At 42.4% G+C, this 144179-nt stretch overlaps 2 protein-coding genes across 2 annotated transcripts in view; both read right to left on the bottom strand.

Moving 5' to 3' along the window:
- Positions 1-134, bottom strand: part of LOC311150789 (uncharacterized protein) — a 504-nt gene extending 370 nt beyond the window's left edge. Inside the window, exon 1 of the mRNA XM_084188318.1 lies at positions 1-134. This exon is cut by the window's left edge and continues 370 nt beyond it. Within this exon, the coding sequence (XP_084044444.1) occupies positions 1-45 (45 nt within the window). The 5' untranslated portion in view covers positions 46-134.
- Positions 135-25234: 25100 nt separating this feature from the next.
- LOC311099199 (tenascin-R-like) lies at positions 25235-85646 on the bottom strand (the record flags this gene model as incomplete). Its single annotated transcript, XM_084139879.1, has 21 exons — positions 25235-25357; positions 27649-27812; positions 28360-28521; positions 31109-31205; positions 31361-31512; positions 31824-31956; positions 34372-34502; positions 37556-37699; positions 44014-44133; positions 47568-47711; positions 48375-48494; positions 54570-54836; positions 56350-56613; positions 56973-57062; positions 58380-58583; positions 59025-59294; positions 62415-62565; positions 64946-65061; positions 66278-66541; positions 79045-79521; positions 85097-85646. The coding sequence occupies 21 exons, from the start codon at positions 85644-85646 to the stop codon at positions 25235-25237; spliced, it is 4143 nt and encodes a 1380-aa protein (XP_083996005.1).
- Positions 85647-144179: the final 58533 nt, after the last annotated feature.

Below are 144179 nucleotides of genomic sequence, written 5' to 3' on the forward strand. Positions count from 1 at the left end.
CACCTTCCATAAGTCACTGAAAAAATCTAAGATGTCTTCCTTCATGGTTCACTGACAGTGTCTTAGCAACTCCTTTTGAGGGTAATCTATTGAAGAAGCGAACCAAAATAGCGAACAAGGATAGATGACTGAACTAGTCAGCCAAGGGTGTTGCTGTTACCAGGAGGGGATTGTTCCTATGTTTATTTGACCCTGATCTAGTGCTGGGGAACTCTTGATGGTGAAGATGTTGCTGATATAGAAGCATATGCCAAGGCAAGGGAGGATAGAAAGAGACTAGAAAAATCATTGACACGGGGAGAATCTCTTTATCCTCACCTCCTTCCTTAAGTGCCTTGTTTGGGGGTTTAAAGACCAAAGCATTGTTTATGAAAGTTTGAAGACCAAAGATAAATTGTTTTCCTTTGAAATCCTTTAGTTGCTGTAATGATTCCGACCTTTCCTTGCCGCGATGGGAAGGTCTATGGAGTCTGTCTCTCAGAGTAGTGTGTTTGTGTCCCTCTTTTGGGATTTTGGGATTCCACCTCAGGTCCTCTGGAGTCTCCTGTCTATTTTAACTCCTCTGGCTCTGAGAGAAGTGATGGAATGAGGAGATTTTCTGCGGAGAGAAATAGAGAGAAGAAGGTGAGCAGAATGAACTCCAGTCCCCCTGGTGCCTCTTCGCTCTCTCCCCCCTCTTCCCTCTTCTGCTCAAGTATCTTATTCAGCTTTACTCTCATTAAAGTTGGAGGAGAAAGTAATGGCTCTGGCTGCCTGATTGCACCATAGAGGGAAATTCACTCGGTACGGACTCATTTAAATGTACCGGGCTAATGGAGCTCTGAGGGGATTGGCAATGATGGACAGAACCTAACTTTGATGGTTTGACTTTAACATTAACTTATTGTAGCCTTCCACTGCACCTTGGATGAATGGTAACCTTTATGGCTAGCCAGAAGGTCAAAGGGAAGCTGTCTCTAGTTTATAGGTTTATGGTGACTGGGATTATGGAAATTCAAATAAAAGATGTTGGCCAGGTTTTTTCTCTGTCCTCTATTGCCTGCTCCACATTCTAAGCCAAATGTATCTGACTGCAACTGAACTGCAAATAGGATGTGCATTATGTTTTTGTCTCACAGCCCATGTGTGAAATTGGTTTACCCATAGTCGGCTTCACTTCCTTCCTGGCATAACTCAACAGGAAACTGCTGCTGCTGCTACTTTGTAGCATTGAAGTAAGAAGGCTGTACCTACTTGCAGTTTGTCAACATTAAGGTCCCATTTCAAATAAACTAATTTGTTCACCAAATCCATTAAATGTAAGCCTTTTATGTATGAAGGCCTATGCATTTCGTTTATGATGAAGTTGAGCCTGACGTTGAGACAACATACAGCACACTAAATGATCACACATAGGAAGATGTGATGACTGGAAGAAATGAGTAACAATATGACTCATTAGCATTGCCTAGCAAGGTGTGAGAATCGTTTTCCTCGCCAAAGTTAAAAACGGTCACAGCTCTTTTGTAGTGCACTCCACATGAAGTTACAGAGGCTGTGAAGACCTTGGAGAGTAGTTTTCAAACAGATATTGACAATTAAATATCAACATCTTATTCTTTACCACAACATCCCCATTTCATTGAGCATGACATCAGACAATCTACATTGTACTCTGGCCAGGCTGTAAAATTAATGTAAAATAACAATAATGTTACATAATTACATAACATTGTCTTGGCCTAGTATCAGCGGTTAACAGCAAGACACTTTCAGTGGCAACACATAGCCTGAATGACAGAAGGCAATACAAGGCAACACAGGAATCTTTAATGAATGGTCCAGGACAATCATTTGTTGCAAAACCCTTCTGACTTGTCAATACAAACTTAGAAGAAATGTCTGATTGGAAATGTTTATCCTCTTATTAATGTGACACAATCAACATTATTTTGCAGGGATAGTCAATACTTTAGAGACAGCGAAAGTCATGCATTAAAGTGTATCCAATTCACATCTTTACTCAAAATCGAATTGCCATTGTAAGAAACACAAGATTGCATATTACTGATGGGAACAGTTGGAACTGTGAAAAGACACAAACATAGGCACAGACACATGCATACAAACACACGATAACATACGCGCTCTACAGACACGTACACATGGATTTTGTGTTGTAGATTTGTGGTAGTAGAGTAGTGGCCTGAGGGCACACACTTACAGTGGCTTGCGAAAGTATTCACCCCCCTTGGCATTTTTCCTATTTTGCCTTACAACCTGGAATTAAAATTGATTTTTTTGGGGTTTGTATGATTTGTTTTACATAACATGCCTACCACTTTGAAGATGCAAAATATTTTTTCTTGTGAAACAAACAAGAAATAAGACAAAAAAACAGAAAACTTGAGCGTGCATAACTATTCACCGCCCCCAAAGTCAATACTTTGTAGAGCCACCTTTTTCAGCAATTACAGCTGCAAGTCTCTTGGGGTATGTCTCTATAAGCTTGGCACATCTAGCCACTGGGATCTTTGCCCATTCCTGAAGGCAAAACTACTCCAGCTCCTTCAAGTTGGATGGGTTCCGCTGGTGTACAGCAATCTTTAAGTCATACCACAGATTCTCAATTGGATTGAGGTCTGGGCTTTGACTAGGCCATTCCAAGACATTTAAACGTTTCCCCTTAAACCAATCAAGTGTTGCTTTAGCAGTATTCTTAGGGTCATTGTCCTGCTGGAAGGTGAACCTCCGTCTCAGTCTCAAATCTCTGGAAAACTGAAACAGGTGTCACGATCGTCTACCAATGAGGAGGACCAAGGCGCAGCGTTGAATGCGAACATTTTATTTTATCAAGATGATCACACGATCAAAACAACAAAAACGAAACGTGACGTCCCTGGTTACATAAACCAACAAACACGGAACAAGAAACCACAAACACAAAGTGAAAAGACAGACAGTTAAATATGGCTCCCAATCAGAGACAACCAGCTGACACTCGTTGCCTCTGATTGGGAGTCACTCAGGCCAACATAGATATACAAACATAGACTTACACACCCTGGCTCAACATAACATAGTCCCCAGAGCCAGGGCGTGACAGTACCCCCCCCAAAGGCGCGGACTCCGACCGCGCCAAACAACCACAACAGGGGAGGGACCGGGTGGGCACTCCGCCTCGGCGGCGGATCCGGCTCCGGACATGACCCAGGCACGGGTTGTGCTGGACTGACGACGCGCTCCCCGGCCTGGTGCGTGGAGGAGGAACGGGCCTTACCAGGCTGACGACGCACACCGTAGGCTTGGTGCGTGGAGAAGGGACAGGCCGGACTGGGCTGACGAAGCACACCACTGACTTGGTGCGGGGAGCAGGAACGGGCCGGACCGGGCTGACGAAGCGCACCACTGACTTGGTGCGGGGAGCTTGGATGGGCCGGACTGGGCTGGCGACGCGCACCACCGACTTGGTGCGGAGAGCAGGAACGGGCCGGACAGGGCTGACGAAACGCACCACAGACTTGGTGCGGGGAGCAGGAATGGGCCGGACTGGGCTGGCGACGCGCACCACAGACTTGGTGCGGAGAGCAGGAACGGGCCGGACAGGGCTGGTGATCCGCACCACAGACTTGGTGCGGGGAGCAGGAATGAGCCGGACCGGGCTGACGACGCGCACCACTGACTTGGTGCGGGGAGCTTGGATGGGCCGGACTGGGCTGGCGACGCGCACCACAGACTTGGTGGGAGTGGCAGGAACAGGCCGGCCCGTACTGGGAACACACACCACTGGCCCTACGTGGGGATCAGGAACAGGCCGGACCGGACTGGCAACACACGCCAGTACCTCTCGCCGTGCCTCTACAACCTCCTTCCCCCTGGTGACCAGTGACTCCCGTAACCTGGCGGCCTCCTCTGCCAACCCGCTGGACCGCTCTATCGCGGCCTCCTGCTGCCCCGACGTCGTGAGCCCCCCCCAAAAAAATTTCTGGGGGTCTCTCCTCCCCGTGGGCCAGGCCTCCATCATTCTCGCCAGACTTTTACCCAACTGCTCCAAAGTCCAACCTCTCTCCTCTTCTCTTGGCTTGGCCCAGTCGAGACTCCTACTCCACTGCTCCCAAGTCCATCCTCTCTCTTCTTCACGCTGCTTGGTCCTGTTATGGTGGTTTCTTCTGTCACGATCGTCTACCAATGAGGAGGACCAAGGCGCAGCGTTGAATGCGAACATTTTATTTTATCAAGATGATCACACGATCAAAACAACAAAAACGAAACGTGACGTCCCTGGTTACATAAACCAACAAACACGGAACAAGAAACCACAAACACAAAGTGAAAAGACAGACAGTTAAATATGGCTCCCAATCAGAGACAACCAGCTGACACTCGTTGCCTCTGATTGGGAGTCACTCAGGCCAACATAGATATACAAACATAGACTTACACACCCTGGCTCAACATAACATAGTCCCCAGAGCCAGGGCGTGACAACAGGTTTCCCTCAAGAAATTCCCTGTATTTTGCATCATCCATCTTTCCTTCAATTCTGACGAGTTTCCCAGTCCCTGCCGATGAAAAACATTGGATGGTATTCTCGGGGTGATGAGAGGTGTTGGGTTTGCGCCAGACATAGCATTATCCTTAATGGCCAAAAAGCTCAATTTTAGTCTCATCTGACCAGAGTACCTTCTTCCATATGTTTGGGGTGTCTCCCACAAGCCTTTTGGCGAACACCAAACGTGTTTGCTTATTTATTTCTTTAAACAATGGCTTTTTCTGGCCACTCTACCTTAAAGCCCAGCTCTGTGGAGTGTACGGCTTAAAGTGGTCCTATGGATAGATTCTCCAATCTCCGCTGTGGTGCTTTGCAGCTCCTTCAGGGTTATCTTTGGGTTCTTTGTTGCCTCTCTTATTAATTCCCTCCTTGCCTGGTCCGTGAGTTTTGGTGGGCGGCCCTCTCTTGGCAGGTTTGTTTTACGTGCCATATTCTTTCAAAATTTTGCTCCGTGGGATGTTCAAAGTTTCTGATATTTTTTTATAAACCAACCCTGATCTGTACTTCTTCACAACTTTGTCCCTGACCTGTTTGGAGAGCTCCTTGGTCTTCATGGTGCCGCTTGCTTGGTGGTGCCCCTTGCTTAGTGGTATTGCAGACTCTGAGGCCTTTCAGAACAGGTGTAAACAGTTGAAGTCAGAAGTTTATATAAACTTAGGTTAGAGTCATTAAAACTTGTTTTTCAACCACTCCACAAATTTCTTGTTAACAAACTATAGTTTTGGCAAGTCGGTTAGGACATCTATTTTGTGCATGACACAAGTAATTTTTCCAACAATTGTTTACAGACAGATTATTTCACATATAATTCACTGTATCACAATTCCAGTTGGTCAGAAGTTTACATACACTAAGTTGACTGCGCCTTTAAACAGCTTGGAAAATTCCAGAAAATGATGTCATGGCTTTAGAAGCTTTTGATAGGCTAATTGACATCATTTGAGTCAATTGGAGGTGTACCTGTGGATGTATTGAAAAGGCTTTTGCTTGATCATGGGAAAATCAAAAGAAATCAGCCAAGATTGTAGACATCCACAAGTCTGGTTCATCCTAACACATGAAGGTACAACATTCATCTGTACAAACAATAGTATGCAAGTATAAACACCATGGGACCATGCAGCCGTCATACCGCTCAGGAAGGAGACGCGTTCTGTCTCCTAGAGATGAACGTACTTTGGTGCGAAAAGTGCAAATCAATTCCAGAGCAACAGCAAAGGACCTTGTGAAGATGCTGGAGGAAACAGGTACAAAAGTATCTACATCCACAGTGAAATTAGTCCTATATCGACATAACCTGAAAGGCCGCTCAGCAAGGAAGAAGCCACTGCTCCAAAACCGCCATAAAAAAGCCAGACTACGGTTTGCAACTGCACATGGGGACAAATATCTTACTTTTTGGAGATATGTCCTCTGGTCTGATGAAACAAAAATACAACTGTTTGGCCATAATGACCATCGTTATGTTTGGAGGAAAAAGGGGGACAAGCCGAAGAACACCATCCCAACCGTGAAGCATGGGGGTGGCAACATCATGCTGTGGGGGTGCTTTGCTGCAGGAGGGACTGGTGCACTTCACAAAATAGATGGCATCATGAGGAAGGAAAATTATGTGGATATATTGAAGCAACATCTCAAGACATCAGTCAGGAAGTTAAAGCTTGGTCGCAAATGGGTCTTCCAAATGGACAATGACCCCAAGCATACTTCCAATGTTGTGGCAAAATGGCTTAAGGACAACAAAGTCAAGGTATTGGAGTGGCCATTACAAAGCCCTGACCTCAATCCTATAGAAAATGTGTGGACAGAACTGAAAAAGCGTGTGCGAGCAAGGAGGTCTACAAACCTGACTCAGTTACACCAGCTCTGTCAGGAGAAATTGGCCAAAATTCACCCAACTTATTGTGAGAAGCTTGTGGAAGGCTAACCGAAATGTTTGTCCCAAGTTAAACAATTTAAAGGCAATGCTACAAAATTCTAATTGAGTGTATGTAAACTTCTGACCCACTGGGAATGTGATGAAATAAATAAAAGCAAAATGAATCATTCTCTCTACTATTATTCTGACATAACAATAATAAGCCATTTAGCAGACGCTTTTATCCAAAGCGACTTACAGTCATGCGTGCATACATTTTTGTGTATGGGTGGTCCCGGGGTTCGAACCCACTACCTTGGCGTTACAAGCGCCGTGCTCTACCAGCTGAGCTACAGAGGACCTTTCAAATTTTTAAAATAAAGTGGTGATCCTAACTGACCTAAGACAGGGAATTTTTACTAGGATTAAATGTTAGGAGTTTAAATGTATTTGGCTAAGTTGTATGTAAACTTCCCACTTCAACTGTATATACTTAGATCATGTGACAGATCATGTGACACTTAGATTGCACACAGGTGGACTTTATTTAATTAATTATGTGACTTCTGAAGGTAGTTGTTTGCACCAGATCTCATTTAGGGGCTTCATAGCAAAGGGGGTGAATACATATGCACGCACCACTTTTCCGTTATTAATTTTTTAGAATTTTTTGAAACAAGTTATTTTTTTCATTTCACTTCACCAATTTTGACTATTTTGTGTCTGTCCATTACATGAAATCCAAATAAAAATCCATTTAAATGACAGGTTGTAATGCAACAAAATAGGAAAAACGCCAAGGGGATGAATACTTTTGCAAGGCACTGTATTGTGTTGTGAAATCTGTTGTGAATGTATTGTAATATTTTTTAAATTGTATAACTGCCTTAATTTTGCTGGACCCCAGGAAGAGTAGCTGGTGCCTTGGCAGCAGCTAATGGGGATCCATAATAAATACAAAATACAAATACGAACATGATCATATCGCCTCACAGTATAAGACAGAACATTGTCTTAATGCATTACAACTTATGCTGAAAGGTAACCTTTGAGTCAGGGCGAGTGAAATAGTCTAAGCAGTTGAGGAGGGACAGAGCACGACAAGATCTTATGGTGAACCTTAGGTTTGAACCATCACCAAAATGGCACAAGTCATAGACACATTGTGCAAAGGCTCAACGCCCAAGGCTATATTTAAGATTAGGTTTACATTACCTAAAAGAGTCATGCTGTAGAATGGCACTGAGTAGTGACTGAACAGCAACGTATCATCCAGTACATCACAGTACTTGTTGAACTGATCAAATGTAATCAAATTTGATTGTCAGTGTAGACTAACAGTGAAATGCTTACTTATGGGCCCTTCCCAACAATGCAGAGAGAAAATGAATAACACATAATAATAAACAGGTACTTAACCAAATAAGATCAAGAGCTTTCAAGATCTTTTGAAATGTAAACCTCACCGGCAAACATTTTAGAGGTCCAGGCCAGTAAAGCTCCTCTTCCTCCTCTCCTCTTCCTTGTATATCCTCTTCAATATCTGCTGCTGCTTTTTGTTGATATACTTTAAGCTCTCAATTTTGTCCCACACTTGGTCTGTATTGAATTGCGCTCTTTCTGTCTCTCTCTCTCTCTCTCTCTCTCTCTCTCTCTCTCTCTCTCTCTCTCTCTCTCTCTCTCTCTCTCTCTCTCTCTCTCTCTCTCTCTCTCTCTCTCTCTCTTCCTCTCTCTCCCTGTGTGTGTCACTCTCTCAGGGCAGCGTCTCTTCTCCCTGCCCTGCCCACCCTGTGTAAGAAAGGGCTGTCTGTGCTCACACTCCCTTGCCTGACGCGCAGCATTCGTGTGTTTACTTTATACACCCACGTTCCCAGTGATGTCAGAGAGAGAGAGAGAGAGGGGAGAGAGACAGAAAGAGAGAGAGAGAGCCCCTCTGAGAGTCCCGCTGCTCATAATTCATTTGATTTGTCCACAGTTTTTCAACAGTTTTTCAAAAGAGCTGCTGACTTTAGAGTGTTTGAACACTGTATCAGAACATAATTATGAAAGGTTGTCTAAAAATAACCAAAACACTTCACCCTTTTCAGCCCCACCTCGCTGACTTTAATTGGAAAGAGGAAATGAAAGTGTGTGTGTGCGTGCGTGCGTGCTTGTGTGTGTGTCCTGTATGCTCAGAGTGTGGACAGAGCAGGGAATCAGATGAAGCAGAAAGAGAGATGCACTGATGTGTGGCTGCTCTGTAGAAAGCTGTGAGAGGTCATGTGACCCTAGTTGTGAGGTGAATGGACCTCATCCATGCCTATAGCAAACAGCAGGCACTTACTGGTAAGAGACTGTCATATCCCAGAACATACACACTTTGACTCTGTCTCCTGTACTGTAATTCACAGAGAGAGATGAGGAACAGGAGCCAAATAGGTGCTCTGACTGACACCAACAAGGGTCTGTTATTGGGAAAATGTATTATTTTTTCAACCTCGTACTGATCCTTGAATATGCTGGCTGACTTGCCTAGTTAAATAAAGGTTAAATAAAAGTAAGAAATTACAAAAATACAAGTATCTGTGTTTCATGACCGTAGTTATCCAACTGTTCTATAAGAAGGAGAGCTTTATTCTGTTTAATCCAGGCCATGATTTTAAGTGGAGTTTAATGTGATAAGCTATGCCCAGTTCCATGTCTGTTGGCTATACTGTCATACATCACATTGAGGGGTTTTGACTGAATCATAGGGTGTGGAGAGTAAAGAGGTAAAATAACTGTAAGCAGGCTAGACATCAGGATTTAGAGATAGTTGGATAGCACCACCACATCCAATGCTTAAAACTACGATCCCCTATATCTGCTAGTAAATGAACCTAGTATGTCTCCTAATCTTATTGGATATTTAGGGATAGGCTAGATATTGCACTACATAGCGGCATTAGGGGGCCTTAGAAACGTTACGCCGCACAGTTTATAAGCTTGTGTGCTAATGAAAAGTAAACCAGGAGGACGGCTGTATTGGAATCTGACAGGATGCCAAAAATAGGCCAGGCCGTTCCGTTGCTAACCAGTCCAAAAAGCAAAGCAGGCCATGAGTCACTCCTGTAAAATGTTTCGGCCCAGTGCTATGAAAACAGGAGGAGGGATCTGAGGAGCACACAAAGTGGAGTTGATGGGGATTATTCTATATATGGAAGCACCTCTCCCACCTTTTCAGTAATGGCATTGTAAAAAATTAGTTTTTGGCTCTGATGTAAACAAAGGCCTTGTTTAGGTACTTTCCAATCCACTTTCTGACTGACTGGTCCAATATACAGCTTGTGTTAATGCCACTGGACGAAATGTATTTGACTATGTCTATGATATCAGATTTATGTTGAAGAGATTATTGATTTTGAAAGTACATCAATAAGTAGCCAATCAATTCCAGGCCAATGGTCGAGGTACATTTGACCACATGATATACTGGACACACTGTATTAACCGGTTGGTTATTCCCAAATGACTCATGTCTTCCATTCCCTTATTCAAGTATTATAAAAGGCAGAATTACGAAGGCACCTCGTGAACCTGTCCAGACATGGATTAAGAGTTCCTACCAATTTTTGGGAATTATTATTCCCATTAGTTCACTACTAGGGTATACTGCCTGGTACATACAGTGCAGTAAATCAGACAACATCTACAGTATAAATAGAAGTGTTTGATTGGCAGTTTCAGGAGGAAAGCAGCAAGACGGATTCATTAACTTCTGTAGTCATGAGATTACTTAGAACACTGTGAACAGACTTCCTGTTTGTCTGTCTGTTGCATTACTCAATAAGTTACCGTGTCACTATGTGGTCTGTACACAGAGAGGAAGAAATGCCACAGAAACTGATAAAGAAGTGCATAAAATTGTTATTTTTCAATTAATAGCTAGCTACATTATTGTATTCACAATGACCTGCAAGTTCACTGAAAAAAAAATATAAATGCAACATGCAACAATTTCAAAGATTTTGATGAGTTACAGTTCATATAAGGAAATCAGTCAATTGAAATAAATTCATTAAGCCCTAATTTATGGATTTAACATGACTGGGCAGGGGTGCAGCCATGGGTGGGCCTGAGAGGGCATAGGCCCACCCACTTGGCAGCCAGACCCAGCCAATCAGAATTAGTTTTTCCCCACAAAAGGGCTTTATTACAGACAGAAATACTCATCAGCACATTTTAAAGTGGCCTTTTACTGTCCCCAGCACAAGGTGCACCTGTGTAATGATCATGCTGTTTAATTAGCTTCTTGATATGCCACACCTGTCAGGTGGATGGATTATCTTGGCAAAGGAGAAATGTTCACTAACAGGAATATAAACACATTTGTGCACAACATTTGAAAGAAATAAGCTTTTTGTGCGTATGGAAAATGTCTGGGATTTTTTATTTCATCTCATGAAACATGGGCCCAACACTTTCATGAAGGAGAAAGCACCTTTTGTGTTAATTTTCTGTCCAATAAACACAATCCAGTCTCAATTTATATAATTATGGTCATATATCAAACAAAAGTGAGATATGATACATTTTATTTATTCTTCATTTGAGAAGCTTGGTTAATCTCGTATCTCTTTTGTATTATGAATGCCACTGACATCCATTTTTCAGGTAACTGTCATTAATCAATGTCTTACATTAAAGTAGGTACTTAACCATCATTATATGCAACTCAAATAAGCAATAATGTAATTGCTAGTAATACTCTATACAGTTCCCATAAGGAAACCTGCCACAACATCTCTAACAATATGTTTTCTAAATGTGTAATTCAGGCAGCTGTGGGATCTTATGATTACAAGCACATTTTCCCCCTTGTCTAAAAGAACAGACACATTGTAGAGAGTGTCACGCCCTGACTCAGGGGACGTTTATTTGTTGAGTCAGGGTGTGTATATTCCGTGTTATGTTGTGTTTTTTCTATGTTTAGTTCTAGATCGTTTAGATCTATGTTGGCCAGGGTGGTTCCCAATCAGAGGCAGCTGTAGCTCGTTGTCTCTGATTGGGGACCATACTTAGGCAGCTTGTTGGCACCTGTTAGTTGTGGGATCTTGTTCCGTATAGGTTTGTTGTGTTAACCTTAAGACTTCACGTATCGTTTGTTTGTTGTTTTGTCGTGTGTTCAGTACTTTAATAAACATGTACGCTTATCACGCTGCGCCTTGGTTCGACAAGTCTTCAAACGATCGTGACAGAGTTTCCCACCAGGCAGTGGGTTGACCTCAGAGCATATGAGCGGAGTGGAGCGGTGAGAATCTCAGCTCCTCGCTCACGGAGCTGTTCACCCCTCCGCTCCCCCCGCTCAAAGCCACATCAGGCCAGTCTGCTCATTATCGTTCAGCGCTCAACGCAGTTTGCATCGCGCTCCACTCAAATCGCCCCCCGCTCACTCCAAAAAAGGAACAAAATCTGCATGTATTTCACTTTTAGCTTAAACCACAGCCTTACTTTATCTCCCCGAATTTGTTGCATACAGACTCATCTCGGATTATCCATTCTGTCTTGAAACGGGGATCTAACACTGACGCTAAAATGAGATGTTAATCAGTATAGTATATTCCATAGCGAATTGACACGTTGTTTGCCAATGTTTCTGCAAAAGCAGCGATGCCCATTGGAAGTGCAGCGTGAGTGTAATCGGTGAGCAGGGATTTGATTTATGTGACAGCAGGGAGGATCATCCCCAGGTTCCCCAGCTCCTTCTGCATTTTGTCTGTGAGGTCTGCTAGTGGTGTCAGCACACTGACAAGGTGCGTCAGCTGCCGTACTTGATTCAGGGTGATGTTAGCAACATTAGACTTGAGTTTGTTTTACCATAACGGGTCTTTTTGGAACAACCGGATGAACGACTGAATCATCCGCAGCTGGCTGCTCCATCGAATGGCGCAGGCATTTGTGGGGCGGACACCTAATTGGTCGGTTTCCTCTGTGCTCTTGCGTACACTTTTCACCAGGTGCCCGACTTTCACTAACAGCCTATTAATGTTGTCGTGCTTGTTAACGGCGTTTTTGATCGCCAGCTGAAGCTTGTGAATGGGGCATCTCAGATGTAAATTTGACAAAGTAAAGTACTGATTTATCATAGTTTCTTGGGGGAGTGTAGCCCGGTTGAGCTGCGCTAGCGAAGTGTTGCATCCCTTCGCGTTCTCCTTTACTCAGCGGTTCATAGTCCATGAAAATCATTTTAAAAAATGCTACATCCAGCTCTCTTTTTCTCTCCCTTGTTATGGTTGGGCCTTTGTGTGCAGTGAATAAACTTTTGAATTCCTCAACCCTTTTCTCTTGTTGCTGCTGCTGCTCCTCTCGCTCTATAAAATACAAATTCATGGACGACACAAATTAAATTAAACAGATGGATTCTGGGTCAGGCTTGAGCATGCTTCAGACTCGTGGTGTGAGCGAGCGAAATTGGAGCGGGACATAGGGCGACGCTCCGTCCTTTTAAAAATGCCGCTCTGCGCTCTGTTCAAAATCCGTCTGCTCACGCTCCACGCTCGCTCCCGTTCCACTCCGCTCATATGCTCTGGTTGACCTCATGTTCTTTCAGGGCCTAAAATACTTAATGAGCAATGAGCTCACTCAAAATAAGACAAACATAACAAATATGAGCCATAGCTCTGAGCTAGTCTAGAGTCTAGAGTCACATGGTACACAGCATGATTTAGATTATGATTCAATCATCAGTGTAAACATGAATTAAAGGAGGAACATTAATAGAGGTCAAACATAGTGCTTTCCATCATCAGTGCTTGACTTGGGATGGAAGAAGTGTAGGAGCTGACTTTTTCCAAGTCGGTCCATTAGACTATGTACACCGAAATTCACAAATTACATTATGCTATAGAGACCTCTGATTATTCACTGTTAACGGTTTAAACACATTTTCCATGACTTCTCCATGACTTTTAACAACATTTCCATGACTATTATTATTATGGCCTACATGAAAAAGTAAGCATTGTTGACACTGGAAAGCTCCTGTGTCTGATCCCATATAGACCTACATCCTCCTGCCATTGTGCCCTTGATCAAGGCACTTAGTCCCCAACATAAAACTGCACTGTTAGTCACATGTTGTTAACATGTGGTCAACCCCTCCATCTGGAGAGCTCCAAGGTGTGCTGGCTTGGCTTTTTTAACATTACAACCAAATACTTTTGTCTTTTATAAAATGATTCCCTTGTTCAATAAATCAGGGATGTTGGGCGATTAGGCCTGGCTCGCAGTCGACGTTCCAATTCATACCAAAGGTGTTCAATGGGGTTGAGGTCAGGGCTCTGTGCAGGCCAGTCAAGATCTTCCACACCAATCTCAACAAACCATTTCTGTATGGACCTCGCTTTGTGCACAGGGGCATTGTCATGCTGAAACAGGAAAGAGCCTTCCCCAAACTGTTGTCACAAAGTTGGAAGTACAGAATCATTTAGAATGTCATTGTATGTTGTAGCGTTAAGATTTCCCTTCACTGGAACTAAGGGGCCTAGCCCGAACCATGAAAAACAGCCCCAGACCATTATTCCTCCTCCACCAAACTTTACAGTTGGCACTATGCATTGGAGAATGTAGCGTTCTCCTGGCATCCGCCAAACCCATATTCGTCCATCGGACTGCCAGATGGTGAAGCATGATTAATCACTTCAGAGAACGCGTTTCCACTGCTCTAGAGTCCATTGGCGATGAGCTTTACACCACTCCAGCCGATGCTTGGCATTGCGCATGATGATCTTAGGCTTGTGTGCAGCTGCTCGGCCATGGAAACCCATTTCATGAAGCTCCAGAGGAACAGTTCTTGTGCTGACGTTGTTTCCAGAGGCAGATTGGAACTAGGTAGTGAGTGTTGCAACCGAGGACAGACAATGTTAACGCGTTACGCACTTAAGCACCCGTTCTGTGAGCTTGAGTGGCCTACCACTTCGTGGCTGAGCCATTGTTGTTCTTAGACATTTCCACTTCACAATAACAGCACTTACAGTTGAACGGGTAGCTCTAGCAGGGCAGAAATGTGATGAACTGACTTGTTGGAAAGGTGGCATCCCATAACGGTGCCACGTTGAAAGTCATTGAGCTCTTAAGTATGGCTATTCTACTGCCAATGTTTTTCTATGCAGATTGCATGACTGTGTGCTCGATTTTATACACGTGTCAGCAACGTGTGTGGCTGAAATAGCCGAATCCACTAATTTGAAGGGGTTTCCTCATACTTTTGTACAGTGGGGGAAAAAAGTATTTAGTCAGCCACCAATTGTGCAAGTTCTCCCACTTAAAAAAATGAGAGAGGCCTGTAATTTTCATTATAGGTACACGTCAACTATGACAGACAAATTGAGAAAAAAATTCCAGAAAATCACATTGTAGGATTTTTTATGAATTTATTTGCAAATTATGGTGGAAAATAAGTATTTGGTTGATAACAAAAGTTTCTCAATACTTTGTTATATACCCTTTGTTGGCAATGACACAGGTCAAACGTTTTCTGTAAGTCTTCACAAGGTTTTCACACACTGTTGCTGGTATTTTGGCCCATTCCTCCATGCAGATCTCCTCTAGAGCAGTGATGTTTTAGGGCTGTCGCTGGGCAACACGGACTTTCAACTCCCTCCAAAGATTTTCTATGGGGTTGAGATCTGGAGACTGGCTAGGCCACTCCAGGACCTTGAAATGCTTCTTACGAAGCCACTCCTTCATTGCCCGGGCGGTGTGTTTGGGATCATTGTCATGATGAAAGACCCAGCCACGTTTCATCTTCAATGCCCTTGCGGATGGAAGGAGGTTTTCACTCAAAATCTCACGATACATGGCCCCATTCATTCTTTCCTTTACACTGATCAGTCGTCCTGGTCCCTTTGCAGAAAAACAGCCCCAAAGCATGATGTTTCCACCCCCATGCTTCACAGTAGGTATGGTGTTCTTTGGATGCAACTCAGCATTCTTTGTCCTCCAAACACGACGAGTTGAGTTTTTACCAAAAAGTTCTATTTTGGTTTCATCTGACCATATGACATTCTCCCAATCCTCTTCTGGATCATCCAAATGCACTCTAGCAAACTTCAGACGGGCCTGGACATGTACTGGCTTAAGCAGGGGGACACGTCTGGCACTGCAGGATTTGAGTCCCTGGCGGCATAGTGTGTTACTGATGGTAGGCTTTGTTACTTTGGTCCCAGCTCTCTGCAGGTCATTCACTAGGTCACCCCGTGTGGTTCTGGGATTTTTGCTCACCGTTCTTGTGATCATTTTGACCCCACGGGGTGAGATCTTGCGTGGAGCCCCAGATCGAGGGAGATTATCAGTGGTCTTGTATGTCTTCCATTTCCTAATAATTGCTCCCACAGTTGATTTCTTCAAACCAAGCTGCTTACCTAATGCAGATTCAGCGTTCCCAGCCTGGTGCAGGTCTACAATTTTGTTTCTGGTGTCCTTTGACAGCTCTTTGGTCTTGGCCATAGTGGAGTTTGGAGTGTGACTGTTTGAGGTTGTGGACAGGTGTCTTTTATACTGATAACAAGTTCAAACAGGTGCCATTAATACAGGTAACGATTGGAGGACAGAGGAGCCTCTTAAAGAAGAAGTTACAGGTCTGTGAGAGCCAGAAATCTTGCTTGTTTGTAGGTGACCAAATACTTATTTTCCACCATAATTTGCAAATAAATTCATTAAAAATCCTACAATGTGATTTTCTGGAGAAAAAAATTCTCAATTTGTCTGTCATAGTTGACGTGTACCTATGATGAAAATTACAGGCCTCTCTCATCTTTTGAAGTGGGAGAACTTGCACAATTGGTGGCTGACTAAATACTTTTTCCCCCACTGTATAAATAGTGTATAAGGCTAAAATATTCATGTTTCAGGGGAGATCTATGCACAGCAAGTTATTTGTCAATTAGGCTATTCTTAGAATATTTTTACATGGCTACTGTTTAAAAGAGGGGAATCCCAGCTTTCCAACGGTGTAGATTTATTTAGGCTCTACAGTGCTGGTGGAAAGGCAACAACAAAATGAATGCTTAGTTAATTATAGTTAACTAGCAAGATAACTGCTACAAGTCATGTTTTGAATTGGTGATCTAGTTAGTCTGTCATTATTTTGTACCTGCTGCTGAAATGTCATGCTCTCTCTCCTCAGGCCACTCGCACTGGCACACACACAGCACCTCAGACATGCACTGAAGGGTCATTCCGATAATGGCTGATATGTTGGTTTTTAATTGAGTGATCATATTTTTAGGGAAATTTTTAGGGAAATGTCCCCCTTAAATTAAGTGAAAAAGTTACGGGTGCCCATGAGGTCCCTTAACTGCTTCATTCAGAATGGATATCAATATAAACAGCATTTGTGGAGATTAATGTTGCTTTCCTCTGCCCTGGTTGCAAAAGGAAAACATCAACATTTACAATTACTATGTTACGTCTAGTCTATGAGACCAGGTTGATCAACCAGCTAGCTAGGTGTATACCTAGCCAGCTACATAGCTAAACATTGGAAGGTGCACAATCCATGGCCACAAAGCTAGCTGGCTAGCTAACTACTCTGTAAATTACCTTGACCTGCTAGAAAGTAATAGAAACAAGTTGAGAAAAAAGTAACTAAAAGAAACATGTTTCATTATCTTCTGAATCAATTTGCTTCTCCTGTCTTGAATGTAGAAATTCTATTTTTACGATCTCCCAAAATAAATGCAATCTTAGTCAGTAAATCAGGTCATCTCCATAGTAACCAGAGATTATTTCTGCTGTACATGCCTTCAAACTACCGTAAAATCAAAATAAATAAATGTGCATTCTTCACATGCTTCATAAACAACAGGTGTAGACTAACAGTGAAACAATTACTTACGGAGCCTTAAGTATTCCCTTACCTAATGTTTGAGGGTCTCTAACGCGCTTAAACAATTCCCTTAGGTAAGGGGAAATTATTCCTTAAGGTAAATCCTTAAGGGAAACACTTAAGATGTTTTATGCAACCTGGCCCAGAGCCCTGAGGCAGAACGATGACGTGGGCTGGAGACTTCACATTCACATGGACCAGGAAGTGCTTGCTTGGACTCCCTTCAGAGGAGCAGAGAGAGATCATCCAATCATAAATCAGAATTAAGGTCTCCAGGACAAAACATGACTTACTCTGGAGCTGAAGAAGCAAAGCATTAACAATGCTCGCCCAGTCCACAGCCTTAAGAGGCACTCTGGTGATTGTGTACAGTGTATGCTTTGACATGTTATTAAATGGGACAAAAGGGAAGGGTTCCAATAGACCCATGGATGGAAGGAGGAAGGGATTTCTACACAGATGATGCATGTGAACATCAATTCCGACATGGCTGGGAAGTTCACAAAAGATTGTACTTTGCAGAGTAGTTATTTACCTTCTGGCCATGTTGTCTTATACACAGATGCTCTCTGTCCTGTGTTATTTCTTCACTCAGCATGTGATGGGACTCAACTCTGACAAGAAAATGTACAATACAGAAATGTTGCTTTGTAAGCATGTCGCCACATGCAAGTATTGTAAGTCTTTCATAGTCCTCTTTATGGACTGTTTATCTACATATGAAGACCACATGAAGACCGATATCTTATAATTAAATGCTGACAAAGTTTACCTTTGTAATCATGGATATTCGCTATTGATGTGTCTTCAGTCATTTGCTGGTAGAGTTGCAAAATTCTGGTAACTTTGGCAAAAATCCTCCAACTGAAATTTCTAGACAATCTGGGAATTTTCAGAAACTTGACGGAATTTTTGCAACCCGTGGTCAAAACACCTGTTCAGTTCATGACCAACTAGTCTACATTTTCACGGTCAGGTCACACTCTTCGCTGATTACAGCTTCTCCTTAAGAGGGAAATAGAGAAAACAATGTGGTCTCACTGTGGTTGCTGACCTAAGCTGACACACTGTATCAAGTATGTTGGTCAGCAGCCCTGACATGTACTGCCTGTATTAAACCACAGTTATAGGCCTAGTTCTTTCTTTTAGACTTGGGTCTTTCCTCTCCTCTCTCCACTGTGCAGACAGCGTGCAACATCCAAAAAGCACAGCTGTCAGAGCAGATGATCATCGGGACTGAGCCTTATTGGGTGAGCAACGACACCGTCTCAAATCAAGTACTACAGTACTTTGGAATACAGAAAAGAAAAGCTATAGACTCTGACTTACATTAACTAATACTAGATATAGTTCCCTTTTTAATGCAAACCCATACATATTGGCTAAGTGCAATACAGTATGTCCCCACATCACAAGATGTTTCTTACTACATACCGTCCAATCAAAGGTTTATGACTACAACTCCATGTGATCAGTTCAATTAATGACATCATCACCTTGCATATAAACTTAATAAATCACTGAGTAAATCATGCCCTACAAGAAGTGAAAAAGCAAGAGCGAGACAGCACACCATGCAGCCAAATATTCTTACCTCTTATTTGCCTGCCTCCAACGGAGTTGTCACTAGTCTTCTTCATGCCCTGCAAACATTCATGTTGAGTAGCCCCACTGGCTTACTAAATGTTAGCTAAGTCAGAAGTATCAATACTGTGCATCAATCCATTTCCGTCCCTCAATTCTCAATTAAGCCAACGTGTTTACGGCACTATTACCCAGTCCAACGGGGAGCAGCACCACCTCCTATTCACTTGTCAGACCAAATTTGCTTCCAGGGCTCAGTGAGTTGTGAAGCCAATGCAAGCCGCTCAGCCAGGCTTGGGGCTGGTTTTACAGTGCCGCCTTTCATCACATTCAACCCAGTGATCTGTGAAATGACTGGAGGGCTGGAAGAGGGGTGAAGGGACCTCAGGACCCATTCATGGTTGGCATCTTTATACAGTATGTGTGAGACAATTGAGCAATTGAGCAGGAGTATGCATGTGTTATTAACAGCACATAAGAATACCTATTCTGGTGTTACGCTCAAGCTCGCAGACAGACAGCAGACATCCAGGCGTTAATGAAGTTTACACAATGTTACTGTTTGTTATAGGGCAAAAGTTCATGTTCATTATTTTTTACCACAGTATATTGCAATATCTTGTGACAATCTGGTTGTCATATGGCAGTCAGTGACATGTTTTGATTAAGGCAGAAATAATTATGTTTTTCAAAAGCAGCGCTATCCATGTTAAATTTGGATAAGGACAGAATATAGATAGCCATGGCTTGGGCCTAATATTTTATCATTCCCACAGTATTATGCTGTCCTGTTTAAATCATAACTACTTCATGTAGTAATTGTGTTGTTCATTATTTGGTGGACCATTTCTGCTTGCTAGACATTTTTGTTTAATTAATGACTAATTAGGACATGCCATTATTATATGCCTACAAAGTATTTATCTGTAAGTGTTGTTGCCTGCATTTATGAATATCAGCATGCTCTCAAATACAGTACTGTATAGTGTTCAACATTATACAATTCTGCAGTGGATACTGTTTTGTGTGTTTAAGCATGATCCTATGCAAATTGTGTGGCCTTGACCTGGTCATGATGCAATCCTCTGTATACAGTATGCTGTAGCAGGATGTACTGTAGTAGACAACTGTGCTATTGTGTATGCTAAAGCATGATATCCTGGTTGTGTGTGTCTTTGTCAGGCTCCGAGGCTGTGTCCCAAATGGCACCTTATTCACTATGTAATGCTCTGCTTTTGATCAGAGCTCTATTGGCCCTGGTCAAAAGTAGTGCACTATATGGAGAATAGGGTGCCATTTTTGGACACTGCCTCGGAGCCTGACAAAGACACACACAACCTGGATATCATGCTTTAGCATACACAATAGCTCCCGACTCTGTGGGTCAGTTAGCGTCAAGTTTGATGGCAGCCCCTTTGCTGCAGTCATCACAGAGAACCCCATCACCATCACAACAAACTATACGTGTGAGTTACTGAGAAGACATTCCTTGTAAAAATAGGCCAAGAGATTAGAAGAGTATTGAATCAAATTCCAGATTAAAAAAACTATTGGTGTGAGTGAAATGATTGTTAGATTGTTGTGTTTATTTATAAAGCATGTGAAATGAAGTTGAGACAAAAAGGACATCTGAAACAAGAACTGCACTTGTAAACAGCAAAATGGACCATTGGAATATTTTATTAATGTGTAGAAAATGTATTAAAAAAGGAACTATACAGTACATGTTTAAAGTTAAACTAGAACTAATCTCACCGGTAGTACCCAGGATTATCCAACACAATCCAGATACTTATCAAATGAGCTTTTCCACGGTCCCAACCTTCCTTCACATTCTTCATGGCAAATAATATAGATAGCATAGAACTGGGATCTTAATCCAACAGGCAAAGTACACATTTCAACAATCCTTGTGGCTATTTCTCAGCTAAATAGTAATGTTGCATCAACTGATAAATGTATTACGTAGCTGTGTCTAGTGGTCATAAATACAATTAAATAAAAAAACAACAGGAAATCATTCCACACATTAACTATGCCTGATTAAATCACACAACAGAGGAACAGATTGTGGGTTTGAGTTGTGATCCAGTGTGAGTTGTTTCTCCAGTGCATTGTGAAGCTGTGATTGGTAAAGTAATGGGGGAAGATGGACAATTCTGAAGCACTAGATGAGCTTTTACCATCTGCTATGCAAATCAATAATAGAGTGAAGTCTGCCCTCAACGTTGTTGCATAAAATGCAGTCTTTTGATTACACTCCCCTCCTCACACAGAACATTTTTGAAACCTTCTCTCAGATGTAAATACAAAGATCTGCATGCTGTGCACCAGATAAAACAGAGAGACACTTTACAGTTTCTCATCTGTTCAAATAGAAGAGCAGACCACATGTTAACTTGGCCTCTGGCTATGGCGTTCGAAAACAGGGGTATGTCCCAAATGGCACCCTATTTTCTATTTAGTGCACTACTTTTGACCAGGGCCATAGGGCTCTGGCCAACTGAACTACTCTTGACCAGGGCAATAGGTCTCCGGACAAAAGTAGTGCACTAAATAGGGAATAGGGTGCCATTTGGGATGCAGCCCCAAATTCGACTATTGATCTGATCCTCCTACATCAGCTCCTGGGTAGAGCAACAGCAACAACATTCACTTGGAATGCATACTAAGAGAGTAACAGCAATGTTAGTCCTACAGCATATCAATAGGTTAAATGTATAATTCTGATAAGAAAATGTATGTAGGCTATTTCTTGTTTGATCATTTACTTATCTAATATGAGTGGCATGCGACATATCCAAGCACTTATTATTCTAGGACAATGTAATCATTTTAAAGTACATTTACATTTTTACATTTTAGTCATTTAGCAGACGCTCTTATCCAGAGCGACTTACATATATATATATATATATTTTTTTATACTGGCCCCCTGTGGGAATCGAACCCACAACCCTGGCGTTGCAAACACCATGCTCTATCAACTGAGCTACATCCCTGCCGGCCATTCCCTCCCCTACCCTGGACGACGCTGGGCCAATTGTGCGCCGCCCATGAGTCTCCCGGTCGCGGCCGGCTGCGACAGAGCCTGGATTCGAACCAGGATCTCTAGTGACACAGTTAGCACTGCGATGCAGTGCCTTAGACCACTGCGCCACTCAGGAGAAGTGATAGGATAATTCACCCATAATCTGCATGATTTTTGTACAGCCATGCAATTGTCCCTTAGTTGATTTACATATGGACTGTGATGAACTGTGATTAGAGCGTTAGAGTATTTTCTGTGAGGTTGATTATGTGGTGAACTGCAGACCTATTATGTCAAAATCTGTTTCTACTCATGGCTGTATGAGGCATCAGAACCATAGAAATAGAATCACAGTGGTCTGTGTTATTCCCATTCTAGTTATTCCATTCTATAATCAGAACTATACATTCACCCTCCTTCAAGTGATGGCATGGGAGCAATAGTAGGAACAATAGTGGTGGCTATAAGGGGCCCTACTGTTTCCCCCCAAATGTAAGTATTCTGCTTCAGCAATGTCTGGTGGAGGTCTGACGATGCCTGGGAGAGGTATACTTGATCTACATGACTCGGCATTCACAGTTTATGGAGTTAGTAACAGCATTGCATATACTCCTGTCACATATGTGCAACGTGTTGTCTACAGTAGTCCTGAAGTGGAAAGGCATGAAAAACAACTTTATATTCAGCATATTGAGATTCTATTATATTTCTTACTAACAATACATTTATTTCCCTCCTCAGTATTCCTCGATTTGTTTATATTCTTTTAGTACTCAGCATTTTCGCAGCCATCATTGATTACATGCATTTGTATTTGAGGTTCCCTCAAAAGTTAGATGTGCTATTACATCACAAGTGTCTTAACGCTCTAATACCTTTAATTCCAAATTCAAGTAGAATTTTGTAGATATTCTCTCTTTTGCTCCCCTGAAACAACATCAAAACAGGTAAGATGATTTAATCAGTCCAATTGAAATATAACTTTACCAGCTCAGACTTCAACTTCAATTCTTGGCAGAGATTCTGGGGGTTGAAATACTGACAAGCTTAACTTTTGTGCACGTTGAAAAAGGCTATGACTTACAGAAAGGAATCATAACATAAATAAGAACTACAGTATACATATGCTAAAGCTTGGAATAGGCCTTCTGGATAATCTTGTCAGAACACCTCACCTAACCAAACGTGTTTGTGGACAATAACGCTGTATAATTCTGATTGATTGACAATTATAAATTCTGAAAGACAGTGGTGACATTTTTTGGGAGGAGTCAATAAGCATTCGGGTTAGAATTTGGGCACACCAGCATCTGCCAAAAGAGACACCTCTTTTGTTACATACAGTACATTCCATCTGTTATCTACAGAGCTTCATCACTCTCATTCCTTGCACAAAATGCACTGAGACATAGTTAGTCTATGTAGTTAATAAACAAGTGCACACCCTATTCTAGTAAAAACTAAACAATGTCTTGCTCAGGGAGTTCGGATGCATTGCATTAACAGCTCTGGAACAGTCACTGGACAAGTGGAATTCTGAGGAGAAATTCAACACTTAAATACAATAATATTCTCATGACACATTTGTTATTACCATGGAGGTGTTGCTCATACTGTTAGCATGCAGTAGGCTCATCCTTTTTCAAAACAAGTCTGTCTTAACAACTATGATTAGAACAATAGGGGAAGTAGTATAAGAGTTTCATAATGCTCCTGATTCCTATACCGATATATACCATAGTACCAGCAGTCTATAGGATGGTCAATCACCATTGTTTTAAGTCATCAAGTCTAAAGGACAGTGAATAACAAAAAATAAACACAGTTATTATGTTACAAACACACTGTGTGTTGGTAGAGTTTGTAGAGATTGGGTGAGTGAAAAATAAAGTTAATTGGTCAATATAAACCACAGAAAACGGAGAACAACAGTAAATTAAATGGTTTGATGTAAATGATTGGATAAGTAGAAATACAGTGTATCCATCCATCAAATGTACATTGAGGACATGAGGGGTTCGCTACAGCAGGCCAAATGTTACTTGCACTGGTGGCGTAACACAGTTAGACATTAAATACGGGTGAGACAGGAAGAATGTACTGTATTTAGGACGACTATTAAACACCAACATACAGTAATTGAGCTTATCAGTTTCAAATAATACTGACAAAGAACAAGTGCTCAGAAAGTAACCATGACAATTGTTTCTGAGATTACAACCAATTATCCCCCCAAAAATCTGCTGAAGTGATGATGAGGTTACAAAGAAAGGGAGCTCTGTCGACAGTTTCTCTTCAGCAAATCTTTGGTTTCATGTCAGAACTAATATTAGCACCCTCACTGCAAGTAACATAATGGGGAAACATTTGAGAGTGCTAATTCATATACAGTATCCATATACCGCTTTACATTTGTTTGTGGAGTTGGAATTTACTCAAGGAGAATACCGTATGTGAATATTGGTCAGTGTTATATATTTCAGTTATGCAGGGCAGTATCAAGACAATAATTGAATGACAGTGGTCATACTATGTAACTTGCTCACTGTTCTTTTCTTACTAAATGGGCACTGGAGCTAGGCATGTACATTTCAAGTTGAGCACAATCATTGTTTGGTGCTCTACGTTTCTTCCATTCCAACCAGAGTATGGATTTGGGATTTTATTTTATATTCAAAAGTAAATCGGACACATGGACATAAATAAATAAATAACTGATGTTGAATCCACTATTACAGGCTGGTATGTCGCTTGGTAATGGCTAATGCTGATTAGCTCATTATGAGTGCCAATGTTTTGTCTATGTCCAATGAATTGCTCCATGCAGGCATTTGTCTATAAAACTCATGGAGGGTTGCTATTTCAATCAAAATCTCAGTAACAAGGCATCAAATCATATCATGTAATAAATTGACTTTTACCATATCAGTTATAAAAATAGAGATATCTTACATGTTTATGGGCATATAGAATTTTGTTAAAATTACTATTTTAAATGGGATAAATAATCCTAGCTCTCATGTACTCATATTTTATAGACAGAGAGAAGTTCATGAACTCTACTCTGAGCTCACCCCTTTAATTTCCAGGACAGGGCACCTGACTAAACACACAAACCTAATGGTTTACCTCTCTTCCTACTTTAGCAAATAGATAGCCTCAAAATCCAGATTGACTCACACTATGTTTCACTCGTTTCACTAGTGGAGTGAAACAAATGTGAAACAGAGCTGAATTCAGTCTGGTTTTCCGGGCTAGCAAACAGAACCATTGTCATTCAATTGTTTTAATAAATTACATAGCTCGTCCTATTGTCTTTCAGCCTTATGTAGAAGTGGGAACAGCTAGCTGGATTGGGGGTAAAAGTGTACAGGGATAAAGGGTTTATTCTGGAGGAGTGGACCTCCTTCGCTTGCCACTGATGCTGCGGTAGTTAAATGGCCTCATCTTCATCTCCACGAAGGGGATAGAGAACTCATGACCCTTCCAGTAATGCCAGTTGATACCCTGTAAGATCAAGAGAAGACATTGGTTAGAAACTTATGCTGAGTTATGTAACTTCCGATTACATATTGCTCATATGCCAAGTGAGATAGGTTTAGGTATTGTTCTCAATGGACAGTTCACTTCTAATTTGAATGTAACATCCTCAGCTGTCTCCTTATTCTCAGACCAACCTTTTTCCTTTTTCCTTACAATGGTATTTCCTATAGCCTGTTACAGGATGGGGTCGCAGTTCCGGAGCGACCCACTAGGTGTCATCCTCCGACACCTCTCCGGAATGTCCCCTCATTCTCGGGCACCCCTGGCTGGTCGCTCACAACCCCCGGATTGACTGGTCCATGGGGCGGCTCATCCTGGAGGGAGGCTCCGCCCCCGTCCTGTTCGGTTCCCCACTGACCACTCATCAGCCCAAACCACCATCCCAGACCACCTACCAGTCCTCACCTCTTCCCCAGGAGTATTGGGATCTGGGGGAGGGCTTTAGTAAGAGGCGTGCCAAGGGCCTACCTCCTCACAGGCCTTATGACTGAGCTATCGATCTCCTGCCGGGCGTATGCCCACACGAGGGCGATGGCTTTCCTTGTCCCGGCCTGGAGACGCTGGCCATGAGGGACGACCCCATTGTCCCCAACGCCCTGATTGCTGCCCCAGTTTCGTGGGGAATTGATAGGCTGGTCAGAGCAGCGCTACGGCGGGAGCCCGATCCGGGCGGAGGTCCATCGGGGAGGATGTACATACCCAAGTCTGCGCACTCGCGACTGCTTCAGTGGGCGCACGCGTCCGACCTCACCAGCCATCCGGGGGGCGCCAGGACGTTGGAGTTCCTGCATAGGAGGTTCTGGTGGACATCTGCTGAGAAAGATACGCTTGCCCGGTGTGCGCACGCACGAAGAGCTTACGTCAGCCCGCGGCAGGGCTGCTCCGACCCCTGCCTATCCCCAAGCGCCCCTATTCCCTGATCAAGAGAAGGAGGCGGCGGTCCCGTGGAGCAATTCAGAGTGGTCCAGCGAGTCAACCCAGTGACCTACCGCCTGCAACTTACCCCCACATGCGGGTGCATCCCACATTCCATATGTCCCTCCTCTAGCCCGTCGCTACCTGTCCCCTGGCTCCCCCTCCTCGTCCTGTTCCCCCTCTGCGCCTCGTCGGAGGGCAGCCGGCTTTTACGGTGGACCAGATCCTGGACTGCCAGTGGGTGGGGAGGGGTCTCCTATTTCTGGTGGACTGGGAGGGTTATGGGCCAGTGGAGCGGTCCGGGGTGCCCAGGATGGACATTCTGGACCCAGGGCTGATACAGCATTCCGTTGCCTCCACCCGGAGGCTCCGAGGTGAACGGCTGGGGGTGCACTGTTACAGGAGTGGGTCACAGTTCCGGAGCGACCCACTAGGTGTCATCCTCCGACAACCATAGGCATCTCCTCACTCACAGTCGGGACTAATTATCTGTCTATTGGTGTCACCTGTGGCTATCTGATTCACCTGTGCATTTATGCCCTCACTTCCCTGTGTTCCCTTGCTCAGTTGTCTCTGCTAGTTCCTTAATGTCAAGCAGTACGTATCAGTGTCAGATCACGAGACGGAGTTACAGGTACTCGAGAAGTGTTCTCCCTGTATCATTGTGTTTTTCCAGTCAGAGTTAGTATTTCGTATTGTTTGCTGTCAGCCAGTTTTTTGGAGACCTATGTGCTCCTCATTTGTTTTCGTGTATAGTCCGTTGTTTTGTATCCTGGCTTTTGGACCACCAGTAAAGATCCTTGTTTCACCATCCTTGCCTACTGTCTACCTGCACCGCACCTGGGTCACACCTCACACCAACCCTTACAATAGCCATTTAAATGTTCAGCAACATTTTGGACATTAAAGCAAATTTTCATTCTGCTGAATTTGTGTGATGTTTTAAGCCTTTTGTAGTAGCCTCACCAAAAGCTCTTTACAAGATTTGTACTTTTAACAAAATCGCACTTTTGGAAAAGCGGCAGGAGCTGGCCTTACTGTATAATACAAAGGAGCTGGCCTTACTGTATAATACAAAGGAGCTGGCCTTACTGTATAATACAAAGGAGCTGGCCTTACTGTATAATCCAAAGGAGCTGGCCTTACTGTATAATACAAAGGAGCTGGCCTTACTGTATAATACGAAGGAGCTGGCCTAACTGTATAATACAAAAGGAGCTGGCCTAACTGCCTTCATTTTCTTTATGTTTTTAATTGAAATGAAAGGGAATCTCACAGACTGTGGTCTTTAATGTCAGTCGTCACAGCTCAGTCACAGTATGGAGAACAGGGACACTCACCTGACTGTGTCTCGACTCGCCATATTTTCCATTCAGGTTGGCCCGATGGCAGTTTTTGTACCACCAGGCTCCTTTGTAGGACAGAGCACAGTTGGTCACAGCGATGTCATTGTCTCTGTCTTTGGTGGAGAAGGGACGGCCTTGGTGATAGCTCAGTGAGTCCCCTGTGACAGGGATTGGAAATCAATTACGAATAGAAAGAACCAGCACAAGACATGGGCACACTGGCAGTCTGATCTGAATAATACTGCAGGGCTGGAGCCAAGTGGTGGGTGGATGGGATTAAATAAATGATCTTCTTTCAAGACACCATAACAGAGATGGAAGAGAATGGCTTTTATGGTTTTCTAAATAAATGTATTTTGATCGGCAAGTGCACACAAGGTCCAACCGATACTTGACTTCCTCTTTTAACCCAACCCCTCTAAATTGGATAGGTGGGCGTCCAGGGAGCTGTTGTTGTGGGGTGGGGGGGGGGGGGGGGCTGTTAACTGCCTTGCTCAAGAGCAGAATGACAGATTCTTCACCTTATCGGCTTGGGGTTTTGAACGAACAACCCTTTGGTTACTGGCCCAACGCTCTAACTGCTGGGCTATCGGTTCAGTATTATGCATCTCTTTGCTGTTAAAAGTAATATACTGTACGTTTAATAGCTTAGTTGCTTAATCTTAAATCAGTGCCACATAGAGTAGAGTGTACATAAATGCTCACCAGCTGTGCCATTATACTCTCCTATCCTGAGTTTGTATAAATTCCTGGCGTCTCCGATGGCGAACTTGTCATAGTTGGCATAAACAGACTCCTGGCCATCCTTCATGTCGATCCGGAGCTCGTAGCGACCTTGAGCTGCAAGCTTCTGTATGTTGTCCAAACCTGAAGAAGAATAAAGATAACCATTGGCCGTTTCAAATTAACTCACTCACTCAAGTCTGACATTAACTTGTACCTGCACCTTTACATGGCAAGAACCGATGCACACAGGAAACGACATAGAGACAAGAGGAAGCTGACAGTGAAGTGAAATCTGTCCATATCTTCCAGTCAACAGCCTTTGGTCCATTTGGCCTTGCTTCTGCAGCTACTGCCAGCCCAGAGCCCAGCCAGGCTGTGATGATAAGGACCAGGGAGATTAGACCTTGCTTTCCCAAGATAACAAACTTCCCCACTTGGCAGGGATGTTTCAAGTTTAACCTCAAGCAAGAAATCATATGATGTTGTAGATGCCTCATAATAGCAGATAGCAGTTTTATTTATACCCTACAAAAAACTTCAAGCCTCTGACGATAAGCATTGGACTGAACGAGGGAGAAACTGGGCTCGGGCTCCGATATGTCAGCAAAAGATACAATCGGCATTACAAAGCAAAGAAAGCCCTGGTGACAGGGGAAAAGCAATTGGTGTAATAAGATTTGTTAAACATTGAGTGAAGTCCAATTTGCCAGTGCCATGCAGGATCATCTGCTATTTATTGATAGCAAAGCTTTTGCGTCGACTTGATTAGAAATAGCCAGCAGGATAAAAAATGCATTTGGAGGCTGTATTCTGTTCTCATTATATCTCCTAAGTTAACATCTCTTATCATTTTATTACCCAGCTTACTCCTACACTTCCACAGAAATTAAGGGGCAAATTAAAAAGAGCGATAATGATCGCATATTGCACAACTGCGTCAATTTCTTTATATTACGTCCTCAAATTGACAATATATTTGGCCAGGGTCGGGTCAGTGAGTCAGATTAATGGATAGCACCGCAGCTGAAATAAAAATGTGCTGTTTTCAAACGGCTACTAATAAAAGCATCCATTAATTCCTGTTTCTTTTGTGTGAAGCAAACTTAATGTGAAGTGTTTCCCCGCAGAAAGAGCTATTCTGTCCATATCAGGGTAGTTAAACCAAATTTTATTTTGTCTCCCAGGTCTAACACATAGTCTCTGTGGTACGATGTCGAATAAAAAAGGTCAGGTGCGGTATGCTTACATAATCTGAAGCCCACCATGCTGTCATGTCTATACCATATCAGTGTCAGTCACAGGAATGGTACAGTACATGGCTACAGTGCTCCCTGTCATGGCAGGAGGTGTTTTTGCAGTGTGGACAGCCAGGTCTCTATTAGTATGAGACTGGGCAAGGAGGAGCACTGGGTGTGCTTGCCAGAGCCAGAGGTGACCTCCTACTGTGTATTTAATGACAGACAGGGGATATGTGATGGGCCTGGCAGTGTAGACCGGGGTTGCATCCCAAATGGCACCCTATTTCCTATACTGTATAGTGCAATACTCAAAAGTAGTGCACTATATAGGGAATAGGGAGTCATTTGGGATGCAGACACCTACCGTCCCCAGCAGGAGTGAGCACAGCACTGAGTCAGCAGAAATGAAACAGGTCATAAGGAATATCTACTGGATGAGAAGTGCTTTTAGCTTTTACCAATCAGGAATGAGTCAGGATTCACACTGGTTTCCCAGCGCATTGGATTTGTGTGTCATTAGTAGATGATATACTGAGGTACAGCTTGGGTAGGAACGTAGTGGCAATTGGTGATATAGAAAGAGGCATGACAAAGACTGGGGATGAATGTTCTGCAGGGTCATCAATATTCTGCAATGTTCTAAAGCAGGGGTGTCAAACTCATTCCATGGAGGGCCTAGTGTTTGCAGGTTTTTTTCCCTTTCAATTAAGACCTAGACAACCAGGTGAGGGGAGTTCTTTACTAATTAGTGATCTTAATGAATCAATCAAGTACAAGGGAGGAGTGAAAACCTGCAGACACTCGGCCCTCCGTGAAATGAGCTTGACACGTGTTCTAAAGGTTAAATTAATTTACAATCCTTTTTTTGGTTATGAAAGTGTACTGTACTGTAATTCTATTTTTCTAATTAAAAGTACAAAAACTAGTTCTCAAGGTTGGGCTCTCTGCTATGAAATATTCATGTTGACCTCATCTTTTATCTATTTGCAAAAACAATAACATGAAAACAGGCCCATGAAGAAACATTGTTCATTTCTAGCTTTTGTAATGAATATAATTATGGATTTTATAATGAGTTCATCAAAGGAGAGAGCGCTTTTGTTTTGTATCAAAATCAGAGAATTTATGAAAAACAATTACCATGTAATCTCAGTGAGAAATGAGAGCTGAATACATCCATTAATAAATCGCAGAGCTAGTGTTTGTGAAGTGAAGTAATGAAAGAAAGACAGGAGAGAGAGAGAGACTAGAAACAACAGACTAGAAACAAATGTGTAAATTAAGTCAACTGTTAATTCTGCTGTGGGAGAGATAAGCAGAAGCAGAGACTGCAACACAAACACAAGGGCCTCCTATTCCTATTTTAAGTAGTGTACAAAACTACACACTCTACCCCAAGAGCGGGGGTATCTCTCTACAGAGCTAAGTAGCCCCGAGAGATACCTCCTAAAAAGTGTTATGGGGTTGAAATGAGCTGTTGAGGACCTTACCGAGCCAGAATTCATCCTCTAGGTTCCCAAAGCCGACCCTGTAGTCACTCCACTTCCTGGAGAAGTCGGTAAGGCCATTCTGACGACGTTGGAACACCTGGAACACAGACCAGATACAGATGCAGAGTGGAGATCAGGTGACAACACTTTAATTACACAAAGTATATGTCCCAAATAGCACCCTATGCACTATAATGTTGGGTGTTGTTGGGGTTTTTCTGCAAGGTATATCTCCTGCTGTGAGACACTTACGATCCAGCCTCCTTCGTCTGTGGTCATATCACAGTAGACCTGCACTCCCTGATTGGCATCTCTGTTGATGTAGATTGTGTAGACGCCGCTCAGGGACTCCCCATTCAGCAGATGCTGGGCACAGTTCTGAGGGGTGGCAAACAGACGGTTTCCTGGAGCGGAGAAGAACAGAGCACATGACATCAGCTCAACACAATGGAGAATGATGAGGACTGGGCCCATATTCATAAAGCATGTCATAGTAGGACTGCTGATATAGGGTTAGTTTTGATTTTAGATCATAATTAATATGATTATATGGACAGAGGGGATCTGATCCTAGATCACCTATCATAGTCTGTGATGCTTATTGAATATGGGCCTGGAATCTGGATAGAGAGTGGAGTGGGGATAAATGGTACGTGTGTGTATGTGTGTGTGTGAGTATCTGTGTGTGTGTTAGTGTGCGTGCATATGTGTTTACCTGTTGTGAAGGCCGTAGAGACGATATCGCTGGTCTCTAATCCCCTGGCAGCCTGCAACCTCACAGTGTATTCTGTGGTCTCTGCCAGGCCCTCCAGACGGATCCACGTGTCTTCTGCATCCAGGATCAGCTCCTGTAGCACCACACACACACACCACAGAGGGGAGAACACACAGATAAGGGAACGGTAACTGATCCTAGATCAGCACTCCTATTCTAAGGCGCTTTGTGAATGCAGACCCTGATCTGATAATTCCTGTTGTTATGAATAGGAGTGTAAGCACAGCATAGACCTAGGGCTTTTAACATCATTTATGGGCCTGTGAGTGGATACGGTACAGCAAACAGCTAGATCCAATCCAAACAAGTGTATAGCAGACAGTAACCCATAGCGGTGATACTATCTGACTCCTACCAACAAACAACAAAAGCACCCAGGCACATTTACAGAAATAAAACATTGTCAGGCCCATTTAAATGCTGAATTCATTATCTAGTGTATTTGGCCCTTGTACAACTCTTCCTTGTGTTTTTCTAAATGATCAGAAGGAGAACTAAAACCGCAGCTAAAGGGGAGGGAAATGACCTTATCAGACACTGGTGCTATAAGGAGCTGCCAGGAAGAGGAAGAATGGCTATTTCGGTCTAAAACTCAAGACGGCTCAATTCCCTTTAATTGTTTTTGACAAATCCACTTTTATCAAGCGTATCTTCTGTCGCAGAGTGGATGGCATCCCATTTTTCTCAGAGATCTCTTTTTCTGGCAGATTAAATAAAAAATAGATTTCGATGATGAGCTCTCTAGGAGCTGGCTGTGACAGCAGCGTGAACTGCTGAATCTGATGAGGTTTGAGCCACATTAAATATCTATGAAGAACTGGATGAAATGTTCAGCCATTTTGGAAAAAGTCACACATTTTAAGACAACATGTTGTGTGAATTATGCAGTTAAAGCAACTTTTTAAATAATGTTTCTCTCACAATGGACCTGGTACTGTTTCGCTGTAGTTTCTTTGTCAAGAGTATTATTTTATTGTTACAACAACAGTTACCGATATAAAATATTTGCATGTATGGTATTGTTGATCATGTACAAAACATAATTTACAATAGATTGCAGGTTGCCTAATTTACAAAATATAATTGTATTGCTCTAATCTAGAAGGTCAACATATTCAAACTAACACAGATTACTGTGGTGAATATGAACATTATATTAGCAGAGAGAAAAGGTTGGGAAGAATTTATGGGGACTGAAATGAACCTAAGCAGAGTAAAACAACATATCCTGTGACTAAAACCAAATAATCTGTGCATGACTGACACCCACTGGACAAACACAAGCACCAAAAACACACAAGGTTAATATAGTAAAACACATGCATGTGTGTTGACTGTGACTGTGTGTGTGTGAGTGTGTGTGTGTGTGTGTATGATGTGTTCGTGCATGTGTATGCATGTGTGTTGAAAGATATATATAAAAAAAGATTTAAAGCTAGATAAGATAAAGACAGTGAGGACAGTACAGTCTTGGGCTCTGTCTGTGACTTTGTCCCAAATGGCACCCTATTCCCTTTATAGTGCACTATTTGACCAGGGCACATAGGACTCTGGTCATATGTAGTGCACTATATAGGGAATAGGGTGCAATTTGGGATGCATTCTTGGGCTCTGCCTGTATGATGTAATTAGTTGAGAGAGATATCTGCTGTAGAATATCAGGGGAAATTGTTCCTGGTGAGTCATTAATAGGCATATTGTATCGGAATAACCTTGCTAATCTACTTTATTAATATTACTCAGCTACATCAAAGAATGTAATTAAAATGAAAAATGTTCCAGGAGGCAAATTAAAATATCTAAATGGCTCTATTGCCTGGGAATTCACTGTGGAGTAGAGCTGTGCAATGTGTCTGTATTAAACGGTCATTTGTCTGGGAGATATGTACACTGTTTTGGTAACTTCAAAACACTACCGGTAATTCTCATATTATGGCTCATATGTTACGAATCATATTTCCTGTGAGGACCTTTGGCTTAATGATACAGCATAGAGGCCTACAGTGTGTGAGCTTGATTGGAAACTCATAGACAAAGATAACCCTTACAAAAAAAGATTGCAGTTTTCAAACTGCAGTAAAAGTGCAGTAACTGCAGTTGACTGTGGTATTTTGGACGCAGTAATAATAACTGCAGCGTACTGCAGTTGAACTACAGTTATACTGCACTCTGACTGCAATCTTTTTTCGTAAGGAAAGGCAGCGTTTTGGTAGCCTGAGTGCCAGTCTGTTTGTGATATGATTCCAATTCCTTGTCACTCATTCTCATGCCAATGTTTGGCTTGACAATGACAGCAATGGAGAAGACAAGAGCACAGACAGCTCTGGGACCAGGCTAGTATTTTGGCAGCTTGAAAACACTACACATAACACTTGTGGCTCATATACATTTCCCATTTGAACCTCTTTGGCATGTACAGTTCAGTATGTGTCTGTGAATGGGAACTCTTGTTGATAAAGTTAGATAAGCCCTACTGTATTCTGCCTACCTTTCTGCTGCCATCGGCTGATTTGTATGTGAGCATGTAGTTGTCGATGTCCGCGATGGGTGGCTGCCAGGAGATGAGGGCGCTGCGGTGGTTCACCTCGCTGGCCGTCAGGTTCAGAGGAGCGTCCATGGCTACAGGGGAGCAATCAGATAGCAGATAACTACATCACTGTGAGTCAAACCATTAGAGGCTACTGTATGTCTGGAGGTCAATTTCTAGTATCCAAATACTGTACTTAAATAGGGAAAGTTGCCCAATTATGATCTATCTCCTAATTTGATGAACCCCCCTCTAGCGGACCTTAGTTAGAATCACCCTTCTGCACATGCATTCTAATGTCCTTTACCCAGCATCCTTTACTGCAATATTTTTTTATCTGCCAATGATTCATGCTAAAAATAAATCTGCCTACTCAGACAAACGTTTTTGCCAAAGCATCTACCCTCCTCGCACATCTAGATACGTATCTGATAGACTAATTTATGTCATTTATCAGACGCTCTTATCCAGAGCGACTTACAGGAGCAATTAAGGTGAAGTGCTCAAGGGCACATTGACAGATATTTCACCTAGTCGGCTCGAGATTCAAACCAGCAACCTTTCGGTTACTGGACAAACGCTCTTAACCAATAGGCTACCTGCCACCCACTCTGTTCCCTACCTCACTCCTTTTCCTATCTCGCTCTCCTTCTGTTGTCCTCAGGTGTTTTCAGGGGAGCTCTATGACAGTTCAGTAATTAACAGTGTGTTTCACCACTGATAGCCTCAGGCCTGAAGGATTTTCTACATGAGATGCAATGACATCTCCACACGGCAGTAGTGCCCACTAGAGAAAATTACAATGTTGGTGTCCACACTGACCTATCTGCCTCTTCCAGGTCTTATCTGACAGACTGCCATTCTCCTCCTCTCTCCTCAACATGACTGCTACGCCTGAGAGGGCGTTAATCCTTTCATTTTCCTTTCATCCCCTTTAATTGTGATTGAATCTTTTCAAGTCATCACAATGCCTACACTTCTCTCTGGTTTCCTCTCTCTCACTCTCTCTCTCTCTCTCTCTCTCTCTCTCTCTCTCTCTCTCTCTCTCTCTCTCTCTCTCTCTCTCTCTCTCTCTCTCTCTCTCTCTCTCTCTCTCTCTCTCTCTCTCTCTCTCTCTCTCTCTCTCTCTCTCTCTCTCTCTCTCTCTCTCTCTCTCTCTCATTCTCTTTAATTATACCCTGTGTCAGCACTATTCTGAAAGATGGAGTTTTTCGACATCTAATATAGAGGTGTCTCAATAGGCAAACAGATGGCAAATGCAGTAATGCATTATTACTATATGATAAGAAGATCAGTAAATCTCCCTCCTGTATGCATTGTACTGAGATATACAATACATGTATTTCAATCAACAAACAATTAATAATTGAATCCCCATGCACTGGTTCAGGTGGATACTAAACCAAAGTACTTATTTTGAAGAAACATTATCATTTCTAAAACTTCCCTAAATAACATCTCTCTTACTGGTCAAGTCTTTTAGAAAGTGAGTCAGCAAATAACTTTATGCTCATAAGAGGCCATCAACACTGTCACATTTTTATCAGAGCATAACAACCAGCGAAAACAAAGCGTAAGCAGAGCATAACCACATTGAAAATTAAATAAGACCCAAATTAAGAACAGAAAAAACCCTCTGAAGCATGGTGAACTTCGCTACCCCATCCAGTGATTACGTGTCAACATTAGAGAACAAGGCTGGCCCTGGAGTAGCAAAGCTGATGGCCTGTGACACTTTTAGACAAAATAATTTGGTGAAAAACAGTGTCTATAAATTAAGTTTTGCAAAGGGAACTGGTTGATTAAATAAATATAGGGGAATTGCCCCTCCCTATAGGGAGACTTTTACCGCAAGACAAAAAAGCCACAAAAAAGTACTGGTTGTTATTTTATTCTGGACGTTAGTTTGTGTACAGTACAGAGGCAGAGCAGCAGCCCACTTGTTGTGAAAATGTTAATATGGTTCCACTGTAGTGCCGCCTGGGCCACTCTGCTCCCTGGGGGATATTAATGCACTGCTGCTGACAGAGATTTTTTTTGTTAATGAAACACTGAAAATAGAGTTCAGGGCCCGGTTGCACAAAACATCTTAAGTACATTTTCCCCTTATCTTTTTTAGTCAGTTGTACAAAACATTTTAAGGCGAATTTCCCCCTTAAATTAAGTGAAAAAGTTAAGGGTGCCCATGAGGTCCCTTAAGTGCTTCATTGAGTATGTATATCAATGTAAAAAGCATTTGTGGAGTTGAATGTTGCTTTCCTCTACCCTGGTTTCAAAAAGAAAACATCCATCAGCAAGCTAGGTAGCTAAACAATGAAAGGTACATAATCCATGGCTACATAGCTAGCTGTCTAGCTAGCTACCTACTCTGCTAGCTTGACGTGCTAGAAAGTAATAGAAACAAGTTGAGAAAAAAGTAACAAAAAAACGTGTTATATTATGTTCTGAATCAATTTGTTTCTCCTGTCTTGAGTGTAGAAGTTCTATTTTGCGATCACGAAATTAATGTGATCTCTTTGATGAGACATTCATTCAGTGAATCAGGTCTTCTCCGGGGTAACCAGAGACTCTTTCTGCCATACATGCCTTCAAACTACAGTAAAACGCCTAAATGATGCCTTTACGTAAGGAAATGTTTGAGGGGCTCTATGCAACAATTCCCTTAGGTAATGTGAAATTATTCCTTAAGGTAAACCCTTAAGGGAAAAACTTAAGGTATTTTATGCAACCGGGCCCAGAGCCCCAACTCTGGCTAAACTACACCATCTTCCTCCCCTCCTCTTCTCCCTTCCCTGCCGTAGAGTAGGTATGATCTCATTGGCTTGTGAAGGTGTCCATATTAGGACAGCCTCAGTCTTGGCAACTCTTGCGGAGATATATTCTTTTTTTATGAGACTGAGGCTGTCCTAATGTACCAGCATTAGAGATATTGTCAGTCAGTGATCACACTGCAAGTGCCTCAATGAGATGGGCAATGATTCCTGTTTCTAATTAGACAAACTTTAACTAAGAGGTGTGAGAGGGCACCCGTTAATTGAATAGTAGTAATGAGTTTTAAGTAGCTTGTTTGCTCTTAGTAGTCTTTGTGGGCTGGTTCTGAATGGGTAGGTGGTACGTAGCTAAACAAGTAAAGTACGTTACATACGTGTTGCAAAGTTGGCGATGACCGTTCCACTGGTCAGGGGTCCCTTGGTGGCGTAGAGGGCTACAGAGTAGGTGGTGCTAGGCAAGAGCTTAGTGAGCTGGTGCTCCTGTTTCACACCCTCCACCAGGAAGGTATCAGCTGTCACTAAAAGAGAAGGAGGAACAGAAAGACTTACATTACAATAGGAGAATACATGAGATTGTAAACAAACCTGACTTTTATGATTACATTAAACAGTTTGAATGTATAGCAGTTGCCTAATATATGCACAATTGGGTTGGTAGATTGGGGTTCCTATGGCTGTTATATTGGTCAGGTTTAATTGCATGTTGCATCTTCAGGATCAGACCGTTTTTTTTTCAATTTTCGCCTAAAATTACATATCCTAATCTAACTGCCTGTAGCTCAGGACCTGAAGCAAGGATATGCATATTCTTGATACCATTTGAAAGGGAACACTGTAAAGTTTGTGGAAATGTGAAGTTAATGTAGGCGAATATAACACATTAGATCTGGTAAAAGATAATACAAACAAAAAAACATGCATTTTCTACTTTTTCTTGTTCCATCATCTTTGAAATGCAAGAGAAAGGTCACAATACAGTGAGGGAAAAAAGTATTTGATCCCCTGCTGATTTTGTACGTTTGCCCACTGACAAAGACATGATCAGTCTATAATTTTAATGGTAGGTTTATTTGAACAGTGAGAGACAGAATAACAACAAAAAAATCCAGAAAAACACATGTCAAAAATGTTATAAATTGATTTGCATTTAAATGAGGAAAATAAGTATTTGACCCCTCTGCAAAACATGACTTAGTACTTGGTGGCAAAACCCTTGTTGGCAATCACAGAGGTCAGACGTTTCATGTAGTTGGCCACCAGGTTTGCACACATCTCAGGAGGGATTTTGTCCCACTCCTCTTTGCAGATCTTCTCCATGTCATTAAGGTTTCGAGCCTGACGTTTGGCAACTCGAACCTTCAGCTCCCTCCACAGATTTTCTATGGGATTAAGGTCTGGAGACTGGCTAGGCCACTCTAGGACCTTAATGTGCTTCTTCTTGAGCCACTCCTTTGTTGCCTTGGCCGTGTGTTTTGGGTCATTGTCATGCTGGAATACCCATCCACGACCCATTTTCAAGGAGGTTCTCACCCAAGATTTGACGGTACATGGCCCCGTCCATCGTCCCTTTGATGCGGTGAAGTTGTCCTGTCCCCTTAGCAGAAACACACCCCCAAAGCATAATGTTTCCACCTCCATGTTTGACGGTGGGGATGGTGTTCTTGGGGTCATAGGTAGCATTCCTCCTCCTCCAAACACGGTGAGTTGATGCCAAAGAGCTCCATTTTGGTCTCATCTGACCACAACACTTTCACTCAGTTCTCCTCTGAATCATTCAGATGTTCATCGGCAAACTTCAGACGGGCTTGTATATGTGCTTTCTTGAGCAGGGCGCTACAGGATTTCAGTCCTTCACGGCGTAGTGTGTTACCAATTGTTTTCTTGGTGACTATGGTCCCAGCTGCCTTGAGATCATTGACAAGATCCTCCCGTGTAGTTCTGGGCTGATTCCTCACCGTTCTCATGATCATTGCAACTCCACGAGGTGAGATCATGGAGCCCCAGGCCGAGGGAGATTGACAGTTATTTTGTGTTTCTTCCATTTGCGAATAATCGCACCAACTGTTGTCACCTTCTCACCAAGCTGCTTGGCGATGGTCTTGTAGCCCATTCCAGCCTTGTGCAGGTCTACAATCTTGTCACTGACATCCTTGGAGAACTCTTTGGTTTTGGCCATGGTGGAGAGTTTGGAATCTGATTGATTGATTGCTTCTGTGGACAGGTGTCTTTTATACAGGTAACAAGCTGAGATTATGAGCACTCCCTTTAAGAGTGTGCTCCTAATCTCAGCTCGTTACCTGTATAACAGACACCTGGGAGCCAGAAATCTTTCTGATTGAGAGGGCGTCAAATTCTTATTTCCCTCATTAAAATGCAAATCAATTGATAACATTTTTGACATGCGTTTTTCTGGATTTTTTTGTTGTTATTCTGTCTCTCACTGTTCAAATAAACCTACCATTAAAATTATAGACTGATCATTTCTTTGTCAGTGGGCAAACGTACAAAATCAGCAGGGTATCAAATACTTTTTTCCCTCACTGTATAATATTGCAGTTTAGGCGCAATATACATGTGTGAAAAGTATCAGATTGATCCAGTGAAGCATTGCAATACTGTGCCTAATTGGTCAATTGATACATTTTCAAGTACATAACTATAGAGAACATACAAAAATGATATGGCAATACAAAATGTAAGTTTACACACTCCCAGGAATGTCATACATGATGGATCATTAGCTTATACACTAACTTTCACACATATAGATGGCCGGGCAGGGTGGGTATGGAGCCAGAGACAGCAGGGGTTCAAACTTTAGAAACCAGTTCCTACAATAAAAATTGATTTTATCAAACAAAACAATGCTACATTTTGTCTCTGGGACCCTTAGGATGACACATCAGAGCAGTGTCTGAATCCTGGCTCAGGAAGGCCACCAAAAATTCTGAAATTTCCATCCCCAACTATAACATTTTCCGTCTAGATAGAACTGCCAAAGGGGGTGGAGTTGCAATCTACTGTAGAGATAGCCTGCAGAGCTCCATCATACTATCCAGGTCTGTGCCCAAACAGTTTGAGCTTCTACTTCTAAAAATCCACCTTTCCAGAAATAAGTCTCTCACTGTTGCCGCTTGCTACAGACCCCCCTCAGCCCCCAGCTGTGCCCTGGACACCATATGTGAATTGATTGCCCCCCATTTATCCTCAGAGTTTGTACTGCTTGGTGACCTAAATTGGGATATGCTTAATACCCCAGCCATCCTACAATCCAAGCTAGATGCCCTCAACCTCACGCAAATTATCAACGAACCTACCAGGTACAACCCTAAATCCGTAAACATGGGTACCCTCATAGATATCATCCTGACTAACATACCCTCTAAATACACCTCAGCTGTCTTCAACCAGGATCTCAGCGATCACTGCCTTATTGCCTGCGTCCGTAACGGGTCCGCGGTCAAACGACCACCCCTCATCACTGTCAAACGCTCCCTAAAACACTTTAGCGAGGAGGCCTTCCTAATTGACCTGGCCCAGGTATCCTGGATGGATATAGATCTCATTCCGTCAGTAGAGGATGCCTGGTTGTTCCTTAAAAGTAATTTCCTCTCAATCTTAAATAAACATGCCCCATTCAAAAAATACAGAACTAAGAACCGATATAGCCCCTGGTTCTCCTCAGACTTGACTGCCCTTGACCAGCACAAAAACATCCTGTGGCGTACAGCATTAGCATCAAATAGCCCCCGCGATATGCAACTTTTCAGGGAAGTTAGGAACCAATATACACAAGCAGTCAGGAAAGCAAAGGCTAACTTTTTCAAACAGAAATTTGCATCCTGTAGCACTAACTCCAAAATGTTTTGGGACACTGTAAAGTCCATGGATAATAAGAGCACTTCCTCCCAGCTGCCCACTGCACTGAGGCTAGGAAACACTATCACCACCGATAAATCTACAATAATCGAGAATTTCAACAAGCATTTTGCTACAGCTGGCCATGCTTTCCATCTGGCTACCACTAACCCGGCCACCAACTCTGCACCCTCTGCTGCAACTTGCCCATGCCCCCCCCCCGCTTCTCCTTCACACAAATTCAGACAGCTGATGTTTTGAAAGCGCTGCAAAATCTGGACCCCTACAAATCAGCTGGGCTAGACAATCTGGACCCTTTCTTTCTAAAACTAGCCGCCGAAATTGTCGCAACCCCTATTACTAGTCTGTTCAACCTCTCTTTCATAACGTCTGAGATCCCCAGAGATTGGAAAGCTGCCGCGGTCATCCCCCTCTTCAAAGGGGGTGACACTCTAGATCCAAACTGCTACAGACCTATATCCATCCTGCCCTGCCTTTCGAAAGTATTCGAAAGCCAAGTTAACAAACAGATCATCGACCATTTCGAATACCACCGTACCTTCTCCGCTATGCAATCCGGTTTCCGAGCTGGTCACGGGTGCACTTCAGCCACGCTCAAGGTCCTAAACGATATTATAACCGCGATTGATAATAGACAGTACTGTGCAGCCGTCTTCATCGACCTGGCCAAGGCTTTCGACTCTGTCAACCACCGCATTCTTATTGGCAGACTAAATAGCCTTGGTTTCTCAAATGACTGCCTCGCCTGGTTCACCAACTACTTCTCAGATAGAGTTCAGTGTGTCAAATCGGAGGGCCTGTTGTCTGGACCTATGGCAGTCTCTATGGGGGTGCCACAGGGTTCAATTCTTGGGCCGACACTTTTCTCCGTGTATATCAATGATGTCGCTCTTGCTGCTGGTGACTCTCAGATCCACCTCTACGCAGACGACACCATTTTGTATACATCTGGCCCTTCATTGGACACTGTGTTAACAAACCTCCAAACGAGCTTCAATGCCATACAACAATCCTTCAGTAGCCTTCAACTGCTCTTAAACACTAGTAAAACTAAATGCATGCTTTTCAATCGAACGCTGCTAGCACCCGCCCAGAATCACTAGAATCACCACTCTCGACGGGTCTGACCTAGAGTATGTGGACAACTACAAATATCTAGGTGTCTGGTTAGACTGTAAACTCAACTTCCAGACTCACATAAAGAATCTCCAATCCAAAGTTAAATCTAGAATCGGCTTCCTATTTCGCAACAAAGCCTCCTTCACTCATGCTGCCAAACATGCCCTCGTAAAACTGACTATCCTACCGATCCTTGACTTCGGCGATGTCATTTACAAAATAGCCTCCAACACTCTACTCAGCAAATTGGATGTAGTCTATCACAGTGCCATCCGTTTTGTCTCCAAAGCCCCATACACTACCCACCACTGTGACCTGTACGCTCTTGTTGGCTGGTCCTCACTACATGTTCGTCGTCAAACCCACTGGCTCCAGGCCATCTATAAATCACTGCTAGGCAAATCCCCGCCTTATCTTAGCTCATTGGTCACCATAGCAGCACCCACCCGTAGTCTGCGCTCCAGCAGGTATATCTCACTGGTCATTCCCAAAGCCAACACCTCCTTTGGCCGCCATTCCTTCCAGTTCTCTGCTGCCAATGACTGGAACGAATTGCAAAAATCTCTGAAGCTGGAGACTCTTATCTCCCTCAATAACTTTAAGCATCAGTTGTCAGAGCACCTTACCGATCACTGCACCTGTACACAGCCCATCTGAAATTAGCCCACCCAACTACCTCATCCCTATATTGTTATTTATTTTGCTATTTTGCACCCCAGTATCTCTATTTGCACATAATCTCTTGCACATCTAGCATTCCAGTGTTAATACTATTGTAATTATTCTGCACTATAGCCTATTTATTGCCTTACCTCCATAACTTGCTACATTTGCACACACTGTATATATATTTTCTGTTGTATTTCTGACTTTATGTTTTTTTTTACCCCATATGTAACTCTGTGTTGTTTTTATTGCACTACTTTGCTTTATCTTGGCCAGGTCGCAGTTGTAAATGAGAACCTGTTCTCAACTGGCTTACCTGGTTAAATAAAGGTGAAATAAAATAAAAAAAGAGCAAGATTACTGAATGTAAGTACATGATTTACCTTCAGAGGTGAATGTGCACTCTCCTCAAACAATAGCATGATATTTTTTTCACTGTAATAGCTACTGTAAATTGGACAGTGCAGTTAGATTAACAAGAATTTAAGCTTTCTGCCCATATAAGACATGTCTATGTCCTGGAAAGTTTGCTGTTACTTACAACAGTCATGCTAATCACATTAGCGCACATTAGCTCAACCGTCCCGTATACGGGACATCCGATCCCGTAGAGGTTAAATCAATTTAGCTTAAATTCACAATTTCTTATTTATTTGCACGACTAAACTTTGTTTAACCAATCTAGATACATTGGCTGTTTAATGATTGGCTTACTACATCCTTAGAAATAGGTTCTATGTTGATGATGAAAAATAACAGGTTAACAAACCATTTCTGCCATGATTTTATTGCCTAGATGAGTTTGGATTAGTAAATGAGAAAGGGCACACCAAAGAGTCAATAGAGCACATTGGCAAGAGGTTGCTGAAGAACCAACATTTGTGGCCATATTGATGAAAGCGGCATCGAATAGCAGGTTGATATCTGAGCTTATTTCCAAGTAGCTGTCCTAGGTTGTGCGTCCCAAATGGCAGCCTATTCCCAATATAGTGCATTACTTTTGACCAGAGTCCGATGGGGAATAGGGTGCCATTTGGGACACAGCGCTAGACTTTCTATCAGAGTCGACCTGGCAGGGGTCCAGTCCACCTACAGACTCAGGGTGGTCCACACGCTCCACCCCTGTGGCGGAGATACAGAGTTTGTGAGAGAGAATAAGTCCACCTACCCTGGTTGCAGGTGAGGGTGACAACGTAGCTGTCAACGCTGGACAGAGGAGGGTTCCACTGCAATAAAGCTCCTTGTGGGGTAATGTTGAGGGCTGTCAGTTCCATTGGCATGTCCATTGCTGTATCAAAGTGAGAAAGAGAGAGAGATAAAGGGAGAGATTAATACAATAAAGTGGGTCAGAGTGGTTCACAGATCCCACCCCATCACTTTACTAAATTCCATCTGCTGTATGTTCCAATTACAGACCCCCATGTGGACAATACTGTATACTTCTGCAGAGAAGTATATAGTCCACATGGTACTGCAAGAACCGAGAGAAAGTAGGAATTGAAATACACCTTTAACTTTTTTTCATATGGATTTTTGGCTTAATACAATTTTTCTTGAGAATACAGAAGAAAATAGCTTGCATCCAAACGTCTGAAAGCAACCGTTAATAGTCCTAGACCATACCCTCATGGAAATGGCTAAGATCATATCTAGGAATTATAATCACACTGCCTCACATCTCACACTGTGGATAGAATGGGTTTAATTACACTCATTACTTTAATCACAAAATATTTAATTGAATCCAATGAAAGCTGCCAATTTGAAATAAAATAAAATGTAATTAGATTAGATTGAATAAGCCGAAACGACTTAATCAATCAAAGTGTGTAATAATGTAATCATCAATCTCTGTCTAGTTATGATATGGCTGACTATGTGCCCCAACCAGACCACCTAACAATGTTTAAAAAAAACGTTACTTGAAGGGTATCCAAGGACTTCAGCACACATTCAATACAGTTGACACCTGTCCAGTGAATCGTGGACACTCATTACCTTTGGAATTGCAGCTAGCGCCTCAGTGCCTGACAACGGTCACTACCTGGCTGGCCGGACTCTCCAGTGACCGCACGCAAACGTTCCCTTAGTGCCAAGGATCTTAACAAGTTGCCTGTGTTCGTGTTTCTGGCCTGCAAGTGGGGCGCCAGCCCAGTTCGGGGTAGAGCTTCTCATCTGACAATCGGGATTTCGAGGCACTTTTATCAAATTCTCATCTCTCTCTCATATAGAAGATGAGAACCCTCTGCGCCCCATTTGGCAGAGTGAGCTCCTCTCTCCATAATATGTTTTATCTCGCTCTTGCTGAATCACACCACAGTTGAATTATATTTTTTGGGCTATGACCCTGTTTTAATGAGCCCTGCCATTTGTCCTAAAGTGCTCCTTCACACCACTTTGTGAAACATGGCCTGAGGTTCATCATAGCTGCTGCGTTAGCAGAATTATAGTGTTCCTCTGTTCCTCTGACAATAAGTTATAAGCAAAGTAAACCCTGTAACTACGAAACAGTATTGTGTGCTTTTTTCTAGTTTTTATTTACACTGTGATACTATACACTCATAGAATTCTTTTCCCTAAAGGGTTCTGCGGCTGTCCCCATAGGATAACCCTTTTTGGTTCCAGGTAGAACTCTTTTTGGTTCCAGTTAGAACTCTTTTGGATTCCATGTAGAACACTCTATGGAAAGGGTTCTACATGGAACCCAAAAGGGTTCTACCTGGAACCCGAAGGGGTTCTTCAAAGGGTTCTCGTATAGGGACAGTCGAAGAACCCTTTTGGTTCCATATAGCACCTTTTTTTCTAAGAGTGTAGTGAAAACTGAGATAGTTTTCCTTTTATTGTTTATTTGGGGCATTATGTAGCAGCAAATGTGTACTTACTAGGCATTTATATTGTATTCAAGTGTAAAAATACATTAAATCTGCAATATGTCACTTTTTGGGTGACCCGACCAAATTCACATAGAAATGTGAGTATTAGATCTGTCATTCTCATTGAAAACAATTCTAAGAAGTGGTATATCTGTTCTATGTGCACTATTTCTATGCTTTCCATTCTTACATTTCGTTTTTGCTGCTTTTATCTTTGGTTTTATACACCCGTTCAAACAGCTGAAAATACAATATTTCTGGTTATTGAAAATATATTTCACGGCGGTTTAGATGATACAATGTTTCTCTACCCTATACATTGCTTGTTTTGTCAAATAAACTAAAATTAGGCAAACTATTAGAATTTTAGCAACCAGGAAATGGCGGAGCGATTTCTGCATATTGCACCTTTAACTGAATTTAATGATGCCACTCTGGCATTTTATTTCTCCAGGGTATCCTCCGGAGCTATTACAGTAACAGCACCTCGGGCCCTGCTTCATTATAAGAAGAGTTGGCATGTCAAATCCAGAGTGCTTTTTTCCGCTTTAAAGGGGGAGAGCAGAACAAGCAGAGACACTTGAATTGTGCTCTTTCTACCTCTCACTCTATCCATCTCTCTCTCTGTCTCTCTCTCTTTCTTTCTCTCTCTATCCATCTTTCTCTTTCTCTTTCTCTCTCTCTCTCTCTCTTTCTCTCTCTATCCATCTGTCTCTCTCTCTCTCTCTCTCTCTCTCTCTCTCTCTCTCTCTCTCTCTCTCTCTCTCTCTCTCTCTCTCTCTCTCTCTCTCTCTCTCTCTCTCTCTCTCTCTCTCTCTGTCTGTCTGTCTCTCTTCTCTCTAGTTATGAGCCTACTAGTTTTGGAGCAGAAATCTCTAACTGGCTCATCAGTATGCTGTGGTAAACTTCAGGATCAGCTTGAGGATTATGCATGCAGTTGCGAGCTGGTTAAGCCCAGGTTAGTGGAGTTCACTTCACACACAGAGGAGCTGCTGCAGCCTACACACCTCTCTCTGGTGGTTCACTAACAGTGAAATATATCTCACATCTCACACAGATCAATGCTGAGAGGTCTGTCAATCTGACTGACTGACTGATTGATATACTGACAGAGGAAATGCAGAGACAGATAGGGGAGGCTACCAATTATAAGGTCAAGGGGGTAACAGTAGCTACATCCACTGCAGCAGCAATGAGAGGCAGGTAGCCAGACGTTATTCTACTGTCTGTATGTCTGTGTTGGAACACCATTTCTCAGTTTGCAGCTGGCGATGTGAGCGCTCCACAGGGTTGATACTAGGAATAAAATTCACTGAAAAGACAGAACATTCCATTTATCTTTGAAATAGGCAATGTCTGACTCCAGAACATTTTGTCCCCCCATCTCAGACCCCTAGGCGCAGACATATAATAACAACTCTAGCTATCATTTTGGTACACAAGCTAAATTAACGAACAAAACAGAATTGTGTTGGTTGTTCTTTAGAATTGTGCAGGATGTGGAGACAAAGATTCTGTAAATACAATGTGTACACAATGTGTGCATTTACCTTTGGAGCTAAAACATTTACGAATTGTGAAGTCCCTTTATATAGTCACTTTCTATAGTTGCATTGTGGCTGAGATAGTAAGGGGTGAGGGGTACCAAAACACTTACATTTTACATTTTGGTGTAGGATATGGAGTAGAATGTGGAGACAAAAATTATATAGTACAATGTACATTAGGACCAGTAAAAATGGACAGTGGCATAGTGGCATTGTGGCATTGTGGCTGAGATAGTAAGGGGTCAGAGGTCAGACATATGGGGATTACTTTGAAGTTTGCCCCTTATGGCGATCATACTGACCTGTGAAGACACTGGTTGTGATGAACTTGCTTTCCTGGCTTTCCCGCACGGCGTTCAGGTTGATCTCATACTCCGTTGCCGGGTGGAGGTTGGACAGGGTATAGTTGGTCACGTCATTGTCAATCACTACGCTGTCCACTCGCCCTGAGGAAAATGAAATAAAAAGATACTGTATCAAATATTTGTGTCTCATTTCATGCTGTTACTGCCGTCATACTATCTTTCCTGTAGGAGACTATGAGTCTCCTTCAATGCCAAACATTGGAATAACAGTTTTGGTCCAGTGCAGTCAAAATGCACATTTTCGACTGATGAAACTAACACTGTAAAGGTGTGGAAATAGTTATCAGTTTTATTTCCCAATAGTTGCTGGTTGAAAATACAATATACCGAGGACCTTCTAATCAGCAGGTTTTGCATGGATGGAGTTTTGGCTTGCCTGGTGGGCGATAGACCAATAACAAAGCAAGTTCCAAACCATTCTGCCAATAACAGCTAGTATTCAGGTTACATATACCTCCCATTAAGACCCTCCGCTCTGGTGGATTGATCCACACTGTGGTTAACGCACCTCTTTGACGCCCTTCCCTTACCCCATTCAGACCACTCCCAGACTGTCTTGACAAAATTATTGCTTGAGAAAAGTTTTTTTGCTAAAAAAGCTGTCTTTGTTTCTTTTTTGACCATTGAATAGAAAACTATTCCAGTAAGTTATTTAATTGTTACCCAGAAATGATTTGATATTAACATTAAAATGGCTCACTGGGCCTTTAAGTAACTTTTCAATGAAAACATGTCTTAGCCTACCTCTTGCGGATTGGTAGGACATCTTGTAATAGTCAAAGGGGGCAAAAGGTCTCAACCATGATATGATGACAGAGTCTTCAGTGACATATGACACAGTCATCTCTTTAGGTGGGTCCATTCCTACAACAAAAAATAATAGTACATGTTAACCCCTTACACTTGTGTAAATTGGCCTATATGGATAGGGCCAAATTGAATAACAAAAAAAAACATATGCGTGACCATGGTAACGATTGAAAGAGAACACTTTGGAGATTATGGGGAAATTATCAGACCAAAGGTGAAGACACAAAAGTTCACCTGACACAAGACTGAATCCAAACATTACACTGTTGATTTTACTGTATGGGCATTTTACATTTACTGTACTTTTCACAGCATTTGTTAATAACAAAATCTGAAAATACCCTGGATACATTCAGTAACATAATAAGAATATTAATTTACATTTTGGAGAAGGTGCAAGATATGAAAAAACGATTACAAGGGTTTGAGTGAGAGGTCTAACTGGTGCCTCCAAGTGGCCACACACCTCTCCAAGCTGTGCATGGTTCCTAAGTCATTTCAATACACTTTTATGACTCAAGTACTCTCCTAGCTTTGCCATTGAGGAACTGAAGTGAGCACACTTGTATTTTTTTTGTTTGGAACACAGCCCTGCATCCCCACCATCACAATTACTGTTGTTGTTTACACAATCCAAAAAAAATCCATTATAAATCGCAATCTGGGTCAGGTGGACATCATTTGAAAGCTTATTCTACTGGCAACATGGCTGGCTAAATTATAAAATACAATCGTACAGTGTTAGGCTTTCAAAAGGCACTTCAAACAAACAAATTGTAATTTCGGTGTGCATAGAATGGAGTCATGACTCCATTCAAGTGCGTTTTCTGCGGCAATTTTTCTTCACATTATGACAAACATAGGCTCATTCTGTTAAGGACAACACAGGGTATAACGCATGTCATCCTTGTAACTGTGGATCAAACATAGTTTTCGAATATGGAAATGTAAAGTGCACATTTGGAGTCATGTGTGTGAATTGCTTGTATGACATCAAAGCGGTAATTATTATAATCCTCAACATCTTATCTTTCAGAACACATCGACTCCTCTCGATTTACAGCATTTCCCTCACTCTGACAACAACAAATGTGCAAAAGTAGCTGGGAGGGATGGGGGCATCTACCTGTCGCACGCTGGGCTCAAGTTTACAAGGCTGTCAGTCAAAACCGATACAGCGATGTGAAGCGGAGAACCTGAGCTCTGACATCATGTATAGCATATTACTGTAAAGCCACTGCATTCCAATTTAGGTGCTTATCAATGACAAAATCAGTAATTTTCAACCTGTATACGGGAAGACGGGCTGTGACTGGAAAGGCCTACGAATGAACACGAGATGTCCTTGCTATTAAGAAACACACTATACATTCATACAAGACGCTCTTGACATTTAACTTAACCTTCTTACGAAAGCTGCTAGCTCCATGAGTTCAATATATTTCAGCACTTTGTAGCCTGTGCTTTCCGTATATGAAAGGAAAGGGTTTCAAGGGAACACTGCCGCTACCTCGCTTTCCAACTAAGGTGGTTGAACTGAGGAGAAAACTGAGGTGAAGAGGAAATTCAGCAACTTTTGGAGGGCAGTGGAAGTTAAATGAAGCGTATATAAAGACGCTTCCTCATTGATAAAACCAGCGCGTTTCTGGACATGAACACATTTTCCTCTCATAGTGTAAGAGGCACTGTGTTTATCCTGCACATCAGGTACATGATCAAATATGTAGGTAAATAACATGCTGTGCTGGCCAGAGCCAGGAGAACAGAGATGGATATTTGCATTGTGTTCGAGTGTTGTTGCCCATAAGGGTTTGTGTGCCCAGAGCTCTTACTGCTGCGACAGCAAAGGTTACCAGAGACAATGTGAGCAAACAGTAAACCTCTAAAACTCTAAGCCATTGTGGAGGGGGGGGGGGGGGGGGGGCTACTAACCTGTCAAATGTAACTAAATGTAATTGAAAATGTAATCTACAGTGCATTCGGAAAGTATTCAGACCCCTTGACTTTTTCCATATTTTGTTACATTACAGCCTTATTCTAAAATTGATTAAATATTTATTTTTTCTCATCAATCTACACACAATACCCCATAATGGCAAAGCAAAGACAGGTTTTATAAATGTTTGCAAATGTATTTAAAATAAACGGATATATCACATTTACATAAGAATTCAGACCCTTTACTCAGTATTTTGTTGAAGCACCTTTGGCAGGGAATACAGCCTTGAGTCTTCTTGGATATGACGCTACAAGCTTGGCACACCAGTATTTGGGGAGTTTCTCTCATTCTTCTCTGCAGATCCTCTCAAGCTCTGTCAGGATGGATGGGGAGCGTCACTGCACTGCTATTTTCAGGTCTCTCCAGATATGTTCGATCGAGTTCAAGTCCGGGCTCTGGCTGGGCCACTCAAGGACATTCAGAGACCTGTGCCGAAGCCACTCCTGCGTTGTCTTGGCTGTGTGCTTAGGGTCATTGACCTGTTGGAAGGTGAACCTTCGTCCCAGTCTGAGGTCCTGAGAGCTCTGGAGCAGGTTTTCATCAAGGATCTCTCTGTACTTTGCCCCTTTCATCTTTGCCTCATCCCGACTAGTCTCCCAGTCCCTGCCGCTGAAAAACATCCCCACAGCAAGATCCTGCCACCACCATGCTTCACGGTAGGGATGGTGCCAGGTTTCCTCCAGACGTGACGTTTGGCATTCAGGCCAAAGACTTCAATCTTGGTTTCATCAGACCAGAGAACTTGTTTCTCATGGTCTGAGAGTCTGTAGGTGCCTTTTGGCAAACTCCAAACGGGCTGTCATGTGCCTTTTACTGAGGAGTGGCTTCCGTCTGGCCACTTTACCATAAAGGCCTGATTGCTGGAGTGCTGCAGAGATGGTTGTCCTTCTGGAAGGTTCTCCCATCTCCACAGAGGAACTCTAGAGCTCTGTCAGAGTGACCATCGGATTCTTGGTCACCTCCCTGACCAAGGCCCTTCTTCCCCGATTGCTCAGTTTGACCGGGAGGCCAGCACTAGGAAGAGTCTTGGTGGTTCCAAACTTCTTCCATTTAAGAATGATGGAGGCCACTGGGTTTATGGGGACATTCAATGCTGCAGAAATGTTTTGGTACCCTTCCCCAGATCTGTGCCTCGAAACAATCCTGTCTTGGAGCTCTATGGACAATCCCTTCGACCTCATGGCTTGGTTTTTGCTCTGACATGCACTGTCAACTGTGGGACCTTATATAGACAGGTGTGTGCCTTTCCAAATCATGTCCAATCAATTGAATGTACCACAGGTGGACTCCAATCAAGTTGTAGAAACATCTCAAGGATGATCAATGGAAACAGGATGCACCTGAGCTCAATTTCAAGTCTCATAGTAAAGAGTCTGAATACTTATGTAAATAAGGTATTTCTGTTTTTAATTTTAATACATTTGCAAACATTTCTAAAAACCTGTTTTCGCTTTGTCTTTATGGGTTATTATGTGTAGATTGCTGAGAAAAATAAAAAAATAAAAATCCATTTTAGAATAAGACTGTAACGTAACAAAATGTGGAAAAAGTCGAGGGGTTTAAATACTTTCCGAAGGCACTTTACGTATTGAGAGGGCCACAAACAATAACTAGTCATGCTGCACACTCAAAGAAAGGTTAAAATCACACCTTTCTGGTAAAAATAGTTTTATATTGCTGAGATGTAGTCACCTTTGCAGACACAAGCTCAAGTAAACTGTACAATAATGATAAAACTATGAAAACTATGAAATATTTTATATGATGTATTTCCTATTCAACGAAACTGTATGAATAAGGCTTGAAATGACCTTTATGCTTTCTAAATATAGCATAATCAAATTATAAACTACTATAAGATTTCACCTTCATTATAACTGTAAAATTCATAGTTGAATGTTTAGTGAGAGACAATTTGCATATTTTCTAAAGATCTCTCTTGATCAAAACATCTGCCCTCTTCTCTGTGAACGTCTCACAGAGCTATAGGTTGGCTTCCCGAACTCGTTAGGACCTCGCCTTTCATCTCATATTAATCTCCTCCATCTACGACAAACAAAATCTATTAATTATTTTTTGGATTAATGGCTATAAATCGATCTCTGAATGTGCTACCATGAATTTATTTGATAAAATATTGAATTTGTCCTTTACTACTATAGCCCATAGAAATGCATTGAATAACACATTTATAAATGGCAAAAAATACATCGTAAGGAATAAGGTTTTGAAGTGTCTGTCCTATATCTAGGAGATATAAGAAAGCTCAGGAAATATTTTGTTTTTTTTGTTCACATATTTAACCCCTTATTTTTGTTGGCACAAAACTACCTCCATACTTTCATTTGTTTGTATGGGTTACTTTCAGATGAGTCCCGTGACACCTGTGGGGGTCGTAGAGCAAAACAGAGAACACCATCATGTTCGTGAGAGTCTCCCCCTTCCGTTTGGACGCTACAGACGTTTTAGTGAGAAGACCGATATTCGGGATGTCTCATGGTCTGACAAACACTGCTGTAGCTCCGCTGACATATGCAGATTTGGTGGATTGAGACGCAGCCCATGCAAAAACCTGATATCTCTAGCTTAAACTGACGGATTTTGATGGGGATTTTTTTACTATGTTACTTAGATTGATGCACGGGTGTGATCGGGTGCATCGATAGACTCTTAATTAAAGCGACTTATAAGGTTGGCATCCATTATGGAGGGGATGGATAGAGGTATTGGTTCTCTCTATTGTTGTGGACTGAAGCCATAATTTTTTTTGTAAAACCAACCCATTGCCATTACAATAACAAATATTATTCACCAACATTGAGGACAATTCATAAGTTAGGCTTCAGCTTCATTAAAATTCTGCTAGTATGAAACAGCGGCGTAAATAAGTTGTGATTATTCATGTATGCCTATTTTTTATTATTTCCCATTCAGCAATGGAGGCTGCTGTAATAGCTCTGAATTTAGACTCAATATTTATATGACATAATGTGGGCAAACTGAAGACAGAATGCAGCAATGTGATTTGCTTCTATAGTACAAGTCTAACCTACATTCACCTAATAATGTGTCCCAAATTGCACCCTATCCCCTATATAGTGTACTACTTTTGAACAGAGTTCTATGGGCCTTGGTCAAAAGTAGTGCACTCAATAGGGAATAGGGTACCATTTTGGATGCACCCTATGTGTTGAACTACAACATATGGTACAGTAAACATGTTGTCATCACTTGATTCAGACTTACCATAAGAAGTGCCACATGAAAACATAAAGAAATACTTTCAACCTTCAAAGACAGTCAGGCACCACAGCATGCCCACCAACCCTGTGGTTAATTTGCATATAATAACGTGGCTTGATAACAACAAGCTAAAAATAGCAACGCAATAACAAGAGCAGTAATCAGACGGCAGTATGCAGGTGGCTCCATAGTGTTTAGAGAGTTGTCCTGTCCTCCTCAGACAATACATCTTTCCTTGGACTTGGCAGCTGTGACTGTGAGTAACAGCCTGCTGATGCGACAGGTGAATATTCCCGACACCTCCATGTTCAAGCAGGGGTAATTAAGATAGGATTACACACAGAAGCATTAATAAAGAAATGAAAGGTGGTTCAGCAGTAGTGCAGCTGTGAGTGTAAGAATCTTAATGAGTAAGAGACATGCTATAAAAGTGTCTGGATGGTGTTCTCTTCGGGAGCTAGATTACTTGCTGACAAACAGAACGAACCACAACAAACTCCAAGCACGTACTGCATGTACAATGTGATGTGTATCCTAAGTACGGGAAGTTTGTACAGGAAAGTCTACGTATGGAAAATTTGTCTTTCGTTAGCAACTGTCTTGTGTCAGCAAACCGTCAGCCAAATTCAGACATCAATGCAACCTGTGGTGAGTGTGGTCAATCAATGTACACGACGTTGCAGCAGTTTTGCATTAGTCAGTAGTTGTTTAGCCTTGTTGTTGTCCCTGAATGACCCATATTGAACCATGGGTACCTTCAGCGTAGTTCTGGGTTGTATGCAATAGGGCACAGGTAGTCTCCCTGTTTCAGTCTGTTTTCAGTCTGTTTTCTTCCATTTGGTGACTAATGAATACGACCCTTTCCCTTGCAGAGATAAATAGCCTACCTGTGGTGAGCGTGACTGTGACAGCCTCAGACGTCACCTCTCCCTGTATGGTGATAAGGCTGACTGTGTACTGTGTGGAGGGCAGGAGACCCTCCACAGAGGACCGGGTCTTGGATCCGTCCAGGGTGACTTTGGAGGTGTCCGTGCCGTCCTCAGAGCTGTAGCTGAGGATGTAGAGGTCTGCGGGTGGAGCCGGGGCGCTCCATGCCACCGTCACCGAGTCCCACGTGACGTCAGACAAGTAGAGCGCAATGACGGGGCGGAAGCCTGAAAGTCAAAGGTCAAAGACACCAGCTGCATGGTCATAAAGGGCTGATTTTGATTTGATTTGATTTAAGGGACATCTGCTGTCAATATGGCTGGTGGTGCTGGGGTTCTGAGGCAGGCAGGCAGGCAAAAGACAGTCAGTCAGTCAATGGACGGCTGATTCAGAGTCAGGCATGGCAGGGGAGAGTTAGTCAGTCAGCGGATGGCTGGTTCAGAAGCAGGTATGGCAGGGGAGAGTCAGTCAGTAAGTGGATGGCTGGTTCAGAGGCAGGCATGGCAGGGGAGAGTTAGTCTGTCAGCAGATGGCTGGTTCAGAGGCAGGCATGGCAGGGGAGAGTCAGTCAGTCAGTGGATGGCTGGTTCAGAGGCAGGCATGGCAGGGGAGAGTCAGTCAGTCAGTTGATGGCTGGTTCAGAGGCAGGCATGGCAGTGGAGAGTTAGTCAATAAGTGGATGGCTGTTTCAGAGGCAGGCATGGCAGGGGAGAGTCGGTCAGTCAGTGGATAGCATGTCTGGTTAATAATGGACACGTCTCTCTGGAGTCTCTCTCCCTCTCAGTGAGACTGGCAGTAAAGTAATGAGCGGGATGTGGATGTGAAGAGCTGAAGATGACAAAAACACACAGAGAAGGAGACCAGTGACAATGTAATGATGATGAACACAAAGGGAAAGAAGGATGTCAATGTTTACACCAGAGATGGGATGAAAACACGTCCGTCAACGAGCCTTGGCTGTTTTAGAAAAATTCACCAATAAAAGACGCTGAAAGACGTGTGTTGTCAAAACAACAAGCAGTGGAAAGATGAAGACTACCAAGACAGCTTGCTGTCTGATGTAGACATGTACATGAGTGTGAAAGAAAGAGGGACAGGAAAGATAAATGGAGTGGGGGAAAGAAAGCTGTAGATAATATTTTTTCTCCGTTGGATGGATTAATGGATAAAGGACAGTGTTGTGCTAAGCAAGCACATGTAATGAGCATGTTAGCTTACTGTGAAGGATTTACATTAATTGTTGCATCAAAGATTGACACTACCTAATAGCTTGATCTGTATTCATCTTCCTAACAGTAGTTCCACATTGCATGCAAGGAAAGCCTATTCTCTAGTACAGCAATAATTTATACTTTTCAGCTCATAATTGCCTGTTCGGGTATAGTGATGTGGGAGCTTCACTGAATAAGCTGACCTTTAACCAGTGTATTTGAAAAGAAAGAGTTATTAATAGACTACATATTTTATTAATCTAATAGTACAATATATTGTCAGGTTCCTGGAACTGGTACATGTGCAGTTACAGTACAGGCTGCGTCCTATATGGCATAGTGCACTACTTTTGACCAGAGCCCAATAGAATCCCTAGAAGGGGGAAAATAACCTCTGACCATGGCAGTTTGACCTGTTAACTCATGGGGTAAACGCTGTTTATATGGTTAGACTACTTCTACCTCTGCTATTCATAATAGTACAGTGTGATGTCAGTTACTTGGCCCTGGTACAATACCGTTACAGTACCTGTGAAGGCGTCGATGGTGGCTGCAGTACTCTGCTGCCTGCCTCTCTGGGCAGCTACAGTGATGGTGTATTCTGTGCCTGGCTCCAGGTCATTGAGAGTGGTGGTGGTCACATCCTTGGGGACAGTCACCTCCATGGTCAGCCCAGATGAGGAGGTGTAGGTGACCATGTAGTGGTCGATAGGCCCCTGGACCAGCCCCCACAGCAGGGTGATGGTGCTGTCTGTGGACGCTGTCACAGTCAGGTCCATGGGAACATCCAGACCTGAAACACACAGTAAAGAGTAGTTCAAGTATAATCAACATACAGTGAACATACCAACAAACCTATTTTTATTTAAATACTTTACTGCCATACCAACCGAAGTTGTTAGGAATTTGATTTAGTGCAGCTAATAAAAAAAGGAGACAAAAATACACATACTGTACCTACATTCATTTGCATAGCCTATAAATAAATGTATGTACAGTAAATGGGTATTTTGACTCAGTTTTTTCATGCTTCAATGAAATTCAAACAAACAAAACATGTAGGTGAAATTCTGTTTACTGATACTGGTAGTTGTGATTTTCTGTGTTAGATCACTGATTTGCACAGATGAGCCAGGCGATTAACTCACTTACCAGTTCTGGCGTTCATTGTGGCAGGAGAACTCTGGTTGGTGCCAAGCATGGCCGATATGCCAATGCCATACTCTGTACCTGGCAACAAGTCTGTGGGAAGAGAGGGAGGAAGAGAGAGGGAGAGAGAGAGGGAGGAAGAGAGAGGGAGAGAGAGAGAGGGAGGATGAGAGAGAGAGAGAGACAGAGGGAGGAAGAGAGAGGGAGAGAGAGAGAGGGAGGTAGAGAGAGGGAGAGAGAGAGAGGGAGGAAGAGAGAGGGAGGAAGAGAGAGGGAGAGAGAGAGAGGGAGGAAGAGAGAGGGAGATAGAGAGAGGGAGGAAGAGAGTGTGTATGAGAGTATGACAGATGGACGAGGAGAGAGACACATAGAGAATACCGGGCCAGCTATTGATTTTAATTAGTATGTGAACAGAAAATGATTAAACATTAGCTGGTGATGTGAACGAATCTCTCCATGCAATACCCTGGCGGACAATACAGTATGATGATATTAAAGAGGAAGAATTAGCAAGCAGATGGAGCCTTACAGACCTGCCTATTAAAAACTGCATTAATAATGAAGGGCTTGCCAAATACCCCGTTCATCAATATGTTTTCTTAAGATTTTTGCTAACCTTTTTTCAACCGCATAATTAATCAGAGTAAAAATCAATATTACATCAGTGGTTACAGAAATGGAGAGAGGAAAGCATTGATAGCTGTCATCCCGCAGACAAGGCGTTCCCTTATGCTGATATTCCCTTTACAGAAGACAGACACCTGAAGACAGACATCTGAAAACTCATGTCTGGAAACCTATCAATACTTTGATAAAAATTAAAACAAAATCCACGACATTAGAATCTCGCTCAGTCATTCAACAGACATCCTTATCATATTACACTATAGTAAAGCATGAACACAACTTTCTTTTTTTACCCCCTTTTTTCATAATATCCAATTGGTAGTTACGATCTTGTCTCATCGCTGCAACTCCCCAACAGACTCGGGAGAGGCGAAGGTCGAGAGTCATGCGTCCTCTGAAACATGACCTGCCAATCCGTGCTGCTTCTTAACAAACTGCTCGCTTAACCCGGAAGCCAACCGCACCAATGTATCGGAGGAAACACCGTCCAACTGACAACCAAAGTCAGCTTGCAGGCGCCCAGCCCGCCACAAGGAGTCGCTAGAGCACGATGAGCCAAGGAAATCCCCCCCGGACAAACCCTCCCCTAACTCGGATGACGCTGGGCCAATTGGGGCTCCCGGTCATGACCGGCTGTGACACAGCCTGGGATCGAACCCGAGGCTGTAGTGGCGCCTCAGCATTGCGATGCAGTGCCTTAGACCGCTGAGCCACTCCGGAGGCCCCACATTATATTATGTTGTCCTAAAAACAGAGGTGTAACATAAACTAAAGTTACCCCACCTGTGAGTGTGGTTCTGCTGGTGGGTCCATCATTGCGTGGGACAATGACCTTCTCGTACCGGTCCCCTGCCAGGGTGCTGTAGACCACCTGGTACCCCTCTACTTCCACCTCGCTGTTGTCCCACTCCAGCTCCAGGGTGGTGGAGGCCTTGGACAGCACCCGCAGGTTCTTGGGTGCGTCGATCTCTGAGAGGAACAACAGAACTGACAATGTTGGGGCCACTGAGACCAATCATCAGAAGTGGGACATGGTTTCCACATGCAGTTTCATCAGTAAGTCAGATAGTAAAACAGGATGATATGACCATAGAAATAGAATAGAATTATAGATAATAATATAATTTAAAATAATACATTCAAAGCTACACTTATTTTGATGGCTATGACTGGTATCGTTTCTGCCGTGAATACATCTTTAAAAAGCATGCCAGTAGACCTACATGTTTGGCATTTTTAATGTATTCGTAATGGAAGACATTGAAAATGTATAGAGCTTAACAAATAGTACAGTTTATTTTAAGGATGTACAGGTATGTATACAGTGCTGTATGTGTTCACATGAAATATACTTATTCCATCAAACATGGCATGCACAATGATCTAGAAGCAGCTGGTTGTATGGTCCAGTTGTTTGACGGTCCTCACCGGTACTGAATTCTGTGGAGATGGTTCCACTCTCATTGCCCTTGCGAACACCACTGATGGACACCTCGTAACGCGAACTTGGCCTCAGCACCTGCAGGGAGTACTGGCTGAGGGTGGGCTGCAGACGGAAGGTGGTCTTAGGCCCGCCCCCCCCCACCAGGCCGTAACGCAGTACTATCTGGTCGATCTTAGCCTTGGGATTGGTCCACTCCACGAAGGCCACTGTGTCTGAGACGTCACGCACTATCAGCTGAGTCGGCCCATCAATCACTGTAGGAGATAGCAAAGATAAATATGGAGACAGGGTTCATGATCTAAAGACCCATTTGGGTAGTTAGCATAAGTACAGTTCACACTAATACGGCATGAGGTAGCCATGACTAGTTTTGTACCAAACAGCACCAGAATTAATAAAAAACCACTGCTTTGCACATTTAGAAACGTAAGCTTAAAAAAAAAAATGATACTAGGAAGAGCAGTGTGCAGGTTTCTCTTTCGTTGAAATGATCGCTTTGTTCCCATGCACCTGCAACAAGATATATCAGATGTGTGAGTGCCTTTTTGAAATTTGAATCACATTTAGAAATGTAAAATGAAGCTGTTGGCAGTGAATGCATTATATTAATTGCTGACCATGTAAAACAAAACAAGAGACTTGGGGCGTTATAGAAATAGCTACCAAAAATACACCCAATAATCAAATTGTCTCCATGGCAATTGTGTGGATCCAACAATAATTAGATTACGTCTGGGAAAAACACATTATGCTGTTGGCTATATGAGCATTAAAAAAACATTATTGGAGGTGGAGGAACATTTGCTGCAGTGTAAATCTACTGAACAGTACACTACTTTTATAGCATTTTCATTCTGGGAGGGAACAATGTCAGAGTGGTGCCCTCTGATTAGTCACGTCTCTCAGAGAGTGCTAATTGGCTTTCCTTATAATTAACTTGTTTTTCACTGAGGCTGCAGCAGGGAACATCTGCTGCTTCAACAGACCTTGTAACGAAGCTAAACCTCTCCCATGCTTCTGACCCAAACATTAACACCTGGAACACCTACTGTACCTGACTGCGAAACTCTTCTTGCAGCAAACCTGACAGCATGCCATGTTACTTGAAGATCGTACAAGGGGTTTCAAGATTCTTGGCCAAGAATGAAATCCCTCACCAGAAGTTTGATATCCTTTTCTTTTTTTTTCTTTCCTCGAAGAAGGATGGCTAAATCTTTACGCCCAGAAATAATTAAGTGACTTCAAATGTGTCTTTCTTTATCCAATGAGGTACAGTTGAAGTCGGAAGTTTACAAACACCTTAGCCAAATACATTTAAACTCAGTTTTTCACAATTCCTGACATTTAATCCTAGTAAAAATGTCCTGTCTTAGGTCAGTTAGGATGACCACTTTATTTCAAGAATGTGAAATGTCAGAATAATAGTAGAGAGAATGATTTATTTCAGCTTTTATTTCTTTCATCACATTCCCAGTGGGTCAGAAGTTTACATACACTCAATTAGTATTTGGTAGCATTGCCTTTACATTTTTTTTTACTTCGGGTAGCCTTCCACAAGCTTCCCACAATAAGTTTTGTGAATTTTGGCCAATTCCTCCTGACAGAGCTGGTGTAACTGACACAGGTTTGTAGGCCTCCTTGCTCGCACACTCTTTTTCAGTTCTGTCCACACATTTCTATAGAATTGAGGTCAGGGCTTTGTGATGGCCACTCCAATACATTGACTTTGTTGTCCTTAAGCCATTTTGCCACAACTTTGTAAGTATGCTTGTGGTCATTGGACCCATTTGCGACCAAGCTTTTACTTCCTCACTGATGTCTTGAGATGCTGTTTCAATATATCCACATAATTTTCCTTCCTCATGATGCCATTTATTTTGTGAAGTGCACCAGGCCCTCCTGCAGCAAAGCACCCCCACAGCATGATGCTGCCACCCCCGTGCTTGCAAGCCCCCCTTTTTCCTCCAAACATAACGATGGTCATTATGGCCAAACAGTTTTATTTCTGTTTCATCAGACCAGAGGACATTTCTCCAAAAAGTACGATCTTTGTCCCCATGTGCAGTTGCAAACCGTAGTCTGGCTTTTTTATGGCGGTTTTGGAGCAGCAGCTTCTTCCTTGCTGAGCGGCCTTTCAGGTTATGTCGATATAGGACTTGTTTTACTGTGGATATAGATATTTTTGTACCTGTTTCCTCCAGCATCTTCACAAGGTCCTTTGCTGTTGTTCTGAGATTGATTTGCACTTTTCGCACAAAAGTACGTTCATCTCTAGAAGACAGAACGCGTTTCCTTCCTGAGTGGTATGATGGCTGCGTGATCCCATGGTGTTTATACTTGTGTACTATTGTTTGTACAGATGAACGTGGTACCTTCAGGCATTTGGAAATTGCTCCCAAGGATGCACAATTTTTTTTCGGAGGTCTTGGCTGATTTCTTTTGATTTTCCCATCATGTCAAGCAAAGAGGCACTGAGTTTGAAGGTAGGCCTTGTAATACATCCACAGGTACACCTCCAATTGACTCAAATGATGTCAATTAGCCTGTCAGAAGCTTCAAAAGCCATTACATAATTTTCTGGAATTTTCCAAGCTGTTTAAAGGCACAGTCAACTTAGTGTCTGTAAACTTCTGACCCACTGGAATTGTGATACAGTGAATTATAAGTGAAATAATCTGTCTGTAAACAATTGTTGGAAAAATGACTTGTGTCATGCACAAAGTAGATGTCCTAACCGACTTGCCAAATCTATAGTTTGTTAACTAATGAGTTTTAATGACTCCAACCTAAGTGCATTTAAACTTCCGACTTCAACTGTATCTGCGGGTGGATATGTTGAAGAATTTATGAATGCTCAGCTAGTCATTTGAATTGTTATGGAAAAGTTCAATTGAATCTAATCCTACTGTCTGGAACTGTCAATCTGAGGAATTCCTGGGTGAAGTTTACATTAAGTGCATAATTGCTGGCAGACCAAGCCATTCGTCAAGGTGACATTTCCCATTAGTCTCAGCTGTGTGATGCATGTGTTGTGTGTGAGATTTGTATGTGTGAGTTCCCCCATCTTGAGTGGTCTTTTTATGAGCTACACTGATTAGCCTTAAGACTATCACATGGAGAGAACAGGGTAGGGGGTGGGGATACCGGAACACATAGAGACAACATATGAGAGGCAAAGAAACTCATTTTCAGTGACAGGGAGTTTAGCCTGAAAACTATGGGACTTCCTAATATGGATGCCATACACATGAGACTTCCACAGGTCTACGCCCTCAAACACCCTCAAACAAGGATATTTCAACAACCAAATGTTTGCTAGTTTGCTAATGATGGCTTAGTGAGGTTTATGGGATTACCGACGGAACCATACATACATGTGGTGACGGTAGCGGATACGGGCTGGCTGCGGCCCTGGTCCCTGAGAGCTACCAGGTTGACGGTGTACTCCTCCCCTGGCCTTAGGCCTGTCTGGTGGAATGAAGTGATGGTGCTGGGCAGCTGGGCTGTCATCCCTCCATCATTGTCCTGTCAGACAACACAGACAGGCAGAACTCTTTGGCTTCACTTGGACTCCTCTTGTCATATACAGTATAGTATGGTTTCCAAATGGAACCCTATTTCCTATATAGTCCATTACTTTTGACCAGGGTCAATAAGGCTCTGGTAAAAATGTGTGCACTATAAAGGGAACAGGGTGCAATTTGGGACACACTTTCTGGCTTCACTTGGGCTCCTCTCCAGGGCCGGACTACCGCAGTTTCAAATCATATTTACTGCAATTCTACACATTTTGCAACATATGCTATCTGAGAGCCCCCAATTCTCCAGGGGGGCCCCCAACCTACCCCCAAAAAGGTGCCCTGCGTGCCCGTCCGGTAATCTGGCCCTGCTCTTCTCATATACATACACAGGTAAACAATCCCACCTGCTCTTGATGGACATGGTTCCATGTGGGCTACTCCCCCAGACAGATGTTTATGCAGGGGAATGATCTGAATAAAACTCAATCCTCACTGCTCTGACGAGCACCAAGCTATGGCATCTATAAATATGATATTGTGATTGGCTTTATTATAAATTCAGCTTTCGTTGGTTGTTCATTTGGTGGTTAAGCTCCAGGTCTTGTTAAGAGTTCTATGCTAAATGACTTTGTAAAAAGGGTGATATACAAAATATTTGATTGACAGGTTGGTGATTGATTGATTGACAGACAAAAAACAAAACAAAAAAGTTATATTGTCACATACACCGGATAGGTGCGGTGTAATGTGTAGATTTTTCGGTTACTGGCCCAACGGTCAAACAGCTAGGCTACCTGCCGACTGGCTGACTGACTGAAGTGAACCATCCTGATAAGTACATTGGTATGATAATATTGAGTAAAAAACAGTGAATATGTTAATTCCAGGGCCACTTCGTATCAGATAACTGCTGTTGGTGTGGGGTAACTCAGTGGGCGAGCCCTCATCTCTTTGTGCTTTTGGCACTGTGGGCTCTTGTTTGTCCCCAGCCGCCACTTTTATGCTCACATCCATTACGTTATTGTTAATCTTTCCTTTTGGATTAAATCCAGAGGGGTTGAGACTCTGACTTCTAATATGATTTCCCAAGTGACGACGTTGAGGTTGAACTCAGACCCCTTATGGGGAAGGAGCTAGCTAGCAGAGTCTCGTAGGCAGCCTCACACCCAATGATGTAGATTAAAGTGCACTGTGACCCAACTACTCCCATGTCGCTTTGTATTCATAGTCTGTCACCTCCCAAAGAGCTTTCCCGAGTTTGTTTCCATGGCATTTATGCTTTTCATCTAAAAGCCCCAGCTTTAAGTCCTTGAGCCCAGCCAAACTTCTATCCTCCTAGCCGGGAACACCTAAAGGAGAAAGCCAATTATAGAGAGAGGGACTGAGGATTAGAGTACCTGGTGTTTATAGAGGGAATTAAAGGGAAAGCTCTCCTAACTTTGAACCTGTGGCTAAAATGGCTATGGGTTTGAAGATGGGTCCTGCTTGCTGATCCACCTAATCGTCAATAAGCCTTGGGCAATCCATCAACTAATTTGGTAGACTTTAAGTTGAAGGGTAAGAAATCAATCCCCTCCACAAATGTTCCACTTTTTCAACCATCCAAGAGTAAAAATTTAACCATGGATGGGCATATCAAAAATGTAATATAATGTTGCAATATAATGTTGTAGTAATATATATAGTAATATAATTTTGGTATTTCAAAAGAAACTCTCCTGAGATGTAACCAGACTGAGTTGAAAATGACAGGTTTTATTGTACAGTTTGTTTGTTGTTGTTGTTGTTGTTGTTGTTGTTGTTGTTGTTGTTGTTGTTGTTGTTCAGCATACTGCTGTGTACAGTACCACTGCTCTTCCCAGAACATCGCCAACCCTGAATGTTTTCATCTCTATGGGGAAGCTGCATATGCATTTTGACTTGTATTATTTTTGTTCTAGAATACATTTTTCTTTCATCAATACTGTAGGCAAGGTAGATGTCAACATTTGTATGGTGTTGATTCATGTTTTATACAAACTTCTGTTTTGTTCAAATTCAAAACAGTTTTTCACAAATCCCTAGGCAGAAATATTATCTGCATGGTAGGGGATTCTAGAGATAGGGTGGCAGGTAGCCTAGTGGTTGAGAGTGTTGGGCCAGTAACCGAAAGGTTGCTGGTTTGATTCCCTGAGCCGAGTAGGTGAAAAATCTGTTGATGTGCCCTTGAGCAAGGCACTTAACCCTAATTGCTACTGTAAGTCACTCTGGATAAGAGCATCTGTTAAATGTAACAAATGTATGTAACAATGTGTCTACACTGTAACAACATTCATTCATTCAAATGTTTAGTGATGTAGCCAGTATTGAATAAACATCTGTCCTCTCTGTTGGTGAAACCTTACCTTGGGAATGAAGCTTATTTCCCAGCCATCAAATGAGTAGTAGAATGGTTGCCACTGCACCTCCACGGACGTCTCTGTGATGGATTTGAAGAGTAAACCGTCTGGATTTGAGAGATCTAGGAGGCAAGGAGAGCTGTATTATAGGCCTCCATCTTCTGTATACTCAATAAATCTCCCTTTTTACAGAGCACTCCATGCATAGGGGCAGGGGGAAGAGGACCTCACCCTGTGGCTAAAGCATGTTTATTTCATAGTGGACGACAGGCCAGGTAGCAGGTGCACATCCATTACTTTTGAACAAACTGTTTAATACAGTAATTGTTTACATGGTCCCTACATAAAATGTTTCTTCATTAGGTCAGCTTTGAGCTATAAACACACAGACACAGTATATCAGTCTAATGAAAACATAAAATAACTATGCAAATAACTAACTATGCAAGCTTCACAATTATATTATAGGTAGAGAGAGACAACCTGGAGGATAATTGCATGAACATACTCCTGTCTATATTTACTTTATCATTTCAAAATTAGTGAAAATCTCAGAACCAGGAGTGTTGCCTGCTGATGAGAATTGTAATTTTGTAGTGAAGGCCCAATCAATCCGTGACAGCTAATTGAACGTTTACTGTATAAACATGTTCTATTCTGGGCCTGAGTGAGAGTTTTGCATATGTCTGAGAAATGTTGACTGGAAACTAAGAGCCTGCAGCAATTTGCAAATCTGGCATTTATACCCAGCAGGTGGCAAGAGTCTAATCACATCCTGTTGGCAAAGATGGGCCTCCTCCTTCCAACAGGATTTTCCTCAAAACTTGTCTGTGAATGTATGTGTATGTGTGAGTTTTTGCGTTGTTGTTGTGGAAAACCTAAGTTCCCAGATTTCAATGGTGAGGATAAGGTGCCTAGAGTATACAGTATAACAATGGTTGATTTGTTTGTAGGTAAAATTTACGTGACATGTTTCAATTCTGGCAAGTAGCGTGTTTTTTTCATAGCATCCATAGTGCAGTCCCTTTTGTGTGTGAAAAGTTTCAAGTGTTCTGACCTTGGCGTGGGCTAATGGGGATCCTAATAAATCAAATCAAATCAAAAATCCCTCCCCTGTCTGTGACGGTACACTCAACCTTCTAAGACCACTTTCCTGTAAAGGAAGAAGTGTGATTAGTAGAAAGTGGATGTCTGTATATTGTAGTATTCACAGGTGACACCTGAAAGGAAACCTAAGCAGAAAAAAGTTGACCTTGTGGAAGAATTAAGCGGAGGTCCACTTGACACGATGAGGCCCAAATAAAATAGTAATAGAAAATGGCTGCCTGTTGTACTCACAGGTTGACACCTGAGCATTGGCAGGAACACTAATGACGTTGTTGAGCACAGCGTAGACGTTGATGTTGTACTCGATGCCAGGCTCCAGGTCTGGGATACTGCAGGTGGTGGTGTTCCCAGGGACCCTGATCTCCAGCTGGACCCCACCTGCGCTGGTGGCCACGTAGGTGACCAGATAGTCTGTCATCAACACCGACCCCTCCCACTCCAGGTCAATGGTATTCTCTGTCACTCCCCGCACACGCAGGTTCAGATCCGGAGCCACTGTAGATGAAATGCCGTTTGCATAGTATGAAATCAAAACCTTGCAAACTTGCAGTAACATGCATTATATTGCACCTAGCAGGTGAAGACTGACTGACTTATTTTCGCTTAGGTCCCACTTGACCCACATGTACTGTATAAACAACACACTCTGATTTGCACTTGACTTCCAAATATGTGTTGAAATCACTCAAAGTGACTCAAAATGCAGAGGAAACAAACAGTGCAAGACCTGTTCATTTGAACTTAAAATACCCCAGTGGTGCCACTACCACAACTAAGCTTGTATATGAGAGTGGATTCGTGGAAGGGATTGATATTCATGGGGGAAACTGAGACAGAGCAAGGCCATAAGCCTGAGAGGGTTTGAGTGTAGAATGCAAATGAAACCCTAAATAAACAAGAGTGGATAAGTTTACAGCTCAATCGGAGAGAGTGAGTAACAGATCTTGTCCTGAAGCCAGCTAGTGGTGTGGGACTTTCCTCTGTAGATTGGGCTCAGTGGTGGTGGAGGAGCATTAAGCCCTCCTAGGGGAGCCGTTGAGGGACTCGAGGAAGCATTTGAGTTACTTCCACACGCACACGACAGATGGAGCCGAGCCTGCCTCCTCCTCGAGACTGACCCTGGAGTGAGGAAAAGTCCTGCGGCATTCACTTAGGAAGATTTATCGCATGGACCAGATTCAGTCTTAAGTAAGACACAAAAAAGGGAACCAGTAGCAAAGTGATTGATATGGGGTACAGGGAGTAAGCACTTTAACTAAGCCTTCTAACAGAATGAAGAGAGTCTCCACGTGAAGCCAATGCTTAGATGCTTAGATCAGCAGTTCTTCTGAAGGGCTTTGGGTACATCCCAAATGGCACCCTATTCCCCTTTATAATGCACTTCTTTTGACCAAGTCCCATAGAGTGCTGGTCAAAAGTAGTGCACAATAAAGGGACGCAGTCTTTTTATTTAAAAAAAATAGCGGGTAGATCAGCTTTAATATTGCAGATAGATTGTGGGTTCTATGAATGTCCAGTACCAGTCAAAGTTTGGACACACCTACTCATTCAAGGGTTTTTCTTTATTTGTACTATTTTCTACATTGTAGAATAATAGTGAAGACATCAAAATTATGAAATAACACATATGGAATAATGTAGTAACCAAAAAAGTGTTAAACAAATCAAAATATATTTTATATTTGAGATTCTTCAAAGTAGCCACCCTTTGCCTTGATGACAGCTTTGCACACTCTTGGCATTCTCTCAACCAGCTTCATGAGGTAGTCAATGCCTTCCTCTGACACCGCATAGTATCTACAGTACCTTGCAAAAGTTTTCTTCCCCCTTGGCGTTTTTCCTATTTTGTTAAATTACAACCTGTCGTTTAAATTGATTTTTATTTGGATTTCATTTAATGGAGATACACAAAATAGTCCAAATCGGTGAAGTGAAAATACTTTTAAAAAATAAATGACGGAAAAGTGGTGCGTGCATACAGTTGAAGTCAGAAGTTTACATACACCTTAGCCAAATACATTTAAACTCAGTTTTTCACAATTCCTGACATTTAATCCTAGTAAAGATTCCCTGTCTTAGGTCATTTAGGATCACCACTTTATTTTAAGAATGTGAAATGTCAGAATAATACTAGAGAGAATGATTTATTTCAACCTTTTTTTATTTCATCACGTACCCAGTGGGTCAGAAGTTTACATACACTCAATTAGTATTTGGTAGCATTGCCTTTAAATTGTTTAACTTGGGTCAAACATTTCGGGTAGGCTTCCACAAGCTTCCCACAATAAGTTGGGTGAATTTTGGCCCATTCCTCCTGACAGAGCTGGTGTAACTGAGTCAGGTTTGTAGGTCTCCTTGCTCGCACAAGCTTTTTCAGTTCTGCCCACACATTTTCTATAAGATTGAGGTCAGGGCTTTGTGATGGCCACTCCAATACCTTGACTTTGTGGTCCTTAAGCCATTTTGCCACAACTTTGGAAGTATGCTTGGTTGGGGTCATTCTCCATTTGGAAAACCCATTTGCGACCAAGCTTTAACTTCCTGACTGATGTCTTGAGATGTTGCTTCAATATATCCATATCATTTTCCTTCCTCATGATGCCATCTATTTTGTGAAGTGCACCAGTCTCTCCTGCAGCAAAGCACCCCCAAATCATGATGCTGCCACCCCCGTGCTTCACGGTTGGGATGGTGTTCTTCGGCTTGCAAGCCCCCTTTTTCCTCCAAACATAACGATGGTCATTATGGCTAAATAGTTATATTTTTGTTTCATCAGACCAGAGGACATTTCTCCAAAAAGTACAATCTTTGTTCCCATGTGCAGTTGCTTCTTCCTTGCTGAGCAGCCATTTCAGGTTATGTCGATATAGGACTCGTTTTATTGTGGATATAGATACTTATGTACCTGTTTCCTCCAGCATCTTCACAAGGTCCTTTGCTGTTGTTCTGGTATTGATTTACACTTTTCGCACCAAAGTACGTTCATCTCTAGGAGACAGAACGCGTCTCCTACCTGAGCGGTATGATGGCTGCGTGGTCCCATGGTGTTTACACTTGCGTACTATTGGTTGTACAGAAGAACATGGTACCTTCAGGCGTTTGGAAATTGCTCCCAAGGATGAACCAGACTTGTGGAGGTCTACAATTTGTTTTCTGAGGTTTGTTTTGATTTTCCCATGATGTCAAGCAAAGAGGCACTGAGTTTGAAGGTAGGCCTTGAAACACATCCACAGGTACACCTCCAATTGACTCAAATTATGTAAATTAGCCTATCAGAAGCTTCTAAAGCCATGACATCATTTTCTGAAAATTTCCAAGCTGTTTAAAGGCAAAGTCAACTTTGTGTCTGTAAACCTCTGACCCACTGGAATTGTGATACAGTGAATTATAAGTAAAATAATCTGTCTGTTAACAATTGTTGGAAAAATTATTTTTGTCATGCACAAAGTAGATGTACTAACTGACTTGCCAAAACTATAGTTTGTTAACAAGAAATGTGTCTAGTGGTTGAAAAACTAGTTTTAATGACTCCGACCTAAGTGTATGTAGACTTCCGACTTCAGTCCACCTGTGTGCAATCTAAGTGTCACATGATCTGTCACATGATCTCAGTATATATACTGTTCTGAAAGGCCCCAGAGTCTGCAACAACACTAAGCTAGGGGCACCACCAAGCAAGCGGCACCATGAAGACCAAGGAGCTCTCCAAACAGGTCAGGGACAAAGTTGTGAAGAAGTACAGATCAGGGTTGGGTTATAAAAAAAATATTCGAAACTTTGAACATCCCACGGAGCACCGTTTAATCCATTATTGAAAAATGGAATGAATATGGCACCACAACAAACCTGCCAAGAGAGGGCCGCCCACCAAAACTCACGGACCAGGCAAGGAGGGCATTAATCAGAGAGGCGACAAAGAGACCAAAGATAACCCTGAAGGAGCTGCAAAGCTCCACAGCGGAGATGGGAGTATCTGTCCATAGGACCACTTTAAGCCGTACACTCCACAGAGCTTGGCTTTATGGAAGAATGGCCAGAAAAAAGCCATTGCTTAATGAAAAAAATAAGCAAACACGTTTGGTGTTCACCAAAAGCCATGTGGGAGACTCCCCAAACATATGGAAGAAGGTATTCTGGTCAGATGATACTAAAATTGAGCTTTTTGGCCATCAAGGAAAATGTCTGGCGCAAACCCAACATGATGTTTTTCATCGGCAGGGACTGGGAAACTGGTCAGAATTGAAGGAATGATGGATGGCGCTAAATACAGGGAAATTCTTGAGGGAAACCTTTTTAAGTCTTCCAGAGATTTGAGACTGGGACGGCGGTTCACCTTCCAGCAGGACAATGACCCTAAGCATACTGCTAAAGCAACACTCAAGTGGTTTAAGGGGAAACATTTAAATGTATTGGAATGGCCTAGTCAAACCCCAGACCTCAATCCAATTGAGAATCTGTGGTATGACTTAAAGATTGCTGTACACCAGCAGAACCCATCCAACTTGAAGGAGCTGGAGCAGTTTTGCCTTGAAGAATGGGCAAAAATTCCAGTGGCTAGATGTGCCAAGCTTATAGAGACATACCCCAAGAGACTTGCAGCTGTAATTGCTGCAAAAGGTGGCTCTACAAAGTATTGACTTTGGGGGGAGGTGAATAGTTATGCACGCTCAAGTTTTCCGTTTTTTTGTCTTATTTCTTGTTTGTTTCAAAATAAAAAATATTTGTGTAAATCAAATGATACAAACCCCCAAAAAATCAATTTTAATTCCAGGTTGTAAGACAACAAAATAGGAAAAATTCCAAGGGGGGTGAATACTTTCGCAAGCCACTGTAGGTCCTGGATTGCAGGAAGCTTGGCCCCAGTGATGTACTGGGCCGTACACACTACCCTCTGTAGCGCCTTACGGTTGGATGCCGAGCAGTTGCTATACCAGGCGATAATTCAACCGGTCATAATGCTCTCGATGGTGCAGCTGTGTAACTTTTTGAGGATCTGGGGACCCATGCCAAATCTTTTCAGTCTCCTGAGGAGGAAAAGGTGTTGCCGTGCCCTCTTCACGACTGTATTGGTGTGTTTGGACCACGATAGTTTGTTGGTGATGTGGACACCAAGGAACTTGAAACTCTCGACCCACTCCACTACAGCCTCATCGATGAGAATGGGGTTATGTTCGGCCCTCCTTTTCCTGCAGTCCACAATCAGCTCCTTTCTCTTGCTCACATCGAGGGAAAGGTTGTTGTTCTGGCACCACACAGCCAGGTCTCTGACCTCCTCCCTGTAGGATGGCTCATCGTTGTCAGTGATCAGGCCTACCACTGTTGTGTCGTCAGCAAACGTAATGATGGTGTTGGAGTCATGCTTGGCCACGCAGTCGTGGATGAACAAGGAGTACAGGAGAGGACTAAGCACGTACCCCTGAGGGGCCCACGTGTTGAGGATCAGCGTGGCAGATGTGTTGTTGCCTACCCTTACCACCTGGGGGCGGCCTATCAGGAGGTGTTTAGTCCCAGGGTCCTTAGCTTAGTGATGAGCTTTGTGGGCACTATGGTGTTGAACGGTGAGCTGTAATTAATGAACAGCATTCTCACGTAGGTGTTCCTTTTGTCCATTCGGGAATGGGCAGTGTGGAGTGCGATTGAGATTGCGTCATCTGTGGATCTGTTGGGGCGGTATGCGAATTGGAGTGCGTCTAGGGTTTCCGGGATGATGGTGTTGATGTGAGCCATGACCAGCCTTTCAAAGCACTTCATGGCTACCAACGTGAGTGCTACGGGCAGTAGTCATTTAGGCAGATTACCTTCACTTTCTTGGACACAGGAACTATAGTGGTCTGCTTGAAAGATGTAGGTATTACAGACTCGGTCAGGGAGAGGTTGAAAATGTCAGTGAACTTGCCAGTTGGCCCGCGCTTACTCTGAGTACACGTCCTGGTAATTCGTCTGGACCCGCGGCCATGTGAATGTTAACCTGTTTTAAGGTCTTGCTCACATCGGCTACGGAGAGCATGATCACACAATTGTCCGGAACAGCTGGTGCTCTCATGCATGCTTCAGTGTTGCTTGCCTCGAAGCGAGCATAAAAGGCATTTAGGTCTGGTAGGCTCGTGTCACTGGGCAGCTCATGGCTGGGTTTCCCTTTGTAGTCCGTAATAGTTTGCAAGCCCTGGCACATCCGACGAGTGTATTATTATATTCTTGATCGATTGACTGTGGCTTTTCAAGTCACCCAGCAGTGCTATTTGCAGAGTTAGCTCCAGGTAAATGTTGCAATTATTCAGCCATTCCTGAATCTGCGACCAAAAGCAAGCTACATATGTTCAGTACCAAAACAAGTGATCCAATGATTCTGTCTCTTCGCAAATAAAATCTGCAGAGCTGGGATGGTTGTCTCCCCCATATACATAACATTCTATTGGTTGCAAGAATTTTGTATAATAGTTTTAATTGAAAAACTCTACGTTTTGAATCCGGTGTTGTTTTGTGCATCAGTTCATAAACCATGTGCCATGGAATCGGCACATTGAAAAACTATTCCCAACTATTTTGCAACCTGTATGATGCAGCTGTAAATGTTTTGGTCCTTAAATGAAACTGGTATACTTTTTTAATTATCACAATTTTCTTTAACCAATTTTGGTCTTTAATGTAGGGCCGACAGACCATTACCTTACCTTCTCCCCCTTCCACTTGACTCTTCCATTTTTGCGGTAATGCAGTAATCAGTTGGTTGTAATTTTGGATTGAGCAGACATTTCCATATATTTTTGCTAGTTGCATGTGTGACATACAGTGGAGAAAAAAAGTATTTAGTCAGCCACCAATTGTGCAAGTTCTCCCACTTAAAAAGATGAGAGAGGCCTGATCCAGAAAATCACATTGTAGGATTTTTAATGAATTTATTTGCAAATTATGGTGGAAAATAAGTATTTGGTCACCTACAAACAAGCAAGATTTCTGGCTCTCACAGACCTGTAACTTCTTCTTTAAGAGGCTCCTCTGTCCTCCACTCGTTACCTGTATTAATGGCACCTGTTTGAACTTGTTATCAGTATAAAAGACACCTGTCCACAACCTCAAACAGTCACACTCCAAACTCCACTATGGCCAAGACCAAAGAGCTGTCAAAGGACACCAGAAACAAAATTGTAGACCTGCACCAGGCTGGGAAGACTGAATCTGCAATAGGTAAGCAGCTTGGTTTGAAGAAATCAACTGTGGGAGCAATTATTAGGAAATGGAAGACATACAAGACCACTGATAATCTCCCTCGATCTGGGGCTCCACGCAAGATCTCACCCTGTGGGGTCAAAATGATCACAAGAACGGTGAGCAAAAATCCCAGAACCACACGGGGGGACCTAGTGAATGACCTGCAGAGAGCTGGGACCAAAGTAACAAAGCCTACCATCAGTAACACACTACGCCGCCAGGGACTCAAATCCTGCAGTGCCATACGTGTCCCCCTGCTTAAGCCAGTACATGTCCAGGCCCATCTGAAGTTTGCTAGTGTGCATTTGGATGATCCAGAAGAGGATTGGGAGAATGTCATATGGTCAGATGAAACCAAAATATAACTTTTTGGTAAAAACTCAACTCGTCGTGTTTGGAGGACAAAGAATGCTGAGTTGCATCCAAAGAACACCATACCTACTGTGAAGCATGGGGGTGGAAACATCATGTTTTGGGGCTGTTTTTCTGCAAAGGGACCAGGACGACTGATCCGTGTAAAGCAAAGAATGAATGGGGCCATGTATCGTGAGATTTTGAGTGAAAACCTCCTTCCATCAGCAAGGGCATTGAAGATGAAATGTGGCTGGGTCTTTCAGCATGACAATGATCCCAAACACAACGCCCGGGCAACGAAGGAGTGGCTTCGTAAGAAGCATTTCAAGGTCCTGGAGTGGCCTAGCCAATCTCCAGATCTCAACCCCATAGAAAATCTTTGGAGGGAGTTGAAAGTCCGTGTTGCCCAGCGACAGCCCCAAAACATCACTGCTCTAGAGGAGATCTGCATGGAGGAATGGGCCAAAATACCAGCAACAGTGTGTGAAAACCTTGTGAAGACTTACAGAAAATGTTTGACCTGTGTCGTTGCCAACAAAGGGTATATAACAAAGTATTAAGAAACTTTTGTTAATGACCAAATACTTATTTTCCACCATAATTTGCAAATAAATTCATTAAAAATCCTACAATGTGATTTTCTGGGGAAAAAATTCTAATTTTGTCTGTCATAGTTGACGTGTACCTATGATGAAAATTACAGGCCACTCTCATCTTTTTAAGTGGGAGAACTTGCACAATTGGTGGCTGACTAAATACTTTTTTCCCCCACTGTAACTACACCAGTTGTAATAATATAATAAGCCATTTAGCAGACGCGTTTATCCAAAGCGACTTAAAGTCATGCGCGCATACATTTTTTGTGTATGGGTGGTCCCGGGGATCGAACCACTACCTTGGCGTTACAAGAGCCGTGCTCTACCAGCTGAGCTACAGAGGACCATTAACAAATACAATTTAGATTATTTTCTATCTCCCCTTTTTTTTTTTTTTTTTTTTTTATCAATTAGTATATTTGAGTTTAACCATAATATTCTTTGTCATATTTGTTCTGTCTTTTTCTGGTGGATTAAACTGAAATTGCAATATGCTTTCTATGGCTTGTTTTAAAAATATCTATATTCTGGAGATTATTTCATTTTCAAATATCCGAAAGTGAGAGGTTGTAATCTGCTGGAAACCAGTTCTGATTTAAACACAACTTTTGTATGATTGAAGCCTTTAGTGAAAGGTTCAATGCTTTAATATTTAATAATTTCAGCCCTCCAAATTCATATTCAAGGCCCGTTTAGTTTTGTCTGGCTTGCCGTTCCAAATAAAGTGGAATATTTTTACCCATATAATTTAAGGCAGGGCCATAAGTAAATAGGTCAACTGGGATATGACTAAATTAGTAAGGGGGATTTTTCCACAAACAGACAGGTATTTACCTTTTCATGGTAGCAAGTTCTTATCTACAGTATTTTTGCTAACTTTCTATTAAAATGTATTGTAGTGAGATCGTTTCTTTCTTTCGGGATATGTATACCAAGTATGTCCACTTCACCATCAGACCATTTTATTGGTAAACTACACAGTAGCAATCCAATACGGAATATGGTACACTTATCATTGTTAGGTTGTTATCCAGAGAGAGATACATTATCTAGATCCTCTATGAGGCTGTGAAGGGACTCAAATTGCAAATTTAAAAGAAAACATGTCGTCAGTGTACAATGACACCTTTGTTTTTAAGCCCCTGATTTCTAGCCCCTTGATATTATTGTTGGATAATATTTGAATAGATAAAATTTCGAAGCCCATAATAAATAGATATGCTGCCAGTGGACAACCTTGTTTCACTCCTCTTGACAGTACTTTTTGAGAAGTAGTCATTATTTAGTATTTTACAACTGGGGGTTACTATACATAACTTTAACCCATTCTATAAGAGATTCTCCTAAATTAAAATGGTCCAGGCATTTTTATATAAATTATTGTTGTACTTTTCAAAAAGGCCTTTTTAAAATCAGCTATGAATACTATGATGCAGTCTTTGAGAGAGGCCAGACCCTCCCTCCAGTACTAGGCCTACAATATATCTGCCTCTCATTAATCACAGAGTTACGTAGGCTTATGAACAGCTTCTACTCCAAAGCCATAAGACTGCTAAACAGTTAATCAAATGGCTACCCAGACTATTTGCATTGACCCCCTTGCACTGGCACTGTGCACACTCACTGGACTCTACCCACCCACTTACACATACTACACTGACACTCCAATACACACATACACACACACACACACTACATATGCTCACACACACAAAACACACACACACACACAGTTTCACACTCTTTCACACTCTTTCACACTCTGTTTATTATCTATCCTGATTGCCTAGTAACTTTTACCCCTACCTACATGTACATATTACCTAAATTACCTAAACTACCTCGTACTCCTGCATATTGACTCGGAATCAGTACTCCTTGTATATTGCCTCGTTATTGTTATTTTATTGTGTTACTATTTCCTTTTTTATTTAGCAAAATGTTCTTACTTTTTAACTCTGCATTGTTGGGAAAGGGCTCGCAAGTAAGTATTTCACGGTAAAGTCTACACCTGTTGTATTCGCCGCATGTGACAAATACAATTTGATTTGATTTGGATGGATCAGCAGAGAGAGGAGGGGAGTGAACCATTGCACCGCTACACTGCGCTACACTGAGGGTCAGGAAGGTCAGGACTCTGGCATGATGAGGCCAATGTCCCACAGCACAGCTGAGTACCAAATTACATCACCTTCTGTTTCCATCCCCTTCACTTGTTATTACTCACAGGAAACAGACTTGCTGCTTGACCGATCTTCTGTTTACTGGGCAGCGGTTGACTTATGAAAAGCGTAATTAGAGTTTAGTGTTTTGGGACTGTTGATCAGAAATTCTAAATGCGCCATAGGTCATTGTATTACACAACATTATGGAAGATTGTTGCGTTGTTTAAACTGCTGTAATGAGGTTATCCTAAAAATGACACACAACATTGAAGCTAGCTATACTTTTTGGAGTGAATACATTAATGAGGACACAGTGAAGTCGTATGGCTCCTGGAGGAGGCTAAGCAGAGCTACTTCTACTTCTGGTGGATTGAGCTATCGATTCCAAATTAATATTCTCTTCCATCACTCAGTTCAGTTGAAGAATAATGGAAAAGGGTGATACAAAATGCAGGTGTCATGAAGACTGAGTAGAAAAATCAATTGTCTATTTAATGCAGCTGAGTTACTGTATGAAAGTGTAGGCTTTGTCAAAGAATGTTTGAAGTCAAAATTGTTGGTTCTATTTCTGTGGGGCATTCTGGAAAGGCAAGGTCATTGATGTGTTCTCTCTGGCTGAAAATGGCTGTCAGTCAGTGAACAACTCTGTTAACAAGAGGAGGTGACAGGATTGACAGGCTCACATGCAACCACCTGACTACTAGTGAGAGCTCCTGTACAGTATTTCTCTGGCACAAACTTCAAACCATTTGCATTAGGTATTTTTTTTATTTTTTTTGGGGGGGGGGGATAAAAACAATTGTAAAAACCTTTTAGTCATGCATAATCATTTTCCAATGTGAGACGTTTTACCAAAGTGGTGGAGTCATAATGACTAGCATTTTGAATGATAGTGATGTTAAGGCAGTTAAGATTCTATAATAGGTAAACTCATCATGTGAATGCAGCTGCTTTGTTTTTACATTTTCACCTCGCCAAATGCCTCATTTAAATTCCATAGTCTCATTATTCTCATCGCAGGAGAAAATGGGGCCACAAAAGCATATCCTGATTTTTCTACTTTGATAATATGAAACACTTACAATGCCTGCCACCCTATGAGTCCTGAATAAGCGCTGGTAATTGAATGGCCTCTTTTTGCATTTCGCAACCTCTCCCAAACGCGCCTCTGCTATTTTACCTCTAATTGCAAAGAAAGAAGCAATTTTAGCTCCAACAGGTCCTGCTGATAATGAGAGGGAGCGAGGTATAGAGTATAGGTAGTATAGGCTCTTTTTTCCTTTCTCCAGTGAGATGACTGATGTCTACGGCAGTAGGTGAAATCAGCACTGGCGCACTGGGATGGAGGAGGGGAGGGGTGGGTGTGGGGGAGAAACTGTGTTACGCCAGTGGGAATCAGAAGCATTTTTCTGAGAACTAGCTGTTAATCCAGGCTAGTGTGATTCAGATATTGCCTCAGCTTCGGTTAATGTGACACAGTGAATGTGACTTTTGACAAATGAATGCTGTTATACAACAAGCCGTCACCAATTTTATAACTACTATTTGAAGCACATAAGGGCTGCAAGAGGTGTTTGACTCCTGTTTTGCAGGGCAAGATCTGTGGATTCAGATGCTATTACAAGGAGAGTATTTCAATTATCTGGAAATATATCTATTCTTGGAAATATTTGGCACATATGCAGGCTTAGATATCCCCAAAGAACCAATTGGAGACTGAGACCACTTCTTACCATAACCTCTGTGAATATTCACTTTCTCTATATATGATGGGATGCAGAGCCTTACATGCTGACCACACCTTGCATGCTGACCACACCACGTGGGAGCATTGCAAAATAAATGTATACATACATGTTGTTCAATCTTTTCATCCAAACTGCTCGTGCACGTCAACGAGCGTCTGCGTAGCCAGGCGCTAAAATAGAACTTGGTTCTATTTTTGACGCTTGACGCGCTGCAAGTCCCGCCTCTCCCATCTCCTCATTGTTTTAGGAGCATATACCCACGTGGGTGATTGAAAGCTGAACTAAGGTCCACACTCCAGTCCAGTTGGTGGTGGTAATGCACCTTAAAGTTGGTTGCCAACCGCCACATAAAGTCCAAAGAAGAAGAAAAAGAAGAAAAAGAAGAAGAAGAAGAAGAAGAAGAAGAAGAAGAAGAAGAAGAAGAAGAAGAAGAAGAAGAAGAAGAAGAAGAAGACTGAAGGAGGAGAGATTACTAGAAACTAACTAGGTTTACTCTTTTATCTGTGGATAAATTGTCGGAGTAGAGGACCATGTGCATTTCAGGTAAAATAACAACCCAATGTTTATATCCCAGGACAAATTAGCTAAGAAGAGCAAGCTAGCTACCTAAATGGCCATGAATGTTTCATGCGTTTCGACCTGTCACCAAATTAATATACTTGGTTCAGAGTTCGTTTTGATATTTCAACCTGCGTGTCCTGATCGCGTCTGGTGTGGGTGGACAAAATCAACATGTGCTCTATGGCGCATGCGGACGCACGCGCGTGCCCGGTCTAGTCAGCATGTTAGGCCAAAGCTTGTCTCATATAACCAAATATCCACCCATATATCCACTCTTGGAAACTACAATGGCAAAAAGTATCAAGGTAAATAAATATCTCTCAGAGGAGCTACTGTATGTTTTCCTGTTGTTCCCTTTCTCTCACCTAAAGAGCAGTCGTCTCCAGTGAAGCCCTCTTGGCAGGTACAGAAGCCCTCCTTACAGATGCCCTTCTGACTGCAGTTGTTGGCACAGTAGGCCAGAGAGCAGTCTTCTCCCACGTATCCCGGGCGACACTGGCAGGTCCCGTTGGTGCACAGACCCTGATCAGAGCAGTCGTTGAGGCAGCGACCCAGCGTACAGTCCTCTCCAGTGAAGTTCTCCTCACAGATACACTCCCCGTCCATGCACAGCCCTCGACCGGAGCAGTCCGCCGGGCAGCGGGGCTCCGAGCAGTTGTCCCCTCCGAAGTCACGGTCACAGACACACTCGCCCTCCATACACACTCCCTGTCCGGAGCAGTCGTCTGGGCAGCGAGGCTCAGAGCAGTTCTTGCCCTTCCAGTCGTCCTCACACACACAGCCACACAGGTCCATGTTGAAGCTGCCGTGGCCACTGCACTGGGGGATGAAGTCCAGGCGACCTAGAGGAAGAAAGAAGGACACAAAATCACATCACTAAATATGCTGTATGGTTTACTAATGCTAACATCATATGTTGTAACAGTGTACATTTTAAAACAATGTAACAGTGTAACAGTGTAAAATAAACCTATGAACCTTAGAAACGCTGTATAACTTTGTTCTCAAGCTGTGTCCACACCCATTGGATGTAGTGATCATAATATAGTGGCTATATCCAGAAAAGCCAATGTTCCAAAGGCTGGGCCTAAAATAGTGTATAAGAGATCAGACAAAGGGTTATGTAGTGATTCCTATGTTGAAGATGTAAAAAAGGTTTGTTGGTCTGATTCGTTTTTTTGTTGATGTGCACTTGATGCATTTATGAAATGGTTTCTTCCAGTTATCAATAAACATGCACCTATTAAGAAACTACCCAGCAAACAGGGGATGTCCTGAGGACTTTCGGCGACGCTCCCATAAGGTCCCTTAAGGGTTTTGGTGCGACGTTATCCCACTGATGTTCTGAGAACATTCTAAGAACGTTGCGTGATGGTCCCAAGGGAATGTTCTCTGGGGGACCTTTGTCTAGTTCCCTTTACATTCCAAGGACAGCGCTGAGGACAATGTCAGGACCATGTCAGGACCTTTTTAGGATGTTCTCATTACTTTCATTTTACTTGTCCTTAGGACATCGTGTGATGGTCCAAAGGGAATGTTCTCTGGGGGACCTTTGTGTAGTGCCCTGTAAGTTACCAGGATGTCACTGAAGACCCTGTCAGGACTATGTCAGGACCTTTTTAGGACGTTCTCAGGACTTTCATTGTACTAGTCCTTAGGATGAACTTGATAGTCCCATGTGATGGTCCCAAGGGAACATTCTCTGGGGGACCTTTTTATAGTTCCCGGTTTGTCCCGGGGACATTTTTAAGATGTTCTTGTGACGTTGTGTCATGGTCCCCTGAAGGTCCCCTGAACATTCTTGTGGATTTTTCTAGTTCCCGGTTTGTTCCGGGGACGTCCCCGAGGACATTTTTAGGATGTTGTTTGGACATTGACATAGTCCCCTGGAGGTTTTTGTCTAGTTCCCGGTTGTCCCGGGGACATCCCTGAAGATATTTTTAGGATGTTCTTTGGATGATGTGTCATGGTCCCCCGAAGGTCCCCTGAGCATTCTTGGGACATTGTGTCATGGTCCCCTGGAGGTTTCTGTCATGTGATGGTCCCAGGTGTCCCAAACCATTTCATCAATGACAACATTTGACATGATCACTTAATACTGACTTTTCAATATGACCCCACCTGGGATTCATATTGAAAAGACAGGGGAAGATGATATTTCTGCTGCGCCACAAGGTATGTAGAATTTCTCCTACACTTTCATTACCTATAATACATCTCTGCATTTAGCAATTATCATATTATTTTAGCTATCGTTTTATTATGTTAGCTATTATTTTACATGATCAGGTAATATGATTATTCTCTCATTGATTTTATTTACTTATTTCAGCAATTTGAGTTTGGGTTTTCAGTATACTTGTCTAATGTTGGTCTGGCATAATATTCTGGTATAGTGTTACTCCTGAATCATTATGATAAATATAATTGTTTTTCTTCAGTGTATATTTAAGCTGAGATTTACTTTGAAGTGCAAAGTGTAGGAATAGGCCTAAAGGTGAAATCAGACATTGATACAGACATGGTGGCATAGCAGGAAGATTGGTTTGCCCGAGAACCAAGATGTTGTGACTTCAAATCCCAGGTGAGGACATGTTAAATAATAATTATTGTATGAATAAACATACACAATGTAATCATCTGTGTCAAGTATGTAAGTTGAAAGCACTGTTTGTGTGTGGCAACAATAATTTCCAAAAGGGGTGATGTGTACTGAAACTAGGATGTGTGTGCCCTGGGTAAAACATTTTTGTAGGGGAGAACATTTATTTGCGACCATCAGGTGACGTCCCTGGACAAATCGGGAACTAGACAAAAACATCCAGGGGACCATGACACAACATCCCAAGAACGTTCAGGGGACCATGACACAACATCCCAAGAAAGTCCTAAAAATGTCCTCGGAGACAAACCGGGAACTAGACAAAACCTCCAGGGGACCATGGCACAACGTCCTAAAAACGTCCACGGGACCAACCGGATAACCTTTCTTTGCGACCATCAGGTGACGTAACTGGGACAAACCGGGAACTAGACAAAAACATCCAGGGGACCATGACACAACATCCCAAGAAAGTCCTAATAACGTCCTTGAGGACATCCCCAGGACCAACCGGGAATGAGACAAAACCTGCAGGGGAACATGGCACAACATCCTAAAAACTTTCCCGGGGCCAACCGGAGAATGTTGCTTTGCGACCATCAGGTGACGACCAGGACAAACCGGGAAATAGACAAAAATATCCAGGGGACCATGACACAACGTCCTAAGAATATTCAAGAGACCATGACACAACATCCCAAGAAAGTCCTAAAAATGTAATCGAGGACGTCCCCAGGACAAACCGGGAATTAGACAAAACCTCCAGGGGACCATGACACAACGTCCCAAAAATTTCCCCGTGACAAACCGAGAACTAGACAAAACCTCCAGGGGACCATGACACAACGTCCCAAGAACCTTCAGGGGACCATGACACAACAACCTATGAAAATCCTAAGAACTTCCTCGGGGATGTCCCCAGGACCAATAAAGAACTAGACAAAAACTTCAGGGGACCATGACACAACGTTCTGATGACTTTAGGTTACCATTTTGTGACGTCCCAGGAACGTCCTAACAACTCATTATTGTTTGCAGGGTGACTGTTAACTGTTAAGGTCCCCTGGATAGATGAGGAATTTAAAAACTGTATGGTTGAGAGAAATGAGGCAAAGGGAGTGGAAAATACGTCAGGCTGCACATCTGATTAGCAGACATATTGTACATTTAGAAATTATGTGACTAAACTGAACAAAAATAACAAGAAATGGTATTATGAAATTGAGATAGATTATATAAAGTTTGATGGAAAAAAGCTTTGGAGTACTTTAAAGGACATTATGGGGACAAAGACTAATTCAACTCCATCTTGAATTAAATATTACTGTATTCAAAATTCAAAATTGTCCGTATAATCAACTTACATATAGCTCTGACAGACATACTTACCCAACCAGACATGCCACCAGGGGTCTCTTCAAAGTCTCCAAGTCCAAAACAAATTTAAGGCAACACACAATATTTTATAGAGTCATGGTTACATGGAACTCCCATTTCAAATTACCCAAGCAAACAGCCAAATTTGCTTACTTTTTAAAATACATTTTTTATTTTAACAACACCTCACTGCATGACGCCCCTCCCCTATCTGACCTAAATAACTTGTATGTATAGCCTATGTCAAGCGATATGCGCAGTTGAAGTCGGAAGTTTACATACACCTTAGCCAAATACATTTATACTCAGTTTTTCACAATTCCTGACATTTAATCCTAGTACAAATTCCCTGTCTTAGGTCAGTTAGGATCACCACTTTATTTTAAGAATGTGAAATGTCAGAATAATTGTAGAGACATTTATTTATTTCAGCTTTTATTTCTTTCATCACATTCCCAGTGGTACAGAAGTTTACATACACTCAATTAGTATTTGGTAGCATTGCCTTCAAATTGTTTAACTTGGGTCAAACATTTCGGGTAGCCTTCCATAAGCTTCCCACAATAAGTTGGGTGAATTTTGGCCCATTCCTCCTGACAGAGCTGGTGTAACTGAGTCAGGATTGTAGGCCTCCTTGCTCGCACACGATTTTTCAGGTCTGCCCACACATTTTATATAGGATTGAGGTCAGGGCTTTGTGATGGCCACTCCAATACCTTGACTTTGTTGTCCTTAAGCCATTTTGCCACAACTTTGGAAGTATGCTTGGGGACATTGTCCATTTGGAAGACCCATTTGCGACCAAGCTTTAACTTCCAGAATGATGTCTTGAGATGTTGCTTCAATATATCCACATAATTTTCCTTCCTCATGATGCCATCTATTTTGTGAAGTGCACCAGGCCCTCCTGCAGCAAAGCACCTCCACAGCATGATACTACCACCCCTGTGCTTCACGGTTGGGATGGTGTTCTTCGGCTTGCAAGGAACCCCATTTTTCCTCCAAACATAACGATGGTCATTATGGCCAAACAGTTCTATTTTTGTTTCATCAGACCAGAGGACATTTCTCCAAAAAGTACGATATTTGTCCCCATGTGCAGTTGCAAACTGTAGTCTGGCTTTTTTATGACGGTTTTGGAGAAGTGGCTTCTTCCTTGCTGATCGGCCTTTCAGGTTATGTCGATATAGGACTCGTTTTACTGTGACTATAGATACTTTTGTACCGGTTTCCTCCAGCATCTTCACAAGGTCCTTTGCTGTTGTTCTGGGATTGATTTGTGCTTTTCGCACCAAAGTACGTTGATCTCTAGGAGACAGAACGCGTCTCCTTCCTGAGTGGTATGACGGCTGCGTGGTCCCATGGTGTTTATACTTGCGTACTATTGTTTGTACAGATTAACGTGGTACCTTCAGGTGTTTGGAAATTGCTTCCAAGGATGAACCAGACTTGTGGAGGTCTACAATTTATTTTCTGAGGTCTTGGCTGATTTCTTTTGATGTTCCCATGATGTCAAGCAGAGGCACTGAGTTTGAAGGTAGGCCTTGAAATACATCCACAGGTACACCTCCAATTGACTGAAATTATGTAAATTAGCCTATCAGAAGCTTCTAAAGCCATGACATCATTTTCTGGAATTTTCCAATCTGTTTAAAGGCACAGTCAACTTAGTGTATGTAAACTTCTGACCCACTGGAATTGTGATACAGTGAATTATAAGTGAAATAATCTGTCTGTAAAAAATTGTATCATGCACAAAGCAGATGTCCAAACCGAATGGCAAAACTATAGTTTGTTAACAAGAAATTTGTGGAGTGGTTGAAAAACAAGTTTTAATGACTCCAACCTAAGTGTATGTGAACTTCCGACTTCAACTGTATGTAAGCAAGCATGAAATTGACATACATTTTACATTTTTAGCAGACGCTCTTATCCAGAGCGACTTACAGTTAGTGCATACATTTTTTTTTTCATACTGGCCCCCCGTGGGAATCGAACCTACAACCCTGGCATTGCAAGCGCCATGCTCTACCAACTGAGCTGTGTGTTACTGAATGTAGGCCTACATTATAGGTCTCTCTGTCTTAGTATTCTGTCATTAGGACCTTTTTTATTTCTATATTCTTATTTAAAATTCATGTAGTTCTGTCTTTGAGCTGTTCTTGTCTATTGTTGTTGTGTATTGTGTCATGTTTTATGTGTTGTGTGGACCCCAGGAAGAATAGCTGCTGCGTTTGCAACAGCTAATGAGGATCCTAATAAAATAACAAATAGCAAACCCCCAGGCTTTATATCCAGGTGCTATCTACTTGAACCAAGACGCTCAGTAACTGAATGAAGTGAAAACCTAACATTCCACATTGGCCTCAAAGTAGCCTATGACCAGGGTACAGTAACTCTAATAATACTGTCAAGCTGTACTATTATTCCCCACTTACCCATGGCTGAACTCTCCTCACAGCCACAGTTGCCAGAGCTGCACTGGGCTCTGAGCAGCGACACCTCTCTCTCCAGCATCTCGATGCGGGTGGCCAGCTGCTGCATGGTGTTGGCTGCGGGACAGGCGCAGGCCTGTTTGGGGATGTTGATGCGGTGGGTGAAGGTGACCTGGCTGTCTGCGTCCACTGTCTGCTCTGTGAACTCTGTGGGGCCCTCTCCACCCCCACTGGACACTGCTCCCCTGGAGGCCTGACTGGGTGGAGGCGCTGCTGATTCAAGATCCACAGAGCACAGAGACTCCAAGGGAACGTTGATGTTGTACACATGGTTGAAGACCATGGGCTGCTCCTTGATGGTCTGGTTGTTAGGTGGGCTGGTGGGGCCACCTGGAGGGGCCTGTCGTCTGACCCTGGTGGTCCGGACCAGCTTCCCCTCCTCACCGGATAGGGATGAAGCAGTCTGGGACCCCAGAAGGAGTAGAGACAGAGCCAGGCCCAGCAGCCAGGCACGTGCCGGGGCCATGGTGAAACACCACAGCGTTAGAAGCATGGACCTAGCTAGGGCTCTCCTGACACCACCGTACCTATCGGCAGACTTCTGATAGGATCTACAGAGGAGAGAGAGAAACAGTGGTGGTAGTTGAGTAGGGGGTTGGGGAAATGGAAAATGGAAAATGGTATTTGATCTATTGTGAAAGAATAATTGCCTTGGAAAATAACAGGATGCTTATGGGATGTTTAGAATCCTTAAATATACGTATTTCTGCACACAACACCAAATATTTTATCTTTCCCACTTGGGAGGGATGTTGAAATATTGAGCACATAGAACATGTTGATATTGGATTCAATAAAGCCTGGCTTTAGTGATTTTTCCTTCCACTGTAATCCTCTCTCTCCAGCAACTGGATTTGAGGAAAGGAACAAACTGCAGAATGAATCACATTGAGGGACTGATTCCTGTCTAGAAAAGCCTGTAGTCAGAAAGAGATTATCTGCGATGACATTTTTCCATCTCTGTTAGACTAGACGGAGGGATTTTATCAAAGCTCAATCAGCAGAATAAAAATGTGAGACGTACACTAAACGACACATGCTTACAATCAGTTCATGGAGAAAAAATAACTTTGTACGAGGACACAAATCAGGACTCTATGTAAGGTTATGTATCCGTATGAGGTCAAACACAGCATGCCAAGAAGCTTACAGAGGCTGAATACATGCAGCCTTTTCAAAATATTGTATCTGATATTGAAAATCCTGTTATAATTTTATTGCCGAAAAGCCCCTTTGTGAAGTGAAAGGGAAGTCAACCTTTCATGTTATTTCCTTGTTTTGTATCACAAATCAGGGCAATTCCCATTCAATATTTGAAACCAACCACAGGCATGAGCTTTGGTTCATTGTCTTTACTACTAATCTTTAAAGGTTACTTATGACCACGCTACACCCTCAAGGTGAGAGCATACAACAGATGTGGTGCATGTGTGCTGATGCTGAACTGCAATGGTCATTATAAAACTAAAGAGGTGTGTAAGTCACTCCAGGGATTTGAGAGGCGGGAGATACTGCATGTTCAAATATACTGTGTGACATACTGTAACATATTAGGCTCGCCTGCTATACCTTTATATACGGGTACAATATTAAACCTTCCCCCCACCCGTAGAGAATGGGAAATGTTCCCACCTCTCCTCATGCGAAAAAATCCTGTTTGACACGATACAAGCCATTTAACCAGCAAATCCACCAAACAAATGAGAACCATAAAGATGAGAAAGAAATCAAATGGACAAACCCAACTGGAACATTCTTTTCACACCCATTAACTAGTGCAGGGTCCCTTTGATTAAAGTGAAAACGTGGTACATGCAGTTCTAAAGTCTAAATGACATATTCAATTAATGGCCCTGGATTGGCTCTCTGACTCACTTTCAGCCACACACACAGGGACTTGTATAACGGTCTTGCTCCTCTATGCCACAGCAACTGAAATACACCAACATGCCCTTGTTGCCCTGCACTCAGTGGTGGAAAAAGTACTCAATTGTCATACTTGGGTAAAAGTAAAGAAACCTTAATAGAAAATGACTCAAATAAAAGTGAAAGTCACCCAGTGAGTAAAAGTCTAAAAGTAATTGGTTCTAAATATACTTAAGTATAATAAGTAAATGAAAATGCTAAAATGTACTTAAGTATCAAAAGTAAAAGTAAAAGTATAAACCATTTCAAATTCCTTATATGACCTTATATGTTTTTTTTTATTGACGGATAGCCAGGGGCACACTCCAACACTCGGACATAATTCACAAATGAAGCATTTGTGTTTAGTGAGTCCGCCAGATTAGAGGCAGTAGGGATGAACAGGGATGTTCTCTTGATGAGTGTGTGAATTGGACCATTTTCCTGTCAAAATGTAACGGGTACTTTTGGGTGTCAGGGAAAATGTATGGAGTAAAAATAATATTATTTTCTTTAGGAATGTAATTGTCACGATCGTCTTCAAAATGAGCGGACCAAGGCGCAGCGTGATAAGCGTACATACTTTATTTTAATAAAGCGCACACACGAAAATGAAACAAAACACGATCGTAACGTCCTCAGTGACAAAAACACGGAACACTGGAACACAGGAACAACAGGAACATGGAACAAAAACCCACAAACACAAGGTGAAAAACACACAGTATAAATATGGCTCCCAATCAGAGATAACGAGCCGACAGCTGACACTCGTTACCTCCGATTGGGAGTCACCAGACCAATTACCACAAAACACAAACAAATGAAACACACCCATACCCAACACCACCAAAATAAATACAACCCTGGCTCTAATACACACAGTCCCGGAGCCAGAGTGTGACAGTACCCCCCCCCAAAGGCGCGGACTCCGACCGCGCCTAACCCAAAAAATGGGGAGGGCTGGGTGGGTGTTGCTCCACGGAGGCGGCTCTGGCACTGGTCGTGGTCCCCACCCCACCATAGTCACTACCCACTTAAGTAGCCTCCTCCAATTGACCACCCTACATCCTAACCCACCTGGATTAAGGGGCAGCACCGGACTAAGAGGCAGCACCGGACTAAGGGGCAGCACCGGACTAAGGGACAGCACCAGGATAAGAAGCAGCACCGAGCTAAGGGGCAGCACCGGACTAAGGGGCATCACCAGGATAAGGGACAGCACCAGGATAAGGAGCAACACCGAGCTAAGGGGCAGCACCGGACTAAATGGCGGATCCTGGCTGGCTGGCTCTGGCGGATCCTGGCTGGCTGGCGGATCCCGGCTGGACGGCTCTGGCGGATCCCGGCTGGACGGCTCTGGCGGATCCCGGCTGGACGGCTCTGGCGGATCCCGGCTGGACGGCTCTGGCGGATCCCGGCTGGACGGCTCTGGCGGATCCCGGCTGGACGGCTCTGGCGGATCCCGGCTGGACGGCTCATGGCTGGCTGACGGATCTGGCTGCTCATGGCTGGCTGACGGATCTGGCTGCTCATGGCTGGCTGACGGATCTGGCTGCTCATGGCTGGCTGACGGATCTGGCTGCTCATGGCTGGCTGACGGATCTGGCTGCTCATGGCTGGCTGACGGATCTGGCTGCTCATGGCTGGCTGACGGATCTGGCTGCTCATGGCTGGCTGACGGATCTGGCTGCTCATGGCTGGCTGACGGATCTGGCTGCTCATGGCCGACTGACGGATCTGGCTGCTCATGGCTGGCGGAAGGCTCTGGCTGATCCTGTCTGGCGGAAGGCTCTGGCTGATCCTGTCTGGCAGAAGGCTCTGGCTGATCCTGTCTGGCAGAAGGCTCTGGCTGATCCTGTCTGGCAGAAGGCTCTGGCTGATCCTGTCTGGCGGAAGGCTCTAGCTGATCCTGTCTGGCGGAAGGCTCTAGCGGCTCCGGTCTGGCGGACGGCTCTGATGGCTCATGGCAGACGGGCGGCTTTGCAGGCTTTGGGCAGACGGGCAGTTCAGGCCCCGTTGGGCAGACGGCAGACTCTGGCCGTCTGAGGCGCACCGTAGGCCTGGTGCGTGGTGCCGGAACTGGAGGTACCGGGCTGAGGACACGCATCTCAGGGCTAGTGCGGGGAGAAGCAACAGGGCATGCTGGACCCTGGGGACGCACATACGGCCTAGTGCGTGGTGCCGGAACTGGTGGTCCCGGGCTGAGGACACGCATCTCAGGGCTAGTGCGGGGAGTAGCAACAGGGCATGCTGGACCCTGGGGACGCACATACGGCCTAGTACGTGGTGCCGGAACTGGTGGTCCCTGGCTGAGGACACGCATCTCAGGGCTAGTGCGGGGAGCAGCAACAGGACGCACAGGACTCTGGGGACACACAGGAGGCTTGGTGCGAATAGCAGGAACGGGCTGGACCAGGCTGGCGACTCGCACCCCTGGTTTGGTGCGAGTGGCAGGAACAGGCCGGGCCGGGCTGGCGACGCATACCGTAGGCTTCGTACGTGGCACAGGAACCGGCCGGGCTGGGCTGGCGACGCACACCGTAGGTTTCCTACGTGGCGCAGGAACAGGCCGGGCTGGGCTGGCGACGCACACCGTGGGCTTGCTGCGTGGAGTAACAACAGGCCGGTCCGTACTGGGAACACACACCACTGGCCTTAACCGGGGCTCAGGAACGGGCCGGACCGGACTGGTAACACACCTCAGTCTCTCACGCCGTGCCACAACAACTTCCCTCCCTCTACTCGCCAATGGCTCCCGTACTCCGGTAGCCTTCTCTCCACGTCTACCTGTGGCAGCCTCCTGCTGCCCAGCCGCCCAAGTCATGTGCCCCCCCCCAAAAATTTCTTGGGGTTGCCTCTCGTCCACGGGCTTCCAGCCTCGCCTCCGTGCTGCCTCCTCATACCACCTCCTCTCGGCTTTCGCTGCCTCCAGCTCTTCACGAGGGCGGCGATATTCTACCGGTTGTGCCCAAGGACCCTCTCCAGCCAGTATCTCCTCCCATGTCCACGAATCCTTTATAGGTGGATACTGTTGCCGCTGGACACGCCGCTTGGTCCTTTTGTGGTGGGTTTTTCTGTCACGATCGTCTTCAAAATGAGCGGACCAAGGCGCAGCGTGATAAGCGTACATACTTTATTTTAATAAAGCGCACACACGAAAATGAAACAAAACACGATCGTAACGTCCTCAGTGACAAAAACACGGAACACTGGAACACAGGAACAACAGGAACATGGAACAAAAACCCACAAACACAAGGTGAAAAACACACAGTATAAATATGGCTCCCAATCAGAGATAACGAGCCGACAGCTGACACTCGTTACCTCCGATTGGGAGTCACCAGACCAATTACCACAAAACACAAACAAATGAAACACACCCATACCCAACACCACCAAAAGAAATACAACCCTGGCTCTAATACACACAGTCCCGGAGCCAGAGTGTGACAGTAATGAAGTAAAAGTAAAAGTTGGCAAAAATATAAATAGTAAAGGAAAGTACAGATACCCCAAAAAACGACTTAAGTAGTACTTTAAAGTATTTTCACTTACGTACTTTACACCACTGCCTGCACTCCACCTCAGGCATCAGGGGCAATGAGACTATGGGCTGCATTTGTTGAAGTTGTATAGATACTCGATAGTCATAGGAAGTTTCCCTCAGGCCCTAGTTCTCTGCAATTGCAGTGGGCCCACTGTTGGGTTTCATCAAGGCCTGTTGTCAGGCCTCAATTAGGACGCCTCTCAATTAGAAGCGACAAAGAGGAGGATGAGGATCACAGGCTCGGGGCTACAACAACGGCTATCTCCATTTACTCTTCAAGAGCAGGGTGTTTTAGCACACATTTCCGCCCTGGATGCACTTACTGGTCATCCTCCTGACTTGACCGTAATGAGAACTGACAGCGTGGAGGCTCACAATCCGTCCATCGGGCCGCCTACCGCTGGACGGGTGGAAGTGAGGAGGCATTGTGGGAGCTGGGAGCACGTTGACAAGTCATGAAATTAGTTTAGCACTACTATGGCACATTGCCATTTTAAGCTATACCATGTAATGACTAGTAGTGAAAAAGTGAGTAGAGTACCTGCTAAGGAAGATGACCAGAGAACAATACTGTTAGTTTTATTGAAACTGGTCATTTACCTGGGAATTGAATGTGAATTGGTTGTCCCAGCCGACCCCCTGCTACCTGGAATGATCAAAAACCCACTGAGGCATAAAGCAATTCTGTTCAAAGTTGATGATCATGAACCCTAGAAAACTGGCTTCTAGAAACAATATACAAAAATATACTAATTGTACTTTACATAGTACACATTTGGGTATACCCCTCTGACAAAACCCTCAGACAGGACACTCAGTAAGCATCGGCAGCTTTGGGATGCTATTGACAAGCATTGGACAGAAATCAATAAGTGTCTATTTCTGAACAAAGAAAGCCATTTCAAATTCATTGTGCACCCAAAAGCATGCTTAAAAGCGTGTTCTAAAAAGAGTTGTAAAAGCTTGGGTTTTGATTTTAGCCAGATACATTTCCCTTTCATTTATTTTCTTTCAGAGACTATAGTCATAAGATTAATATCCCTTTCATCCAAAGCTTTCTTTTTATGTCTCAGGCTGGAGATGATACAAGAGAAGATTTGAAATATGCTCCAATTATGCACAGAATCAGGTTTTGTCTTAATGATGTAGCGGGAGAGAGTTTAAAAAGATAACTTTTCTCATCAAGTTGCAATGAAGAGGGATGACTAGAGAGAGTCTAGTCTATACAGTGGAGGACTTATATTCCACTGAAATGCTCCACTCCTCACCACATATCATAGAGGAACAAAAGCTGAGTATTATCACAGGCAATAACGAAAACACAAATGTTGTCACGCATTTTAAGCTGCCATCCCAATAACACATTTACTGAGCCTCCCTTTATATCAAGAGCATCTGCTTTCACCTTGGTATGAACATAACATTACCATCAAGCCGAACCTGCAATAACTCCTGTCTGTTGACGGCCAATAGCACTTTTCACCTTCATTCTCACAGAGAACAGATAGCAGACTGGCTGGCTTGATTGAAATGTCAGGACGAGGAGCATGTATGACAAAAGCTCATATGGAATAGCATGTCTGGACATTTGGAAATTTAGAATTCCGTTAGTTGTTCTTATACCTGTGTAACAGTGTATTAACAGTGACATTTCACAAGTAGCACCATTGTTCTCTTAAGTGTTTATATAGGCTGAATGTTTATGATGCAAATGGAAAACTTACATCAGTGTCTGATCAACAGTCATTATAATCCAGGCACAGCACACTTCAAGCCTTCAGCTTCTAAAGGATATGAAGGCTGGGATACACCACAACGCCAGGACTAGATCATTGTTAGAAAGAAATCATGTTACTAGGCTACCTCTAATCAACTTCAAAGAAAGGAAAATCATTCCTTGAGGAGTTAATATTTCATCTGACATCTTTTGGGAATACATGTTTTTGTAAAAATGTTCTATTCAACACTTTGCTCTCATTTCGATCTGCTTTCATTTCTCATTCAGCTGACATTACACTGAGTGGTTCTTAAAGAGGGGTTACACACACTATTACACCACATGCTGCATTATATATGAGAGTGGCATTGATGTTCCTAACCTCCCATGTGCCATGCTTGATCACAGTGTCTCCCGGCGCCCTCAGGGAAGAGCATCCTTGTTTTAACACTGAGCTTATTTCAGTAGAACAGAGGCCTAAAGCCTTTTGACTACTCCTCCCTTCTCCCTACTCCTCCCTACTCCTCCCTTCTCCCTACTCCTTCCTACTCCTCCCTTCTCCTCCCTTCTCCCTTCTCCTTCCTACTACTCCCTACTCCCTACTCCTCCCTACTCCTCCCTTCTCCCTACTCCTTCCTACTCCTCCCTTCTCCTCCCTTCTCCTCCCTTCTCCCTTCTCCTTCCTACTACTCCCTACTCCCTACTCCTCCCTTCTCCCTTCTCCTCCCTACTCCCTACTCCTCCCTTCTCCTCCCTTCTCCTCCCTACTCCTCCCTTCTCCACCCTACTCCTCCCTACTTCCTACTCCTCCCATCTCCCCCCTACTCCTCCCCACTCCTCCCTACTCCTCCTTTCTCCTCCCCACTCCTCCCTGCTCCTCCCTACTCCTCCCTGCTCATCCCTTCTCCTCCCTACTCCTCCCTACTTCTCCCTTCTCCTCCCGACTCCTCCCTACTCCCTACTCCTACCTTCTCCTCCCTACTTCTCCCTGCTCCTCCCTTCTCCTCCATACTCCTCCCTACTCCTCCCTTCTCCCTTCTCCTCCTTATTCCTCCCTACACCTCCTTTCTCCTCCCTTCTCCTCCCTACTCCTCCCTTCTCCTCCCTACTCTCCCAACTCCTCCCTTCTCCCTACTCCTCCATTCTCCTCCCTACTCCTCCCTTCTCCTCCCTTCTCCTCCCTACACCTCCCTTTTCCTCCCTACTCCTCCTTATTCCTCCCTACTCCTCCCTACTCCCTACTCCTCCCTTCTCCTCCCTTCTCCCTTCTCCTCCCTACTCCCTACTCCTCCCTTCTCCCCCCTTCTCCCTACTCCTCCCTGCTCCTCCCTTCTCCTCCCTACTCCTCCCTTCTCCTCCCTACTCCTCCCTACTTCCTACTCCTCCCTGCTCCTCCCTTCTCCTCCTTACTCCTCCCTACTCCTCCCTACTCCTCCTCCTTTCTCCTCCCTTCTCCTCCCTTCTCCTCCCTACTCCTCCCTTCTCCTCCCTACTCCTCCCTTCTCCTCCCTTCTCCTCCCTACTCCTCCCTTCTCCTCCCTACTCCTCCCTTCTCCTCCCTACTCCTCCCAACTCCTCCATTCTCCCTACTCCTCCCTTCTCCTCCCTACTCCTCCCTACTCCCTTCTTCCTACTCCTCCCTACTCCTCCCTTCTCCTCCCTACTCCTCCCTACTCCTCCCTACTCATCCATTCTCCTCCCTTCTCCTCCCTATTCCTCCCTACTCCTCCCTACTCATCTCTATTCCTCCCAGTACTGAACATTGTGAGGCGTTTTAAAATCCATGTGTTTATATATGCTTTGCTTTATCTTGGCCAGGTCGCAGTTGTAAATGAGAACTTGTTCTCAACTGGCTTACCTGGTTAAATAAAGGTGAAATAAAATAAAAATAAAATATATATACTGTATGTCCCCTTGAGGACTTTCTCTCTACAAAGACAAGTCAGCCTTCGGGGCCTAGTGACTACCTGGATCCTTCAGTAGGTCAAACTTCCTGTTAAACATGCTGTACTAGGGCCTTCCAGAATAATCTACAGTATATTAAGTGTCAGTGTCACTTCATACCCAATGTCCTGTGTCATAATGGAAAACGTGGGGCGCAGAGCACCAGAGCGATGCTGCTATTCTGCTGCTCCCTATTCCCCTAGGTTCTGTTAAACTCCATCTTTCTCTTGAAATCTCTCTAGCTGTTCTCCGATATTTCACACAGTATATCGGTCCAGACCAGAGCTGCTGAATAAAGAGGTGTCTGTGTGTATGGTGCTGAATCCCTGATGGAGCTGGGTGAGCTGGGTTGCTACAGAGCTCGGCCAGGCTCTAGGTAGCCGCACCACAGAGAGGCCCAGACAGGCCCAGCCATGCCCTGGGAAGTGAATCGGTAACCCCTATTTGTACAGGTTAATGTGCAAACATCCCGACATGTACACTGTACCAATAGCCAGCCTCCACAGGCGCTCTGCCCCTCTCTACCTTGTAAATCTCTGTATTGCAACATTACAATTATCATTACTCCAGTGGCGCTTGGAAAATTGCCTTGTCTCTTAGGATCATTGGCCACTGCTCATTTTCAGTACCTGCGACCTAAAGGGTTTGAAGATCTATCTCCATTTCTCCTCACTCCTTAGGCCTTTTTCACATAAGGATGCGTACCAATACTACCTGATCACATTGCTTAAAAAATAAATACAGCTTAACAAAGTAATATTTGAAGAAGTTTCTTCTCTACAAATAACAAGGGAAATGCAATGTTTCTGAATAAATGAAGTACTCTGTCAGTCCTTAGTAGCCTCAATAGTGCAGAGTGAGCAAGAAGTCACATTTTGGCTTATATTGCGATAAAAGAAACATGCCATCTGCTAAAATATGCAATCTGCAAGAATGTTACCTAGTGCTTTGATAAAAGGTAGACAAGATAAAGATCAAGAACATAATGCTGAGCTGCTATCATTGTTCCTATCTGTCTGAGGAGAGACTGTGAGACCAGCTGCTGCAGCAGATACAGAGGGCTCAGGGGGTACAACATGAATAATGACCAACCAAATGGTTCCATGTTTAATGGACGGACAGTAAAGCATAACACAGGCTGTGTCCCAAATGGCACCCTATTTAGTGCAGGGCCAATAGTATATAGGGAATAGAGTGCCATTTGGGACGCAGCCACAGTCCATTTAAATGTTGCTGAAGACTGACTGTGTTCATGCCGCTATGATTCAGGAAGAATTTAATTTCATATTTGTCCCACCAGGTCAGAGGCTGCAGGCATGCTGGGAACCATGGTGACAGTCTGCTTTTAGAGGAACTACTTCTATTGGGATCTATTGTTTCAGAGCCATATATTTTGAATATGTCCAAATATATGGTTCTGTATTGTTTTCCATTGATGCTAATTTTGTTGTGAATAACGTTTGCTTTGTCCAAGTCTAAAATAACACATTTATGTGGAAATATGGATGCAAAAATATTGAATGTGTGATCCACAAGGTGTTTTTCGAGTGGATGCATGTTCTGTAACTCAAAGACTGAATTCTGTCCCTTGGGTCCTACAGAAGTTTGCTAGGCTTAAATCAGCTAAGCATTGCTGTCGTTAAAGCATTTGGGAATCCCCATAAGCCAATGACTGCTAATGATTCAGACACGATTTAATTCCAATTAACCCATGTTTTCGTAACTCCTTTTTCTTTGCTAACCTGACAGTGAATCCCACTTATCCAAAGCATCAAATAATCTGTCAGTGCTGTGGCTTGACAACCACTAATATCCTCTTCTTCCAGCTTAGGCTACTGCTCTGTTCTGTTCCAACCCAACCAGCCTTTTGAAACAGTCCTGTCTCTGTCACCCCCTCTCGTAAGTCATTTTCTCCTTTAATCTCCCTCTTTCAGAAGAGGCTGTTTCCTGTGGGCCAGAACTGACAGTTATTGTTCTGCCTTTCATGTAAATATAAGAAATGTCTTCTCTCTGAGTCAGAGATGAAGGCAGGTTGAAATGACGGAGCAACAGAACACAAGAACATAATACCACAAGGTGTCAGAGAAATGATGAAATAACTACCGGAATCAAGACGGGATAGATGTGTTTTGTTGTTGGGGCCTGTTTGAGTTAGATGCCAAACCAGAGGAATACATAAATCCTTTTACCTGGTTAGTATTTAATTCAATCATAAAAAAATATAGGTTTCTATACACATCACAGTGATACAGGGATTTTGTTTGGACGGTGTAACAGGATATTTTGAGGGAAGGTCTAAGGATGATATCAAAGTACAGGCCCCCTGTATGCATCCTCCAGTACTGTTTATGCCTCTTATCTTCTACTCTTGTAAATGGAAATCTGTCTGTGAGAGCTATTCAGAATCACCTTGTAAAGATCAACTGAAGAGAAGTTACCTGTCAACTCAGATAGGTGGAAAGATAACACACTGCAAGGAGAAGAGAAAATAGGATGTGTAAATATGCTCAGAGACAGGTTGAACATTGAGTTGACTGTCATTAATATCAAACACTTCAACACAATAATGTTAACAACAAAAGAATGGACATTGCTAGCAATTGATGACTCAAAGCTTTGTTTCATTCTGACTTCCTGTCACAACTTCCGCCGAGGCTGCCTCCCCTCCTTGTTCGGGCAGGTTTCGGCGTTCGTCGTCACTGGCTTACTAACCACTGCCACCCAAATTATCATCACATTTGTCTTGTCTTGTCAATCACACACACCTGGTTCTAATCCCCTCATTAGTACGTTTATAAATGTTCCCTCTGCCCCCTTGTCCTTGTGGGTGATTGTTTGAATGTGAGAGTAGTGTAGCTCGGTGGAGCTACTCGTACCATTTTGTTCCCAGGGTAGATATTTCCCCTGTGCCTGTTTCGTTTGTCGCTATTCCAGCGTATTTTGTGTAACGAAGGAATAAACTCTGTATTCGGTGATTACTCTCCTGTGCCTGACTCCTTCCATCACATTCATCACACTTCCATCTAGTAAGATTTTTCTGGTAATGATTAATAGGACATTTTTATATACCTCTACATGTTTGGAAACAGGCCTTTTGATGCAGTGTAGAAAGTGGAAAGTGTAGAAAGTGAAACCAATCCATTCCCAATCATCCATTATTGATCAAGCCAGGGTTATATTGTGTTAAATTGGGTTAGATTGATCATGAATCACCATTGCCTGTACCAGGGGCATTAAATCCTGATTGGTTCAGTTCCCAAAATATCTCAGAGAGGTGACTCCAGGTCTAACTCATTAACCTGTTAGATTGCCAGGTCTAGCGTACCTTGTCCTGGGAGGACAACTCATATCAGCCTAAGGGGCTGTTTGTGTGTGTGTGTGTGTGTGTGTGTGTGTGTGTGTGTGTGTGTGTGTGTGTGTGTGTGTGTGTGTGTTACTGTCACCAGCGTACGTAATCATGCCTGGAGCATTCATTATGATTGAGGCCACTAATCCCCATTGGTTAGAAATCAGAGATCAAAGGCTTCCAGTGGCTTACTTCACCTCCATCTCATGTCTGCCGCTCCGCCACAATAACAACAGTTCCTCTAAGTATTTAATTAAGACATTAAAGATGCAATATCCCAGAGGGATCAAGACTAGAGTCTCTGATCCCACTACCACCCGCCACACATTCAAAATCCTCATCTACTGTTGTGTGGAAAGAATACATGAATCTCTACTGTACGACATTACGGACTCACTACTAAGCCCTTGCTGTATCTTTGTGATCACGAGTAAAAAATTAAGCGTGGCCAAGTCAATCAGACAATTACTCTTGGTCTCTTGAGCCCCAGAATGTTCTGCAGCATGCAACAAGTGATAACTCACTTTTTCAACCAGTTGAGGAAATTGGAGGTTTAATTGAAGATGATATAAAACTGGTCTCTAAATGCTTTATCAAAATGTGTAAACTAGTACAGTATCTTTATATCAAACCAGTACTCTTTCACTTTAACCCCATTTTCTGTATACCTGAGATGCACTTAAAAAGCAATACATGTCAACACAATATGCATGCTGAAGTCCAAACCATGAATACTGAATAATAAAGCATATCTTTATGGATGATATTGTCTTACCTTGAGCGCAATAGGTAGTCCTCTTGTGCCAATGTCTAATCCTGCACCTATCAACACACAGAGAGAGGTGTTGTGGACACACACACACACACACACCCACACAAACTCACTCTGGCCATGAGCTCTCTGTCAGCCGGGGTAAAGAACATACACACCACACCAACACTCTGCTGCAGGGATACACAAAGTAGTGAGCAGGATCCTTGTCTCAACATGAAAAGAGAACCCATCCTCATTTGCTTTCCTCACCTTGTCTCTTCCTCAGGGCCTTTCCTTACCTACTGGGAGATAAAGTGACAGCCTTTGCAAGTTGTGTTGTCAGCTGAAAGGAATTGCAAATGCACTTTTTTTTTCTTCATTTTCTCTTCCTCTTTGACAGCTGTGCCGTTTTATTAAATACACTGAGGATGGATGCAGGGTTAGATCTTAACATGCCATGGTGCTGATGATACCTATCTCAGTGTTCCTAAGAGAAAGCAGCGTACAAGTCCCATGGCTACATTGGGAATCCCTCCACTTTGTACTGTTGTACCACACACGTAGGCACACACACTTACGCACCCACACACGCACGCACTCACACACACGCACACAGACACTCAAAGTTTAGTATTTCTCTGCTGTCCCAGTCCCAGAGGAGAACGATATCAAACATGCACACGAGCACACACACACGCACTCACACACACACACACACAGTATTTCTCTGCTGTCCCAGTCCTGGAGGATGAGAACGATACAGATAATCTTGTTTCAGGTAATTCCATATTATGTGGTTGTGAGAGATTTTAAATCATTCAAAATGCTTCCTGCCTTATTGAGTAGGTCAGAGCTGTCCTGGCTGTCCTGCAGTGTATCAAACCATAAGACAACCAACATGAAATAGACCAGTTTTGACATACTGTGCTAAAACGGTACAATATTGAGATGGTTGTTGTAAGACAAATGCTCTCAATGGCCTACATGGTAAAATAAAGGTAGCTAGATAAATAAATAATGGGCTTTCTGTGGTATATTATCTGTGGCATGCATTATTGCTTTGATATGGCAATATTACTTGTACATACTTGCTTGTATAGTGATCATGTCATAGAAATTGCTATGCTCTAAACTCTATTTTTATAGATGTTTTATAGATACTGTTTTTCAGTATAACAATAATTCCCTCAGCTTGAGTAAGGATTGCAGGATCTATATTCAACCCATCCCGCTCAATGTTGGGTTTGGTCCTCGGAAAATTAGGACCTATTGGTTGCCAATCATTTCGAAAGCTCTGCTACAGTATAATTGTATTCTTGAGCAAACAGAATTGCATATTATTTCGAACGCGAAATTAATTACACTTCAAACTTGTCACGCCCTGACTAAGGGGACTCTTACATGTTGAGTCAGGGTGTGAATATTCTATGTTGTGTTTTTTATGTTTCAGTCTAGGTGTTGTAGATCTATGTTTGGCCGGGTGTGATTCCCAATCAGAGACAGCTGTCGCTCGTTGTCTCTGATTGGGGATCATACTTAGGCAGCCTGTTGGCACTCGTTAGTTGTGGGATCTTGTTCCGTGAGTAGGTTTGTTTTGTGTGTAGCCTTAGGACTTCACGGTTCGTTGTTTTGTGGTTTTGTCGTGTGTTTATCATTTAAATAAACATGTACGCATTTCACGCTGCGCCTTGGTCTGACCCGTCCTTAAACGAACGTGACAAAACTACTTATAAATTAAACACAATACTGAACACACAAGAAACACTTTAGGTTATGGATTGGAAAGATAGAAAATATTAGACATTATATATTGCTGACATTTTGGGGGGAAATTGTCATGTTGCCAGCGGTACTACCACTGCAAGGAGAAGGAGGGAGCCTCTACAGTACTACTTGTGGCTGGTCTCTCTGTGTGAATCATTGCTGGTATCTTGTAATTTGTTATCTTTCAGAGATCCTATTTCCAATTTGTTGATGCAGCAGATGGATTCCCTCACAGTAACAATTTATCACCTGCCACAGGAAACTTATTTTGTCCCCTTTCTACCTTTTTTTCTGTATTTTTAAGCAGTTTCCTCAAACAATATACAGTAAAACTTTCCTCAAACAATATAATGAAACCTTTGGTTCCAACATTGTACCCATTAATATTCTCTCTCTGAATTCTAGTCCGTAACTGGAGTTTCAAAACCTTGACTATGACACATCAAGTTCAACCTCAATGCATAACAAAATGAAAAGGAAAAGCCACTCAATGTGACAACTTCTCACGCTAGTGAAAAAATATATTTTTAGATAATGATAATGCCTCGTGACTCAATACACAAATGACTATGCATAATACAGTACACTGAGTGTACAAAACATTAGGAACACCTGCTCTTTCCATGACATAGACTGACCTGGTGAAAGCTATGATCCCTTATTGATGTCACTTGTTAAATCCACTTCAATCAGTGTAGATGAAGGGGAGGAGACAGGTTAAAGAAGGATTTTTAAGTGTTGAGACAATTGAGTGTGTGTGCCATTCAGAAGGTGAATGGGCAAGACAAAATATTTAAGTGCCTTTGAACGGGGTAGTAGGTGCCAGGCGTACCAGTTTGAGTTTATCAAGAACTGCAACTCTGCTGGGTTTTTCATGCTCAACAGTTTCCCATGTGTATCAAGAATGGTCCACCACCCAAAGAAGATCCAGCCAACGGCAGGCCAGTGATCGAAAACGGGTAATTGATGAAATTGTGCAGAGCAACAGACGGGATACAGTTAGTCAACTGACAGTCCAGTACAACATTGTTGCCCAAGAGAAAGAATGCACAACTCGTCGTACCTTGACACGAATGGGTTATGGCAGCCGACGACCTTACAGAGTTCCACTTCTTTCAGCTAAAAACAAGAAAGTGCGGTTGCAGTGGGCTAAGGAACAAAAACACTGGACACTGGAGAATTGAAAAAACATTGCCTGGTCTGATGAATCCCGGTTCCTGCTGTTTCACGCTAATGGGAGGACTAGGGTATGGAGAAACCAACATGAGTACATGCATCCATCATGCCGCGTGTCAACATTGCAGGCTGGTGGTGGTGGTGTGATGGTGTGGAGAGTGTTTTCATTTCACACATAGGGCCACTTGATAAAAAAGTGGAGCAACGTTTGAATGCCATAGAATATCTAGAACATCATTGCCAATCAGGTGCATCCCTTCATGGCAGCAGTGTATCCATCTGTGAATGGGTTTTTTCGGCAGGATAATGCCCCATGTCACAAGGCTAGGATTGTCCAGGAATGGTTCCACGAACATGACAGTGAATTCAGCTTACTGCAGTGGCCTGCCCAGTCACCAGATCTCAATCCAATTGAGCATCTGTGAGATGAGATGGAATGAGCTATTCGGAGTAGAGATCCACTACCAGCCAACTTGACAAAACTGTGGGAAGCTTTGGAGTCAACATGGGCCAGCATCCCTGTGGAACGCTTTCGACACCTTGTAGAGTCCATGCCCCGACAAATTGAGGCTGTTCTGAGGGCAAAAGAGGGTGCAACTCAATATTAGGAAGGTGTTCCTAATGTTTTGTACACTGAGTGTAATTAAATTGAGATTTTCAATTTCAGATACATTTTTCTAGAAATAAAGGATATTTTTGGATGCCTGGCTACCCAAACTCCTTGCTCAGGCCAAACACTACGCTACGCCAACGGACGTTAGTTTATTCTCTGCAATGAGTCTGGATCTGAGCACCTCCCCGACGATTTCTAGAACGCAATCACATTCTAAATGTTCTTATTGATCCCAGAAACCAATGGGTTGGGACAGAGCCAGAACACACATGGGTAAAGCAGCGTTTAGAAAATTTGCCATTGGCTTTTTTACACTGATTGGTTAGAAATAATCAAATCGCTGATGACTTTGTTTTGTACCACACCCCTAATTTTGACATCACCACAAACAACTTTAATGATGGCAGTCTCACACTGAAGTATGTAGCGAACATAGAGCAGCGGAAGAATTCAGTTTGAGTCATTAGGCAATATTTTGGGCTGGCTGGAGGGATAATTGCAAGCAGAACGAGTCATTGTTAGTGGTTCGAGGCTATCTAACCCTTTTGATCAAATAGAATCAAATGTTATTTGCCACATGCGCCGAATACAACAGGTGTAGACCTTACAGTGAAATGCTTACTTACAAGCCCTTAACCAACAATGCAGTTTTAAGAAAAAGTAAAAGTAAAGTAAAAAATGGATAAGTAAAAAATAATTAAAGAGCAGCAGTAAAATAAAAAAAACAGTAGGGAGGCTATATACAGGGGGTACCGGTACAGAGTCAATATGTGGGGGCACCGGTTAGTCGAGGTAATTGAGGTAATATGTAAATGTGGGTAGAGTTAAAGTGACTATGCATAGATAATAAACAGAGTAGCAGCAGCATAAAAGAGGGGGTGGGGTGGGGTGGGGTGGGGGGGACAATGCAAATAGTATGGGTAGCCATGATTAGCTGTTCAGGAGACTTATGGCTTGGGGGTAGAAGCTGTTAAGAAGCCTTTTGGACCTAGACTTGGCGCTCCGGTACCGCTTACGGTAGCAGAGAGAACAGTCTATGACTAGGGTGGCAAAAGTCTTTGATAATTTTTAGGGCCTTCCTCTGACACCGCCTGGTATAGAGGTCCTGGATGGCAGGAAGCTTGGCCCCAGTGATATACTGGGCCGTACGCACTACCCTCTGTAGTGCCTTGTGGTCGGAGGCCAAGCAGTTGCCATACCAGGCAGTGATGCAACCAGTCAGGATGCTCTCGATGGTGCAGCTGTATAACTTTTTGAGGATCTAAGGACCATGCCAAATCTTTTCAGTCTCCTGAGGGGGAATAGGCTTTGTTGTGCCCTCTTCACGACTGTCTTGGTGTGTTTGGACCATGATAGGTTGTTGGTGATGTGAACACCAAGGAACTTGAAGCTCTCAACCTGTTCCACTACAGCCCTGTCGATGAGAATGGAGGCGTGGTCAGTACTATTTTTTTTCCTGTAGTCCACAATCATCTCCTTTGTCTTGATTATGTTGAGGGAGAGGTTATTATCCGGGCACACACAGCCAGGTCTCTGACCTCCTCCCTATAGGCTGTCTCATCATTGTCGGTGATCAGGCCTACCACTGTTGTGTCGTCGGCAAACTTAATGATGGTGTTGGAGTTGTGCCTGGCCATGCAGTCATGGGTGAACAGGGAGTACAGGAGGGGACTGAGCACGCACCCCTAAGGGTCCCCCGTGTTGAGGATCAGCGTGGCAGATGTGTTGTTACCTACCCTTACTACCTGGGGGCGGCCCATCAGGAAGTCTAGGATCCAGTTGCAGAGGGAGGTGTTCAGTCCCAGGGTCCTTAGCTTAGTGATGAGCTTTGAGGGCGCTACGGCGTTGAACGCTGAGCTGTAGACAATGAATAGCATTCTCATGTAGGTGTTCCTCTTGTCCAGGTGGGAAAGGGCAGTGTGGAGTGCAATAGAGATTGCATCATCTGTGGATCTGTTGGGGCGGAATGCAAATTGGAGTGGTTCTATGGTTTCTGGGATAATGGTGTTGATGTGAGCCATGACCAGCCTTTCAAAGCACTTCATGGCTACAGACGTGAGTGCTATGGGTCGGTAGTCATTTAGGCAGGTTATCTTAGTGTTCTTGGGCACAGGGACTATGATGGTCTGCTTGAAACATGTTGGTATTACAGACTCAGTCAGGGACATGTTGAAAATGTCAGTGAAGACACTTGCCAGTTGGTCAGCGCATGATCGGAGTACACGTCCTGGTAATCCGTCTGGCCCTACCAGCTTTTATTAAAGAAACTACTAACTGGAATAATGAATTCAACACCGGTTGCAAAATCCATTACTCTCGCCAACTTGCTTGCTGAATTAGGAAAAACGATATAAATGAAGACAGTGGCAGTGTGTTGTATTCTAAGCATTACAGCAGGAGCAAAACCAACACGGTTGAGGGTCTACTGAACTATAGAAAATGCTTTTTAGTCCAGAAATGCTTAATATAGCTCTTTATTTACACAAACTTGCTTCTCTTGTAGTACCTTTCAATTGTCTTTGGAGTTAACTTTTCTTGGTTTAAAGTTGTGTGAAACTAGTCTATAAGCTAGCTATCACTGCATACAAAAATGCCACAGGTATAAAAATTTATTTTTAATGTCAGGCCAGGCCAAGTATGTCTTGTTAGACACTATTTTAATTATCAATGTAATGTAGCTGTAGCCTAGTCCACGAGAGATGAAACAGGATTTTGAAAGGAAACAAATTAGTTGCTGAAGGGTGTTTACAGAGCTAGGCTAGCCGTTAAGTGAATGCTCAGTTAATCAGAATGCCAAATCTCACAGAGCAGTCCCAGGTAGGATTAACCTGAACCCAGCGGACTACAGGCCCTTTCCACAGTCATTAATCTGGGTTTTGCCAGTTCCCAGCAGGCCAAGGGTCTGAAAAAATTGGCAGTGAATATCTATGACTATCTGACATTTCTGCATGCCAAATAAGACAACTGATTAAATTAAAATCCATAAATCAATCTCTTAGCACTGGCCGCTTTAAAATAGAGCCCTGGATTTAGACAGTCTTTCTAGTGGAGTGATGGGGACCAAAAAAAGTACCTAATTCAAATCTGCACAATGACATGCCACTTGCTCTTTCTATAGAGGTGGACAAAAAGCAGTTTCAGCTTTGAAAGGAGTCTTCACGTCAGGAGCAGAGACTTTTCTTTCTGCCTGCCTGCCAGACTCAAGGATATTTAAAGTGCTTTTATCTCTTGCATTTCATTGAGAAGCATGGTTCGATGAAGCACAGTTCTATAGATTAGTCAGAAAGCAGCAGGTAGTGAACTAGTGATGGGCAACATATCAAAATCAAATGGCTTTTACCCTAAAACCCATCCAAAAAGGTTTGATCTGCACAGTCCATTCAGTCAGTTATTTATTTTCAAAAAATGTAAAACATTAGCAACGCCTTAAAATAAGCCCATCATGCGTTCCTGGCTGGGAGCTGAGAGCAGTGTTGTGTTTTTCCCATGCTTTCAAAGAGTAAATGTATCCATCAAAAGCAGCATAAAAGAACTGACAGTTCAAGTAATGTGCTGTGGGCAGGTCACGTCTTATTGAGAGGTTTTTAATGGCTTTATGGCCCGTGGCAAACACAACAACAGCCTTCTGGAGACACTCATAACCTGCTACTGCACTTCCACTTCTCATAGCAGCCAAGGTAAAGAGGCATACAAGCCGCGGCTGATTTGCTACAAGACCCATTCCCTCAATGGAAATTCCTCATGCTATACACACCATAAGCACCTTAAATATGTTTCCCCTGCCTATCAGAGATTGTTGCAAGGAGGTACAAATTCTCAAGACCAAACTGATCTACAATACCTGAGAAAAAGGTTTACAGAATTGTTGGATAAAAAGCAAGAGACAGTGAAATGAATTCATTTTACAAACATTTTTGAGCCTTACAGTACATAACCTTGCAACAAACCGCCACATTAGATGTGAGAAATGTTAGACATGATTTTAGATCTACCGGTAGGCTAACACATCATACCCAGGGCCTTTATACACCCAGGGCCTTTATATAGGGTTTACAAAGCTTATAAAGGGTACCTTAATATAAAGTATTACCAATCTATCTGTATCAGTATAGTGAGGCAGGAGCATTCCAATAAAGATTGCATCTATTACATCATGCGACTACCTACCCCCACTCTCTCCTTGGACTGCAGCCCACTCATTGGCAGAGAGGTGTGGGGAGCAGAGAGGGTTGGGGTGGGAGGTAAGGACAGGAGGCCAGTCATGGATTAACTCCAGGTTGACACACAGAGGCAGAGAGCGTGAGATAGAGGGAACGTGCACTCCTCAATCAATTGCTATTGACCCTTATAGCAGAAGGGATGGGATTAGGAATATGCCTACCTCTGAGATAAAAACAAGTATTTTATTTTTGCTTGTTTGGTACCCCTGCCTGTTATACAGTACCATCTGTGTTATTACACATTGCTGCCCTCAGTCAACAAGTAAGATGTCCTGTCATTTAACATTGTGAGAAATGTTTGCGTCGGCAATTGGAAGGTTCATTACTTGAGTAGCCTTAGGAATGAGTGCTTGGGTGAGATCATTGGAAACTATAACACAATCAGTGTAGCCATCTATTTGCTCAGCTTTCTTAACCTACAAAGGAACCTAAAGGTTCTGATTAATTAGAAATGCTTTTTTGTCTTCCTTAGATATTTGGCAGTAGATTTCAGATCGGATGCCGTCATACAATCTTCATGGATTTGGTTCCCAGTTCTACTGAATTCTGCCTTTTTCATATAGTAAAGGCTCAAATGACCAAACAGAGGCATACATTACATTCTTTACCAAACTCATTTTTAGATTAGTGAGTCACACAGATCACTTACAGTAGCAGCTGACCTAAGGGTTGGAGGACCTACATTCTGAGAACATTTAGAGGAAACAAGGTAGATTAATGTGTAGTGTTCAAGGTCCACAAGCAATATGTTGAAAGTTATTCCTTCCTGTGCCTCAGAATATTTACTGCATGACTCACTCAATGAATTAGGCAAATTAACTCTGGCATTACAAGCTCTCTGAATTCTATATACTGTATAACGTATGCATCTGGGATGGAAATGCAACTGCAACCGACCATTTCCTGTGATGAAGCTATAGTAGGAAGCATTGGTTATTTATTTGACATACTCTTAAAATGTGTTGAAAAGTTAGCACACATAAATAAACCATTTTTAAAATTAGCTGATTAGCTGAGACAATATCTGTGCACCACAGTTCTCACAGAGACCTACACTCAAATCAGGCCTTTGTTCTGCCAGTCAGCTTGATAGTGTCTTGACAACGGCACAGGCAGTCTTCTGAAGGCTCCTGTCACAACTGTGACAAGCATCTGAGACACTCCTATCACTTCAGAGACGACATTGCCTCTCTGGACGGAGGACAGGGCACAACCAAATGTATTTCAGTATGCGGAAAGAGGTTCTGACAGACAATGTGTTAGACGGCAAATATCTGACCTTTCGATTACAGTTTATAAACCAAGGCAGCTCATGGAGGTTGATTTCTCTGCTGGGATGAGTCAACGATAGATGGCTATATAGATGTGTGGATGCCACACCACGGGCAGTATTCCACTTCATCATCGTCCGGGACAAGGTTATTGGCTATGATGTCAAAGTGGGTGACGAAGCCAACTAACCCTCTGGTGGTGTCTAGACTAAAAGTGGACTGTGCTGGCCTGGCTGTCAGATGTGGATTGGCATATCGGACTGGCCTGTAGAAGAGGCCAGGATCTGATCAATGCATTGGGATGCATTGGGCCGTTGGGCTGTTGGGGCTGTGTGGAGGGGGAGCATGGGGAACATTGAATGTGCTGCCTGCCCTTGAACACATGCTGTCTCCAAACAGAGATCAGTTGGCCCAGTTTTGTCTGTGGAAGTAGTGCACAGAACGGATGTGTATCAGGGGAACTGTTGGTGAATCAGTCCTAAAATCAGCCTCATGTTCTTTCTCTCCTTAGAGGGGAACACTGGAACACCAGGGATTTTACTTGATGTACTCTGGCATTCTACCATAACACATTCTCTGTCAATGAATGTACTACTTCAAAGATACGTATTTCACAGAAAAACCCTCATGACCTAGACTGTCTATTCTTTATTGATTATGTTTTGCTTTGTTATCAGATGAGAGTTCCGCTTCATGGATCATCAATGTACAACTCAGAGAGCATCACTTGATATAGCTGAAATTGCTACCTTAACCGAGAAGTCTTTTTTTATCTGATATCTTAATTTGTATTTTTTCACCGTGGTTAAATTATGTTTGTTGGCTTCAAACAGAAGAAAATATGCACACCTGCACTTCTATTGGATATTTTTCTTTTTACAAATTTGAGGAATGGCAACTGTATAGTGAGATCCAACAGCATTCATATACTGCAGTGGGAGGATGCTGTCCTCAATACTGAAGGCAAGGTCACAATAATGAAATCATATTTTTAAATCAGTATTCATTAAGCCTCTAATTCAACTAGGAGAAATTATTTGCATTTGAATATATGTTTCGCCTTCCTGCACTGGCTGCATACAATGAGTGCTCAAATAGGATAGCCGAGAACAAAAACATAAGAATAAGTAACTTTAGTGAAAATGAGGAGCTGGCTTTGTACTGTATGTAAAAGGTCCCACAGATGGACCCTGTGAGCATATGGCTCTGCTGGTGACGAGAGCATCCATCATCTGCAATGTTGAGAGTGGAAATGAGGAATACATTATTATATTTTTAGGATTTTACATGGGGAGGATACTACTTTGTTATCACCCAACCAAATTTGTTGGCACAGTTGATTTTTAAAGGCAATGGATTACTCCATCTGGGAGTCATTTACTGCTAAGGTCAAAAGTAATCGAAAGTCCATTTTACTGGAGGCTGTTTTCCATACAGTGTGAAATACTGTCTACTCAACTATGGTGCATGGTGGCCACTCACCCGAATCACAATGGAAACTCTCTGCTGAACCCTAAACTTTGGCTGAAAGTTTAGAAAATAGTTTAAAATGATTATCATAGCAATACCCAGAAATGGTCATCAATTGTATAAAAAATATCTACTTACTCACTAGCTACTCGAGCATGCTGCATTGTAAATCGTTACTTTATTTGCTACTTTCCATATTGCTTCATGTAGTTATTTTAATATCTACTGGGCTAGAAACGAAGAATTGACAGGAACTCAGGGCAACTATAAAGTGTCACCAGCAGAGGGAGTAGCCTACAACCATGAAACAGTTCACAAAGCCAGAGGTTACATCCCAATAAACTGCACTACTTCCCTAAGTATTACAATAGATAGGGAATAGGGTACTATTTGGGATACAGACAGGGAATTGACAACTAAAGGGTAAAAATCCATCACCATCACCCCCAACTACACTTTTAACATGTTGAAGTATGGACGTAAGTCCACCAGAGAAAAGCTTGTTTGGACGATCATTAGATACATACAACAATGGCCTATTTGATATTTTAGTGTTTAATGCATGCATTGTCACTACTCCTGAAGTCCTGAAGTCAAAACCACTGATAACCTTTTAGTTTGTTTTTTGTTTCATGTTTTGTTGGATCGCGTTCATTTTCAATTACCATGGGGATCATAATGGCACTTTACAATGAAGGCATACAAAATCTGATAAGACCTAAAGCATACCATAATACCCAGCAAGTCAAGTCAATTGGCAGGACACCTTGCAAGGAATGTGAAAGGTTTTTAATATGCATATAAATGAACATAATATACACTATGTTTAGGGGTGTAACGATCCATCTACTACATCGATGTATCGATTTATATTCCTATGATCCAACTACATCGATCTGTGCTCGGCGAGTTGGCCTTTTGGACAACATATATCAATCTAACATCGTTTTAAAATGTAATAAATCGATTGTATCGATACTAGGAAATAACCCATTGGATTTAAGCACGTCAGACTTTATATGGATGTTTTTTCTTAGCACTTTTAATGATAAAGGCTTTAAACATTACTCGATTCAGTCTGCCTATCCGTGACGTCATCGCCCCGCGCCAGCAGCAGCGCAAAGGCGCAAAGACAACAAAACATAGCATGGCGGACGACAGAGGAGAAGCCGACGAGCGAGAAATTATCAAGCCACCATTGCGGTCCTTACAAGAAACAGGAATCTAGGAAACTTCACCTGCACTGTCCAGTATCCAGGTATTTATTTCAGTCACACTGGTTGAATTTTTGGCTAAAAGGTTACTGAATCGATTTCAAGTCACTGAATCGTTTCGGATCGTATCGTTCTAAATGAACCAATATCGTCCTTGAATCGTATCGACAACCACGAATCGTGATACAAATCGAATCGTTGTTAAAACGAATCGTTACACCCCTAACTATGTTAGTTAAAACCTCTTCAGTTTGTGTCTTCAGTTTGCATATAAATAGTGTTTTGTCTCTAAGCTACAATGTACTCTCAGTCAGCTATGCTCCAATGCTCATATGCTCATGTGCATACCTGCCAACACAATCATAATTGAAAGTAAATATACCTATATGAAATTCTATAAATAAGTGTTTTAAATTAGTCTTTACCACGTACAGTGTCAATCTAAATTATATTGAGAGGATAGAGGGAAAAGGAAAGAACAGAATATGACAGATGAACTAAGTGGTTTAGCCGACTTGTATACTACTAACAGGAAAAGTATTTGTGGTGGGGAAATCACACAGATAATTCCCTGGAAAATATACGCATGCAATGAGGATATGGCAGCTGATGGACTGAACAGAAACACATTGGTTTAATGTGAAACGTAACCAAGATCAGCCAACAAATTTGGATAAATGCTCTGTCCAGTGTGACATTAAATAAGTCAATGAAAGTGGTCCATCATGTGAAAAACTTTAATTAATGTTCTTAACTAGATAATGATAGCTTCCTCATTGTCATGCTGCAAGGCAGGTAATTGGATTTCATGGACTGAGACTTTGAATTTACTTTATCACGAGGAGGAGACTAACAAAATGCAATGACGTGGAGAATTATTAGTCTCATGGCTGAATTTAGACATGGTTGAATTTCAATCCAGTCACTTTAGTCAATGTGATCTATTCATAATACACCTTCTACAGATTATTAAATATGTATAAAAAATGTTACTTTCCATCAGACCTGGGTTCAAATACTAATTAAAATATCTCAATCACATACACTGAGTTTACAAAGAAATTAGGAACGCCTTCCTCATATTGAGTTGCACCTCCTTTTGCCCTCAGAACAGCCTCAATTTGTCAGGTATGGACTCTACAAGGTGTCGAAAGCGTTCCACAGTGATAATGGCCCATGCTTACTCCAAATCTTCCCACAATTGTGTCAAGTTGGCTGGATGTCCTTTGGGTGGGGGACCATTCCTGATACACACGGAAAACTGTTGAGCGTGAAAAACGCAGCAGCATTGCAGTTCATGACGCAATTAAACTGGTGCACCTGGCACATACTACCATACCCCATACAAAGGTACTTAAATCCCTTGTCTTGCCCATTCACCCTCTGAATGGCACACATACACAATCCATGTCTCAATTGTCTCAACACTTAAAAATCCTTCTTCAACCTGTCTCCTTCCCTTCATCTACACTGATTAAAGTGGATTTAACAAGTGACATCAATTAGGGATCATAGCTTTCACCTGGATTCACCCGGTCAGTCTATGTCATGGAAAGAGAAGGTGTTCCTAATGTTTTGTACACTCAGTGTACATTCAAAGTCTTCAGATATATTTTATTTGAAAACACAATTAGTTGAAACATTTTATGTATTTATTAATACACTTGAATACATTTGAAAATGTCAAATACGCTGACTCAAATACACTCCCATGCATTTACCTCAGGTATTTGAAAATGTATTTGAAATAAATAGGCGTTGTTTTACAAATAACAACTCAAATACTCAAATAAAAGTACTTGTTTTGGGGGGTGTATTTGAAAATACTCAAATACACAGAAAATTATTTTTAATTCCAGATACTCAAATACACATGTATTTGAACCCTGGTCTGCTGTCCACAACACATATCATGACTATGCATTTCAGTTAGGCATGTACAGTATATTTAGATGTTTACCTTTTCTATGATAGGAACTTAGATTCACATAAATCCTATTTGATACTATCACACATTCACAATATCCTTTAATAATCTATGGTGTCATCACAATGAGAAATGAAATATATGCAGTGCCAGAAATGGGGAAAAACACATAAATATTTATCTAATTATACAGTGGGGGTAGTTTAGTCTACAGTATTCCTCTATCTGAAGATATTAAGATTCCATTTGAATTGAGAGCGCTTACTGCTCAGCAGTATCCCCAGTTCTCTTTCACAAGTTCACATTTTTGCTGGCAACAATAGACATACCATGGTAACTGTTCGTGTTTGCTGTCTATTCAATGGCAGAGGACTTATTATTCAGGCTATTGACCTCTGCAAGCCATTTAATAACTAGGGAAGAGAACAACAACACTTGAATTTAAGTGCTAATATGGTCTGTACTGTGTGTTGTGTGTTGCTCTAAATAGTCAAGGAAATGTCATATTCACTGAGGTAAAAGTAAAAGAAAATCAGAAACGTTGCTTTAATTCAACTAAAATGGACAGCAGATACTGTGTAGACATATTTTCCCTAACAGTACGGCATGCACGTTGTGACAACTCATTGCATTTATAGGGTTGAATCGTGAGACTGATCACAGAAAGTGCTAAGAAGTTCTGTACTTTGACCCAAGCATGAGTGCTTTCCAATTGGGACTCCTTTGGGTTTGTGTGAACCATAGCTTCTTATTAATCCACTACATGCACTTCCTCAACCCAGTGCTCCTGGCTCTACACCCTCTACAACACAAACAACCCATACATCCACTAACAGCATCTATCATGTAGACAGAAGTGCTCAGTGGCTATTACTCCTCAGCAGCCCACATAATACTGGGCAATTAAATGCTATTGGCCAATTGGCTGTACAATTTTTTTGATAAAATATAGAAAGAAAGAAGATTATTGTGTGCTTGTTGATATTTACTGCATTGATTCATAGGAACATAAATATTTCGCTGCACCCTCCATAACAACTGCTAAATTGTGTATGCGACCAATAAAATGTGATGGATTTTCTACTTTGCTTCTGTCTCAAATGGCAATAGGGCTCTGGTCAAAAGTAGTGCACTATAAGGGCATAGGGTGATATTTGAAGTGGAGATGGAGAATTAAAGACTGTGACAGTTCCTGTGAAATGGGAGCTGATGATTACCTCCCACCAGGGCCACGGACTGCATCAATGGGGACCCTACTATGAAATAACAGGTGTCCTCTCTGAGTATTTTCATAGGGAATATTTATGATCACTATTCCAGTACAGTGGGCATCTCCATGGTCATTGCCACTCTAGATGGATGCCTATTTAATACTGTATATTACGGTAGAAGTATGTCTGTGCTGTATGTAGGGTAGTTATCTGATGTATCCTGACTGAACCTGGATTCAGTGGTCATCTCTATGGTCATGGCCACTCTAGGTGGAGGCCTCTGTAAGGTACAGTACTTGTAAGGAAAGATACAGTATTTCTAATGTCTGTCCTGTATGTAGGGTAGTTACTGAATCGAACACAAAGGTCTATCCCTCTCTGACTGGGTCCTACCATTGAACATTGCCATCTCGGCAGCTGTGGGTTTCTCTTATGTCACAAAGGTCTCATTCATTAAAGGCCGCCCTGACTTTCCCAGACAACTAAAAATAAACCACCAATCAAGCAGGAGATGTAGGTACACAATGCAGCAAACCATGACGAGCAGCGAGCTCCGGTTGAAATTACAAATGCCTCTGTGTCTCATTAGGCAGGTAAATTACATTAAATCTCATCTAAAACCATATTCAGTTGTTGTACAGTCCTTCTCCAAGTTTCTGTCGAGCTGACAGATTCTCAGTCATTGAAGGTGTTCCATTATTCAAAGCTACCCAGAGAGAGAGAAGTGGGAACAAAGACTACCATAGCATTATGTACATCTACACATCTGTATGTATGCATACAAATGTAGGATCTTAATTTGATCACCTTGCTGCAAAATAACGTTTTTTGAGGTTTAAAAAGGCTTCTGAAGTTTGTCATTTCCACTTTGAAATTTCAGACTTAATTTGAAAATCAGACATGAAATGTATCAATCCATACAAAAATGTCCATTAATTATGAACCAAATAATAATTCATATTTCCTGTTGCTGCAGGATTATTTTCCTGCTGTAGCAAACTTGCTCAAGTCATCAAAATAGACACTACACAGGATCCACAACCAAAAGAAAGATGTGTAGAACAACCTCAAATAAATCAAAGCTAGATCACTTCTCTAACAGAAATTAACAACCTTAATGTGCTTCTTCTTGAGCCACTCCTTTGTTGCCTTGGCCGTGTGTTTTGCGTCATTGTCATGCTGGAATACCAATCCACGACCCATTTTCAATGCCCTGGCTGAGGGAAGGAGGTTCTCACCCAAGATTTGACGGTACATGGCCCCATCCATCGTCCCTTTGATGCAGTGAAGTTGTCCTGTCCCCTTAGCAGAAAAACACCCCCAAAGCATAATGTTTCCAACTCCATGTTTGACGGTGGGGATGGTGTTCTTGGGGTCATAGGCAGCATTCCTCCTCCTCCAAACACGGCGAGTTGAGTTGATGCCAAAGAGCTCGATTTTGGTCTCATCTGACCACAACACTTTCACCCAGTTCTACTCTGAATCATTCAGATGTTCGTTGGCAAACTTCAGACGGGCCTGTATATGTGTCTTGAGCAGGGGGACCTTGCGGGTGCTGCAGGATTTCAGTCCTTCATGGCGTAGTGTGTTACCAATTGTTTTCTTGGTGAATATGGTCCAAGCTGCCTTGAGATCATTGACAAGATCCTCCCGTGTAGTTCTGGGCTGATTCCTCACCGTTCTCATTATCATTGCAACTCCACGAGGTGAGATCTTGCATGGAGCCCCAGGCCGAGGGAAATTGACAGTTATTTTGTGTTTCTTCCATTTGCAAATAATCGCAACAACTGTTGTCACCTTCTCACCAAGCTGCTTGGCGATGGTCTTGTAGCCCATTTCAGCCTTGTGTAGGTCTACAATCTTGTCCCTGACATCCTTGGAGAGCTTTTTGGTCTTGGCCTTGGTGGAGAGTTTGGAATCTGATTGATTGATTGCTTCGATTTTTTTGTTGTTATTCTGTCTCTCACTGTTCAAATAAACCTACCATTAAAATTATAGACTGATAATTTCTTTGTCAGTGGGCAAACGGACAAAATCAGCAGGGGATCACATACTTTCTTCCCTCACTGTAAATCCTGTTTGAAAAGAACCATTGCAGGTCTCAGAGACTTGATTCACAATCGCATATCAATGATTGGAGGGAGCCAATTCCTTTTTTCGTCCAATGACTAACCTTCCTGTTGCTGACCATGCTGGGATTGATCTGAAAACACTTGCACCCTATGCACCTTTAACATCTGATCTATCCCTCTCACACACAGCCAGAGTGGCTCTCGACTCTGATTAGTTATTCAAGCCCTGTTAGCACAAGATACCCATTTAGTATTATCAATCAAACTAGACATATCTCAAGTATGTATGATGCGTTGATGCAATCACTTTGCATGTTTGATCCTAAAGTGGCTAATTGGTCATTGGTAATTGACCAGATGCTCTGAAATCACCACCCTAACCTTTCCTAGTGATTTCTTTGGAATAGAGGAAATCTGTGTGATGTTGAGTGATGAAAACACTTTACCATTACTGCCTGAGCCATCTGGATGTGCAAGGTACGCACATACTGTACATTGTTGCATGGAAGATCAATGTCTCATTGTGGGACCCAAATGGTACCCTATTCCCTACATAACCCTACTGTCCCTGGTGAAAAGTAGTGCACTATATAAAGAATATGGTGCATTTGGGATGTACCCTCACAGTCAGGCTGCAGACAGGGCCCAAGTAGAAAGCACAGGGTTCCTTCCTAGTGCACCAGGCTCTGTGGCATTCAAGTCATACGATACGATACACCTTTAGAATCCCCCCAAATCTGCAACAATCAATGGTCGGTTCCTATCTGGAGTAATTTGTCACGACTTCGGCCGAGGCTGCCTCCCCTCCTTGTTCGGGCAGGCTTCGGCATTCGTCGTCACCGGAGTACTAACCACTGCCGCCCCAATCATGATCACAATTGCCTTGTCTCGTTATCACACACACCTGGTTCTAATCCCCTAATTAGTCAGTGTATAAATGTTCCCTCTGCCCCCTTGTCCTTGTGGGTGATTGTTTATTGTGGAGGTTAGTGAAGCTCGTGTATTTTGATCGACGGGAGAATTTTCCTGTGTGCCTTGTATTTTCCAGTGCACCTGTTTTGTGCTCTGGAGTGTGCTTGACGCAGTTCTGCGTAAACCTGTATTTTGCGGATTAAAGCCTGTTATTCTGTGATTGACCCTCCTGCGCCTGACTCCTTCAACACCACCTCATCACATAATTAGAAAGGCAAACATGGATGGAGGAAGACCAGGGATGTGTCCCAAATGATTTAATTTATTTGTATTTTGCATACGTGGCAGCTAAAAGCTGAATTGCATATACAAGTACAAATAAAATAAAACATCAACAATCAACAATAAATGGTGAGAGTAATGGAATTGGAAGGTATGATGGATGATCAGGGAAGCATATCTGATGGCAGTGAGATCAGAGGAAGCATTGATGGTCTGATGATCAGATGAGCAGAGGAGAGAGCCAGTCAGGTCCATAGCCTTAGCAGCACACCTTGCTGTCCCATCACGTCCCCCATGCTCTGGGCTGGTGATGGTTAGCTTAGCTGGCTAGCCACTACTCTCCACTAACACCCCTGTTCAAAAGTAGTGCACTATATAGGGAATAGGGTGCCATTTGAGACGCATGCCTGTTCTCCCTCCACTCTCTGTGCTGTGTCTCAGACTTCAACTCCAACAGAAGCTGCTGTATTCAATGGTGAATGGCCTGTCTGTCTGTATGTCTGTCTGTCTGTCTGTTGGTCTGTCTGTCTGTGGATGTAATCATTGTCGATAAAAACAATGTCAATATTGAATGGTGTTTATGCTGTACAGTAAATGGCTTGATCCTCTAGTTTTACGTCTTGTTATTTCTGAAAGATTAACTGTATGTAATCTGCATGCTTTCTCAAAGTTTTTGATTAAAGTGTTAACCTACTGATAACGGTATCAAACGTGCCATTGGTAATAGCAATAGCAGGAATTGCTGGCAGGTCAAACCTATGTGGGCACTGTGCTTTGTGTGATGTCTGTGTTGAACTTTCCATTGTATGATTCTGTGAGAAACCTTGTCTGCCTCAAACAAACACTTTTATTAGGAGAGGGTTTAAAATAGCTTGTCTGTGTCACAATGGAGAACATAATATACATAGAGATCCTATTAAATTAGTAGTTAAAGTAGAATTCCTAATTCGATGATAATATACTACTACACTAACTCCTTTGAAATGAGTTCTGTGTGCCATAGTCATACAGTATTACATTGAATTGCTCAACATTCTATGCACAGATTGGATGAAAGAACAAACAAATCCTTCTTGGAGTCACTGAACCATAAATGTGTGTTACAAGAGGACCAATGTCCTTTCAAGGTTAATACCACCCAATGTGTCACTGCTGAGAGTGAGGTATCCACGATAGTGGGAGTTAAACATCTCTTATGCTAATAATACATGGCCAGCCACAACTGAGACAAAATATCTCGTTATGGGCCATAAGTCAAATAGTCAGAAGTGAATCCATGCATTCACTGACAGTTGATCATGTTTATCTCCTCTCAAATGTAGCCGATGACAACAGAGCCAATAAATAATCCCATAATGCCTGTTTCATGCAAGTTGTTTCTCATACATGACTAAGTGATGTTATTCATCATGGTAAATGACACTATCGCCACCTGAAATTAACCTGATACCATCACATATCCTTGAAGCATGGGCTCAGTTTGATACAGCTACTTAGAGCAAACTGAAATGCACCACAGTAGCAATTATCAGCCCTTAGTGACAACATGAACAACACGGAAGCATTAGAAAGTAACGGAAACAACCCAAAGACAAGGGTTTTGTAGCATATAGAGAGCTGGCTTTGCCTCAGTCTGCACTGAGCCGTCTCTGTGCTGCCAATCCTCCTGAGTGTTTTAACCTGCTTTTGAGGTCACAAAGCTCTGTGATCATATTTCTCTCTTTAAACACAGTGCTCTCATGCACAAAGCACATGACAGAATTCATTACATTCACTCAGGTCATACTCAGCAGCATAGGCCTACCTGTAAGGCCACATAGGGCTCTGGTCAAAAGTAGTGCACTATATAGGGAATAGGGTGCCAATTAGGACGCGACCTAAGTGTGATGATATATTTCCCTCCCGTACTCTTTTACAAGGTCAGTTCTCAGCTTGAATGAAAAATTTATTCACCACTAAAAACAGATCGCACAATACACAACAACACATTAAAACAAGCGCTTTTAGAGTGAAGAGGGTTGAGGTGAACAGGATGTCAAAGCTTGCATAAATATCAGCAAATTCCCCCACACCAATGCTCTAAATGGTTATCCTAACCTGGGAACAAATAGATGTTTAAATCAATAAAACCCATTTCAATCCATTCCGACTGTTTCCTTGAGGCAAAACGACAAAAATAAAGAACGGACCTCAAATGAGAGAGCAATAGAGCACACGACAGCTGGAGTGATGGTTCAAAACACAGATTAAGAAAAATCATCATTCTACAGCAGGCATTTTCTTGGGCTTTCCGTCAAATTTGAGTGGTGGTTCTGGGTTTTCATAGATAGCGCTAGCTACTCAGAATGAAAAAGTACTCTAGCATCTTTCAGTGCCATCATTGTTTGAAGCACTCTGGATGGCATGGTGCTTAGGAAGTCAGTTAGTCCCTGTTCTTTGTTTATTCCCAAAATAAGCATGTCTTCTCACACAAAATGAGTCCTAGGAAGGCATAGAATAAAAAGCTTTTAAAAGCAGACCCTTTATACAGGTGGTAAATGATCACACCTCACAGCAGCTTGTCCCTCAGCTGGAGAAAAGATAATACGATTATAATTTTTTTCCTCCCAGGAATAAATGTATCAGTCTTTTTATATGGAGACCAATATAAAAGCATTGCCTTGATTTCACCTCAATCCTTGACAACAGTGAAGCAAAGAACAGGCCCGTTTTTGAAGGTCCTTGTCAGATTATTTTCATGGAATCTGGAAGCGAGGCAATCAACAGCGGCTGCATGGGTTGCACTTCACACAAGTACACTTGTGTGTTTGAGGGCTGCCAATGGCACATTAAACCTGTGCTTCTCCAAACCCCCTGCCTGTTTGTCGGCATGCCACGCGCCTCTCTCAGTATCACATGGCGTTTGCTCCACGCTTGTGAAGAACAGCATATTAATGAAGCCCAGTTTATTGGAGTGGGTGGGCTGAAGGAGGCATGACGTTAATTGTGGAGCCTGCATTGGAATAAGCCATGCTGCTGCTGTGTACCAGGGAAAGGCAGAGAACAGCAACAGACAGGGCCTCTGAGAAACCACCCACATGTATTTATGAAATCTAGGGCACAGAATTAGGGTTGCAAAGCTACCGGTAATTTACCAAAGTTACCGGAATCTTCAGTAATTTTGGTAATTAATAGGTCATCTATGGCAATCTATAGTAACTTTGGTAATATATGCTTGAATTAATTTTTAAACATTTATTCATATAGTATTAATTTTGTATATCTGTGTCCATTTTGTCCATGAGATTCTAGTAGATAGACCATATGGTTCAAGAGAAAATAGACCACTGAATGAAAAAAGACTCAAATCAAAAATGACATTATTTTCAATTAACTCTGCAACTCTTCCAACTATTGACTGTGTTATAGTAAAATAAATAAAAGTGTGTAAAAATGTATTGCTGAAACCCTCACATTAAACATCAATGATATTCACTATGTTGATGGTTTATATTTAGGATAATGTTTTCCAGCTTTGTCATCCTATTTAAAATCATCTTATGAAAATATATATCTTACATGTGATAAGACCTCAAAGGGCCAGAGATAATTACAGACACCTGTGATAATCTGAAGTACCCCAAAAGGCCACTAGATGCCACCTGATAAAATTCCATATATTCCTTTAAAGTTACCAAAATTCTGGTAGTTTACTGGTAAACTTAGAAAGTTCCTAGTAATATACCATCCCTTTGCTCCTTCATTTATTGGAACAGATGTCTTAATGATAACACTAGGTAGAAATACTAATTCATCAAATATAAGATGAATATGTTTGGTATTGATTTGATATCCAACAGTGACAGAATAATAAGAGAAAGAATCAATAACATTCTTGCACTAACTTTCTAACAATAAAATCACATGTGAAAAGCCATGACATAAAGGGTGTTATTGTATGAGACTAGGGCTGGAATTCAATCGGACATGCACTAAGGGAATCCACATTGCAAGAATAGTAAGATTAGATTTTCTGCAGTGAATGTTTTGTTTTAATTCAGCCCTAAGTTTGCATGGATGTCAATGTTCCTACAACTATAGGTGTGACCATTATTCACTTCTTAAACATGCTTGAACATTGGATCGTTATAACAAAAACACTTTAGAGATAGCAGTGCAAGTGGGCCCCACATCACAGATAATGAGAGCTGAAGGCCTTGCGGTGACACAGCCTGCAAAGCAGAACACTCATTTTGTCCTCTGCTCTATTTCGATGTGCCACACACAATCCTATACCCAGCTCACTGGGTGAAGTTGGGTGAAGTTAAGTGAAAAAGAGAACCCAGTGTCTGCTTGCCTGGTAACTCTGCTATGAACTGAGTGCTATTTTTCCTTATTACAGAGCAGCCTCCAAATACCTCCACTAATTTTACCACCAATCCCTCAGGGGGATCCTTTATTGGAGTGGCTGGCATAAGTCATTTTTATGGCCGGCACTCTGGCCTCGATCAGCCCGGAGCGGTGATGTTTTAAACCACCTCGACAAGTAAATCTGCCAGCTTTAATTAAAATATCTTCTTTCTCTTGTTGTCCTCGATGACATGACGGTCCCAAAACTTCCAGCGAGCTCACTCAAATGGCTGACCCTCAGAGATATGGAGGCAGGTTTTATGACGAGCTTGCAAAATGTTCCTTTCGTTGACCTGATTTGTAAAGTTAAGAACGAGGAAAAGAGGTTTAAACTCATTTGATTGTAATTTTGGATTAAATTATACCAATACTGACTATATGGATACTTACGTTTATAGCAACTAAAATCACATGAGATTTTTTTCACAAAGTGCATCTGCACACACCACAAAATCTCTAGGCATTTTCTTCCAAAACGGTTTCCAATTAAGAAAAAATAAGAAACACACATCCAGAGTCTCTTGTCTGCAAGCCAATGTCTCTTGTCCATTATATAGCTAATAACAGCACCATTCATTTCATTTTTCTTTGCAAATTGTCTGAAGGCTCACATTGACCTATATTGTGTAACTGATTTATATCATACATCTGGATGGTTACATAGTTTAGAGTCACATTGCATGCTAAAATATAAGGTACATCTTAAGAAGATAACATCATACAATTGTTTCATCTCTTACTATCTCTAACAGTGTGGTTCTAAACCCAAACTATAGAGTTCACAGTGTGGTATTCATGTCATACAACAACATACTTATCAGCCAGCTCCACTTGTGTTTGGAAAAACAATTACCCTGGGAGATATGAGTATCCTTTGAAATGATTTGTGAAAAACAAGCGAACCCTCAATTGAGAACACTGGCCATGTTGTCGAAACAGAACGGAAGCCCCCCCCGAGACAGGCACTAACTACCTCCCCTCTCCTCTTACTGAGTGTGTCTTAACCAGCTGAGATATAACTTCCATTGGTGGCACCAGCCCTATTATCAGAAGATGACAGAAGGCCACAGTGTAGCCTGGTCAGGCTAATAAACATCCTTTATGTGGCCAAGTCTACTTTGTAGAGTCACAGCAGACAGAACAGACAGAGCCGCCAGTAGCCCATTGATTTCATGGATAGTTCACAGTTTTTACACTTCCACCATCTATTGCATCCCAGATAGGGTACTATTGTTTTGCCATGCACAGGCCACTTATGACACTTATTCTTTGAAAGATGTTCCATTAAGCGTGACTGACATACTGTATAGTAGGGAGTGGCTACAGGGCTATAGGCCAGCAGCAGAACACATTTACATATCAGTGTTTCTTTATACCCTGATCTTTCTCTTGTTGACACCGCACTTCAGCTACTCTGTGTTATAGGCTAAATGTCCATTACATCTAGCGCAGTAGAGGTGGCAAAGAGCACACATCACATTCAAAGCATCTGTACAGCACACTGCTTCAGCACCCTGGATAGCTACCCTCACTTACTATTGTTCTACAGAGGACAGACACTGGGAGGTGAGAGAAATGCAGCTTTGGTTAGTGAAAGGCATAGTAATACCATTACGTTCTATTCAACGACATGCTAGAAAAGGCTATATTTAAGCTGGTGTAACTTTGATTGTGTTTGTTGCCTTTTGAACTGCCCTTTAGTCCTAGTGCAATTGAATGAGTGATTACTGAGCTGTGGCCAGGCAAGCCCTGTGTTAAAGAGACTAACAGGCCTTCACTTAGCCTCCGTATTGAAATATGAAAAATACAATCAGTGATTTCTTAGGAAATATTTCTTAAATAAGTAAAAAGAAAGGAAATCAATATTATATTCCACAAAACAACAGGACTTGGAAGATAAGTCTGAATGAGGACTAAAAGAGATCCTCATAAAATAAAAATAAAACAGAGGGAGCCAGTGAACCTATTTAAACAATCAAATATTTTTTGGCTTTAAAGTTGACCATCGTACATCTGGAAAATGTTGTCCAAAGCCTCTGGACCAAATAAATCCAATAAACCCAATGTTAGAACAGGATGGTGAATGGATCAACACAGACCTTTATGTTCTGTAATAGTACAATTACCTTCACTGTATTACTTTGCTTTTAGTTAGTATGTTTTTGTATTCTAAAACAAGATTATAAGAACACTGTCAGGAGTCAACAAAAGGATGGGAGATAATGCACTACTCCATATCAGGTCCTTTCATGAGAGGACAAAGAACTCCGCTGTCTGTGGTACACATATTAGCCTAGACCTAAGTCTTACTTCTGTAATGCTATATTTCAGCATCGAACACAAATGGACTGCCATTAATAAAAACATCTCAAAGCCTATTGAGATAGCACTTAGGCCTACCTATCCAGGATGACTGCTATTCAATCATCTGAGTATATAGTAGCATTAGCTGTGATGGAGACAGATACAATATATTTGTATCTGTCTCCATACAATGTATAACCAGATGGATGCTGGATATAAATGAGAGATTTTCTACACATCACCGACTCCTAAGGTACAAATTATATTTACTTTTGACAGGCTGTTACCATATTCATTTTAGCATGACTAGCACGTCATCTTTGTGACAAAATATTCAAGTTGTCTCTTGAGTATCATTCAGGTTCATCATGCATAATAGATGCGTCTAACATAAATTTAGTTCACAGGCGAGGATAGTTTGGCACATCAACTTTACTACACAAAACAAAACTGATTGTAATATGTTTGATAATGGATGACGTTTTGTTCACTTTGTTTGTTTGTAGGTTACAGTACTGGGATATACAACTATAGTAAAATATCAAAGGTAAACACATTTCTAAACCGATAAACAGGGACTACTACACTAAATCACGTGAAGGTTAAACTACCATAAGGATTTAAGGTTTACTCAGCATATACCCAAAGAGTAAATAGGCTCTCTGACCAACAAACATCTAACCACATCCAGTGGTCAGCTGAGAGAAGCGATCAGGAAGCATCTACCTGCTGTTTATACATAATTTTGTATAGCCCCAAGTCTATTCCAAGAGAAATCAGTCTGAGGTCTTGATGAATTGCTCTGCTGGCAATGTTTGATGAGAGTTTTATTGATCTACAGGTTGACTGACAGGATGATTGATTAATGTGGTTGTTTATTTTGGTGTACCCTACCCTCCTGATTGAAGGTTTGGGAGAAAATAACAACGACGTGTCACAGAGTAGTAAAGATTTACCAGTGACAATAGCAGAGGTAGCTATATCTCAACTGAGGAACAGATGTCCATGTGGACCAGGATTTCTGCTAAAACTTGTACAGTTTGGGTGATTAACTTATACTGTACACTTAATGATAAACATACTCCACTATAAGTTATTTCTCACGATGACATTACATGAACATTTGATGAATTATGGGTAAAATTCCTATTTTGGCATGTTCAAAGCAATTACGTACACTTATATAGAGAAAATGAAAACAAAAACAAAAAATAGAGAGGGGTGGGGAGAATAAACATGGTCTCTGATCTGGATGAAATACGTGACACACATGAACCACTGAACTCAATGGAGTGTTTTTAAAGAGCAGGAGTGTCCTGCAGCGGAAGGATGAAATGATCTATGTATATCTCATTAGCCCCCCATGATGACAGACGTAGGACCCAGTGATTAATGGCCGGGGGTAGAAAGTGATATTGTGTCCCAAATCGCACCCCATTCCCTTTATACTGCACTACTTCTGACCAGGCCCCATAGGACTCTGTTCAAAAGTAGTGCACTATATAGGGAATAGGGTGCCATTTGGGATGCAAGCTGAGAGTTATTGACATGACCTTTGCAACTCTGTTTGGAAGCAAATGGACTGACATTTTTCTTCTGAAATTATCCTGTTTGACATTTCCATCTGCTCTTACCCTTTCTCAGAAAGACTTGTAAAACCATTGTAAAGACAGGTAGCTGCCTGTCCATATCAGAATCTGTCTGCAACAACATAGGCTACAGCAAGGTTTTACGATTTTTTTTACTGCCAAATTATAATTGTATTTTCTTAGTAATTTATGTACTAAATATGTCTCATTATTAATTGCTAATTGCTCATTGGTGAATAATGGTTCTGGTGCTATTCCGCTGCCAAGGCAAATTCAGAAAGTGCTAGAATCGCACTGGTTCATGCTGCATGGGTGAATGGTCAGTTAGTCCGTGGATTTGGTGAAATACATAAAGTGGCATTTACAACATCCTTAGACAATGTCATCTTGGATGATAGGATTTTAATGACTAAGAACTTTTCAGTCCCATTAGAGAGCCACGAGAGTACCATGAGCATGGACAATGGTTTGGACGTTTTACACATGAATTCAACATTATCTGGGATGGAATGATTGAGGAAAGGGGGAGGAGATGGCGAGACGCTGAATGTCAGCCATTACAGAATGTCAGCCATTAAAACAAGCCTTTCGATTAATTTCTTCCAACAAACACAAATGTTTGCATTTGCCTTACCCCCGTTTACCTTCTAACTTTCTCTCCTCGTTCGGTTGTTCAGATAATTATTGATCAGGAGCTTGTGTCCAATTCATCTCACTCCTGCTGTCCTGCTGCCAACTTGATGGGAGGGCCCCAGGAGCTCTCTGCTCATTGATCCAACTTCCTTACTGTGGGAGGGGCTATACTTTAACAGGGATGTGTCCCAAATGCACTCTATTCCCTATGGGCCCTGGTCAAATGTAGTGCACTATGTAGGGAATAGGGTGTAATTTGGAATGTACCCATATTCTTAACAGGTCAATACTCCCCCATATACTCACCAGGGGAATGGCTTATGAGCTGTTCAAGTGTTATGATAATGAAAATAGAACACTTGTCCTAAGGTGGTCTTTCAAGGTTGCTAGGTACTGCTTTGTCTTATAATGTTCTAAGCTTTTCCTTCATTTGCATGTCACCAATGCTTTAGTGTCGTCAGAGGTTGTCACTGAATAGCTCTACTTAAGGATCGTAAAATGTCAAGGTTATGTAAAAGGTCTTGTGGACATTTTTAATGGGATGGGAGGTTCAGAGCTTGAGTTATTAATGTCGTCCTTATTAATGTTGAGTTGTGATGGCACCGTAGACAAAATATTTTGGATAACACTATGCACAGTATTTAAGAATATGTTCTGGTCTCAAGGTCCTTGGAATGCTTGTTTGTGCTACAGCTTCTCAAAAAAGTAGTTTCAGTTGCTATAGATGCAAGACTCCATCACCTATGTTTAATTTGATAGTTAGGAAAATCTGATTAACACCAGTCTTCCACAAATAATTAACGATAAGAGGATATCATTCATTAATCACAGCCTATACAACTTCCTACTGGCCTGGTAGAAGATCAGTTTTTGCTTTAGCCAATAATAGCCAACTCCTGTCGTGTTTGTTGTTTTACCAAGAATTACATTTTTGACATGCTTTGTGAGATTTGTTCTCAGCCAGTCTTCGAGAATAATTATAATATAATAATATGCCATTTAGCAGACGCTTTTATCCAAAGTGACTTACAGTCATGTGCGCATACATTTTTACATATGGGTGGTCCCGGGGATTGAACCCACTACCCTGGCATTACAAGCGCCATGCTCTACCAATTGAGCTACATGCGAAGTTTGCAAACCTCAGCACACACCATATTGTGTTGTTGCCAGGGAGATAGGCTTGGTGATTTATTGTGTGGCTATAAAGTGCATTTTATCAAACCATTCACATGTACAGTCACCCAGACTCCTGTCTCTATTGACGTGCAATAGCAGAGTGATATACAGTTGAAGTCGGAAGTTTACATACACTTAGGTTGGATTCATTAAAACTCGTTTTTCAACCACTCCACAAATTTCTTGTTAACAAACTATCGTTTTGGCAAGTCGGTAAGGACATCTACTTTGTGCATGACACAAGTAATTTTTCCAACAATTGTTTACAGACAGATTATTTCACTTATAATTCACTGTATCACAATTCCAGTGGGTCAGAAGTTTACACACACTAAGTTGACTGTGCCTTTAAACAGCTTGGAAAATTCCAGAAAATTTGAGTCAATTGGAGATGTACCTGTGCATGTATTTCAAGGCCTACCTTCAAACTCAGTGCCTCTTTGCTTGACATCATGGGAAAATCAAAAGAAATTAGCCAAGACCTCAGAAAAAAAAATGCAATTTCCAAACGCCTGAAGGTACCACGTTCATCTGTACAAACAATAGTACGCAAGTATAAACACCATGGGACCACGCAGCCGTCATACCGCTCAGAAAGGAGACGCATTCTGTCTCCTAGAGATGAACGTACTTTGGTGCGAAAAGCACAAATCAATCCCAGAACAACAGCAAAGGACCTTGTGAAGATGCTGGAAGAAAAAGGTACAAAAGTATCTATATCCACAGTAAAACGAGTCCTATATCGACATAACCTGAAAGGCCGCTCAGCAAGGAAAAAGCCACTGCTCCAAAACCACCACAAAAAAGCCTGACTACAGTTTGCAACTGCACATTATTTTTTGGAGAAATGTCCTCTGGTCTGATGAAACAAAAATACAACTGTTTGGCCATAATGACCATCATTATGTTTGGAGGAAAAAGAAGGACGCTTGCAAGCCGAAGAACACCATCCCAACCGTGAATTACGGGGGTGGCAGCATCATGATGTGGGGGTGCTTTGCTGCAGGAGGGACTGGTGCACTTCACAAAATAGATGGCATCATGAGGAAGGAAAGTTATGTGGATATATTGAAGCAACATCTCAAGACATCAGTCAGGAAGTTAAAGCTTGGTCGCAAATGGGTCTTCCAAATGGACAATGACACCAAGCATACTTCCAAAGTTGTGTTAAAATGGCTTAAGGACAACAAAGTCAAGGTATTGGAATGGCCATCACAAAGCCCTGACCTCAATCCTATAGAACATTTGTGGGCAGAACTTAAAAAGCGTGTGCGAGCAAGGAGGCCTACAAACCTGACTCAGTTACACCAGCTCTGTCAGGAGGAATGGGCCAAAATTCACCCAACTTATTTTGGGAAGCTTGTGAAAGGCTAACCGAAACATTTGACCCAAGTTAAACAATTTAAAGGCAATGCTACCAAATACTAATTGAGTGTATTTAAACTTCTGACCCACTGGGAATGTGATGAATGAAATAAAAGCTGAAATAAATCATTCTCTCTACTATTATTCTGACATTTCACATTCTTAAAATAAAGTGGTGATCCTAACTGACCTAAAACAGGGAATTCTTACTAGGATTAAATGTCAGGAATTGTGAAAAACGTATTTTAAATGTATTTGGCTAAGGTGTATGTAAACTTTTGACTTCAACTTTACTGCTTGCTTATTAGAATTGGAGGTAGGGTGGACTGGAAAGGCTATGATATATTAATGGCCTCCATATCCCAATGACACCAACAACAGAGTGTTATCCTCTACAATACTACACCACAGGAAAGCAAGCAATCCATGTAAACTATTACAACCCGTTGCAACAACAACCATGCTGTTAACAGTCAGCTGTTTAATACAAGGTAATTACTTCATTAGTATCACGCTGAGCTTCAAACTCTGTATTCCTTATTTGCTCCTGTTAGTTACCTTAAGCCAGACTGATACAGTTTTGTATGGAAACAAATCTACAAATGAAGGACATCAAACCATTAGTCTTGGACTCTCTGTAATAAAGGACAGATGTGGTAATGGACATCTAATCCATACAAGCAGATAGATGGTCCATCTTGTTGAAACAGACCGCAGAGTTTGTCAGAGCTCCCTATTAGGGACCCTTGGCTTTTGTCATAGTTGTATAGGGTTGACCTTGTGTATAGCACTCTATCTGTGAGTGTGCACTTAATTTCCATTCCAGAGAGATATGCTGCACTCTTTGGTCACCTTTGTAACCTTGCTCCAAATGAACATCTGTCCTAGTACAACATGTTTCTTTCATAATCCTCTAAGGAAGGGGTCTGAGTCCAAATAACTGCACTGTAGGGAAAACCATGAACCAGAAGATAGAACACAAAATTAATATATTTATCCTCATAATCATACCTTACAACTTCAGAGGTTGGATAATGTCATTTACAAGAGCACAAATATCATTTTGATAATTTTTATTTCCTATGTATGCATAAACTTACATCTGCACTTCTGTCTGGTGATGTTTATTTCTCCCTGCCTGTTCCTGATATGATTACAGGTTTGGCCTAATAATACAGGGGAAGGTAGTAATCTGAGCTGATGCAATTGACTAGTGTTCTGTAAGCTATACACAACCTTCAATGTCAATAGCTCAGCATTGTTTGACTCAGTGTGAAACATGTCCTGATGAGATACAGTATGCTTGGTGAAGTGACCCTCATATTTCGGGGTCGCTTCCGGCAAAGGCTGAAAAATGGCAAATCAGCATATAAATGACTGCATATTTGCTCCAGTATTAAAACCAGAGTCCATTATATTAATTAGAGAGGCTTACGTATGCGGCAGGCACCAGGCCGGGCCGGTGATGAATGAAAGGCCACTGTAGGAATAAAGCTGGCCAATAATATAGCAAGCATTAGAACAACTGTTCCTTTTTGTTTATGGTGACCTTGTAATTAATCACAATGGCTCAGAGAGGAGGGGAAATGTCACTGAAACATGCAGGAGAGGGAGGAAAGGGACTGAACTCTCCTAAGATCCAACAAGGGAAATCTTACTGTATGAATATGAACCTTGCCAGAAGCTAGCCTGAGCCATCCAAATTATGTTGATAGAAAAATATGAAATATTGCAGTGTTTTGTTGTAGTGGGGAATGTGGAGGGGGTTGAGAGTGTGTTTTACTCTGTAAGCTATAGAACTGTGGTTTAGAGTGAACTTCTTAGTTCTCTAATTAATTTGTGTTACATCATCAATAAGCAGACAGTGTATACCAGCGGGATGCATATGAAAAGTGAAAACAATTCTGGAAAATGTAAAATATAACTCTAGCTAACAAAGAGCCTGATGGTGTCACTATATGTGACCCGTTTCAGGAGACTAGGCATATGTCGCGGGTCACTACTTCAGAGGAGAGCCATTTGAAGGTAAATCTTTTTTTAAATCAAAATGTGTTTTTTGGCAGAAATGCCTTCTCGAACATGTGAACTTTCATGTGCCTTAATAACAAACTTATATGTCATCTGTAAATACAAATAAAAATGGTTAAATTACGAGCCTAGTTGGTTTAGCCAAAGAAAAGGACAGCAACCTTCCCTAGCCATGATTGGCTGAGATAATGAGTGGGTGGACATGCCGAGAGATGAGTTTGGATTGGTCTGCAATATATTAAGCTTCTGTCTATTTGAGCTGGTCAGTATGTCTAGGTAATCCTGTCTAACGCGGCTTTAGAAAAAATGTATTGTGTATAAAAACTGCGTAAGTGTTGCTCTCCACTTTGGAGGACTGAGTTTTGAAATCAGTGGAATTCGAGTATGATAGCTAAGAAGATGGAGAAAACACCAGTCTCCGGATTACATCTTCAAACTAAGGGCAACCATGGCATCCGTCAGGAGACGCGTCCAACCATGAATGATGTGTACAGGTAAGAGAGTCTAGCTAGCTACATTTTCAGATATTACACGTTTCTAATTTTGACAGAAAGAGCCATTTACTTGGTTAGCTATAGCCTAATGTTAGCTAGCTAACATTGAACCTGGTTGGTTAGCTACCTGCAGATTCATGCAGGGTAGTAACGCCATGAGTTGTGATTATGGTTCATTGTTTCCCTAGCTTGCTAACTAACGTTAGCTGGCTGCCTCGCTAGCTAACATTACATGTATGACCTTATTATTCGTATCTCAGAGCCATTTGCTTAGCTAGCTATAGCCCTACTGTTAGCTAGCTAACATTGAACCTGGTTGGTTAGCTACCTGCAGATTGATGCAGGTTAGTAACGCCATGAGTTGTGATTATGGTTCATTGTTTACCTAGCTTGCTAACTAATGTTAGCTGGCTGCCTCGCTAGCTAACGTTACGTGTATGACCTTATTATTCGTATCTCAGAGCCATTTGCTTAGCTATCTATAGCCTACTGTTAGCTAGCTAACATTGAACCTGGTTGGTTAGCTACCTGCAGATACATGCAGGGTAGTAACATCATGAGTTGTGATTATGGTTAATTGTTTACCTAGCTAGCTAACGTTAGATGGCTGGCTCGCTAGCTAATGTTACGTGTATGACCTTATTATTCGTATCTCAGAGCCATTTACTTAGCTAGCAATAGCCTGGTTGGTTAGCTACAGTTGAAGTCGGAAGTTTACATACACTTAGGTTGGAGTCATTAAAACTTGTTTTTCAACCACTCCACAAATTTCTTGTTAACAAACTATCGTTTTGGCAAGTCGGTTAGGCCATCTTCTTTGTGCATGACACAAGTAATTTTTCCAACAATTGTTTACAGACAGATTATTTCACTTATAATTCACTGTATCACAATTCCAGTGGGTCAGAAGTTTACAAACTCTAAGTTGACTGTGCCTTTAAACAGCTTGGAAAATTCCAGAAAATTTGAGTCAATTGGAGATGTACCTGTGGATGTATTTCAAGGCCTACCTTCAAACTCAGTGCCTCTTTGCTTGACATCATGGGAAAATCAAAAGAAATTAGCCAAGACCTCAGAAAAAAAAATGCAATTTCCAAACGCCTGAAGGTACCACGTTCATCTGTACAAACAATAGTACGCAAGTATAAACACCATGGGACCACGCAGCCGTCATACCGCTCAGAAAGGAGACGCATTCTGTCTCCTAGAGATGAACGTACTTTGGTGCGAAAAGCGCAAATCAATCCCAGAACTACAGCAAAGAACCTTGTGAAGATGCTGGAAGAAAAAGGTACAAAAGTATCTATATCCACAGTAAAACGAGTCCTATATTGACATAACCTGAAAGGCCGCTCAGCAAGGAAGAAGCCACTGCTCCAAAACCGCCACAAAAAAAAACAGACTACACTTTGCAACTGCACATGGAGACAAAGATTGTATTTTTTGGAGAAATGTCCTCTGGTTTGATGAAACAAAAATACAACTGTTTGGCCATAATGACCATCGTTATGTTTGGAGGAAAAAGGGGGGCTTGCAAGCCGAAGAACACCGTCCCAACCGTGAAGCACGGTGGTGGCAGCATCATGATGTGGGGTTGCTTTGCTGCAGGAGGGACTGGTGCACTTCACAAAATAGATGGCATCATGAGGAAGGAAAGTTATGTGGATATATTGAAGCAACATCTCAAGACATCAGTCAGGAAGTTAAAGCTTGGTCGCAAATGGGTCTTCCAAATGGACAATGACCCCAAGCATACTTCCAAAGTTGTGGCAAAATGGCTTAACGACAACAAAGTCAAGGTATTGGATGGCCATCACAAAGCCCTGACCTCAATCCTATAGAACATTTGTGGGCAGAACTTAAAAAGCATGTGCGAGCAAGGAGGCCTACAAACCTGACTCAGTTACACCATCTCTGTCAGGAGGAATGGGCCAAAATTCACCCAACTTATTGTGGGAAGCTTGTGGAAGGCTACCCGAAACATTTGACCCAAGTTAAACAATTTAAAGGCAATGCTACCAAATACTAATTGAGTGTATTTAAACTTCTAACCCACTGGGAATGTGATGAAATAAATAAAAGCTGAAATAAATCATTCTCTCTACTATTATTCTGACATTTCACATTCTTAAAATAAAGTGGTGATCCTAACTGACCTAAGACAGGGAATTTTTACTAGGATTAAATGTCAGGAATTGTGAAAAACTTAGTTGAAATATATTTGGCTAAGGTGTATGTAAACTTCCGACTTCAACTTTACCTGCAGATTCATGTCTTAACAAAAGACTCCACTATGCAAGTAACCATTTCGGGTGCATTCGTAAATTCAGTCTGGCCATCTACTCTGATTTCAGAGCACTCTCATCTGAGTGTGCCAGAGAGCGCAGAATAACTGATGAATTTACGAACGCTCAACTCCCGTTGAATATGGCTGGTGTAAGTAAATTCAGTAAACTCATCGGCCAGAGCGTCCGCGAAAATCTCTGAATTTATGAACAGACAATCTGACAGCACAGTTCCAGTCACCAACGCTCTGGATAACATAACAGCCTAACCAGCTCTGCTAGGGCAAGTAAGGTTCAGTGAGCTGTTCTCTCTCACTTAGATGTCTGGAAGTAGCTAGCAAGTTAGCTTGGGTGCTTGACTGCTGTTGTTAGTACATTCGGATCAACCCTTAAAGAGATGGTTTGGGCTAAAGCTTAAGAGAGTGTGAATGATGCTGAATGGGTGTAGACAAAGAAGGCCTCTCCAATAGTAGTACCAAAACATTCACAGCCCATTTTCTCAAAAGTGAGTTTACAAGTTGATAAATTTCAAAGCAAAATTACTTTCCCATTGTTCCTCAACTGTAGTGTATGATATACCATTTTGTAGCTCTGAGTCTCTACTTTTATCCAATGTAAAAAACAAAATTTCAAATTTTGCAACATAAAACCGATTTGAGCCAGTCGGTCACATATTGCCTCTCTAATTACAGCTCCAATAAGAAACGCTAAACATTGTTAAAGTAATTATGGTCCTCTGTAGCTCAGCTGGTAGAGCACGGCGCTTGTAACGCCAAGGTTACAAAAAAAAATGTATGCACGCATGACTGTAAGTCGCTTTGGATAAAAGCGTCTGCTAAATGGCATATTATTATTTATTATTATAAGGTAGTGGGTTCGATCCCCGGGACCACCCATACACAAAAATGTATGCACGCACGACTGTAAGTCGCTTTGGATAAAAGCGTCTGCTAAATGGCATATTATAATTATGACTCATTTACATTTTTGTTATTTAGCAGACGCTCTTATCCAGAGCAACTTACAGGAGCAATTAGGGTTAAGTGCCTTGCTCAAGGGCACATCGACAGATTTTTCACCTAGACGGCTCGGGGATTAGAACCAGCGACCTTTCGGTTACTGGCACAACGCTCTTAACCACTAAGCTACCTGCCGACTCATCTGCAGAGGAATAGTTTTAGGCTTTTGTTCAAATCTGCCATTTTGGATTAAATGAAACACGGTAAAATAATGTTTTAGGATAGTTTATGTAACAAAGTTTATGGCAACAAAACAGTAACAATGTATTATTATCCCATTAAAACAATGGAAGGACAAGCATAATTCTAGTGCCCATCTGCCATAATTCCACTATGGAAAAATGTATTCAAGCATGGATGCAGAAATGTATGATCATTGGGCTGCAACAGTGGCTATTGATAAATAGTATACTTTGTGTGGACACACACAGACACACACACACACACACACACACACACACACACACACACACACACACACACACACACACACACACACACACACACACACACACACACACACACACACACACACACACACACACACACACACACTAATTTTAGTGTCAGTTAGGGGTATTAATGGCTATCCCTAATTGATTTGAGAAGTGCATTGTAAACAGTATTCAGTTCAGTTATAACCCAGGGCAGTAAAGCTCCCTTTCTGAGACAAGCTTTCATTCAGGGCTTACAACCAAAATGACCCTGTCCTCCTCTAGCTACTATTCCCTCCCTCACAACTGACAAAGCAGATTTCACAGCCCTGTGTGTAATGTGTCATTAACCAAATACAGCCTCTCACCAACAACATTGACATCCCTACTCCCACAGTGGTAGGCTTACGTATTGAAATGCTGCAATGCTTTCTGACTCTTTACCACCTGCATGTGTAAAAACACATGGTCTTTATTTAAGTTAATTGGCTCCCCTAATAATATGAGGAATAGAACCCCATCAAACCCTCCCACAGCACAAAGTGAATTACCTTTTTGTCAGAGCGTTGATGTACTGTATCTTGGGAGAGAGAGAGAGAGACACGATGACACTGTTATGGGATACTAAAATGAATATGGGAGCTGTGGGAGAGGATCAAAGCTGTGACCAGCGACCAGCAACTGCCAGGGACAGACCCAGAGCCAGGCTGCATCCCAAATGGCACCCTATTTCCTACTTAGTTCACTACTTTTGACCAGAGCCTGATGGGCCCTGCACTATGGGCCCTGGTCAAAAGTAGTGCACCATACAGGGAATAGGGTGCTATTTGGGGAACAGCCCCAGATCCAGAGAGCTGAAGAGATGACTGTAGCCAGGCTGGGGCTGGACTCTCTCTCCTGGGAGCATCTTACATCTCTGTCTGCCAGGAGGTGCAAGCAAAGTAATAGAGCTGACCCAACTGCACCTAACACATACCCCTGAGTGTTCGTCCAGCCAAAAGAGATGAAAACCAGCACCTGTCCTGCAGCCAAGGCCCTCTCTCTCCAAGGTTCTCTATATTTCTCTCTATATCTCTCTCTCTCTGTCTCTCTCTCTCCCTCGCTCTCTCTCCACAGACTCTGTCCATGGCGAGGGGGAGAGAGAGGCTAGAAACAGCTAACCTCTGTATTCAGGAAGGTGGATGGCTTTGGACACAGTTGAAAGAGGCTTCTACTGTTGGCTTCTGCTTCTGCAGTGACACTGTTTGTAGACAACACTTCCATGACTGTGCAAAAGATTCAGCTGCTTGGCAGAGAGGGCTGGCTAGAGCCAAAAAGAAAGGATTGTTGTTGTAGCCATACATAATTAAATCTGATATTCTACTGCAATGAATAGGCTGTATTGGGTATATGGTGTGTACTGGGTATATGTTGTGAAATTAATTACTGAGTCGTTCAAATGAGATACTAAGTCGATTGAGCAAGATACTAAGACGTATTATCTTGTTCAAACAACTTAATTGTTATTTTGTCTAATTAGGTCTAATTTGTTATGAAGAGCTTGTTGTGCTCGTCAGACCGTTGCTGCAGTGATTCATTCACTAATTCCACCCATTGATATGATTATTAATTGACAGTTCTTTGATAGCCTAAATAAGGGCTGCTATTGAATGCCAGAGCATGTAAAGGGTCGCATACATCGCATCGAATGTGGATCTCCTGTTTGTCTACCCATCGTTACAGCGCGCTATTGACATCTGACTGCTGACATTTTCACATGACTCCATGAGTGTGAAGCGAGGAGTGGAGCGTAATTATGTAAAATGTATTTTCGTTTTTTTTGGAATAGAAACTTCATAATATTAATCAATTTAATTAAGCTAAAATATCATAAATAAATCATAAATAATAAATGACAGTATCAGCTTCTTTTCATAAAGAAAAGGGAATAAATAATCAGCCAACATTTATTTTTGTCATTTAGCAGACATTCTTATCCAGAGCGACTTACAGGAGCAATTAGGGTTAAGTGCCTTGCTCAAGGGCACATCAACAGATTTTTCACCTAGTCGGCTTGGGGAGTAGAACCAGCGACCTTTTGGTTACTGGCATAACACACTAAGCTACCTGCCGACCTCAGTGTTCTCCGAATGTCAGTGGGATAATGTTGCACCGAAACCCTCAAGGAACCTAATGGGAACGTCGCCGAATGTTCTCTGGATGTCCCCTGTTTGCTGGGATAATCCATTCTCCATTCTCTTGTTTATGTTATGGCTATGTTCCCACTTAATGTTCCTTTATGTAATTAAGCTTTCGTGTGTGTTTTTCTGTGTTTATGAAGCTTGTTGGTGCTTGCTTCTGTGCACAAATCATTTGACTGCTGCAGTTTGATATTATTTACTCACTTTTATTTAAGAAAATAAGCTGATACTGGCCTTTATATTTATGATATATTTATGACATTTTAGCTTAGTTAAATTGCTTAATATTATGGTGTTTCTACTCTAAGAAAAACGAAAATACATTTTACAGTTGCCTTCCTAAAACATCCGTTAATACATTTAAAGTCCTTCAAAATATAAACTACTTATCATAATGTTAGAACGTAGAATATAAACTAGATATAGGCTACTGTGGGTGGGGTAAGCTAAATAAATACAACCAAATAGACCTAATTACAAGAATAGTGATAAAGGAAACAAAAAATACTAGGCAGATCAGCTTGTGGCTGAGCAGTTCCGGAGCTAAATTGGTGCGGGAGAGAAGGCAGACACAATTGTTTTTATCTGCTCCGGCAGCTCCAGCCGAATTAAGCTCTGACCTAGTATCTTGTTTGAATCACTTAGTAAAAAATGTACATACAGTGGGGTCAGAAATTATTGACACCCTTGATAAAGATGAGCAATAATCACTGTATATAATAAATAATTCAAATACTGTGCTATATCATATGCTAAAAGAAAAAGGGTACTGGGCCGTCCGCACTACCCCCTGTAGCGCTTTGCAGTCGGATGCCAAACAGTTGCCATTCCAAGCGGTGATGCAGCCAGTCAAGGTGCTCTCAATGGTGCAGCTATATAACTTTTTGAGGATCTGATGGCCCATGCCAAATCTTTTCAGCCTCCTGAGGGGGAAGAGGCACTGTTGTGCCCTCTTCACAACTGTATTGGTGTGTTTGGACCATGATAGATCCTTAGTGATGTGGACACATAGGAACTCGAAGCTCTCGACCCGCTCCACTACAGCCCTGTCTGTTTCCTGTAGTCCATGATCAGCTCCTTTGTCTTGCTGACGTTGACCGAGCGGTTGTTGTCCTGGCACCACACTGCCAGGTCTCTGTCTGACCTCCTCCTTATAGGCTGTCTCATCGTCGTCAGTGATCAGGCCTACCACCGTTGTGTCATTGGCAAACTTAATGATTGTGTTGGAGTCTAACGACTTAGTAATGATGGTGTTGGAGATTCACTATTACCAATAGCAGGGGAGGTTAGAATGTCTTGGCGGTATGATATTTGGCCCTCTGTAACATTTTCACTCTGGCAGTAATGGGTGGCAGGTAGCCTAGCGGTTAGAGTGTTGGGCCAGTAAGCGAAAGGTTGCTGGTTTGAATCCCCGAGCCGACAAGGTGAAAAGTCTGTTGATTTACATTTTAGTCATTTAACAGACGCTCTTATCCAGAGCGACTTACAGTTAGTGAGTGCATACATTTTTCATACTGGCCCCCCGTGGGAATCGAACCCACAACCCTGGCATTGCAAATGCCATGCTCTACCAACTGAGTTACACGGGGCCCTTGAGCAAGACACTTAACCTTAATTTGCTCCAGGGGTGCTGTACTTCTATGGTTGACCCTGTAAAACAACACATTTCACTGCACCTATCTGGTGTAGTATCTTTTTTTTTTTTGCATCCACATTCATGTAGAATTGTCTATAAACATATTCTATTCTTATTTACAATATAAGTGACTCCAAAGCACACAATACATTATTTACCATTCATTTCTATTGGGCACAAAATAGTCTTAAACACAACCAAAATGAACTGCAAATGCAAATCCAACAAGTTTGTAGCTATTGCGTGCTAGGAATATGGGACCAAATACTAACCGTTTGACTACTTTATTTATAAGAATCTTTAGGGGTTTTGATGGAAAAAGTTATCTTGTGAAGAGGCAGCCTTGAAAATGTTCATCTTGTCTTAGTGTCATAAATAATCCTTGGTTCCTGCCTGTGCTTTGTAAAGATATGAGGGGGGTGACATGACCCCCTCCTTAGGACCATCTGGCAGAAAGCCCAGAATATGTTCTATAAGTTAAGATAGGAGACGGTGCCAGACACATGCCGGAACCAACCCTATGAACTATGCCTGTGTAACATGTCCGTAACCAGTATATAAGAGATCTAACAGGACTGCCCCAATAGAGCTCCTGACAGACGTGTACTATGGTGCAACAAGTTTGTTGGACTGTTAATAAACAATTATTCATTTAAGTTTGACTTCGAGTGTCCCTGTTTAGAATTTCCAAGACAGGGTGTCAATAATTTTGACCCCTACCTTTTTGAGAAAAAACAATTATTACTTGTTAAACAAAATCTCTTTCTCTGAGCAATTGTATTAGCATAAAATAATACTACAATATAGCTCAGTATTTGAACTATTTATTTTATACAGTCATTATTGCTCATTGTTATCAAGGGTGTTAATAATTTTGGAACCCACTGTATATGTTTTTATTTTAATTTTAATAAGTTGTTCAAAGAAGGTACTAAGTCGCTCGAACGAGATACTAAGTCACTCGGACGAGATAATGATTTTGTCTTAGGCTTCAGGTCTCAAACTTATGTTGTTAAACTCATTCTAAAAAGACACACCTCATAAAACAGTAATGGTGAGAGACCCACACTGCAATATGAACATCCAGGAGTAAAGAGAATTCTCAGATGACACCATCAGTATAATAGAGTTAAAGCCATTAAGAGATGCTTCAGTTTAATGATGGCTAGACAATAGCCATTTCCTAAAATCAGATCAATCCCTAGCCTGTCAAATCACAGCACCACACCGCCAGATTGAATCCCCAGGCAGCCCAGAAAATAGGGTTACTCAGGTAGAATGATTTACCTGTTGAGCAGAAATATACTTTGAGTGCCACCATTTGTCTCTAAGAGCCCCGACATCATCTACCGAAAGTCATAAACCGACACAGCGGCATCCAAATGGAGGACATCCATTATTTCTATTGGCATCAACCTCGGTTATGGCAGGGCGCTGCTGCAAAGTGGCCATGTAGCCAGCCCACCACTTCCCACATGTACGTGGGATGTCACAATTTCTCACAGTGGCTGACCAAGGAAACAGCTGAACCACAAGGTCATATTTATCTATATAACATGATATACTTGGTGCTTTTTGCCCATACTGAATGATGGTGGTTGGCCCAGTTAGAGGCTAAAAAGCCCTGTGCTCTCTGGTTGTAGCTGTACTCCTGTAGCCAGCCCAGGTAAAGCTCCATTGACCCCAGACATGGTACCAGAGCAGATGGTAAGGTCTATTGATTTTGGGGCAGTAACTCCCAGCAGCACAAACAGGAGAAACAGGATAGTGTGTGTGTGTTAACCCTCTTCTAAAGGTCTGGGCCCAGCCTACAAAATGGCCAAGTAACACTCCACTGACCCCAGACCTGGTACTTGAGCAGGTGGCATAGTATGGGCCCAGTAATGCCACTGCAGCCTGCCCTGGTAAAGCTCCACTAAACTCCAGACCTGGTGACAGAGCAGGTGATATGATCTGGGCCCAGGCTCCATAAAGCCTCTGTACTGTTCCATAGCCAGCAAGAGGCTCGCCACTCAATTAGTGCAGCTGCCCCAGGCCCTACGAACCAGCCAATTGGACAGATAACTTGGCAGTGTATGATTTGCTACATGATTTGGCTACACCATACCGCAGACTCATTCAAATGCAGGTTGAGGTTATTTTACTGGATGAATGATTATTTCTGAGATGCCACCACAGGTTCATAGGTTCAGTGCCTTGCTCAAGGGTACAACAGCAGGAGTTCCGGGCTGTCCCCCACATTCGAATTCAAAGACATGGCTGTGTGGCAATTACCCGAGTGTGTTGTGTGTCCACCACACACCAGTGGGAACAGTGTTGACCACACTTAATTTACAGAGCTGGAGTCACAGCCGATGAGTCCACCCCGTGTGCCCTTCATCTCGGCCTGACACCAGTTCCCATGGCAACCACATCGACAGGGGGTGGGGTGGAGGGGGGGGGGGAGTAGTCACGAAGTCAAAACATCAGAGGCAAAGATGTAAACTACTTATACAAGTCTCAATATCTATAGCTTTGTTCATTCATTATCACACCCCCAAAAAACTTTTCATGAGAGCTTTTCTCCATTGGTCGGTCACTTGCTGTGTGCTTGTAACTGCAAAGCTTTTAAACTACATTCAACGTTTTTTGTAAAAAAAGTTCATTACCATAAATGTCTTGGCCTCAGAGTGCTGTTTATGTAGTCCTTAATAAAAACAATCGAAACAACGCATGACATTTGGGAGAAAATTGATAAGTCATCCTTTTCCCCATACAGGGGAGGCAAGCTTCAGGCAACATGCTGACAAGCCTTATAACGTAGTCCACAGGAGCACAAGAGCACATTTCTATTCCCAAAAGGCAGAGGATGTTGTGTTGCACTGAATACCAATCCACTCCGTCACCTGCTTTCTGCCAGGGGAGGGGCTGAGTGGCCAAGACACTCAGGTTGTGTTAGTACTTAATCATATCTCTCTCCCCTTCCAGTGACAGATGCACTGAAGGTTTTATAACCATAGGGATGCAATGTATACCATATGCATTAACTTTTCTCACAATATGGTTGAATTTTTCACTGTAACTGTTAATGGCACTTGTCAAATGCTTGAACATGACAAAGCATTTTACTATTGTAAATGCGGCATGGAAAATGTTGTATGAAACAGGGAAGCTTTTATTGTAGAGACAGTTGCGACTGCATGCAGGCACTCATTCACTACCTCAGCTCAGCATCTGGTGTCACCCTAAACAGCGCATTCTCGGGCAATCACTTATCTTGTCACAGTGAGACCAGAGAGTAACTGATAAAACCTTAACGACCCTTCACAGTGCCTGCAAGTTACACCACCACCTATTGGCCCATGAACAGTCTACTGTCTGTGTTCCATCGCAGTGACCTAAAACATATACATATTTTCCAATCTTAATTAGCCTCTTGGGAATTGACTGACCACTATGGGGATATACAGATCCTATCTCTTTATATGCCTAATATTTAGACCCTGTTTATCATAGGCTAAACAGCCACATTTGGTGTTGCACACTGGTGTTGTCTTTTATCCCAGCTGCCAGAGGTACTTACGGATCCCTGTCAAATCAGTCCATGCTTTGGAAACACCTCTGAGCTAGAGGAAAAGTAGGACACTGGTATTATCATGTGGATGCTATCACCCCCATCCACCATACTGGCACATACATACAGTACTTGACAGATGTGGCACAGTGAACAAGGACTTATTTTTGTTGTTTTTGCAATATGCCTGGCATGGGCCAACTTTGTGCTGGAGCAGTCAGTGGCCCCAAAATAAATGAAGTAACTAGAAGCTAGAGCAGTGTAAGTGTCCAAAAACCACCCTGCTTAGTTGGTAGAGTATTAACAACACAAAGGGATAAATGGGAGCACCTAGCCTCGGCCAAGGTGGACAAAAGCATAGATTGGCTTGTGAGCGGCTGTGTTGTCAGCCCAAAGCCCTGGGATGTTAAGGCACGCCGCAGTCTGGGAGAGCGACTGACTCTTGGCACTTGTAGGTCCGGCGGGTCAGTGAGAGGAACGGTGGCATCAAACAGGCTGTGACTAACAGCCGCCTCACACAAAAGAACAAGGGAATTAGTATTCAAACGTGGACACGGATTTCTGTTAAACTTGTGATGTTAAACCTTTTGGATGAGTGAGAGCTGCAGTGATTTGAATACTTTTATCTACACCTATCAAGTTGAAAAATGCAAATAGAAATTGCATTAAGTCATGGTTGTGATGAAGTGTAGGAATTATGTGTTTTTAGGGCGGCAGGTAGCCTACCGATTAAGCAGTTGGGCCAGTAACCGAAAGATTGCTGGTTGAAATCCCTGAGCGGACTAGGTGAAAAATCTGTTGATGTGCCCTTGAGCAAGGCACTTAACCCTAATTGCTCTGGATAAGAGCGTCTGTAAAATGTAAATGATGGTACTGTTAAGTCTCAGTGAGTGCTGCTTTGCTTCGTTGTCGTGCGGTCTGAGCTTTTACTTGATCACTGTCTGAGACAATAGTGTTATCTGGAACACAACAAAACATCAATATTACTGATTAATATTACACCTATTTTCATGCAGGTATTGTGTTTATAATATTTTACATGAAGTTGCTTAGTTACCTGTGTAATAACAATGTAATGATTGTAGTACCAACATTTTATTAACCTGCTGGGTAAAGTGTTACCGTTTCATCTCTTACTCCAACTTTAAAAAGAGCTAACCCGGGAATACTGGCACGTTCCAAGTTAAGTAATCTATTGTTACAATTCCTCTGGCTAAATTGCACCATGGGTATGCTGCACTACTATCATTTGAGTTGACAATGTTAAATTGTCACATTGAATGATTTCAAAGCGAGAAAGTTGACACTATGTGTCACCATTCAGATTAAAAAGGCAATCTCGAGAGGACAGAACGATGAAGGGAGTTATATGGCCTGGAGACAATTCTAAATTAATAAAATGTATAAAGATAAAATATAAAGGTGTGAAATATATCTTTGATATGACATAGTTACAAGAGAAACCAAACAGACAAGTGAATGAGATGAACACGCCCTCAAAATCCCTGCTACACTACATAGCCATCCTGCTGTGAGAGGATGGAAAGATAGAAACACTAAAGCTATTTTCCTCCCATCCCATTCAATTCTTACACTATTGTCTCCTCACTCCAATAGGTTTCTATATTATATTATTGCTCTGACATACAGGTATATTGAAAATTATAGACAGGATGGGAAAATCACTAACCTTTGAAGAGCTTTAGAATGCAGCAGTGGCAGGAGGGGGTGCCCAGACTCTTCCTCATACAGGTCTTACAGGAGAGGACAAAGGTAAGTGTTCCAGCGTTAACAATAGGAGCGAATGGGATCTTACATGTACCTCCGAATATGTGATTTTACCCAATTTCAAGCATGAATGCCTCAATAAGGTTCATGCATTCCTTTTTAAATATTCTCAGAAAACATTTATCTAATTCGTTTCATGGCTCCTTGCTTTGACATCCTCTCTGGAACATTCACCGGGTAATGGACAAGCAGTTGGACATGGTTGGTATTGCTGGCTAGAGCGACTATGGTAGGAAAACATAGGGAGTATCGCATGCAGCACCATGCAATATGCAATGTTAAACAAATAGTATAGACCAGCTATTGTTTTGATGTATTTTTTACACTGCTCATGCTGATAATTGGAAATGAAATAGCCAATTAATCTCCTTGTCTTATTGTCTAAGATATAATTTTATCCCCATACAATAGTTTTGTTTTAGATGTCTTATCATGCCTTTGTTTTATCTTTCACTATGCCAATTCCAATTTGAATTATCACACTTCAAAGAGATCCTCATTTGAAGACATCCCAAGCTAGTGAGAAGAGAATGGCATCCTACTCTGAAACGGTGGCTGTCTTATCGCCACAGACAGACTTCTCTCTTTCAGCATGCTGATTTCAATGTCTGGTTACCAACACTTTCAATAATTCCTTAAGCCTATTCCACAAATAATAAGTACGCCTACACATCGTATAAAAAAACACCCATTAATTAAAATATTATAATTTGTACCTCATTGATTAATACGTCTACATTTGAGGGAACTGCTTGGTCAATTATTCAACAACAGTACTACTTCATCAGGTTTTTTGAGC

Source organism: Coregonus lavaretus, assembly GCF_964263955.1.
Source record: "Coregonus lavaretus genome assembly, chromosome: 23".
NCBI classification, from domain to species: domain Eukaryota; kingdom Metazoa; phylum Chordata; class Actinopteri; order Salmoniformes; family Salmonidae; genus Coregonus; species Coregonus lavaretus.